General features: G+C 38.8%; 2 protein-coding genes across 6 annotated transcripts; one reads left to right on the forward strand and one right to left on the reverse strand.

Annotated features, from left to right (window-relative positions):
* The first annotated feature begins 5,619 nt into the window (after nt 1-5,619).
* Nucleotides 5,620-8,139, forward strand: znfl1b (zinc finger-like gene 1b). Its single transcript, XM_067409844.1, is given in 5 exon segments — nt 5,620-5,860; nt 5,863-6,078; nt 6,194-6,585; nt 7,596-7,717; nt 7,719-8,139. Coding segments are annotated over 5 exon segments (1,392 nt in total).
* A 3,955-nt stretch (nt 8,140-12,094) lies between these two features.
* Nucleotides 12,095-108,850, reverse strand: LOC137035761 (NLR family CARD domain-containing protein 3-like). 5 transcript variants are annotated; one of them, XM_067409380.1, is made up of 19 exons: nt 108,747-108,850; nt 107,670-107,814; nt 92,690-92,791; nt 90,898-91,002; nt 68,059-68,113; nt 67,540-67,735; nt 65,634-67,449; nt 65,135-65,305; nt 48,670-48,843; nt 48,296-48,463; nt 44,484-44,657; nt 44,067-44,240; nt 43,450-43,623; nt 43,185-43,358; nt 42,917-43,090; nt 15,405-15,578; nt 14,956-15,129; nt 13,379-13,537; nt 12,095-12,449 (listed from the first exon to the last, which is right to left on the reverse strand). In XM_067409380.1, exons 2-19 carry the CDS (start codon nt 107,690-107,692, stop codon nt 12,446-12,448), a joined length of 4,191 nt encoding a protein of 1,396 aa, XP_067265481.1. In that variant the 5' UTR covers nt 107,693-107,814; nt 108,747-108,850; the 3' UTR covers nt 12,095-12,445. The 5 variants fall into 5 exon arrangements, with proteins under 5 accessions (XP_067265481.1, XP_067265483.1, XP_067265482.1 ...); XM_067409382.1 differs by having other exon boundaries at nt 107,670-107,786; nt 108,747-108,839; XM_067409381.1 differs by lacking the exon at nt 108,747-108,850 and adding an exon at nt 108,460-108,488.
* Nucleotides 108,851-144,179: the final 35,329 nt, after the last annotated feature.

The following is a 144,179-nucleotide window of genomic DNA, read 5'->3' on the forward strand; positions in this document are numbered from 1 at the left end:
TCTATGGCGATGTGTGACCAGGGGCATTGAGGAATGGGAAGGGGTTGTAATAAACCAGCGGGTGCTTGGTGGGGTGATTTTGATGTTTGACAGGCTGTGCATTGTCGGATGAATTTTGTGTCGTCTTGAGGCATGGTTTCCCACCAGAATCGGTTCTGAAGTAGTGTAGCAGTGACTCCCGGATGGCCAGAGCTGGGTGAGTCATGGACATGGTGCAGAACCCTTTCTTTCAAAGGTGCTGGTACATAGCTGCGGTCCGGTGGACAGGTAGCGGGTGGAGCGGTTTGTTCGTTGGCTTGTGTGATTTTGGTGATTATGTCCCATTGTATGGGTGCAAGAACGAGAGCTTCTGGAATGATTCGTTCTTCGGGTTGAACTTGATCAATGTTTTCAGTTTGGCATGATAGTGCGTCTGCTTTAGTGTTTTTGGAACCAGGTCTATAGGTGACGTGGAACTGGAATCGGGTGAAGAACATGGCCCAGCGTGCTTGGCGGGGATTCAGGCATTTAGCGGTGCGGAGGTACTCTAGGTTCTTGTGGTCAGTGAACACGGTGAATGGATGCTTGGCTCCCTCCAGCCAATGACGCCACTCTTCCAGGGCCGCCTTCATGGCTAACAGTTCTCTGTCCCCTACGTCATAGTTACGCTCAGCCGCGGATAGTTTACGTGAGTAGAAAGCACAAGGGAACATTTTTTTCTGGGTTACCCTGCCGTTGAGATAAGATAGCCCCAATGCCTGTATTAGAAGAGTCCACCTCGACTATAAAAGGAAGTTCGGGGTTTGGGTGATGAAGTATAGGAGCGGTAGTGAAACGGTTCTTTAATTCTTGAAAGGCTTGGATTGCTTCTTCAGACCAAGACAGACGAGAGGATGAGCGTTTGGTCATGGCGGTCAAGGGAGCTGCTACACAGCTGAAGTTTCGAATAAAGCGTCTGTAGAAGTTTGCGAAACCCAGGAATCGTTGTAGTTCCTTCAGGGTGTGTGGTTTGGGCCAATCCAATACAGCTCTCACCTTGTTGTCATCCATGGCCACTCCATCTGAACTAATGACGTAACCTAGGAAGGTAGTGGAGGTTTGATGGAACTCACACTTTTCTGCTTTAGCGTACAGGTGATGATCGATCAATCTTTGTAGAACCGCCCTGACATGTTGGATGTGTTCTTCGATGGAACCGGAATAAATCAGAATGTCGTCAATGTATACTATGACCCAACGATTCAGCATATCTCTGAAGACGTCATTGATGTAGGACTGGAATACAGCGGGACTGTTGGACAGGCCGAACGGCATAACGAGGGTCTCAGTGTCCAGTGGTCGTTGAGAAGGCCGTTTTCCATTCGTCCCCCTCTCGAATGCGAATGAGATTGTAGGCACATCGGAGATCAAGTTTTGTGAAGAATCTTGCCTGTCTGAGTTGTTCAAGGGCTGCTGGTACGAGAGGTAGGGGGTAGCGAAATTTCACCGTCATTTCATTTAGAGCTCTGTAATCAATGCATGGTCTCAGCCCTCCGTCCTTCTTGACGAAAAAGAATCCCGCAGATGCGGGTGACGTGGATGGACGGATAAATCCCTTAGCTAGCTCCCCTTCTATGTAAGTTTGCATGGCCGCAGTTTCAGGCTGTGACAGGGGAAAAAATCCTTCCCTTGGGGAGCGTTATTCCAGGTAGCAGGTCGATGGCACAGTCGCTGGGGCGATGTGGAGGTAATTCGGTGGATTTCTGCTTACTAAAAGCTATCGCCAGATCAGAATACTCGGGAGGAATGTTCAGTCCTTCGGGAATTCTCTCTTCTATTTTCCATGAGTGTAGCGGTATGGGCTTTATAGACGCAAGCAGTTTTCCTGGCAGTGCGGGCTCCATTAAATAATTTCTCCCTCCATCCATGAAATGTGTGGGTTGTGTGAACGAAGCCAAGGCAGACCAAGGATAATGGGGTTTTGTGGCAAGTGTATGACATAGAAACTGATGAACTCATGATGCAGGAGACCGGTTTGGAGCTTCAATGTCGATGTAGTGTGAGTAATTCTCCCTCCTCCGATGGATTTACCGTCTAACGCCTCCACTGTCAATGAAGTACAGTCAATGAGTGGGATGTTGTGTTCTTTGATGAACGTGTCAGATATAAAGTTTCCAGCCGCCCCCGAATCCAAGAGCGCGTGTGAGGAAACGGTTTGTTCATTAATAGAGAGTTGTATGGGAATTTTTAAGCAATGGGATGCGTAGTTGTACTGTTGTAGAGAACTCACCCCTTTGGAATAGGATGCCGTTGGACGGATTGGGCAGGTAGCTTTAAGATGACCAGTTTGACCACAGTAGAAACAGGTGCATTTGACGTCTTCTCTCTCTCATCGGGTTTGAGGGGTGTGTAGCCAAGCTGCATGGCCTCAGAGACTGGGGTATCAGGGCTGGATAAACGAGTAGGTCGCCGTGTACGTAGTAGGTTGTCGATGTGTATGGTTAGATCAATGAAGGAATTTAGAGAGCTGCCCTCGTCTCGGCATGCAAGTTCAGCCTGTAAATCCATTGAGAGTCCTCGGCGGAACAGAAGCTTTAATGAATCCTCCACCCAGTTAGTCTGTGCAGCCAGTGTGCAAAATTATAAAGCATACTCTGCCGCCGTGGTGTTACCTTGAGTGAGTGAAAGTAGTTGATCCCGGAATCGTTGAAGGAAGTTAGCAAAGGTGGGGAATATGGAACCATCGTCCTGCCAGATGGCAGTGGCCCAATCCAACGCCCTCCCGGTAAGCAACGAACATACGAAGGAGATCCGACTGGCCTCCGTGGAATATAACATGGGTTGTTGATTTGGATGGCGAAGTCTTCTGTAACGATGGGTCGGAAGACAGAGGATCCATTTGCAGTTTTATTAATAGCGTTAGTCTTAAACAGGGGCAAGACAGTTCCGTAGTCGGGGACAGGCAAGAGTCGAGGCTGGCAGCAAACAGGCATAAACGGGTAACAGGCAGAGTTCAAGACAGGCGGCTAACAATCACAAGGTCGATAAACAGGCAAGAGTCGAGGCAGGTGGCAAGGTTCAGCAGATATTCAGTCCAGGTAATAACAGCAGTTCAGTCCACAATAAACGCTCAGAAATGATCACTACAGCAAATCAAGACTTTGCGACTGAGAGTGTGTGTGTGTGTCTTAAATAGTGTGAGTGTGATATGGTGCAGGTGCATGGGTAATCAGTCCCAGGAATGCGGGTCTATGGGAAATGGAGTCCAGATACGAACAGTCAATATTCAGGGGATGGCTCCCTCCGGTGGTCCGGAGGATGCGCCGGAGAAGCTGTGTTCGTGACACTTGGACCTCTTATAGTATTTTTTAAAAGAACAATTTTCAAAGAAGCAATTAACTTTCCTCTTTATTTAAGCTTTTTATTAGTTACAAATTACTGTATTGTATTTATTTCATATTTCATCAGTTGTTTCTGTACAGTATTTCTTACTTGAGCACTTGGCTAGAGCTAAAAAAAACCTGTCAATGTAATTCGTCCTATTGTTGATAATTTGTTCCTTTATTTTATATCTTCCTGTTTACTTAACTGCTTAAGAAGTTTGTTGTTGTAATGAAATTGTATTGCAAAAACAGTATAGTATATGCAGATTATTTTTCATAGAGTAGTTGATTAATTGTATTAAAACCAGTTATGGTCAGTTTTACCTAAAAAGTTAATAATAATCAATTATAATAATAGTATTAGGAACAAAAACTGGGGGAAAGTCCTCATTTTTTAATTCATAGAAAAGTGAGATTTCATTGATATAAGTATCCACACTGCAATAAAAGTTAGTACAGCAGTCAATTTACAGTCATTAACCAACATTATCACAATTATTTTGTACCATTTACATTTGCAGTGACTTTAAATTGCTTTTCTTGTGGCTGTAGTTAAATGAGTTGGTTAGTTAGGGCTTTAGGGACAGTTGGGAATTGAAGCCAAACTCCTGACTACGCCACCCTAGGGACTATACACAGGGAAATAAGTTTACCCATTGAAAGATTATGTGTATTTTCATTATCTTTAGTTAGATGCATGTACGTTGTGACTGTGCCTCAGATGCAATCAACTCTGTGTTTGTAAAGGTGTGAACCAAATGGCCCATACAAGCGTATGGCCCACAGAAACTGATGGGTGTGATAGACAAAGAAACAGCATTGCTCAGAGCAGATCACAGGGTAGATCGATCTCCTGTGGGAGGTCCTAACAGTGTTCTATTGTTTGTAACCCTTTTGTCTTCATGTATAAAGTTCTTTCCCACAGACAGAACTTTGGGTTAAGATGTTTTGAAGGCTGACACGCTAACATCGCTGCTGAAGAACTGTGCTACACTACTACCTTCAATAAATTCTTCTCCCCACAAGAACTCTGGTCAAGCTTACTTATTTTATGTAATAGAGAAATCTAATACATTGGTGAGCCACCAAAACGACTGCACGGCCAAATACTGCAAAATCTAACAATTTGGCGTGCCAGCCAGGAGAGACTGACAAGAAGAGAACTCACCAACTGCAACAAGAAGTGAACACAAAAGGAGATTGGAGTCTTGGAGATTCTACAGTTTTTATGTTGAAGATCAACAGACTGCATCTGTGGATACAATTTATTTTAATCAACTGTATTCTGTCTCAAATATCCTAATTTAGTGAGTGAAACTTATCAGCTCTCTTAAAAGAACTTAAAGAAAAAAAAGAATAATAATAATAAGTAACCAGTAAAATTTGTAGTGTAGTTACATACAGTGTAGCACTGTTGAGAATTTTAGGCTTGGGCCTTTCTTGTGAGTCTGTAGGAACCTTTTAAATGTTTAGTTAATTATCTTGAGACTGTAGGAGCTATAGAAATAAGGTTTATAGCTTGGCCCTGTTCTCTTGAGCCTGTAGGAATCATTTAAGGAAGAGGTTTAGTCCATTCTCATGAGACTGTAGGAGCCACAGATATATAGTACACGGTTTGTGTGTAGGAATTGTTTGAGAAACAATTTTGTCCGTCCATTAAGAGATTGTAGAAGCAAAGGCTTGGTCCTTTCTCTTTGTGTCTGTAGAAATTGTTAAAGAAACAGTTTAGTCCATTCATTCAGAGACTGCAGAAACCATAGAATGTTTGGGACTGATGTTGCTGCAAGAATTATAATTTCTTGACTGGGTGCTTATTCAGTAGCCTCTATTTTAGTTTTGAAATAAATGCCCTAATTGGGTGAGAAGATGATGGCATAAAGCCTTGGAACTATACGTTTATTTGCCTTCCAATGAAAGATGCGGAAAGATCTAAAGTAAATTGTCTAAGAGACCAATATGAACTAAATTCAGCCTTGTGAGCTAGGACTCAAAAAGAATAGAACAAGTCTTTTCAGTCAGAAGTTTTCAGAAATTAAACAAGGAAATTAGCCTGAAAATGAATGTTTTGTCTTAACAGTAATATTGAAAACTTGTTAGGAGTACAAGTAGAGTCCATAATGCACAATTTTGTATTTTGAAAACATGTTTGATTTGTCTGGGTATCTGAAATGTTCAGTCTAAAAGATTTCTGTGAATTTAAATCTGAATAAGCACCTTAACGGCTCTAACACCTTTTGTTCTGTTTCACACCTCTGAGGGCACATCTCCTGTACTTGCCATGGCTGAGTCTGCACGAAGCAAGGGTAATGGCCCTGCATTGAGACCAACAACAGAAAGACATGGAACAGAACCTCCAAATGTTACTACTGATCAGATGATGGAAAATCTGAATGAATATTTGGACAAAAGGCTGGGACTAAGGAAGTGCCAGGGTGACATCTGCCAGAAGTACACCATTAGTCACTCAGAGAATGGGCAATGGGCCTTGCTGGACATTAAGATGCAGCGCTCAAGAGCAAACACAGAGATGGCTTGTCTGTAATTTTGGTCAAACTAATTCAACAGCATCTACAGAAGTGTGAGACTGACAAATTACTACATGAGAACAAAGCAGAGAAAGCAAAGGTTCGAGCACTGGCTGAACAATTGCAGATTGAAAAGAAAGCCAAAGAAAGACTACTAAATGAGAAGACCAAGTTATTAAATTTGCTTTCCAAATGATTGGAATCAAAAGACTGTTCTGGAAAAAAAGAGTCATTCCATAAGATCTAGCAGCAAAGCAGAACAAGAGTTTCTCTATCCATTCAGTGATCTCCAGAATGAGGATCAACAAGACCTTTATTTGCTTGGAGAAAGTGACAGCATTTCCACAGTGAACTCTGACAGCGATGTAAACACACATGATTATATCATAAATGACAACTTGAAGGTTAGGCTTGCTCCTGTTATTGTCAAAAACAGAAGGACTGAAGCTGAAATTGACAATGAGGAGGAGTATGAGGAAAATGGTGAATGACGAACTCGAACTGTCACAAAAGTGGTAAAGAAATATGTTCCACACAGAACATACCAGCCAGCTACTCCAGAGCAAGTTGACAAATGGTCAAAAGATTTGCCAGATGTGTACAAACAACCACGGAAAGCTTGGCAATTTCTTTAGCGTTTGCAGATAATCTACAATTTGCACCCACTAGACGGAGTGATGATTGTTAATGTGAATTTAAGGGACAATGACCAAAAGAGATTAAAGAGATTAAAGAGATTAAAGGTGCCCAAGAACGTTCTTTCACAAGATGTAATATAAGTGTAAGGTGTCCCCTGAATGTGTCTGTGAAGTTTCAGCTCAAAATACCCCACAGATTTTTTGTAAATTAATTTTTTTACCTGCCTATTTTTGGGCATCATTAACAATGCACTGATTTACACTCGGCACCGCCCCCTTAAATCGCATGCTTCCTGCCACACGAGCTGTCGACTATATTACAGCCTGATTACAGCACATTTACAAAGTTCACACAGCTAATATAACCCTCAAATGGATCTTTACTAGATGTTCGTCATGCATGCTGCATGCATGCTTCGAATTATGTGAGTAAAGTATTTATTTTGGTGTTAAAGTTTTATTCTGAGTGAATTTGAGGCTGTCCTCCGTGGCTAAACTGCTATTGCTACACTGTTGGAGAGATTTATAAAGAATGAAGTTGTGTTTATGCATTATACAGACTGCAAGTGTTCAAAAAATGAAAATAGCGACGGCTCGTCTCCGTGAATACAGTAAGAAACGATGGTAACTTTAACCTCATTTAACAGTACATTAGCAACATGCTAACGAAACATTTAGAAAGACAATTTACAAATATCAGTAAAAATATCATGCTATCATGGATCATGTCAGTTATTATTGCTCCATCTGCCATTTTTCGCTGTTGTTCTTGCTTGCTTACCTAGTCTGATGATTCGGCTGTGTGCAGTTCCAGACGTTAACTGGCTGCCCTTGTCTAATGCCTTTTATAATGTTGGAAACATCATGGGCTGGCATTATGCAATTATTGGGGGCGCACACCCCGACTGTTACGTAACAGTCGGTGTTATGTTGAGATTCGCCTGTTCTTCGGAGGTCGTTTAAACAAATGAGATTTATATAAGAAGGAGGAAACAGTGGGGTTTGAGACTCACTGTATGTCTTTTCCATGTACTGAACTCTTGTTATTTAACTATGCCAAGGTAAATTCAATTTTTGAATCAAGAGCACCTTTAACAGAAAGTGTTGAAAGAAGGACTGGTGAGTCTCAAGCGAACATTGAGGCTGGATGGGAAGCTGTACAAACATTCTTGTTTGAACTTAAACCTGCAGAAGTTAATTGGGCTAAAATTATAAGATACTTGCATGCCTTTTAAAACCGCATTTGTAAATGGACTGAAACCTGAGATTTCTAAAGCTCTTAAAATCAGGTATGATGACTGGGACAGCATTGGAACAGCATTCATGCAGATTGTTGAATGGTCAGCAAAGATTGAAAGAGCACAGGAAGTCAATCTCAGAGCTTTGCAAACCAAAACCTTGTCATTCAACAACAGGACAACGGGGTATGAAGAACATGAATATGTGAGATACTCAAAAGCAAAAAGTCAAGGAAGATGCAGGTACTGCAACGAAGAAGGACACTGGGTTCGTGATTGCAAGTTGATTTTAACACATCAAAGTGATGATGAGGGCAACTTGTTGAAGAGGTTTCAGCAGCTGACAGACAAACAAAAGCAGACTCTGCTGAAAGCTTTTGAGCCGCAGGAAAACTGAAGAACCTCTCTCTTGTAGGGTCTGCACAGTCTCAAGGATGAGCAGGTCCCACCATAAACTGTGTTTAAGCCTCAATTCACGGAACTTTGGTTTGTAAATCTTACATCGATTCCGGCCCGGCAGACACTAATGGATCACGAGACCTTCTTTTTATGACTATTTCGATAAGTCCCAAACCTCTCCTCTGTGACTTCAAAGGAGATGCGAACGCCACGGATCGGGTTTCGAAAGACAGGCCCGAATTCCAAACGGTCATAAAAAGAGAAAATACACGCACGCACCCACAGACACACACTCACATACAAAGACTGTATACACAAATATTATACCTGCAAATATGAATGTACCTGCCATTGTAGTGCTCGCTGCATGTATGTGTTACTAGTATAGAATCGTAGAATTGACTGTAGTAGGTTAGTTTTCATGTTAAACGATAGTAATAGAGTGTAAAGTGTATCTTCTTTATATGACGAGCGACACCTGTCGAGTTTGATCTCTCCGTAAAGCTGTGAATCCGAGCTATTCACTCATGTACGTTACATTTCTGCCAAATGCATCGTTCAATGTTTAATAATACTATGAAGGAAATGCACTGATTCAACATACCATAAATTTATTCGGGAGACAGGACAAAGGAATGTGGAAACCCGCCAAATTGCAACGCTATCATTGGAGGACGTTATCAGTAAGGCGTTCTGGTTTGTTGTCTTTAAAACACCATGACACGCGTCTTTTGGTGGCACAAGTTTTCTGCACGAGTTCCTGCCGTCAAGACTGGACTCTCTTCTTTATTTTCCGGTCATATTACAACAGTTAAACCTTCGTTTGAAACTTCGCCGAAACAACCTCCGGAAGAAGAAGCAACTATCAAACCGAGCGCTCCGAAACTCCAAGCACCCTGACTAACCTATGCAAGTATAACGTTTTTACGATCTTAAATACTGAGTTTCCTTGCTGGCTCTTAAAGGTGAACTGTTGCAATTTGACCTGCTTTGATCATCTCTTTCGTTTCTGCCTTTCCCTCTACTTTGTATGTATTTGTATTTACTTGTGTCCATTTAGCCGTATAACCTGTGTATTACCCGTTTCGTATATTAAACTCATTTTATCCATGCTTTTTGTTCACTTGCTCATTTTAGCAACAACCGAGTCACTTTAACGTTCTGATTCTAATATCCTTGCTCTATATTTGAAGGCTATGATAGAAAGTTAGTCTCTCGGCCCGAGAATAACATTTCTGTCATGATAATCTGTGGATAATTGTCCGTTTCGGTGGACGAACTGATAGTTTTCCACATAATTATTCAACCAGAACTAATCATATATGTGATTGATTATAATTCGTTGTAGTTAATTCACCATATATGTTTAATTCCCCGTTGGGTCGATATATGAACGTCATAAAGCTTTCTGAATTATGATATTCATATTTCATCCATAAATTGATTAATAACTGTACCTCGCTACACTCTGCAGCACCAACTAGTGACATCTCATCCAACAACTGATGTACTGTACTCCATGTGTATGCAAATAAGGTGAAAGCATACACAGAAGTTTCAACAACTGAAGCCAAAGATGATGTCCTAGTAGACGGTGCTGCTAAACAAGCCGTAAAGGAGAGAGGTGCACATACAGCGGCATTAAGACAACTTGACCATGACAGACAACCAGACAGTAAACGGATGCAGAATGAAGTGCACAAAGAAAAAACATCATTGATGACAAATGGAGTTGAACTGCATGAAGATGACCAATGCAGTGAGGATGACCACAGGAAAACAGGACTAAGCGTCTTTGAACATGTCACAGGCCGGCCCATGCCCAATGAAAATCTAACATCTGACAGCCTTGTCCAAACTGATGAAAGACTCAGCCTGGCAGTACACAATGCCAAGGATAAAGTTTTGACACCTCCAAAGGGGGGCCATGGTAGATTAACAATTAAAAAAAACTCAGAGGTCACAGCAAGAATCCAGGTGGAAAAGCCCACATCAGGATCTCTTGGTAGCTGATGGAGCAGTTAAGGTGCAAAGAAAAGAAAAGTGGATCGACGTGAGCCAGTGGGATTTGAAACATCTATCTAGAGATGAGGGATAGATGGCAGTAGTGTTTTATCAGAGTCCAGAAATGGCAGGACTAGGGTTTTTAGGCTCTAGCTTGTCGCCTGAGGACGAAGACATAAACATACATCCACTGATAAACACAGTGTCCTGCCAATATTAAATGGGGACAGTTTTAGGAGCAGTTAAGTGTTATTTGATTAAAATATTTTCCTTGGCAAGATACGTTTCCCTTTTCTCTTTTGTGTGATTGCAGGTGTTTCAGCACTCCAGATAATGACCAAAGACGTCCAACACCTAGACCGCACTGCACTGGCCACCTAGCTGAACGTGCCTGAACGTCCACAGAAAACAACACTATCCGCCACTTCCTCAAGACCACAATGTCAAAATAAGAAAGGACTCAAGCATTCAGGAGGATGCAGTCTTCATCATAAACACTTATTCTGTCATTACATTGATTAATGAAACCTGTATGTAGCATGCTGTATACATGATTTATGGAAGTTTGTTTTATGATCAAAAATGATCAGAGGAGGGATTGAAAGATTATGTTTATTTTCATTATCTTTAGTTAGATGCATTTACATTGTGACTGTGCCGCAGATGCAATCAACTCTGTGTTTGTAAAGGTGTGAACCAAATGGCCAATACAGACGTATGGCCCACAGAAACTGATGGGTGTGAATGACAAAGAAACAGCATTGCTCATAGCAGATCACAGGGTAGATCGATCTCCTGTGGGAGGTCCTAACAGTGTTCTATTGTTTGTAACCCTTTTGTCTTCATGTATAAAGTTCTGTCCCACAGACAGAACTTTGGGTTAAGATGTTTTGAAGGCTGAGACGCTAACATCGCTGCTGAAGAACTGTGCTACACTACTACCTTCAATAAAATCTTCTTCCCATAAGAACTCTGGCCAAGCTTACTTATTTTATGTATTAGAGAAATCCAATACATTGGCGAGCCACCCAAACGACTGCACGGCCAAATACTGCAAAATCTAACACCATACTTCCTCTGCAGCGATGTCACATGAAAGACCTCACAGTCTAAACTTTCCCAGTTCACACATTAATACAGGATGTTTTGGAAGATGATATTTCAATGTCAAATGAGTGTGATTTCCAGTGCAGTACATTCATCTCACCTCCATTCGTCTCTGCACCCACTTGTAAACTCTAATATGCAACAACTCAATATTCTGATAATGTAGTATTTATTTAATAACAATCATTGTTAGTGAAGTAATTGAATGAAATAAAACTGAAACACTGGTCAATACAGTGTTAAGGTTTCACATCTGTTATATGCGCTTCTTGTTGGTCAATCTTCACTGATTTTACATTCCAACAGTAAGAGCGAGTGTGAAAGTTGATGGAGTAGCAAGAGGCTTTAACTCCTCTAATTTAATGATTTCTAGGTTTAATTTGACAATTTTACACATTCAAGTTTGAGAAGCTTACAGAGGCTATAGTTTATGTCCTCATCCTGCTCAATTGTATGCTTCCTTTTCTTTGCATTTTTGACTGAACAAAACAACTTTGAACCAAACAACCAGAAAAGGGGGCTTAAAAGGCTTTAGTGTGAGAACAAACAGAAGAACTAATGAGACTAATTAACAAGACACACCTGAGCAGAACTTAATCAGTAATCATAGAAATAAACAGAGAGAGAACGAAGAAGAACTAAACTGAATAAATTAACAGATTACAAGATTAACTGAGAAACTCAGACATGAACAGATCTCAAAACATGATCAGTACAAAGTTAATGATGTCAATGATTGTCATAACTGCCAGTGAGATGAGAATGAGTTATATAGTGTTTATCTTTATTAAACAGTCTAACATTGTTCTCAAACAATTCTTCTCAAAACTCAATTTGCCTTTCAAACTAAAGAAAACGATCAAGCTTTTATTCGTATATTTACAATATCAACACATATTACAATACAATAAAATAAAATGGCATCAACTACAAATTGAAATATACAAATATAAAATGATGGAACGGCATTAAGAAATGTAGCCCACAAAAATTTAACATTCACTTTCAGTTTATATCACTTGAATAATTTGAGTACTAAATTGGCAATCACAGTTATGATTAGCAATATTGTAATTGCTTTAATATGGTGAATTTAATCCCAATATCATTATGATTGTAGGCCTTATACTAAAGACTTCTATATATTCTTGTTAATCCACTTCATCTCTGCTCTTACATCTTCTCAATCTGTTTCACCTGTAAATAAAAAACAAAATGAGCATTTATTATTAACACCAAACCAACAATAATCATTCAATATCACTTATATGTACATGTATGTTTCTATTAATGCTGTTTGAATTAGTAGTAATTTTAAATAGTAATACAAAATGGCAATGCATTTCTGTATTTAAACCGACATTTTCCAAATTATGTGCAATGTTTGAAGCGAAATTATTGTTCAATTATTTTAATGCTTTATCAGTTGCAAAATTAAAATTAAAATGTAATACAGAAATGATTATATATCTGTTTAAATGTTCAAGCAAAAATTGTAGCAAAATGACCATTTAAATGTTTTTTTTTTTTTTTTTAATGCATTTACACTCACAGTTAAGACACTACATTCATTGCGGGACATTTAATGAAAATGCAATCTCTATTGTCTTAACTGTGAGTGTAAATGCAATAAAAAAATAACATTTAAATGGTAATTTTGCTACAACTTTATTTTAATTTTGCAACTTATAAAGCGTTAAAATATATGTTTAAATTATATTTTAAAATAGTGTAGGAAACAGCAAATGTAAATTATATTATTGAATTTGAATGATAATTTTGCTCCAAACATTGCACATATAATACAGAAAATGTCAATTTAAATACATAAATGCATTGCCATTTTACATATTATATTTCAAATTGAATATTGCTACACATGTGCTTCCATAAACCCCAAACCAACTCTAAACTCTAACCTGAAACTTACGATAACTTTTGTAGCACATCATGGTAAGAGAGATCCATGATTTTTAAGTCTGAACTTAAAAACGCTAAATCAATTTCAATTTTGCTCCCTTTGTTTCAGTAAACCTTAATTATATTTTCCTTTCACATATATGTAAAGATTGTCCAAGTGTCAGAGGTAAATGAAAGTATCTTTAACATCACAGATGTTTACTCACGTCAGTTTACAGTTTGAGTCTCGTATCAAGTCTTTGAGCTGCTTTGAGTCTCTGATCATGTTGTTTCTCAGATCAAGCTCTTTTAAAAACTGCAGTGCTTTTGTGTTTGTCAAACACTGAGTTAAAGAAGAAACATCTGTAATGCCACAGCCTTTCAGACTAGAAAGAGACAAACAGACAGAGATCATCTTAGTTTCATAAGACCACAATACATATGACTAAGGGGAATTCTAATATTCATTAAATTAAATTTCAATATTATTGTTTTTATTTTATATCTTTATAGTCCACCAAAGTGGAAATTTGTCTAAACAGACAATGTTATTAAAAAAAAAAAAAAAAAAAGTCATAGCGTGCATCTTTTGAAAATGTGCTTTGAATTTTCAGCGAAGCTCACTTGGGAGTCCAGAACTGAACCAAGATATCTAAAATGTTTCACAATTTCAACTTGTTTGCTCTCAAGTGAAATTGACTGGATTATCATGTGTCGTTTTGTGCACATAATTAATTTTTTTTGTCTTAGGGACACCGATTTCTAATGTGAGCCAGGTAGGCAACATCATGTAAAGAGTTTGTTTTATCCATTAGGCCAACTAAGGCCATATCATCATTATATTTAAATTATCTAAAATGATCCTCCTTAATCATAAACTCCTTAAAATAAAAACGCACAGGAGAAAGAATGCAGCCTTGTGGGCAGACTGTGCTTAAAGTGAACACATCAGACAAAATACCTCTAACAGACCCTCTGTGATGGCAAGAAATTTAATCAACTTTAATAATAATTAATATTAAAATCAACAAGCCTTTTTAGGAGAATGTGTGTCTTCACTGAATATAAAGCAGAGCTATAATCTACTAATAATGCTTTAGGACACATGAGATGTTTTGTAACTGTATTAAGCAGGGTCAGCACAGCGTCATCTGTGCCTCTATTACTCATCTATGCAAACTGAAGTGGATCTAGCGTAGAGGCCACAGTTGAGGTGAGATGATCAGCCAAAACTCCCTCCATAGTTTTACATAGAAGTTATTGCAATAGTCCGGAAACTACTGGATTACAGGTTTATCAAAGTGTATTTGAGAAAAGCCACAGTTTGGAAGACTGATCTTTCTGCACTCTCTGATTTATAACATTGGGTTATTTTTTTTAAATAAAAAAGAAGTTACATAGATTAGGCTTTAAACATGTTGATTCTTTTAGTTGTTCTCATCTCAGTTGATACGCAGCACAACCAGGTCTGGTTGCAGGGTGTTTGGGGTGTTGAGCACCAATTGATCAACCGGACAGAGCACTTCAAGCACTTCTAAACAGATGGGAGGAGTTTTGAAACTATAAATGCATTTATTTGGCTTTCAAAACTTCTAAATGTTAATATTGTGGTGTATGTGTCTTATTAGATTCCATAGATCTGCAAAAGGGCAAGAGTCAAAGAACTGCTGTGGGTCTCATAAGTGCTTGATTCATTGTCTATTGATATTAAACAAAATATGATCCACAAGCTTGCATTTAAAGACACTTGGTGATTTTTGCCTGAGAAATTTGAGAACCACTGTTGTATGTGAATGTTACTGACCTCAATCTCTCCAGTTTACAGTGTGAATCCTTCAGTCCATCACATAAGTGATTCACTCCTGTGTTACTTATTTGATTCTCACTGAGGTCCAGATCTCTCAGGTGTGATGGGTTTGATTTCAGAGCTGAAGTCAGGATGAGACACTGTTTCTCTGTAATACTGCATCCATACAGACTGAAGACAGAAAGAGAAAGAAAATAGACACAAATGACCTTAGTCAGGTAAGACAGACACCATATTGAATCTTGTGTGGATGAAAATTAATCAGAGAGAGAGAAAAAAAAAATACATAGTGCTACATTAAGATTTATTACTTGTTAAAAAACATTTAAAATGAAGTGTAGCAGAAGGTGGAGAGGTATAAACTCTATTACTTGTGTTGAGCTCTGTTGTTTTAAATGAACTAAACCGAAAAATTGTATCACTCTGTACATTATAAGGATACTAACTGTAGTTTTTCCAGTTTGCATTGTGGGTTCATCAGTAGATCACTGAGGTTTTCCACTCCAGAGTCTCCTAGTTTATTCTCACTGAGGTACAGATGTTTCAGGTGTGATGGGTTTGATTTCAGAGCTGAAGTCAGAGCAGAACAACCTTCATCCGTCAGATCACAGCCTCTTAACCTGCATTTGGAGAAATGAGAAAAAGAAAATCTTCATTCTGCAATTTATAGCATCTTCACAACAAATATAGGACAAATCCCAGTCTGCTTTTTTGCGCCCTTCAATGGCACTTCTGGAAGTCTGTCAGCAAAGAGTACATGTGATGGTCACTCAAGTAATTTTATTGTTTATGATCATGTGACAAGTTCTCACGATTCATTTTAAAGCTTGCACATCATATGAAGTTTAGAGCTGCTGTCTGTAACTTTTTTTTTGTTAAAAATTATCCAAAATCAATTATTGAGCAAGTACATAATCAATCAGTGTTCAAAATGATCTCCTTACCTTTGCTTAATTCATAACAGTAAGCTTGTAATAATGTTTTATAATCTGAGTGATACTGGTATGAATTTGCAGGAAATACGTGTTTGAATAAGTGACGTCAGGGCTTTTGAAAGGTTGTGTGACCTAAAAATGGACACAGAGCTATTTTTCTGCTGGACAGGTTAGACATTTCAATGGTTCATTGGGGAATAAGGTTACAGTAGCACACGTTTTAGCTTAATCCATACAGTTACGGATAACGATAATACACACTATATATACGAAGTCATGCAAAGTTGATGATTTTAACATGAACAAATCGAGAACAAAGTACTGTATAACAATAATTTGCACCATTGGTTGTGTGATTTATTGTAAAACCTTTCTCAGTTGGTATGAACAAAAGTGGATAATGTTACTTCTTCAGAAGACATTTTCTGGTGAAAATTTTTATTTTGAACATGCATACAAGACATTGGAGGCCCTAAGCAAATATCCAGGAGGGGGCCCTGTGATCGCGTTCCCAGGGGTTTATCAGCTGGAAATTTTCAATGCACATTTAAGAGTGCAGGTTGCAACTATTATTAACAATAATGGAAAGATGAGGCTTATCAGTATGTCATTTTTATCTATGTGTTTATGTCTTTTGCACCCTGGCATGTTTAGTCTTAAAGGTGCTACAGAGGATCTTTTCGTCGACTGAGAAACCAAAGACTGTTAGTGAGTTTTAGAAATGAGCGCATGCGTAAGAACAACCCCCCCTCCTTCACAGCTCATTTCGAGGGAGCACCTCCCAAAACTCATGCACGAGTATTGGAACACGAGTGTTTGTTTACCACTGGCATTCGCTGTGTCGTGTTAGTGGATTCATTACGTCGGACTCACCACAGGTAACATTGCATGCGGCCCCTGTGGAGTGTGGACCGCGCACATCTCTCACAAGAAACGTCATGGCAGTGATTGACAAGTCAGAGGGCCAATCTGTGCACATCTCTCACAAGGAACTTCATGGCAGTGATTGACAAGCCAGAGGGCTAAATCTCTCTTAGATGCGCTGAGTTAAACAACCTAACCAAGTAATACTGATTCTTTGCTGGCTTTTAAGGAACTGTCTGCAAGTTTTGATAATCTTTTTCCCCCTTTCCACCAGCATGAACCAGGTGCTAGTCCAGAGCTAGTGCTAGTGCCAGTTCGGAGTTGGTGCAACTGATGAGCCTTCTAAGAACAGGTTTGCCTTTCTACCGCCTAAAGAGCCAGCACAGAGCCAGGACTTACATCACTGTATACATCTCATATTTCACAGCAAAGCTAGCACTGCAGCGCCAAACACAAATACACCAGGCTTGTTCGAGATGCATCGGCTTCCCGCAGAGCGATCGACACATGACATCAAAGTACCGCGAGAACGACCCAAAAGCACAAGGAGTCGTATGCTCTACAAACCCACCGGATCGGTCAGAGCTGCTCTGATGCATCTCGAACAAGCCTTCCATTAACAATCACGGATATTTCACTACTGTTGATGCTCATGGCTTTGCGAACCTACACCAATTTGTATATAGACGGAGATTACGATCAAGCTGCTATTAGCTCGATTAGCTGCTATTTCAAAAATGGCGGTCTCAAGTTTCTTGTTGGTCACAGTAAACCCGCCCCCAGCCCCTGATGCAAACGGTTCTTACTTCGAGCCCAGCAATGTTTTGGTGCTACTTACGAACCACTTTTCCTGGTTTGGAGATGGTGCTTTGTGTGTCGAAAGACAAAGAACTGATTTGAAATTAGGCTCTGGCTCCGAACCAGCACTCAAACTGCCTTGGTGGAAAATGGGTATTTGTCTTCTCTCTTTTCCTGTCTTTTACTTTACTTTTGTATATATGTGTATTCTTTGTGTATATTAGGCGTATAGCCTATGTATTCGTAGTTTCATATATTAAATCCATTTTATTCATGCTTGATTGTTTCTGCTGCTCATTCAGAAAATCAAGTCAGTTCTACATTTCAATTCTGCAAACTGCTTTATGATTTAATGCTAGAATAGGAAATTATTCTTCGTGGCCAAAGGAATAATTCTGTTTTATAATAGTCGATATGGAAACAGATATTTTGCTGGACAAACTAGACCAGTCTTTCTAAACTACAACTAATCCTGAACCATATATGTAATTAATTATAATCCGTTGTAATTAATTCACGATATATGTGCATAATTCCCTTTTTTGTCGATTTATATTATAATTAATCATAACATGTTATGATTTAATTATTTATATATTTCACCCATAATTTGAGCTAAGTAATTAAATGCCTGTAATTTATTACAGAAGATTTTTGGTGGAGATACGCAAGCAACATTGTAAACTTGGTTTTGTGTTTGAGCAACCCAGATTCAATTTATATGTGATTAATGTTGTATTCACTTTCTGGAAGCACTCCCTCTTGTGGACACTCCCCAAATAAGTCAATTCCCTCCCCTTGTCTTTCTGTATTTTTTGTCTTTACATTTTTATTATATTCTACTTTATTTTTAATTTTTCTTTTTCTCTCTTGAATTATTTTAACTTTGGAATTCTTTTAGCGAGTTTATTCTGACTGTCATTATAGACCCCAATTCCTTTGCACTACACACTTAATTATTTAAATTTGGTTTAAGCAAGATTTAAATTGAGGTTTAAATTTACAATTAAGTTGTTTATTTGAACATTTGTGTACTTGCAGATAGTGCCCCCTCTAGTGCTAGGTGGTGAGTCGACAGTTGTTTCAGTGAGTTCCAGTGAGTGGAGTCACCTGGCCTGGCAGATCCGGCGCTGGCTGTGTGTGAATCGTGGACATTTCTGACCTCGTAACACAGGCAACATGCAGGACATCAGCAATTGGGTATTTTAGGTGCAGGGAGGCAATGAGTCCAGGCTGACAACAAGGGCAATTTTGTTAATTTCTCTGTTTAGGCTTCTGCACGATGGAACCGCCTGTTTGGAGTAACTGCCAGTTGAGGGGACAGACTCTGGGTTCAAGGAAAACTCAATTTTGACCCGTCAGTCTGGCCATTTGCAAAAACACCTCGCCTGAGTACATTTGCAAATCTACCAATTAGTAATTAGTAATACTAATTAGAACTGGGCGATATGGCTGAAAACTGTATCACGATATCAGTGTTTCATGTCGGTCGATATCGATAATTATTGATTTTTTTATGACCCATTTAAAATAAGGACCAGGATAAAAATATATTACATTTAAACATTTTTACTTTAAACTTAACCTTAATCTGATCATAATCCCCTCAGTTATTAAGACATGTCAACAACCATAATAATATAATAATAAACTTTATTTTATATCGCGCCTTTAAAAGGGTATTCTCAAAGCGCTTTACACATAGTACAAAGAAATAAACAGTCAATACACAATAAAGAAGATAGATAAGTAGTAAAAATAGTAAATAGATAGATAAATAGATACGAAATAGTAAAAATACAAATTACATATAAGCAAGTCTAAAAAAATACGTTTTAAGAGAAACTTTAAAAACACTAAGAGAGTTTGCATGTCTAATATCACAGGGGAGAGAGTTCCAAAGTTTTGGAGCATAGGAAGAGAAAGCCCTGTCACCCATCGTGCGCATACGAGTCTTGGGAATGGTCAGGAGGCCTAACTCCGAAGAACAGAGCTCATGCCTGGGAGTACAAACTGTTAAAAGCTCAGATAGATAATGTGGGGCAAAGTCGTGTAAGGCCTTATAAGTCAACATGAGGATTTTAAAATCTACACGAAACCTGACGGGAAGCCAATGTAGGGACTCCAAGATAGGGGTGATATGCTCTCGGGTTCTTGTCCTTGTTAGGATTCTGGCAGCTGAGTTTTGAACATATTGGAGTTTGTTGAGGGTATTTTTCGATACTCCCGCGAGCAGGGCGTTGCAATAATCAATGCACGAAAAAACAAAGGTATTGATCAGTTTTTCTGCAACATTAAAAGAAAGCATAGGAAGAAGCCTTGCGATGTTTCGGAGGTGAAAAAATGATGTTTTAACAGTATTCTGTACATGTGGATCAAATGTGAGATGATAATCAAATATCACCCCCAGGTTTTTTATTTTTGTTTGAAACTCGAGAACAGTGCCATCAACATTGAGTGAAGGAGAACCAGCTTTGCGTATTTGGTGAATAGAGCCAAGCAGCATGACCTCTGTCTTATCGCTGTTAAGGCAGAGAAAATTCTTTGATATCCAAATTTTAATCTCTGATATGCAATGTTCGAGAAACGCCACTGCAGTGTGATCTTCAGGTTTTGAGTGAATGTAAATTTGAGTGTCATCTGCATAAAAATGATACTTAAGACCCAGCGATTGCAAAAGATGACCAAGGGGAAAAATATACATACTAAAGAGTATAGGACTCAAAATAGATCCCTGGGGCACCCCAAATTTGATTGAGCCAATGTTAGACTTGTGCCCACCCATGGAGACAAATTGCCTACGGTCGGTGAGATAGGACTTAAACCAGTCAAGAGCAGTATCAGTGATGCCAAACACAGATTCCATACGAGAGAGTAAAACAGAATGATCAACAGTGTCACAGGCAGCACTGAGATCGAGAAGGATTAAAATTGACAGGCAGCCACCATGGAAAACTCAAATAATTAAAATGTAAACATAAGTCTAAAGTAGGGTGACCACCCGTTCCGCATTTTGTGGGACAGTCCCGAAATTAGGAGCTTTGTCCTGCAAGACTGCAAGAAATGTCCCGCATTTCATTTATGTCTGTAATTTGTTTTCATCCCTGAAATTACAATACCACAGTAAGAAATATAATAAAAACTGTGAGCATTTCAAAATCTATTTGTGCTGCCGTCATATTCTAGCTGTGAAAATAACCAACCAGCGCAATCAAAGAGAGGTTTTCCCACTGATGACAACTGAGTGGACAGCGCAAAGAGCAGGTCTCATCAAAGTCGGTAAACACAACTACACCAGCAAGGATTTCATCTACCATACTGGATAAGAACCTCAAGAGCTGCTCAAAGCTGCCCAAATCGATGATTTAAAGCATGTAATCATCCATCCTCATGTTAAATATTTCCAACGAACGGAGGATATCAAGCGCCACACACGGAAATGGTCGAGCACCTACAGAAAAACGAGATCTTCTCTATTTGTTTTAACCAATACAAAATTGCGAAATTCAGACACGACTTTCTTCTCACGTTAATATTTCATTTAATGCGGGTTCTATGGCGTTATTAAATTGAAAAATGTCAAGAGCGCATCAAATGTGCGAGCAATCACTCCACTCACAGGCGGATTCCCTTGCACAAAACTGGACGCACGTGATCTCGCTCAGATATCACATTTGCGCGCTCAAACTTTTGTCCTCCTGCATGTGCAGCTGTGAATCTAGAATTGTCTTCTCTCCAGGATTTAATGTTGCCATAAGCGCAACATTATAGTGTGGGCACCCACTGGCAGAAACATTAATCGGCGCGTAGGCCAAGTTTGCCAACAAATGTAAATCTATATTTACATAGCGTAATATTTGTAAATTTATCTGTCTCATGTGTCCCGCATTGTCCCACAAAATCACATCTACTGTCCTGCAACAGATCAATAGTCAGGTGGTCACACTTTTCCTCTTTTATTTACAATTTCCTCGCTCGCTGCGGCACTCGTTTTCTGCTCATCAGTCGCCGGTTACTGTAGAGGAATCCAGCAGACCAGCACTAGACAACGATATGGCGCAACCAAAATTGATACTGTTACATGATTGGCTAATAGTGTGTCACTCCCTACATTGCTTGGTTACCAGAGAGCAACCAAACTTGCTTTGCAACCTCTGTTTTCTTCCGAAAAAGAATAAAAAAATATCGAACGTTTTATCGAACACATTTTTTATTGATATCGATCACGTGTCTATCGCGATACATAGCGTTATCGTTTTATCGCCCAGCCCTAACCTTTTCTGAGCAATCACAATTCACCCCAGGCCTAGAGTAATGACATACAGTCCACTCACTTATTAAAATCCACAGAATAGTAGATATTCTCTGATCATTTAAGTGTTTGGCCGAACCCTTCTAATTTTAAACCCTACCATCTCCTTAGGTTTGATAACTCAACAGCGCCCTCATCACGCCTGTCATAAACCCTTACTGTGGTGGAACCCTTACGTTCAGAACTCAGCTGCTAGACTTTTAACGGGTACTAAGAAGAGAGAACACATTACTCCTGTAGCAAATTAGCTCAAAATAAATATGAATAATTAATCATAACTAGTTATAATTAATTATTAATATTTTAATCAGTCAATAAAATTAACTTAATGTAATAAAATTAATATTACAATCAATTAACCTGTTGTTCAATGAACACACAGTGTTAATTGTTTATTAACTAAGAAATGTTCATTTCCAGGTTATGGGAAATAACAATCTTATTCTACTAAAAGCCTGTAGTCAGGACCGACATGAATAGGGACTCCCGTACATGAGCGCAAAACACGGACAACCTTACGTGTGACATGAACAAGACTTTATTAACTAGACTAAACACTTAAACTACTCTAACATTCACACACATACATGCATACAGTTTACCAAGAGAGAGAGAGAAAGCAGAGTACAGGAAGCAAGAAGTTACAGCATTGTTGGACATTCAGCAGATCAACAGCCTTGAGCAAACCATCAGTTTAGTTTTAACAGGCCCTTCTTTAAAAGGGGTAAGGATACTCAATGTATCCGATAATGAGACTAAGTTTGATACTTGCATGTCTCTCCAAGTTGAATTAAAACTGTCCTGATGCAATTTGTGGAGGCTCCTGTTGAATCTTTGCTGATATTTTCTTGACGAAAGAGAACCGGCTGGATTCAGAGGATCTTTGGTGAATGGAAGGTCTAGGCCGAGGCCTGGCACAAGCTTGGGGTTCCTTAGAAGCTTCTAGCTTCTTAAAGCATCATCTTGACGTCAGCATTCATCAGTAAAAGAGAAGAAGAGGAGGAAGAGCAGGAAGAGAGGGGGTTCCTTGTGATCAGTGAATATAAGGGGTGAAGATGTCACACCCTCTTGAGGTGTCTGAGCCAATAAGGAGTTCCCCTTTCAGAGGGAAGTTTTACGAGTCTTTGTTCTGTAGCAAGATATTAGCATAAGACACTGGATTGGATGAATGAGAGAATAACCTTCTAGATTCTTATAATACTAATGTGTCACAGAGTTAGTAACATGTGACATAAATTACCAAATAGGAAATGAAAGTTGGAGTCCGTAGATACCAAGCATGCTGCCAATGTGATCTCAGTTAACTATACATTTGCAACTATGGAACATTAATACCAAAATAGTTCAAAAGAGAGAATTAATACATAGAATAAAGCCTATAAAAGGAAAGTCATGAGATGGGAAACTTGGATACATGTTTATACATTTCCCAAGTGGTTATATAGAGAATACATAGGATTAAGAGAGTTTATTTGTCCTTCTCAGGAAGAATGAGTCACTAGTCTCTCCAGAATTCTTCTGGATCATAAAAGTACCATATAACTGTAACAGGACACCTAGGTTGGCCTGTGTGCTAGCAACATTGGGATGCTGGTTACAGTTTTAGGGGGATGAGTTCAGAGAACTTTGATAGGGAGAGTGAGTTTATGGGTAATTCATTAAATACAATGAATAATTGTGTGGCTGATTGGTCCAGACGTTACACTCCGGTTTTAATTAAACTACATTGGCTACCCATACATTACAGAATTCAATACAAAGCACTGTTGTACGTTTTTAAGTCCCTGCATGGTCTAGCCCCTGAGTATGTTACTGATTTAATCAGCCGCTGTCAATCCAGCAGATCTCTGCGCTCAAACGATCAGTTGCTTCTTGTGGTTCCACGTACGCGTTTAAAATGTAAAGGTGATCGGGCGTTTTCTGTTGCAGCTCCTAGGCTTTGGAATGACCTTCCTCTGTCTCTAAAAACTTGTCCTTCATTGGGTGTTTTTCAGAGTGCGCTTAAAACTTATTTGTTTTCTTTAGCTTTTGACAATGCTTTGTAAGTGTGTATGTCATATGTCTTTTTTTGTTTTTTATGTTTCTCTTTTATGCTTTCTGTACAGCACTTTGGTTCCACTTGTGGTGTTGAAAGTGCTTTATAAATAAAGTTGAGTTGAGTAATAAGTTTAGGCTCCTTAACTCCCCTCTGTCTCTTTCTGCTCTTATCTTAATTTTGTTTTATTTATTCATTAATCATTTCTCTTTTGTCCTGGTCTATTTGCTTCTCTGTTGTGTTTTGTTTCTTTTAGTTCACCTAAAAGCAGTACCTGTGAGAGCCATCACAGAAAGCTGAATAATAGATAGACGACCGAACAGCCAGAGTCATTAGAGGACTCGTAGAGCTACCGCCTGTCAAAATCTTTATTTAAATCCGGCACTCACCCACACAAATTGGCCCAAATTGGCCCACATGGTCATATAAACAATAAGTGTCTGGCCCACATTCCACTAATTGTCTACACCAATTAGTTGGAATCACCCACTGGGACCATCTCGACACCTGGTTGGGCGCCCTGACCAGCACATTCCTGCCCAACGCCGCTGTGGACCCCCAGAACCTGAGCAACAAGCAGCTAAACAACAACCTGAATCTACTAATGGCCCACAACCTCATTGCTCAGGCGAAGCTTAGTGAAAGGAGCAGCGCCCTCATGGAGCAGGAAGCAGCAGCGCTCAACATCCAGGCCGAAGAGGCCCAGAGGAATCAGTCCCACACTCGCCTCGATCAGTGACTCCTCAAGACCCAGGACCAGCGTGGGACAGCGGATGAATCCGACCCCAAGCTACAGGAGGGCAGTTACTTCAAACCCTGCTGCCATGGACGTTAAACAGGGCCGACTATAAAAAACCCACAAGTGTACTACAACTGACTGTGAAGGGCCTACTTCGGAGCATGTAACGAGCCAGGAATGGAGAAAGATTTCAACTTTCCAAGATTTCCAAAATCTGCACCCTGCGGTGAGTCATCATCTGGGAGTCCTGGCCTGCCCACACAGTATGTCTACTCAGCAGCTGTGACACTTTGTCCACGAAGCTTATGCTAAGCAGAGGACTGCTTCTGAAAAGACTGTAGTAAATCCAACCAGTTATCCAGTCTCTGATCACTGCCCAGAACTGACCCTAGCCATTACTGTGGAAAATGATGTGAGAATTGAAGCCCTGGTAGACAGCAGATCTCACTCTGAAAGACTCAGAGCTGAAGCTAAGAGACAAAATAGAACTCTTAAATCACAAAGATGTGAGCTAAATGTGCAGTCATACAGTCAAAGGAGGTCCACATTGAACAAATAGCTCCCATCCACCTCACAATTGGTCCAATGAGCTTGGTACATCTTGTGTACATACCACAATTGGACACATTTCCCCTTTTCAGCTGCAAAGACCTGCTAGACCGCTTTGAGCCCTTATTAGACTCCGGACAGCTGAAAATCTGGGCTCAAGCACGAGAACCTCTGCCTTTCAGGTCACCCAGGCCACCTGAACCAGACTGTCAGGTCACAGGAAATCTCACAGCTAGCTGTGAGAACCCCGTCTCAGCCCCAGAGAAAAGTTCAAGTTAGCTACTCTGCACACTTTAACTCACCATAGACTCTGACTCCTTCTGCTCCAAGGTCATGACAGACTTACAGCTGAATGATAGAACAACAACAGACATCATTCTCGCACTGTGGGCAGACAACTCAGCCTTCAGCCACACGCTGTTCAGTGCTCTCATCGAAGGAACACCGAACCTCCCATTTGCCAACAAACACACACACTTCCCATTGGACTCTTGTCTGTCAACAATAACGACTGCCAAAGACATCTGCACTTTGAACTTGAAATTGAACGACCGGTGTCAAACCCATCACTTCCTGGTCATTCCTGACCTCCTAATGCACCCTGAAGCTCATGTGGACAAAGGCCCCATTGACTTTACAGCCCCCTGCTGTTCCTGTCAACACTGAAAACTTCCTGTCAGGCCAGACCATTCCAGAGGTCTGCATCCTGGTCAACGAACAGGAAGCTGTAGTACCAGCTTACACCAAAGGGGTAGCTGTTTTGCTCAATATGCAACATGGTCAAACCTTAAACCACATGCTGGGCTTCTTCCAAATTTCACATGAAGGCGTGGAACTTGGGACTCACTCTGGAAGCCACACCCCTCACTGAAGTGTCATCCCCTGTAGTCTACATCTTGTTCAACAACTGCACGGCCACAGACTTCAGAATTCCAAAGGCCTACTGTCTGGGATGGCTAGTGAGTCACGACTTCCATGGCTTTGAACTCACGTTACCAGTCATTGGCTCAATACCATCTGCAATGATCACAGAAGAGAGCTTTGACAACACCGTGTTCACAGCACCCTTCAAGATCATCTTAATCACTCCCATCATGCCTGTATCCACAGAACAGGTGTGCAGAATGGAGCTGATGGAGAGCCAACATCTCACAGTATAACCAGCCTATCTGCAAAACTCATGAAATTGCTGCACCTCTGACTGCCCACTTGACAAGTGACACCACAACGGAGGAGCCATTTCCAGGATTTGAGACTCAAGTCCAACAAATTCTGAAAGATGCAGATGCCCTAAGGAATGATGCAGACCATCAAAAACTCAGACAGGTCCTGTAAAAATTTAAAGTGTCATCTGCCAAAGACTCTTTAGACTGTGGCCTCACTAACCTTCACACGGTGCATTTCAACACACCCAAATGTTCCTCCCACCTTCGTCAGGTAGTACAAAATTCCCATCGCCTCACACAAACCAGTGCAGGAGATTATTTGTTCCATGGAAGAAAAAGGTGTCATCCACCCATGCAACAGCACCTATTCAGCCCCCATCTGGCCTGTTCTCAAACCAAACAGCAAGTGGCAACTCACCATCGACTACAGGAAGTTGAACCAGCAAGTGCCACTGTCACGATATGCTCAAAATCACAAGTCTGCACTGGGCGACGGCTTGGCTGCCTGCCAAAACTGCTCTGATGACACACCAGCTTCGAACAACCAAGCTGTCACAGGTACTTTGAAGAGAATGCGTGCCAAGGTATGACCACTGTGTACATCGATGGATGTTCCTACAACCATAAGGGCATCCTAAAGGCAGGTGCAGGGGTGCTATGGTTAAACGACCAACCCTGCCCACCACAACACTTCAGGTTGGGTCCCCAGTCATCGCAGTATGCTGAAGTAGCAGCTATTTTCATAACCCTTCAAATCACCTCTACCCATAACATCAGAGAACTCATTTGCACAGACTCAAACTATGCCAGACTCAGTTTCACATGCCACCTTCCGGGCTGGAAACAAAATGGTTTCAAGACTGAAAGCAACAAGCAACAATCAACAAGACTGAAAGCAACAAGGAACATCAACACATGTTCCAAGCATGTGATGACATCACCCAAACACAAGACATGATCAATAACTGGGAAAAGTGAAAGGACACTCAAAGCAACCAGGGCGTGACAAAGAATTGAATGACCAAACTAATGCCCTTTCCAAGACTACATGGCAATCTATGTTCACCCCCACCCCAGTCACCCACCCTTAGTGTGGCAGCAATAACCCGCAGCCAGTGAACTGTTCCTGCAACAGTTCCCACCTCACTGCCACTGTCACTGGCTTCACAAATTTCCAACAATGATATAACTGACCTCCAAGCCTCCGACACCTCCATACAAGCTATTTTAAACCACCTCTCAGACCCCTCCAGCCACCCGATCACGGCATCTGATCCCATTGCTGCCCCTAGCTTCAAATGACTGCATGAGATCAAACACAAGCTGCGTGAGGAGGAAAACATTTTCTGGTATGTCCCTGATGACCTCACAGCGCCAAAGCTTATAGTACCACAGGGCCAAAGGGGGGTCACGCTAATGTACGCCCACGACGCACCATGGTACCAGAGCCACTTATGAGACATTAAAACATGTGGCATACTGGCTCAGCAAGCAGCAAGATGTGGCAGAGTATGTCAGAGGATGTCTGGTTTGCTGTCAATTCCAACCGGCAAACCCAAATCACAGAGCTCCACTGCAACGCAGAGGAGTCACGTTTCCATGGTCAATCAACCAGAAAGACTGAATTGTAAAACTTCCTCTGGTGCTCATGGCCATCATAGACACCCCTCAGGAGTCAACTCGGGCGTCTCCCATTGAACTAATGACAGGGTGGCAGATGATACTGCCGTGGCACCTGCTGTACCAACCGGCAGACTCCAGCTTTGTCACAGCCTACACCACTCACCAGTACCTCGACGAGCTACACCCACAGCTAAGAAAACAACACAGAGTCAAACCCTGCAAACCATCGGCAAATCCTTGAAAGACATTGTGTCAATGTCAAGTTTTGGCAGGGTAATAACCATATCTAGATTAGTGATCGACCGATATTGATTTTTTATAAGCGATACCGATACCGATTATTTGCATGTTTATGTACCCGATAACCGATATGCAGAACCGATATTTATTTACTGTTATACTTCTGTTTTTGACAATTATTACAACACAAATGAGCTGAACAAACCATTTTATTTATGACAATCACTCCCTCCTTGCATACAAAAAAAAAAAAAAAAACTTTACTGAATAATATTAGCTGGAATATATAACATTGTCAGGAAAGTAACAAACAAAACAGCATACATCATTGCATTTTCCAAATAGTGTTATTAATTATTATGTTTTGTCGGTCTAGATCATGAAATGCTTTCTGACAAAGTGCTGTAACTTATCTATGCATTTACACAAAACTATAAATTGGGCTACTCATCCGCGATCGCGTGTGGAGATACTAAATAATTTCCACAGAGCTGCATTTATTTAGATTTGTATTAACTAAATAATGGTTATGTAGTAAATCAAATGATTATATAATTAATAAAGTTAAACAGCACTTGTCAGTTGGCATTTTATTATCTAAATTTAATCTAACGTTAAATCATGAAATGCCAACTGACAAAGTGCTGTTTGACTATAACTTAATCAACCGCGATCGCGCATGGAGATAATAATTAATTTCCACAAAGCGGTAGGCTACATTTATATGTGTATTAGCGAAATAATTGTTATGTAGTAAATGATAATATAATCTAGGGTGTTTAAACAAGATGATCTTGTCAAAAGTTTCATTCAGTGGCCATGCTTAAGCCTCCTGATCATCCGTCAGTTGCTAAGCAATATGAACAAACTTTTTCTTCTAGACTAATGGTGAGCAAATACAACAGATAGAGAATTAAATTCAGCGCTTTTATTTTCAACATGCACTCATTCACGTCTGTTTTATTTAATTCATGTAAAGTTACGTCTTTATTGGGGCAGGACATGACGAATTACACTACGTGACTCAATGAGTTCGTCTCAATTGTTTAGAAACAAGCTGCATAAATTAACTATATCAGGAATTTATGTCTCAGATCTCATTTGTGCATGTCTGTTATGTTAAATAAAGTTGATTAATTAAAGCAAACCAAGTAGAACATATACTTTACCTGTGCACTGAGTTGTTGTTGACTGATCTCCTCAGACGGAGGAAGTCTCAAAACGGCCACAAGATGGCGCCGTAAATAGGCGAATCCGATATTACAAAACCGATACCCGATTATGGAAAAATGCTTAAATATCGGGAAAAATATTGGTAAACCGATACATCGGTCGATCACTAATCTAGATACACACAGATGTGGTAGCCTACCACGACAGCAACCCACAGTGCCTCATCTTAATCTCCTAACGGAAAGAAAGGGAGGAAACATGACAGAATAACAAAACGGATAGCGCATTTTGCGCAAAATTAATAAATGACTTTTCAATACCGACCAGATACAATACTGATTTTGGCGGAAACTTAATTTTTTTTAAAATGCCGTTTATCGTGTTTTGGAACCAAACTCTTCATTTTTACCAAAGACATTCACTACCTCTGCCCTAACAAGCCTTTCCTCAGAGACAGCACTGAAGGAATCTGCGGGTTGCAGCCCACGATCAGCGACAAACGCTGCCCTGCTGAGGCCAAACCACGCACCCAAATCAGTGGAACACGAGCCGAGATTGTAGGTAATCGATGGCTCGTCAACACCCCCACTTCGCACTGCCACCCTGACCTATGATCAGCATGACACTGTCACCCATGTCAGCCTGACCAACCAAAGTATATGGATTCCGGTACCCCACAGGTGGCATCTTCCACCTCAACGATCTGACTTTGTATATCTCCCACGTGAAGAGTATCTGTCGGAACTGGAAATCCCATTCTCCCTCAAGAATCACAGTTTCCCCTTAGACCCAGAACTGGGACTGAGGATTGAGGATTGAGAAAGGGGGGTCCCAGCTAATCGACAGCCTTCCAAGCGCTGCCCACCCTAACCAGCACACCTATAGTCCAGGCTTGGACTGCTACCAAACACGGACCTTTGCCTCTCCTCTGCAATTGGGTACACACTGATACTAGGCCTGGCTGATAGGCCTGATACTAGGCCTAGAGGTTTCAAAAGGAGACAGAGGAGAGGAGGTGTCAAGCTGGAGAATATTCCAAGCCTCATCGAGATGGACCGAGGACAAGTAGGAACCACCTGCTGCTTGATCATCATGATCCATTTGCCATCCGACTTTTGTTACCGTCCAACGAAGTCCACACAGGATCAGATTAGCAAGTCAACAATAAACTTTGTTAAAGTTTTACCTTCTTGAACTTTTGTTTGTAAGTCTCACATTGGCACCGGCCTGGCTGACATTAACAGCTCACTTGACCATTTTATGGCCGTGTCGATGGACCCACCATTCTCTCCCATGTGACTTCAAGCGATCGTGGTCAAATCAGATCGAATTACTGCAAGCCATGCGGCTGCATTCCAGACGTTGTCAAACTCCAATACATATATGCGCACACACAAAGTAACATACCAGAACTTTCTTTAAGTCACATTCATTAAAAATATGATTAAAATGTAATCCTATAAGCCTGTAAGCCTTTCAGTTTTAACCCTCTACCACATAGTGTTGCCATATGGCAACATACACTGTGTTCATTTGCCACTGTATCTTTAACAGAAAATTCTCGTTTTTTTTGTTGGTAAGAGAAGACCTTACTGTAGTTTAGCCAATGATATGCTTTGGTTAAGTCACATGACATGCATTTTTTTCTGTGGCGCGATTTTCTGACAGACTGTCGTCTCTTGTAAGTAGTTGCTGAAAGCAAATTAAAACGTCAGTAACAAACAAGGACCCGCCCATGTCACATTCACAAAAAAAAAATTGTTAACATCATCTCAGGTAAGTTATGATGACATATTCACCACTCAAAAAAAATTATGAAATTAGTTTTAGGTAAATCGATAAAATGTCTGTGTTGCCATATGGCAACACTGCGCAATAATGGAATGACATTATTATAATAGGTTAGATAGCTAGCAAAGGCCAGCTGCAGTCTGTTAAGCTGTAACAATAAAATCATTAATGCTAGTGATATAATGTTGAGTAGTCATATGTTAAGGACTGCCATGACATTTGTATTATGGATTAAATCGACATCAGAGACCTGCCACCACAGCCAGTATACTGGGCCAGACCAACCACTGGCCTACCATTGTGTCTCAATAAGACAGGTGCAAGTGGCTGTAAGTGTATTGTTAGGGTGAAGAGCATCAAATGTGATGTGTACGTGTGCCTCACCTCTGAAAAAAAAGAAAAGCTTTTTGAAGTTTCGTACAGAAAAAAGGTGAAGTTTCAAGGATTTTGGGGGGTTCATGTTCATAACCTTCCTCTCATAAGATTGCGTAATGTTGAATTTTCATGAACTGCAATGTTTTTGGTTTTGTGTCAATGTTTTATGATACATGATGAACAGTATTAGATTCGTTTTTAACAGTCTACATTTGCAATTTAAATAATATTCACGAAAAACTTAATGAAATTCAAAGAATATATAGCATTATTCTGCAAAAGGAGAATAGAATAAATAAAAGCACAAGATATTGGAAAATAAGTATAAGGTGTTGTTTATATTTACTGCTAAAGCTTATAAGAGCACCAATTGATTCAATACAAAAAACATTTTTTAGGAAAAATATTAACTATATACACTTACACTTATTCTAAGTTATTTCCACTATTGTACGTTGTTGCCATATGGCAACATATCATAAAGTACCTTAAAATAATATATATATTTTTTTTACAGCACCTCAAGTTAAGCCATTCTAAGAAAAGAAAAAGAGTCAAATATATATATATATTTTAATAAATGCATCATAATGCGTGCGGTAAAGGGTTAATCACGTATTTAACTCTTTGAGTGGTATGATCCCACATGTGGGATTTTTATTTCTGTGCCCCTGGGCATACGGTCCCACATATGGGATTTCGAACGTTCAGCGATGTCACATAACTGCCAGATTCAAACTGTACTTTCGCGCTTTGGAACCTCACAGCTCCTGTCATATATCACAGCTATGCAGTGTTTTCAGCCACATAATGTTTCTTTTGAGGTTTCAGACATTTAAATACACATAAGCACCATTAAAACAATACATTTAGAGTTTATAAAATACACACTGATATCAGACATCAGTGGAAGCAGCAATAACAGTGAATTCAAATATAATTTGCCAACATTTATTCATATCAGACACACATAATGGGCCTAAGGAACTAAAGTTTACTCTATTATTCTTCCAGTTCACCAGCCACTTACTTGCATATATTTTGGAAGAAACTGATGAATTCACGTGTTGTAAATCCGACTGAGAGCAGACTGAGAACTAAGATGGCGGCGCCCATCTCGCATTATAGATCAAGATAAAGATCATTTATAAAGGTTTTGACAAAACACATTCACTTACACATATTTAAGAATTGGAGTATCATATAGTTGATGACATGGTAAGCAATTTTGTGAATATTTAAAATAAAAAGGAAAAAGAAAATAACAGCAATCCATCTTTCATACAGTGTGTTACTGTGGCTGCGTTCAGGGCTTGTGATACGCAAGACACGTCACCATGGAAACAATAAGGGCAAACATTCCAAAATAATGGTTGCCTTAAAAAAACTCACTCTGGGGGTACAGTTAGAATATTTTAAACTCATGCTCGAAAGAGTTAATTTTACGTTATGATATATAGCTGTTTGAATTGTACCCCAAACCATATGCAAGTGTTAGACTGTATCTATATCTTTATGTCTTTTGCACCCTGGCATGTTTAGTCTTAAATTAATTCTCTTTTAGGATGCTTTAATTAACTATGTCCTGTTACGATACCATGCATTAGTCTATTTCTAAGGTCTTTTGGAGTAAAAGTTACCAATTCTGAAACCATCATAAATTATGCAAATTCATAAATTATGCAAATTCCAAAATCCATGCTGGACATTGGCTGTTCACCCAAGGAGGTGTTCTGGCTTGTTTGTCCTTAACCCTTTGATGCATAACATGGGTCAAAAATGACCCGGCTGAGTTTTTATTTTCTATATCTTTGCAAGAAATTAATTTCATCATTCATTATTCCATGTATTCCTCAATTAACTTGTTTTTGATCATAACAAATCCTCATTTTAATTTTGTCTTTCTTACTTTTTTAATAAAAATCATTTGTGTATCACTACCCTTCTAATGGGCAACATGGGTCAAAAATGACCCGTATTCATTTCCTATGTAATTTCAATAACGGTTGAGTGTTTCTTTGCTGAATCTTTAAAAGAAATGTATTTTATCATTCATTTATTCCAGGTATTCCTTAAATATCTTGTTTTTGATTGACAAAAATCATTATGTTCATTTTTTCTTTCTTACTTTATAAACAAACGCAGTTCCCTTTCATGGGAACTATCGACGCTACGTCGAAACGACGTGATGGGAACCCTCTGCGCATTGCGTCGTGAAGCACCTCTGTATCCAACCAATGATGAGACGGGACGTCAGAGGCGGGTGACGTCACGGACCAGGAAGCTATAAAGCACACCAGAACAAAGAACGCTAGCTTCTGTTGTCTTCAGTAAGCGCTATCTGTATCTTGTGTGTCTTATTTGCTGTTGTTTGTCTACCACGTTGCTGATATCTTCGTCTGAGGACAAGATTCAGTTAAAAGCACATCACTATATACATATATATATATATTTCAGTGTAGAAAACAACAATGGCGGAGAAACAAAAAGACACAGCTCAGGACAAGCAGATTTTTAGGAAGTGTGTGCATCCCTGCACTAGATTCATCTCGGGTGGGGACACACACGAGATGTGCGTTATCTGCTTGGGAGCCGAACACGCACAGGCAGCTCTCGTGGGAGCTGTCTGTGTCCACTGTGAACGGCTCACACTGAGAGTCCTGAGATCACGGCGAGCACTCTTCGAGGAGAGTGCTGCGTCCCGTGTTCCCCACGGGTCTGGTCCCGCTGTTGCTGAGGCACAGCGAAGGCTGCGTTCGTGGGGTTCACAGATGGATCTGGTGGAGGGGGTTGAGACGGGCTCTGCCTCATCTCTTCCCTTACCTGCCAGACCCAGTGTCTCTTCTCCGGCGGTGGAAGCACGCTCTGCGGTTTCTTCCCCCGGAGAGAGGCACCGGCGCTTAATATATCTTCCTCTGAGGAGGTTGATGTAGTAAGCGTCGACCCTGGTGATGAGGGACCGCCATCCTCATCACCAGCATATGAGGAGCTGCTGGAGGTAGTGACGCGGGCCGTCGATAAGCTCAAGATCGACTGGCCCGCGGAGAGAAGCGCCACAAATCAAAAAGCAAACTCGATGAGCGCTTTCTCCAACCTAGGTCACTACCACAGCGTCGGGGTCTGCCGTTTTTTCACGATCTCCACACCGAGGTGTCGAGGTCGTGGAATCGCCCAGTCCAATATCGTGTTTTCAGCCCCCAAACATCCACATATAGTAATATTATGGGGCTGAAACACTACGGCTATGGGGCGATGCCTCCGGTAGAAGAGACGCTTGCGAGCTATCTCTCGCCTGAGTCGGCATCGTCCCTCAAGACCCCGACACTGCCCACTAAGCCCCTAAGAACAACATCGGGCTTGGTGGGCAAGGCTTATTCGGCGGCAGGTCAGGCGGCGGCTTGTTTACATACTATGTCAATATTACAAGCCTACCAAGCTGACCTGCTGGGGGAAATTGACGAGAGCGGGGAAGCTACATTTGAAACGGTTCAGGAAATCCAAGTAAAGCCACAGATCTTGCTCTCCGGGCCACCAAGGAGACGGCCAAGTCAATCGGCCGCTCTATGGCAGCCCTGGTGGCCACGGAGAGGCATCTGTGGCTGAATCTATCTGACATCAAGGACAAAGATAAAAATGTCCTCTTGGATGCGCCGCTGTCTCCTGCGGGCCTGTTCGGCGATGCTATGTCATCAGTCGTCGACAGGTTCCAGGAGACACGTAAACAGTCAGCGGCCTTCCAGAGATTCCTTCCCCGCCGCATTAATCCCCCGAGACTGCTGGGCGGGAGCAGCCTCGGCCGGTAGCCAGCTCCTCTGCTCGTAGAGAGCAACAAAAAGCCAGCGTGGCCACCCGTGCTCCCCCGCAAAAAGCTTGGGGACCGGGGCGGTCAACGCAGGCAAGGCCTTCCAGAGGTAGAACGGATCTGAGGACCGTTATTATCTCTCGGAAGGCCTCGAAGAAATCCTGACGCCAGTCGGCCAGGGTTTCAGAGGGCAGTCCCCTCCGGAGAGGTCCTGATATTAAAACACCAAGTGTCAGCGCCTCTTCGGTGCCCTCAAGGGGCCGTTCTGCCAACCCTGCCACCCAGTGTGCGACAGGGCGCAGCGGTTCCCACCGATCCTCCGAGGAGGGTCGGTCACTTGATTCGTTTGTCTACCGGTGCGCCGGTCCAGACCAACGAGCCAAGTGCTCAAAAAACACCAGAGGCCAGTCTCGAGAGACTGGTTCCCTTAGTAGAATTTATGGAAGAATGGAAACTTCTCCCGAATATTTCGAAATGGGTGCTGCTCATTATAGAACAGGGTTACAGAATACAGTTCGGTTCTCAACCGCCCAGGTTCAACGGGGTTCTTCCCACAGTGGTAACCCCAGAGCAGTCTCTGGTTATGGAACAAGAGGTTATGACACTTTTGCAAAAAGGGGCTATAGAAAGGGTTCCTCCTCCCAGCAAGCTGTCAGGGTTTTACAGCCGCTACTTTATCGTTCCAAAGAAGGATGGAGGGTTGCGTCCCATAATCGATTTACGAATACTAAATCGTTCTGTACAAAAACTAAAGTTCAAAATGCTTACACTCAGACAGATTGTCCCACAGATCAGGTCCGAGGACTGGTTTGTGGCGATAGATCTGAAGGACGCATACTTCCATGTATCCATCCATCCTTCTCACAGGAAGTTCCTCAGGTTTGCTTTCAGGGGCGAAGCTTACCAATACAGGGTTCTTCCATTTGGCCTATCCTTATCACCCCGCACTTTCACAAAGTGCGTGGCTGCAGCTCTGGCTCCACTGAGACTCCAGGGCATCCGCGTACTGAATTACATCGACGATTGGTTGATATTAGCTCAAACGGAGCAGCTGGCAGCTCAGCATCGAGATGTTGTTCTGTCACACATGAAAAAGCTTGGGCTGAGGCTCAACGCAAAGAAAAGTGCATTGGTTCCAAGTCAGATTACCAACTATCTAGGGGTAATTTGGGATTCCACCACGATGCAGGCTTATCTGTCTCCTGCTCGTGTGAATTCCATTCTCGGAGCCGTGAATGGGGTAAAAATAGGCCAGTCACTAACTGTGAAACAGTTTCAGAGACTGTTGGGTCTGATGGCAGCTGCGTCCAACGTGATACCTTTTGGCCTGCTGCACATGAGACCCTTACAGTGGTGGCTCAAGACCAAGGGGTTTTCTCCGAGGAGAAACTCTCTCCACACGTTCAAAGTCTCGCGGCGATGCCTTCGAGCTCTGGCCATGTGGAGGAAGCCTTGGTTCTTGTCCCAAGGTCCTGTGTTGGGGACTTCTCGTCGTCGCAGAATGCTTACGACAGATGCTTCCCTCACGGGCTGGGGAGCGATCATGGGTGGTCGCTCGGCTCGGGGTCTCTGGGAGGACCATCAACGTTCCTGGCACATAAATCGGCTGGAAATTATGGCGGTATTTCTTGCATTAAAATACTTCCTCCCAGACCTGAGAGACCATCATGTGTTGGTCCGCACAGACAACACGACGGTGGTCGCTTATATCAATCACCAGGGGGGTCTACGGTCTCGCCAACTATACTACTTGGCACGTCAGATCCTCCTGTGGTCCCAAGGGAAGTTCCTCTCGCTCAGAGCGGCATATATCCCAGGGAATCAGAATGTGGGGGCAGACGCCCTGTCGAGACAGGGGCCGAGGCCCGGGGAGTGGAGACTCCACACCGAGGTGGCGGAGCTCCTATGGCAGAAGTACGGTCGAGCGGAAGTCGATCTATTTGCCTCAAAAGAGTCGACTCAGTGTCCACTATGGTACTCTTTGGTACTCCACTATGGCTTTCCTGTAGCTCAGTGGTTAGAGCATGGCACTAACAATGCCAAGGTCATGGGTTCGATCCCAGGGATTGCACATACTCAGATACAAATGTATAGTATAATGCAATGTAAGTCGCTTTGGATAAAAGCGTCTGCCAAATGCATAAATGTAAATGTAAATGTACTCTCTAACGCACCCAGCACCCCTAGGGCTGGATGCCATGGTGCAGACGTGGCCGAGGCTACGTCTGTACGCTTTCCCCCCGGTTGCTCTGCTCCCAGGAGTACTGGAGAAAATCCGCCAGGACGGGGTCAGTCTAATACTGGTTGCCCCATACTGGCCGACAAGGTTTTGGTTTGCAAACCTAATATCTCTACTAGACGGCTCCCCGATGGAGCTTCCACTCAGACAGGATCTCCTGTCACAAGCGGGCGGTACGATACTCCATCCTCGCCCGGAATTATGGAAACTGTGGGCCTGGCCTCTGAGGGGGCCAGGTTCATAGACTCTGGTCTCTCAACCGAGGTTGTGGAGACCATTCTCAACTCCAGAGCTCCCTCCACGAGGAAGTTATATCTATACAAATGGAAGTTGTTCGTTGCTTGGTGTAATCAACACGGAACGGACCCTGTCCACGCACCTGTAAGTTCGGTGCTTCAGTTCCTCCAAGAAAAATTCTCGGAAGGATTAACTCACTCAACACTAAAGGTTTATGTTGCAGCTATTTCTGCATTTCATGTTTCTTTAGGGGGTTCCTCGGTGGGTCGAGACCCCCTAGTAATACGCTTCCTCCGTGGTACTCTAAGACTGAGACCTGTGGTACGTTCTAGGACTCCAGCCTGGGATTTGGCGGTAGTGTTAGAAGGGTTAGCTGAGGCACCTTTCGAACCATTAGAACAAGTTTCTGAGAAGTTCCTTACACTCAAGACCATATTTTTATTGGCAATCTTGTCTCTTAAAAGAATTGGAGACCTGCAGGCGTTATCAGTTTTGTCATCATGTTTGGAGTTTTCACCAGGAATGGTGAAGGCATTCCTACACACTAGACCGGGCTATGTGCCCAAGGTCCCCACTAATGTTCCGGGTCCTATTGTACTTCAGGCCTTTGTCCCCTCCATTTAGGAGTGCGGATCAGGAAAAACTTAATCTGCTTTGCCCTGTCCGGGCCCTAGATACTTATGTCCACAGAGCTGCCCTGTGGCGTAAGACAGACCAATTGTTTGTATGTTATGGGTCCCCTAAGAAAGGGGGCCCAGCGTCTAAGCAGAGGATGAGCAAGTGGGTGGTCGAGGCCATTTCTCTTGCGTACAAAGCAGCCGGACAACCATGTCCTTTGGTGGTCCGGGCTCATTCTACAAGGGGTATGGCGGCCTCTAAGGCCCTGGTGTCAGGAGTTCCCATGTCGGATATTTGTGATGCAGCCGGATGGTCATCCCAGCACACTTTTATTAGATTTTACAATCTAGATATTAACTCCACTCCAGGTTCAGCGGTACTGTCAACAAGATAACAGACATGCATTTGGCTGTACGGCCTAGTTGGGATAGCGTTCCCATCACGTCGTTTCGACGTAGCGTCAATAGTTCCCATGAAAGGGAACGTCTCGGGTTACTTGTGTAACCCTGGTTCCCTGAATAAGGGAACGAGACGCTACGTCACGTTGCCGTACCCCCGGCATACCCATGAGCGCTTACTTCAGACATATTCCAGAAGCTAGCGTTCTTTGTTCTGGGTGTGCTTTATAGCTTCCTGGTCCGTGACGTCACCCGCCTCTGACGTCCCGTCTCATCATTGGTTGGATACAGAGGTGCTTCACGACGCAATGCGCAGAGGGTTCCCATCACGTCGTTTCGACGTAGCGTCTCGTTCCCTTATTCAGGGAACCAGGGTTACACAAGTAACCCGAGACGTTTTTGTTTGTCTACATCAATTTTACACACATGGGTCAAAAATGACCCGTATTCATTTCCTATGGTATTTCAGTCAAGACTGAGTGTATATTTGCTGAATCTTTGAAAGAAATGTATTTTGTCATTTATTTATTTCAGGTATTCCTTAAATATCTTGTTTTTGATTTTCTACAAATAATTATGTTTATTTTTTCTTTCTTACTTTATAAACAAACACAGTTTTTACACACAAAAATGACCCATATAGAAATCTTTAATATTTGCACATTTTTGCAAGTAGGAACATATTTACTGCAGACAACTGTTCATCTTCCACACATTTCACATCTTAACAAGGCTACTTTTGTATATTTGATGGATGCAAGTCTTATTATATTTAATATATTAGGCAATATATTTTATAATTTTTAATTTTTTTGTCATAAATCAATGCAATTGGTCATCCTTTAAGTCTGTCAGTGTTCCTGAAAAGTAACAGTTTTGGACTTATACAACATGGGTCTAAAGTGACCTGAATGAGTTATTTTCTATATTGCATATATTACAATAAATTAATTTCATCATTCATTATTCCATCTATTACTCAATCACCAAATCCTTATTTTAATTTTTCCTTTCTTTTTGAATGATTTTTTGTTTTTGTGTGTGTGTCATTACCATTCGAAAGGCCAATGTATACTTCACTTTTGTATGATCAGTATACAGATTTTTGTAACTTTTTTATAATTTCCGCCAGATTTCTGTAACTGTGTATGTGCAACCTGCACATACACATTTAAATTGCGTTCTGTTGAGGACCAGCCACTAACACTCTAGATAAAGAAAATCAAAAGCACTGTTGATCGATTCACTTATTATATATTTTCACTGTTGGACAGAAACCTTGTTCAAAACTGTTACATTTCAGGAACACTGATAGATGTAAAAAGTGACCAGTAGCATTGGTTTATGACAAAAAATACAAATTCTGAAATATAATATATAGCCTATTATATGAAATATAATATGACTTTCATCCATCAAATATACAAAAGCAGCCATGTTGAGAGGTGAAATGTGTGGTGGATGAATAGTTGTCTGCAGTAAATATGTTCCTACTTGTGAAAATTTGCAAAGGTTTCTATATGGGTCATTTTTGACCCATGTGTGTAAAATTGATGTAGAAATACAAAATCTGTGTTTGTTTATAAAAAAAGAAAGAAAAAATAAAAACAATGATTTGTTAAAATCAAAAACAAGATATTTAAGGAATACCTGGAATAAATAAATGATAAAAAATACATTTCTTTCAAAGATTCAGCGAATAAACACTCAGTCATGACTGAAATACCATAGAAAATGAATACGGGTCATTTTTGACCTATGTCTTTACTTTTGCTTTTGTATATATGTAATAGTGTAATAATTATAATAGTTGATAAGGAAACTGATAGTTTGCTGGACAAACTAGACCAGTCTTTCTAAATTAACTATTAAACTACAACTAATCCTGAACCATACATGTAATTAATTATAATCCATTGTAATTAATTCACGATATATGTGCATAATTCCCTTTTTGGTTGATTTATATTATAATTAATCATAACGCGTTTTATATATATATATATATATATTTTTTTTTTTCACCCATAATTTGAGCTAATTAATTAAATACCTGTAATTCATTACAATAATTTATTTTTAATTTATTCAAACATGCATTATATATTAAAGAACATTAAAAAATATAATTAATATGTAATATGGTACATATATTAAGCTAAATGCTCCTCTCTACAGATAATTTTTGTAGCTGACTAACAAGTTTATGGTCATGATGAATATGTTTGTTCTGAGGTAAATGTGACGTTACATTTGTTTGTTTACCAATGTTTTTATTAATGTCTTTCTGCGTATGAAACAATGATTGAGGGCGGTTACACAAGACATGATATGGATTTTGATCAAGTTGAACTGTATCTTTTAACACACCTTTAGCTGTTCATTCATGTTTATTTTGCACTGTAACTGGTATTAAACCGGAGGAGAGGATCAGTTCATGTGCGCGTCAGGCTGACACTTCTCTAGAACTGAAGCGTTACGATCTCTCATGGCACATTATAGAGCGCCAAATCCGTATCCTCTCTCTTTTTAAAGCTGGTATTTGCAAATCCTTGACCTTTCCTAGTGGGTATATGGCATATACCTGCATATCACAGACTACACCACCGAGAAATCCCCCTCCGGAGAAATTGTGCTTTGATTTGGGGTTGACTATAGGGTTAGGATAGGCCTTTTTCACAAGAATCGGAAATCACGTGACGCAGGGTAAAGTTAGTTCCGCTATGCGTCTACAGGTATTACATTGATATACTCTTTTCTCAAATCGCTTCTTACCTTTTCTGTTTTGTCTGTTTTCCAAGTTGCTTTTTGTAATCTACAAAGAATAATACTTGTTTGTAGCTTATATGGCCACTCAAACCATTGCTCGAATTTAGCGGCAGGTGGATTTATAGCACCAGCTGTCATAAGTAAGGCTATGCAGCTACTCATTCAGCAATTTCCCCGATCGTATCACGTACGATGAACATTATTTATATTATTTATTCACCAAAAAAAAAATATAAGTCCCAATATATACTTTAATGGGGGATATAAAGTCGTGAGATACATAATATTGTCATGAGTTTAATACGTTTTAAAAATATATAGCATGTTAATCTCATATGGCATTACATCCCACATTCAAGCATATGTTATATCCTGATCGATTAAAATGATTAAACTAAGACATAATTAATATCCAACACTACACTGTACACAACTATCAGTCTTTTCATTAATGTTGCAACAGCACAATAATACTGTGCATAATACACACTTTAAGATGATGATGACAGAAAAATTATTGAGAGACTGAAGTGTTTATCTAGAAATATCAGGGTGCGAGTGGTCCTATTTCATGAATCAGAGGACCAGGCTTGCGTGATAAGGGAGATGCCAATCATTTCCCCAGCACGTCGACAAAAATACTCTATACATCCCAATGTGCATACTATCCACCCTAAATAGTAATGAATATTACTAATGTCACATAGACTACTATAGTATGCACAAAACTTTTACACAGCGTGGATCGTTCTGGAAGCCAAAAACCCGGAAGTGTGAAATTGGCCTATTAGGTTTGGTGTGGTTTAGGGTTAGTTGCATGTAATTATGCATAATTTATAGTTATTACTATAGTAACTACATGTAACATATGTAACAATGACACTGTAAAATAAAGTGTTACTTTTTTTTTATAAATATTAAAGCAGAGAGGGAACACCAAAACACACATAAAGCATATTTTAAAAGCTTCATTATGAAATGTATATTTATTTGCAAAAATGATATTGTTGCAAGTATTTTTTTAAGAAAAGCTAAAGGGCTGATGGATGCCATACTTTGTTGTCATAATAATATTCCAAGAGAAGATAATGAGAAAATTACATTGTCTTTGTCAAGTGTGTTTCAAACAGCTACATTATGACACACAAAAGTCCTGCTGCCTTCAAAGTCTCCACTTCAAGCACTATCAGAGTGAGTATGTTTGCGTTTGACTGTAATTCACCAAAACTCTGTCTTGATTTAAACTGTAGAGGCGATTTTAAGAATTATGATTGTTGTATGTGAATGTTACTGACCTCAATCTCTCCAGTTTACAGTGTGAATCCTTCAGTACGTGACATAAGTGATTCACTCCTGAGTTTCTTATTTTATTGTGACTGAGGTTCAGCTCTCTCAGGTGTGATGGGTTTGATTTCAGAGCTGAAGTCAGAGCAGAACAACCTTCATCTGTCATTTCACAGCGCATTAACCTACATTAGGTGAAATGAGACAAACAAAGTCTTCATTCTGTTTCAGTCAAATATCAAAACACTTTTGTCTTTCGTTTAGATGAAAGTTCCTCACCACAAATTCTCCAGTTTACAGTTTGTGTCCTTCAGTATGTCACATAAGTGATTCACTCCTGTGTTTCTTATTTTATTCACACTGAGGTACAGATCTCTCAGGTGTGATGGGTTTGATTTCAGAGCGGAAGTCAGAGCAGAACAACCTTCATCTGTCATTTCACAGTATATTAATCTACATTGGGTGAAATAAGAAACAAAGTCTTCATTCTGTTTCAATCAAATACAAAAACACTTTGTCTTTCTTATAGATGAAAGTTCCTCACCCCAATATCTCCAGTTTACAGTGTGAATCCTTCAGTACATCACATAAGTGATTCACTCCTGTGTTTCTTATTTGATTCACACTGAGGTTCAGATATCTCAGGTGTGATGGGTTTGATTTCAGAGCTGAAGTCAGAATAAGACACTGTTCCTCTGTAATACTGCATCCATACAGACTGAAGACAGAAAGAGAAAGAAAATTACTCTGATCCATGTGAACCACCTAAATGAAGTCCTACATTAGGCACCTAGTTTAAGTCCTCTAGTTCTGTAAGCTGGAAGATGTCGATTCTTTTCTATCATTTTTCACCAATGTCTTCTGTCTCTTTTCTTTATTCTTTATCATAGCAGCAGATTTCTGCAGGACGATATTTACACAATCTGTACATTGTATCAACTTCTTCAAATTTAACACAATAGATTTTAGTAAGGTTAGACGCCATATTGAATGTTATGTAGATGAAAATGAGGCTGTGAGAAAATTTTAAATATATAGTGCACTAAGATTTACTGGTTAAAAGACATTTACTACAAACACTATTACTTGAGCCCTGTTGTCTTAAAATAAAATAAACATTGAACTTTAAATCACACTGTTAATGGCTGGAATGATACTAACTCTAGTTTTCCCAGCTTGCATTGTGGGTTCATCAGTAGATCACTGAGGTTTTTCACTCCAGAGTCTCCTAGTTTATTCTTACTGAGGTCCAGATCTCTCAGGTGTGATGGGTTTGATTTCAGAGCTGAAGTCAGAGCAGAACAACCTTCATCTGTCAGATCACAGCCTCTTAACCTGCATAAGGGGAGCAGAAAAAACAGGAAAATAAACTCTCTATTCTGTAAAGTCACATCATCTTAATAAGCAAATAAAAGAGACAGAGGAAGAGAGATCATCATCTTTATAATACTATTAAGAAAAATGTACAAATATAATGTGAACTCAGACTCATAGTGAGATACTGAGTTGAAAGGGTTTTGGTTTAAACTATTGAAGTGATTTTAAGTATTTTGATTCTTGTATGTGAATGTTACTGACCTAAGTCTTTCCAGTTTAAACTGTGAATCCTTCAGTCTGTCACATAAGTGATTCACTCCTGTGTTTCTTATTTTATTCTCGCTGAGGTCCAGATCTCTCAGGTGTGATGGGTTTGATTTCAGAGCAGAAGTCAGGATGAGACACTGTTTCCCTGTAATACTGCATTCACACAAACTGAAAGAAAGAGAAAAGACAATGATTCAGATCCATGATGGTCCATTCATTTGTTTTTGTTTTGTTTATGTCTGACAGTAGTTTGTCACTTGAAAATCACCACACATATTAACAGCTCAGAATTCAGCATCATGAGGAAATATCAGAAGTATCTACTGTGATTCGACAATGAGTTTCCACCTCAACAGTCAAAACTGAAATCATTATTAAAATAAATTTATTGTGTTTATTGTGTGCACAGAGAAAATTACCTCTGACTCAGTCAAATGAGGAAATAGTATTACCAACTACTGTAACCTGGTTGTACTTAAAGTGCTCTATTTTCATGCACTAACTTTTTACTTAATATACTAAAAATTCTTCTTTAGTACTTCTTAAGATAATCTTAAGAACATCTAAGTCTACTCAACTGTGCTATTTTGAGACATCATGAAATATGAACTAAAATGTGCTTTTAATATACTATCTCTGTATTTAAAAAAATATATTTTCCTTACTACTCTGTTTTGTTAATAATTGCCATATGATATCTGGAGCAAGATTACACTGTTCCAAATTATTCTGCAAATTACATTAGTATGATTTTCAGTACAATAAACATTCAGATTTTAGTTTTTCGGACAGAAAGTGTTTGTTTTATTTCTTTATATCTTTTTAGAAATCTAAGACAGGATTGTTAAATAGTTTGCCAGGTCTTCTTAGGTAAATGGAAACCTACTTAAGGAGGTTGTTCCACATTATTCAGCAAATCACAGTTCTCACGAAATATGGGGAGGAAGAAAGATTCTTCTGAGGACGAAAAGCATTAAATGGTGCAATGTTGTGCAAAAGTTATGAAAACAACTAATATTGTATGTAAACTGAACAGAGATTATCGAACTATCATAAGATTTGTGAGTGATTTACAGCACAAGATAAAGGCTTATTATCTGAAAGTTAAGTTATATGAAAGTTTTTGTCAAACAAGTTAATTGTATTAAAAAGGGAAGCTATATAAAAAGCCACAATTGAGCAGCAAACAGGTATATGAAGCTGCTGGAGTCTCAAGAACCTCTCCATGCAGACTGGCAGTTCAGCCACCCCTAACCAAAGCTCACAAAGATAAACGTTTAGAGTGGGTGTAGAAATAAATTTTCAAACCGTTTTATTGCTGAGGTGTTTTTGCAGAATGACTATTTTCTGCTGTGGTATAAAAAGGATAGTGCCTTCTGAAATAAAAGGATTTTCATTCAGGACAATACACTAAAATGGTCAGTTATAAACTCCACATATCTTGCAGAAGTCATTTTAACACCCTCAGAGACCCTAAAGGGACATTTCATCTCACTTCCCAGTACTCCAGCCCAAATCATCACCCACCAGCTCCTTGCTGACGTCGCAGTCTTGTTGGAACATGGTGGCCATTCACCAACCATCCAGAAATCCATCCATTTAGACCATCCATTGTAGTAAGACATTAGTCAGTGAATAAAACTATTTAAAAATGAGTCTTCATGTCTTTCTTAACCCACTGTAAATGTTTCTCTTTGTGAGCTTTGGTTTGGAGTGGCTGAAATGCAACTGCCAGCCTGCATGGGGAGTTCCTTGAGCCTCCAGCAGCTTCAAATACCTGTTTGCTGCTCAACTGTGGCTTTTTTTTTATAGCTGCCCTTTTTATACAATCATTTTTTTGACAGAACCTTAATAAGCCTTTATCTGACTGAGTTCTCTTGTTCATCACTCACGAATCGTATATTTTGATAATCTCCATTCAGTTTTCACACAATATTAGTTGTTTTCATGCCTTTTGCACAACATTGCACCATTTCATGCTTTAATCTTCAGAGGATCTTTCTTCCTCCCCATTTTGCATGAGAACTGTGACTTGCTTAATGTGGAACAACCTCCTTAAGTAGGTTTCCATTTGCTTAAATACAGTAGACCTGGCAAACTGTTTAACAAACGAGATTGATACCAGTTATGTAAAAAGATACAGAGAAATAAAAACAAACAAACACTTTCTTTGGAAAATCTGAATGTTTATTGCACTGAAATCATACTGATGTGTCACTTACATTTGCTTCATTCAGGAAGCAAGCAAGTGATCATCTTTATTGAATGGGTCATTTAATAATTAATCTGATTCATTCAAAACGTGGATTCAGTGGACTCTGTTCTGCTGATCATAATTTTAATATTTTCGTTGGCGAAAAAAAGAAAAAAAACAAGAAATATTAACAATACTGTGTCTAAAATGTAACTCACATTGTTTATTTTACAATAAGTTAAATGAACATTGCATTTCTGCTGATTTGAGGAAAACGGCACTCTTGCTCGTGTGATACAATTACATGATATCATATGATAATGACAAAAATTCTTCTAGGCAAAAATGCCCATGTATCTTGAATTTTGAGGGCATATAACTGCATGCATAGCTACATCACGCTGAGTAAGATGAGTAAAGAAAATGCGGTACTTATTAAAAGAATCACCCTTTATTTAAATATATGAATCACTGTTAACAGGTTAATATAACATTTCCCATTCCATGACTAGTAAAATAATTGCAATTTACTCTCTGTAAAATGGCGCAATCCGCAGGGTGATGGACATGGAGGTGGGTAAAAAGGTTGGTGGTGTTGCCAACCTTTACACAGACTATAGTTAGGCAAATCCTGCAGATTGGGCTATCTAAGGAGCTGTTTTCTTGGAAGCCGTAAAACTCCCATACTGTCGAGCTTACTTTTTTAGAGTGTGGGGAGCCTCTCGCTCTCCCACTCGGAGGACATGGATCTTTTTCTTCTTTAGCTGCGCGCACTGCGTCTTTTTGTTTGACAGGTGTAAGCGTTAAGGTGTAATACTGCCACCTGAGAGGTCAACCAGGTACTGGTGTATTTACGCGTCATGATATCATAAGAGTCCTATTCATTTTAAATATCACGATTATCGTCAATACCGGTATATTGCGACACCCTTATTAACAAAACATACAAAACTACAAATTTTGAATGACTGCTAGAAAATATAAACATAAATTATTAATCATACTTACAGGTTGAGATTCAAAGGAGCAAGTAATAAATGGACAGGCAATATGCTAATGATTTGTCTTGACGTCATGACGAAACGGCTTGGGATTCGTTTTACAAAAGGCTCGTTTAATTGACTGAGTCGACTCTTACTTTTGAGAGAAGATAACTTTATATACGGTGCACTTTCAGATTTAAAACTCTGCAGGATGTTTTCATTCACTTTTTATTTCACTTCAGAGCTGTTACACACTACATGAAAGGTAATTTTCAAAAATCCATAATAGGGGCACTTTAATAGTTGAGTATACTTTTGAATAAATTTTCAATGGTTCTCATCACAATTGCACAATTTGTAAATCATCATTCCAATTAATATTTTTATATAATTTTTAAATGTTGTAATTTTACTCTTGGGGGTGTCTACTACTCCTGGTTTAAAAGTTTGATGAAAATTATTCTGCAAATGTTTCTTTGTCAATTTTCTAACAACCAGGATCATGTTATGATCGGTTATACCTTTCAGCAGATTATATATTTTTATTTGTAAATGCAAGATCAATAAGAGTTTTACTTGTTTTATTAAAGGTAATAAAAATAATATTTTTAACCATGTCACATACTCACAATGTGTTGAGCTCACAGTGTTTATCCTGCAGTAGAGCAGCGATCTGATTCACTCGTGTGTCTCCTAGCTCACGTTCACTCAGATTCAGCTCTCTCAGGAGTAATGGGTTTTTACCCACAACTGTTTTCACATACTGACAGGCTTCATCTGCAGCAGGACTCAAAAACCTGCAGAAGGCAAGATGAAGCAAGAATTAAATTAAATTCTGAACTAAACTTGGTGTAAATGACAAAATCCAGCAGTTGGTGCTCTTGAAATTACATAGTCAACTTTGATGTGACCACATATTATGTAGCTTCTTGTATTAATGAAATAATATTTCTATAAATAATTTGGCTATACATTTATTTTGTATTATTTCATCATGTCTCACCTCAGTGTCCTCAGTTGGCAGTTTGGATCCTGTAGTAAATCATCAAGCTCCTTCACTCCTGATTGTCCAGGATAATTTCCTGTGAGATCCAGCTCTATCAGGTTTGAAGGGTTTGATCTCAGAGCTGAAGCCAGAGCTTTATAACCTTCTTCTGTGATACTGCAGTTTGAGAGTCTAGTACAGAAATGAAAATGTAAGTAAGCTAATTAAATCAATTATTCTAAAAAGTACCTGAACAAAGTAAATTGAAGTGAATTATATTTTTTTCCTTGCACAACTAAATTTAAAGTTAGTTGCAAATCAAAAGCAGACAATTGAATATGGAGTCAAACAAAAGGCCCAGAACAAGATATCAACACCATTTTTCAAAGATTCAATTATATAACTTCCAATATTGGCTTAAAAGTTCACGCATAAACCTCATTGAAATGTTATGGCAAGAACTGAAATGTACAGTTCATGCTGGAAAGCCTGCATATTTCACTAAGCTGAAGAAGTTCTGTAAGGAGGAAATCAGACAAAATGGGTATAAAATATCTCCACAATGTCAAGTCAAGTCAAAGTCACCTTTATTTATATAGCGCTTTTTACAATGCAGATTGTGTCAAAATCAATGGTGTAAAACTCATAGCTCTGGTTTCACAGACAAGGCTTAGATTAAGCCTTAAAGGATTAGTCCACTTTTAAATAAACTTTTGCTGATAATTTAATCACCCCTAAGTCATCCAAGATGTCCATGTCTTTCTTTCTTTAGTCGAAAAGAAATTAAGGTTTTTGATGTAAACATTCTAGGATTTTTCTCCATATCATTCATTTCAATGGGCACCAAACGGTTGAAGGTCCAAATGGCAGTTTCAGTGCAGCTTCAAAGGGCTTTAAACGACACCAGACGATGAATAAGGGTCTTATCTAGCGAAACGATTGGTCATTTAAAAAAAATAATAAAAAAGTTTAAGTTTTATAAGCACAAATGCTGGCCTTGCTCTTTTCTCCGATGCGCGTTCGTGATGTTGAAAAGGTCACAGTTGACGTAGGCGTAAGTATCGAGTCAGTGTTTACATTACAAATGTGCAGAAGGAGGATCGTATACACATATTCAAATGTCTTTGTGTCAGTTTATTGTTTAATCCTTTGAGCGGTACGTTCCCACATATGGGATGTTTATTTCTGGGCCCCTGGGCGTACGGTTCCACATATGGGATTTAGAATGTTCAGCGACGTCACATAACTGCTAGATTCAAACTGTGCTTTCGCACTCTGGCTGCGAGACGGACGCGCGCTCTCTTGTCATCACAGCTATGCAGTGTTTTCAGCCACATAATGTTTCTTTTAAGGTTTCAGACATTTAAATACACATAAGCACCATTAAACAATACATTTGGAGTTTATAAAACACACACTGATGTCAGACGTCAGTGGAATCATCAATAAACAGTGAATTCAAAAATAATTTGCCGACATTTATTCATATCAGATACACATAATGGGTCTAAGTAACTATAAAGTTTACTCTCTTATTCTTCCAGTTCACCAGCCACTTACTTGCATATATTTCAGGAGAAACTGATGTATTCACCTGCTGTAAATCAGACTGACAGATCTCTGTGAACTGCAGTGCAAACTAAGATGGCGGCGCCTAACTCGCATTATAGATCAAGATAAAGATCATTTATAAAAGTTTTTAAAAAACAAAACACACTCACACATATTTGAGAATCAGAATATCATATAATTGAAGACATGTAAGCAAGTTTGCGAATATTTTAAATAAAAAAGGAAAAACAAAATAATAGTGATCCATCCTCATACAGTGCTATTGTGGCTACGATGACATGCACGCGTCGCCATGGAAACAATAAGGGCAAACGTTCTAAAATAAGGCTCGCCTTAAAACAACTCACTCTGGCGGTCAGTTAGAATATTTTAAACTCACGCTTGAAAGGTGTGCGTATCCTGGGTGTTTTAATATTAGAAAGCATAAAAGAAAATCTTTGTCAGGACAGAAATTTGTGACTTTTCAGAGATTTCCTATACACAATCCTGAGCTAATGAAACTGTGGTTGCTACGCCTACGTCAACCGTGACCTTTTCAACGTAATTGCGTATTACGTGACGTCACGAACGCGCATCGGAGAAAAGAGCAAAGCCAGCATTTGTGCTTATAAAACTTAAACTTTTAATTTTTTTTTTTTAAATAACCGATCTTTTCGCTAGATAAGACCCTTATTCATCGTCTGGTATCGTCTAGTGTCGTTCAAAGCTGCACTGAAGCTGCCATTTGGACCTTCAACCGTTTGGTGCCCATTGAAATGAATGATATGGAGAAAAATCCTAGAATGTTTACATCAAAAACCTTAATTTCTTTTCGACTGAAGAAAGAAAGACATGGACATCTTGGATGACATGGGGGTGAGTAAATTATCAGCAAAAGTTTATTTAAAAGTGAACTAATCCTTTAAATATGCTTTGATTAAATAAGGGCATCTGAGTAGCTTTTATAAATGTGCCTTAGAAAAAACATTACTGGTGTGCTTCTTGAGACAAAACAATGGCAGTGACGTATTTTGCTTTTAGTTAAAACTCAAACAAGCATTTTAGTCTGGGACTAGGCTTACGCCTTGTCTGTGAAACAACTTCAGGGATCATTAGGTTGGGACATTGTTGGCAAGTTGAAAGCAGAATCAATAAGTAGATATCTTTTTTTTTTTTTTTTTTTTTTTTTGAACAAGGTCTGTTTATTTAAAATTTTTATAATATGCAATAAAAAACAAAAGACCGAAACAATACATTATACAGTCACAACCCCAAAACGTCCCATCCCTCTACCAATCAGACAAAGTGTTGATTATATCATGCAATAAATAAATAAATAAATCATCAATTATACATATTTTGGGACTGTATTTCCTACTTGAGTATTTCAACAATAATAACAGAAAGGGTTGCCAGATTGCATATAATCTCTGGGTAGACCCTTGAAGTGAGTATCTTATTTTTTGTAGTTTAAGAAACTGCATGTCCTCAATCTATTGAAAAAAGTGGGTGGGGGGGAGAGGGTCTTTCCACTTAATATTAATCTTCTGGCAAGTAGTGTGGAAAAGGCCAACATTTTACAATTATAGCTACTTATAATGCTACTGCATTTTCAGGGCTGTAATGCCAAATACAGCAATAAAAGGAGATGGGTCAAAATTAGAGCCAAATCTATAAATCTTCCTAGAGTGCAGAAGAGGTAGTCCCACTCCACCTGATCGAAGGCTTTTTCAGTATCAAGCGATATCAAAATCTCTGGTATGTCAGGTAGGGAGGGACTGTAAATAATATTTAAATTTAAATAATTACAATTTTTTATGAAACCAGTCTGATCTGACAAAATAATGGGAGGAACAAACGTCTCAAGATGTCGGCTTGCAGTTTCACAAGAATATTGACATCTGAGTTTAGGAGGGAAATTGGACAATAGGAGCTGCACTGAGAGTGACTCTTAGCTTTCTTCAGAATAAGAGAAATAGGTGCTTCACGCACAGTTGGGGGGAAAGAATTTGAGGACAAAGATTCTTTGAATACAGTGAGAAGCAGAGGGGCAAGTGTGTCTGAAACTTTTTAAAGAACTCAGACGGGAAGCCATTTGGCCCTGGTTATTTGCCACATTGCATCCTTCTAATTGATCTCTTCTACCGAAATGTCTTTCTCTAGGTTAGATCTGGGTCCAACTTGGGAATATACAAACTATGAAAAAATTTGTCTAGGGCAGATTTATCATTGCATGGCTCTGAAGTGTAAAGGGCATCGTAATATCGATGAAAACATGAGTTTATCTCCATATGATTTGCATGTTTTTGTTCATCACTAATCTCCAAGATATATTTATGTCTTCTGACGCAACTGATGTGCAAAAAGGTTTTCTGCTTGATGTTTCGAGAGGAGATCAAACTCAGTCTTAAGCATCAGACGCTATTTGATATAATCGGATGGTGAGTGGCTGTATCTAATATCTAATTTCAAAATATCATCCATCAGCTGCCTAAGATGTTCGGCAATGGCTTTCCTTTGCATTGAAACATATGAAATGATCTGCCCCTCAGATATGCATTCACTGTTTCCCAAATTGTTAGAAAAGACATCTTATTGAAAATACAGAAATAAATAAATGTAGAAAAAATGTAGTATAACACAAATGGTACAAAAATAGCACAATTAAAAATGACACTTTTGACAAAATTAATTATGTATTCATTCATTTATGCATATCTGCATTTATTTATTTCAGCATTTATTTATTCATTTATGTATTTCTATATTTATGTCTTCATGTACTGTATTTCTACATTTATTTCATTCTACATTTATGTATTTATTAATTTATTTATTAATTTATACTTAAGTCATTTCTCGTACTCCATACAGAGCAGATTCCTGAAATCGTTGAAAGCAGCCAGTGCTCTGGCCACATTCGAAGTGTAGTCTGGAAAGATAGCTCGCCTTTATATTGAAGTGGACCTTGTACTCTGGCTCCGCAGAGAACTTTAGCGCAGTCTTGGTAATAGTTAAGTTGGTAACACTTTACAATAAGGTTAATTAGTTAAACATCAGTTAATGTATTAACTAACATGAACTAATCATGAACAATACATTTGTTACTGTATTTACTAATCTTCGTTAACGTTAGTTAATGAAAATACAGTTGTTCATTGTTCATATTAGTTCACAGGGCATTGACTAGTGTTTTAAGATTTTAATAATGTATTAGTAAATGTTGAACTTATCATTAACAAAGATTAACAAGCAGCATTTACTGGGGTTCAAGCACTTTAAGGCCTTTAAGCACATAAAAATGTATTATATTTTATTTAGCAAGCATATAAACACTTTTGCATAGATGGAAAATACTATTTTTCAATACAGTCAATACAGTAAGGAAAAACATAGTTTTTTTGGGTGTCCTCAGAGAGTGTCCATACATATGTGTGCCAACTGTAATGACTGAAACAAATCAGACACAATTATTTGTTATATTAAACAAATATTTGTTTAAAACTTTGGGGTCTGTCCCAATCCCCTGAGAAGACCAGCCTTAGTTTTATTGGCCTGAAGTATGTGTGTTGCACATGGAGAAGCAACACACACCATGTGCTTGACTAGGAGAGGGAGAACTCTTTCTCAATTTGCATAATTTATGATGGTTTCAGAATAGATAACTTTTACTCCAAAAGACCTTAGAAATAGACTAATGCATGGTATCGTAACAGAACATTCATAGTTAATTAAAGCATCCTTAAAGGATTCATTTAAGACTAAACATGAATGGGTGAAAAAGACAAAGACAGAGATACAGTCATACACTCGCATATAATAACCATAACTCCTTCCAGGAGAGCCAGGAACCTTGGTGTGGTGATGATTGTTTAAGCTTCACAGATCATATCGCTACAATGGCCCCATCCTGCAGACTTTCCTTGTACAACCTTAGGAAGATAAGATCCTTCCTATCGGAACATTCCACTCAAATTCTTTTCCAAGCTCTTCTTCTATCCAGACTGGACTATTGTAGTGCTCTCTTGGCTGGCCTTCCAGCATGCACTGTCAAGCCTCTACAACCGATCCAGAATGCTGCAGTAAAACTGGTCTTTAACGAACCGAAGAGAGTGCATGTCACACCTCTCTTCATCAGTTTGCATTTGCTGCCAATAGCTGCTTGCATCCAATTCAAGGCTCTGATGTTTGCCACTATACCTAAACTCACTACTTCAGACTTATGCGCCCTCCAGAAGCTTGCGCTCTGCAAGTGAACTATGCCTTGTGGTGCCATCCCAAAGGGGCACAAAATCACTCTCACGGGCCTTCTCCAGGTCTGTTCCTGGCTGGTGGAATGACCTACCAGTCATGTCTGGAGTCTGAGTCTTTCAGCCATCTTCAAAAAACTGCTAAAGACATATCTTTTTCGTCAACACTTGACCCAGTAATAGTAGCACTTACTTTTTATCTTACTTTTCTTTTTTCGATTTCTATTCTCTTTTTCTATCTATTTGTGTATTTAAAAAACAAAAACAAAACAAATAAACCTTGCTACGAGCACTTTACTGATGGAACTGTGACTTGACACAGTACTTACGTACTGTTGTACTCCTGTTGATTTGATTGCTTCTACTATTCTCATTTGTAAGTCACTTTGGAGATGTCACAGACACGCCAGGCTCTGCACCCAGCCAATACAATACAATACAATACAATGTTTATTTATATAGCACATTTAAAACAACCGAAGTCGACCAAAGTGCTGCACAGAGTATGCAAAAAAGAACAGTCAACAGGGTTACAAACAATAAGACAATTTGTAGAACAAACAATGTAAAATGGATGAGGTGTATTAAAATATACGATCATTGCACAGCAAATCAGGGGATGTTGAATGACAAGGAGAAATAATAAGTTTTAAGAGTAGACTTAAAAATAGACAGAGTGGTAGCAGCTCGAATTTGAATTGGGAGACTATTCCACAACTTGGGGCCGATAACAGAAAAAGCACGATCACCTCTGTTTTTGAGACGTGCCCTGGGAACTCGCAATAATCCAGAATCAGCTGATCTGAGTGCTCTTGGTTGAGTGTACGGGTGTAGCAAATCCGATAGGTACTGTGGAGCCTGATTGTGAAGAGATTTATAGACAAACAATAAAATTTTAAAATCAATTCTATATTTGACTGGCAGCCAATGCAATGAAATCAAGACTGGTGTAATAGACTCATGTTTACGCTTCCCACAAAGAAGCCGAGCCGCTGCATTCTAGACCAACTGTAGACGTGAAACACATGATTGAGGAGCACCAATATACAAAGAGTTGCAGTAATCTAATCGAGATGTTATAAAAGCATGCATAACCATTTCAAGCTTCTTTAGAGACAAAAATGGCTTCACCTTTGTCAGAAGACGAAGATGATAAAAACAGGACTTAACGACAGCACTTATCCGTTTATCAAATTTAAGATTATTATCAAACCAGACACCTAAATTTCTTACACATGTAGTGCTGTAAGGAGTAAGAAGTTCAGAATCAAAGTCATGTACACAATGGTCATTTGAGCCAAACAAAATAAATTCAGTCTTACTCTCATTGAGGCTTAAAAAATTACTTGAAAGCCAAAGCTTTAGTTCATTCAAACAGTCTAAGATAGGCTTTAAAGCCTGTTTATTATCACGCCTCAATGGGATATAAAGTTGTGTCTCATCAGCATACAGGTGAAAAGAAACCCCATACTTATTAAAAATAGATCCTAGAGGAAGCATATACAGGGAAAACAGTACTGGACCAAGAATCGAACCCTGGGGGACACCAGACTTTAAATGTATTTCAGATGAAGATTGGTTTCCAATGCTGACAACATATCTCCTATTAGTACGGTAAGAATGAAACCACTGCAACACCGTGCCCCGAAGACCAACACATGTTTCAAGACGTGATAAAAGTGTATTATGGTCAACTAAATCAAAGGCAGAACTGAGGTCTAACAGAACCAAAGCCGTAGACTGCCCAGAGTCAGTAATCACCATGATATCATTTAAAACTCGTAAAAGAGCTGACTCGGTACTGTGACAGGATTTAAAACCAGACTGGAATTTTTCAGAAATTGAATTTATAGTCAAGTAAGATTGAAGTTGATTTAGAACAACTTTCTCTAAAATTTTAGAAAAAAAAGACAAGTTTGAAATAGGACGAAAGTTGGCCGGTAATGCGGGATCCAAATTAGGTTTTTTAAGATGAGGCCGCACCGTGGCAAGTTTAAAGTCGCCAGGTACAGTGCCAGTAGAGAGACATTTATTTATAATAGACAATAAGTCAGGGCCAACGGTCTCAATAATTTGTCCAAGGAAACGTACAGGAATTACATCCTGGGGGCATGTAGTAGGTTTCAGAGAAGATGTCATCTCAAACAGAGTATTTAGATTTACAGGCTCAAAGACAGACCAAGTGGAAGGGGAGATAGGAATATCAGGCAATTTATACGATGACAGAGGCAACAAAGATGTAATTTGAGAAATCTTGTCATTAAAATGTCTTGCAAAATCTTCACAGAGAGAGACAGATGTCTCGGGAAACATTAATATTTGGATGAAGAACAGATTCAATAGTGGAAAAAAGGATATTTGGTTTATGACTATTTTTTAAAATTAACTCAGAGAGATAACTACACTTCGCAGCCTTAGCAGCTCGCTGATAGGCAGAAAGAGAGTCCCTTAAAATTTCGTATGACACTTGTAGTTTGTCATTTTTCCATTTACGTTCAGCCCTTCGACAGGTCTGTCTGAGAGAGCGGGTAAAGTCATTTTGCCAAGGAATTGAATTGTGCTTATGTTTTTTCATCTTTAATGGTGCAACAGAATTTAATATATTAGAACAGGTAGCATTGAACAGACTTAGATGTTCATCAGCATCCAAGTGACATGTAGAGGAATTAATATGATGATGTAAATACATTGAGGAAAATTCATCGCTTGAACGGTCAGTGATGATACGAATCCAGCGTGGAAGTGGAGAATGTCTTTGAGTATTCCCGTCCAAAGGCATAGAGAACAATATAGGCATATGATCAGACAAGCCTGCGTTATTGATACTAATGTCCAATACTGTAACACCACGGGATAAACTCAAGTCCAAAGTGTGTCCTTGAACATGAGTTGGTCCAGACACCCATTGCTCAAAGTCAAAATTGTCAAGTAGGTTAAGAAAGTCTTTAGAAAGTGGCTTGGAGTCACAGCAGACGTGAATGTTAAAATCCCCTAAAATCAAGATTCTATCATGATTAGTGACAATTTCCCCCAAAAATTCAGCGAATTCATCGAGAAAATTCTTGTGTACATGCGGTGGCCGATATATAATTGCAAAAAACACTGGGTTATCCAAGGAGAGCAGAAACAACTGAACTTCAAAAGTACTACGAGTCCAAGTTGACAAACAACGACAGAGGAGAGAGTCTTTAAACACTGTTGCCAATCCCCTACCACGACCGGATAACCGAGGGGAGTTATAAAATTTACAGCCCTGTGGCACCAGCTCAGTGAAAGGACTCAAGTCTCCAGGTTTAATCCAGGTTTCCGTAATGCATAGCATGTCCAAGGCATGTGAAGTAAAAAAGTCATTTAATAAAAAAGTTTTGTTTACCAGAGAGCGCGCGTTGATCAAAGCCATCTTATACAGCGGCGAATCTCCCTGAAGCTGCTTTGTTTGACACAACGGTCGAAGATTAAAGGTGTTCACACCACGGGGGCGAACACGGGGAGAAGGGCGGCGTGAAGATATGATGGAGAGAGCACTGGGTACAATAGGTCGAAGCCATCGATGCGAAGCATCAAGCCGATTCCAGCAAGCGCCGCGTTCAGAGGCAAAACCAGGCCTATCGGACAACGGAGACGACGTCCATGCAAAGGATCTCAGCCGAACAGCCACTCCGCTCCGCTTTCCACGTTTCCTCCGACGCTTCCTTTTCCAAGGTAGGTCAGCCAAGCGCCAGCAATGGTATACAGGGAGATATGAACGAGTAGGCAGAGAAGTTTGTGATAAACAAATGTCACACCTGGCATTTTCAACAGCCGCTCGAATGTCCATCAGTGTTTGGCGATCGTAAACCAACACCATTTCACAGCTCGTGGTTAAAAGAGACACATATAAAACTACGGAGGACAAGGAGAGCAGCAGACGGCGTGCCACACACGGCGCCATCTTGTCAAAACATTGACAAGCTAATTGAGCTTGACAATCATGTCAACCTCCCTCGCCAGAGTAATGATCACACACACCTGTCACTCATCACCAGTCCAATCAACAGCACCATAAAAGGCACTCACGGTCACTCAGTCACACGGTCTTGTTAATGCATACTAACCTGAATGCTTTGCTTACCTTAAAGGGATAGTTCACCCAAAAATGAAAATTTGATGTTTATCCGCTTACCCCCAGGGCATCCAAGATGTAGATGACTTTTTTTCTTCAGTCGAACGCAAATTATGATTTTTAACTGCAACTGCAACCGCTGCCGTCTGTCAGTCAAATAATAGGAGTGATTGGGAACTTGAACAATAAGAGTCGAAAAAACTTCCATAGACAAATCAAAATTAAAACCTGCGGCTCGTGACGACACATTGATGTCCTAAGACACGAAACGATCGGTATTTATATAATTTTTTACCTCTAATACACCACTATGTCCAACTTCGTTCAGCTTCCGGCTAGTGAGGTCGGATCGCGCTCTGACAACGGAAGTGATGTCTCGCGCTCATTGAAGTATATGGGCGAGACATCACTTCCGTCAACAGAATGCGTTTTTTGACCTCACTAACAGGAAGCTGAACGAAGTTGGACATAGTGGTGTATTAGAGGTAAAAATTATATAAATGATGTTCGGTTTCTTGCACAAACCGATCGTTTCGTCTCTTAGGACATTAATGTGTCGTCACGAGCCGCAGGTTTTAATTTTGATTTGTCTAAGCAAGTTTTATTTACTGTTACAGTTGAAGTTCCCATCCACTGCTATTATTTGACTGACAGAGGGCAGCGGTTGCAGTTAAAAATCATAATTTGCGTTCGACTGAAGAAAAAAAGTCACCTACATCTTGGATGCACTGGGGGTAAGCAGATAAACATCAAATTTTCATTTTTGGGTGAACTATCCCTTTAATGCCGAGTTCAGACTGCACGATTTTAGCCCCGATTTTGGCTCGCCGACAGGTTGAGAAATCGCCGAAAAATGCCCGAAATCACAGGCAAATCGGTGCTCGTTCACGTGTGTGACAATCACGCAGTGTGAATGAGCAAAGACGCGATCTGAGAGAATATCTGGACCTGTCGGCGATTCAAAATCCTGCTGTGTGAAAAGTGTTCTGACTGAAAACTACATCAGCAATGACCGACAGCCAATGAGAGAGCAAGATACAGAGCAGCGGGGAGTTTGGGGAGCAGTTATAGACCACAACATCAGCAAGCATGGCTTCATTTACATAAATATTACAATTCTATCAAACGGAAACAAAACACAAACATTTGCTTGACCATCCGCAACAGCAGCACATTGAAAAGTTATGTATTTACCTCCAACTCTTGTTGCAGAACACACAATCCACAGTCTCCCAACCATTTCCTCCTTCATATTCTTCTTTTCTTGTTTTCGCTGCAAATCAGCGCACAGGCAATTCGTATTGCAAGCTTCTTGCGGGCTACTGTTTTTAATAACAATAATAATAACTCCGGTCTTGCATGCGTGATATCGCGTTGTTTCCTTGTCACATCTCGCTTGTGTTTGGTTGTGAAACGTAGGTTGTGTGCCAAACAGAGTTGTCGGCGATTCTTCCTATTGTAAAGTCATGCAGTGTGAAACCTTCTGTCGCCGATCCATCGTGCAGTTTGAACACAGCAGCGACTGAATGCTGGCCAAGATAGTCATGCAGCGTGAAAGGAACAGTGACCTGACTACTTTGAAAATCGTGCAGTCTGAACTCGGCTTAAGGCAAGCCTACAACCTTTAGCCAAAAAAACGTAATGCTCATGCTCCGGCTGTAGCGTTACACAGGGAAGGAGACCAGAGGCCATTACACGATAGGCTAAGAAGTGCTGTGCGTGATTAAGTTAGCCATTACGCTTTCTCCAATGGTAAGAAATACAGACACTCTCATCTCCCTATAATATACAATCTCTGTGTGTTGAATCTAGCAGTTATGGTAAAGGGGTGTGACATGTTCCAAACACAATCGAAGCGCTTGACCAATCAAAACACACTGGTCCAGCTGACCAATCAGAGCCTCGGAAGGAGATAGACACAGAAAACTACAAAAAGTGTTACTGACAGACTGGGAAGATGCTGCAATAATGATAATTATGTGAAAAATAATACTTTTTTTTAATATTCAACCATGAAAACCTATTCTAGAAGATGGCAAGACTTAAATCAAGACTTTGTAAAAGTCACGTTTAGTCCAAAGATGATGAAGTGTCAAAAGGATCAAATAAAACAAGGTTTATTAAATAACTCAAATGCAGGTAATCCATAGAACGAGCAAACAACACGAAACAGTGTGACATGCACAAACAATACTGGATCATGAGGGAGAGGAAGTGAGGAACTCAAATACACAATGGTGATGAGCATAATGACCAACAGCTGTGATGATTAATGAGTGTTCATGGAAACTGATGAGTGGCGGGAAACTTGAACAAAGGAAACAGGAAACCTCCACACCTTACAGCCAGATTTTGGAAGATACATTTTTCAAACAGTGGTACAAGAGGATGTGGTGTTGGTCCTTCAAGAGTCACTCTCAATCTGTCTGTCTATAAAGCCAAAAAAAAAAAAAAAAATTCATGTATTTTACACAATTCAGTATGCGATTCTTAAGTGGGGGTCGTTTTTGTAGGATTCTTTACCTAACCTAAGTCTCTGAGATCCTGACACCTTGCACTTCTGGAGATTCCAGGTAGGTTGCGGTACTGGAAAATGGTGCTGCTGGAGACTAAAGGGTTCCTGATGGTGTCACACTTAATTATTCACCTTAATTCTTAATTATTTTGCAGTTAACATGTGTCTTTTCTTTTCCACCTGTTTTTGTCTGACCCTGCTGACCCAATGAGTGTTTTGCTGTCCATTGGTCATGCCTTAACTTTGCAATTTCTAGTATTGCATTAGTATTGCATCCTTCTCATGGGCATTTAATAATTTTTGACTTTTCAGTCTGAGTTAAATATTTTTTTGACTCATTTTATCTGTAAAAGAAATGTACCTAATAATTATGCACACCTGAATATAAGGAACTTTCATTTCCAGCCTTCATGAACAATTATATATCACTTTATAAATTATTAAATACAAAATTAATAGTAGTTAATAAGATTGATTGGTTTGGAAGTGGTAAAATATGTTTGAAAAAAAAAAAAATGATTTGAAAATCAACTTGCATAATTATGCACGCACTGTAGTTAGCAAGTTACTGAATTAGTTACCATTCGCTGCATGCATTTGAGCAGTTAATAACATTCGTTAACTGCTGCAAGTGGTAACACAAGACATAATCATTGAAAATACTACTCTCAAAACTCACTATTCCTGAACATCACACTTTCTGCAACTAATGGTGATTGTTTTGGGCCAGTGATAAACTCTTTGTTTTCGGCTAAAGAAAAACCCAAAAATAATTTTCAAGGACAACAACAAGATTTTCCAGGACATTTTTCATAGTGGGAACCCTGTTAAAGAGAGTCCTGGTATGTTCTTCTGTGTGCGCGTGTATGTGTATTGGAGTTTGACGATGTCTGGAATGTGGCCACATGGCTTGGCATAATTTGATTTGAGTTGATCGCGATTGTTTGAAGTCACAAGGGAGAAATTCGTGGATGCCAGTGGTCCATTGACACGGCCATAAAATGTGTCGTGTGGCCTGTTAATATCAGCCAGACCGGAGCCAATCTGAGATTTACAAACAAAACTTTATTGAAATTTATAGTTGACTTGCTAATCTGATCCTGTGCAGGCACTACACCACCTATTGGGCGATCTGGACGAGTCCGGGTATCTGAGTAGCAAGCAAGACTACTATCATCTGACAAAATTTCAAGTCTCTCTGCCTTACGGTTTGAGCTGCCCAATCAGTTTTAGGGAAGAAGAAATATAATAAAAATCTGAGAAATTACAATAGGGGTTCAAGGACGAAGTAAATAAATAAATGCTGAGTAAGTGCAGTTCATTATTAGTTCATGTTAAGTAATGCAGTTAACTAATGTTAACTAATGAACCTTCTTGGAAAGTGTTACAATTACCCAGGGACAAGCAACAAATACCCGGGGCTTTCCGTCAGGCCTCTGTGTGAATGGTCGATCAGGATGTCTCTCTCAAAATTTTAAAACTTCCTTCAGCAGCTTTGAGACTGCCATGGTAAAGCTCGAACCGGTCTCCTCAGGAACCCCTGCAATGCTTTTATTACATCTCGGCATCCCTCCTTAAAAATCATCGTTCTTTTCCTTGATAGTGGCCTTCATGTTTTCCATTTCAAAACGGATCGACGCTGTGTTGTTTGCAATTTCCAATTTGACTTCTTTTAGCTTGTTCTTAATGAAGCTAAAGCCTTCATTTTCTTAATGAAGCTAAAGAGAACATTTTAGAGTTTCGCTCTGATGAAGATCGAGATTACTGGCTGAGTTTTTCCATGTACAACATGCAGACCTTACTAAATGATAATGTCAATTGTTGTTGTCCATTTTCAAAAAAATCACAGGAAAAGTAGTACGAGCCTTGACTTATTGACGAACAAGAACAAATCCACAATAAACAGAAATAAATCCAAATGCTTTATGCTGAAAATAAGACCAAAATACTGTGACCCAGTTTAATTACATCATAAAGTCAATTGCTTTATGAGCCAAGCTTAAACAACAACCCTGAATAAAAGCTGCAAGCAGCGATGAAAGGGCCCTTGCACCCAGGCTCACCACCACATGTTGGCCTTTAGAAAACTGTAAAGAGTGGGTGACATGCATTTAAGCAAGTAAATATGGGAGAATTATGGCAAAGTCATTTCAAAGTGCCACACTTCCTGCTGCCAACAGGTGGTGCTTTGACTGTAACTGAATATTGCCATGAAGATGTCTTCATGCCAGGACTATTATCAAACATGAAGTTTGGAGCAGATAGGATATTCTATGCCTGAGTTACAACAACTTCCTGTTTCATGGTGTTAATTGCATACATTAGCACTTAGCCAAGTGTTGCATGATTTAACGCATTTCTAGCATGTTTGGTACTTTGTGGCATATTGAAATGTGTTTTTGGGAGTGAATAACAGCTTATCCCGTTGCCAGCAGGTGGCGCTAAGACAAACGTGAAATTTAGCGTGAAAGGCGCTTAATTGAAATTTTCTAGGTGCCGCTATCAAGCCATTTTGACACACCTAATTCTGAAACCATATCAGATGTAAATTTTCACCACTTCTGATGTGTGTACAAAGTTTCATGAGTTTTCAAACATGTTTAGGCCCTCAAATGTGATTCATTTCAGAGAAGAAGAATTGACTGAGCAATTACAATAGGGTCCTCAAACCATCGGTGCTCAGGCCTTAATAAAGTTTACATGGCAACACTGCATGTTTTGCAAAGCAGCCTTTCCAAGCATGGAAATGATGTTTACACTGTGATTAACTCCTTGTGGAGATTTAACCAGAACCACATCATATATAGTCAGTCTAATTTTAAGGCCATAGTGATGTTAAATTGCAAAGATCTTGAGTTTTCTTTGAAGAGCGTGTCTGTGGCAGCCTGACAAAGTCTGATGTTTCGCCATGAAAGAGGAAGCTGTTGTAACTCATGTCCGATCTGCCCCAAACTACACGTGCAATAAGAGTCCTGATCTATATGCCAATATTCAGTTAGTCATAGTGCCACCTGCTGGCAACAGGAAATTGTATGCTTTACACCAGTGGTCTCAAACCGATGCTCAAACGGCATCTTGGACAAATGTGTCTCAGCTGTGTGAGCGCAAGCACTGCCAGGTGTCTATCAAGAAACAGAAGAGTGTACAAATGTATTCAGTGATTGTATTTGTTCTGTACAGTGTTGTTCAGTGCAAGATTTTAATGTTATTTAAGCTAACATTAAGTAAGGGAAAATACTAAATGTTAAAAACTAATAATGTATGTAACGAGAGATTTTTATTTTTTGGCAAAATAAAGTTGATATATTTAGCTCCAGTTTTTTGTTTATTTCTGACCCCTCCACCCCACAAGTGTTGCTGGTTTTGTTCCTAAATTACTAATTGTTTTATTCCATGCACCTTGTTGGATGTGAGAAGTTGCACCAGACTATTGCAATTAATAGAATTATATTAGTAATAGTATTATATAAATATATTACACTCTGTAACAATGAGAGAGACACCGCTGTTTACATTTAGTATGGTAAATAAAATATTTATAGTATAGGTATAAAAATATTTTAGTAGGCCTAATGAAAGTAAATGAGAAATAATGCAAAGAAAAGTAAATTTTTCGGAAATGTTGTGCTTTCTTGTGCTTGAATGTTAATATGGCCCTCCTATGAGGTGTCAATCACAGAAACGGCCCCCCGCCAATTTGAGTTTGAGACCCCTGCTTTACACTGTAATTCACTTCCAGAAACACATTTCAATATGCCACGAAGTACCAAACATACTAGAAACATGTTAAATCATGCAACACTTGGCTAAGTGCTAATGTATGCAATTAACGCCACGAAACCGGAAGCTGTTGTAACTCAGGCATACAATGTCCAATCTGCCCCAAACTTCACATGTCTGATAATAGTCCTGGCCTCAAGACATCGACATGGCAATATTCAGTTACAGTCTGTGTATGTGGCCTTAGAGTGTAGTTACATCCAAATAACACATTCTTATATATATATATATTTCACACCTTTAATTTTGGTAGTTATTTTTTTTGTCTGTTATCAAACCACTTACCTCAGAATCTCCAATTTACACTTTACACTCTTCAGTCCAGTACAGAGCAGCTTCACTCCTGAATCCTGCAGATTATTATTGTTCATGTTCAGCTCTTTCAGAATGGTATCTGATCCAAGAACTGTAGCCAGAGCTGAACAGCTTCTGTCTGTTAAGTTACAATCATTTAAACTACACAGGAAATAAATCACATTGCAGAATTAGATGCAACACATACAATTAATTTTCTGTATACAAATATTAAACATATTTCTATTATTTTTACATGAACAGCAAATATATAGTGAGGAGTGTGAGCTACACTGACACTACTATTTAACTAGTATTTTCTTTTTATTAGTATTTTTGACAAATTTGCTAGATAAAGCAAAAATGAATATTGTGATTCGTCCTTTGCTAACTGAAGTTCACATATTGCTAAAATTATAAAGGTATAATGTATGATTGAGAATCACTATAGGGCAATGGAGATAAATGCAAAATGTATTAAATGACTTACAGAGCTCTTTTGGAGGTTTTGATGACTGCCGATAATCTAATGAGACACTCATCTGATTTCTTGAATTTCTGAAGCTCAAACTCCTCCAGCTCTTCCTCTGATGTCAACAACACAAAGGCTAAAGCAGACCACTGGGCAGGTGAAAGGTCAGCAGATGAGAGACTGCCTTTGCTAAGGTGAGTCTGAATCTCTTTTACCAGTGTTTGATCATTTAGTTCATACAGACAGTAGAACAGATTGATGGATCTCTCTGGAGACAGATTATCTTCAAGTTTCTGCTTGATGTATTGAACTATTTCCTTTTTGCTTTGGTCATTGCCGTCTTGCTGTGTCAACAAACCTCGTAAGAGTCGCCGATTGGACTGGAGCGACAGACCGAGGAGGAAGCGAAGGAAAAGGTCCAGCTGTCCATTGTCACATTCGAGCGCCTTGTCCACTGCAGACTTGAGCAAATCAATCATGGCTTCATTTTTGTTTTCCTGTTCTGTAGACTCATGAACAAACACACTTTTCTTGTTGATGTCTAGAAACAGATGTGCATAAAGGGCTGCAATAAATTCTTGAATGCTCAAGTGAACAAAGCAGTACATGGTACCAAGAATAAGCCCTCTTTCCTCCTTAAAGATCTGCGTACACATGCCTGAATACACTGATGCTTTATAGACATCTATACCACAGGCTTTCAGATCTGTGTCATAGAAGATAATGTTGTTTTTTTCCAGCTGATGAAATGCCAGTTTCCCCAGTGAAAGGATGGCATTTTTGTCCCAGGAAACATCTGGTGTGTATTCTCCATCATACTTTCGTCTGCTCTGCTGGATCTGAAAGCGGAGAAAGTGTGTGTACATTTCTGTCAAAGTCTTGGGAGTGTCTTCAGTATTTGATTCCTGTAGTGTCTCATCAGCTTTTTTAAGACAATTATTTCTTTTTCCCTCTAAAATGTTCTGGAGAACAGTGGCTGAAATCCAGCAGAAGACTGGGATATGGCACATAATAAAGAGACTCTTTGATTGTTTAACATGATCAGTGATTTCACTGGCCATTTTCTCATCTGTGAATCTTTTTCTGAAGTACTCCTCCTTTTGCACATCATTGAATCCTCGTATCTCTGTCAGCTGGTCAATACAGTCTGGAGGAACCTTACTGGCAGCTGCTGGTCTGGTGGTGATCCAGATGAGAGCAGAAGGAAGCAGATTTCCTTTGATGAGGTTTGTTAGGATAATATCCAGAGAGGTTGGTGATGATACATCACGCCATATCTCATTATCATCAAACTTCAGTGGAAGGCGACATTCGTCCAATCCATCGAGGATGAACAGGACTTTGAATTGATTTCTTCTTGTAAGGTTCAGTCCTTTTGTCTCTGGGAAACATCGAAATATAAGACTCATCAAACTTTGTTTTTCTTTCTCCTTTAAGTTCATCTCTCTGAATGGAAGAGGAAATATGAAGCTGATATCTTGATTTTCTTTTCCTTCAGCCCAATCCAGAACAAACTTTTGCACAGAGACGGATTTTCCAATGCCAGCAACTCCTTTTGTCAGTACAGTTCTGATCTTTTTGTCTTGTTCAGGTGCTTCAAACAAATTTTTGCATTCAACTGGTATCTCTTGTGATTCTTGACGCCTGGAAGCAACTTCAATCTGTCTGATCTCATGTTCAGTATTGACCGGTTCACTGCCACCCTGAGTGATATAGAGATCTGTGTAGATGTTATTCAGAAGTGTGGAGTCACCTTGCTTCGCAATTCCTTCAAACACACATTGATACTTCTTCTTCAGGTTAGATTTTAGCCGATGATTGAAGAACAGCTCATCTAAACACAGGAACAACAAACAGTTTTAGTCTTAATTTGCTCTTCTACATTTATAAGTGACAATATGACAGATGGTCATGAGTCTCTTACCTTCTAGAGTATCAGCAGCTTCATCTTGTTTCATCTCTCTTAGGTAGTGTAGTGTGAGATCAAGAGCTGCTGATTTGATACTGCATCTATTCTCATTAAAGTCCTTCACAAAGTATTGAGTTTTCTCTTTTTGCAAAATGTTCTTAAATTTTTTCATTTCATTCTTCAGAAATGTTATTATTTTACCCTCAAGAGCCTACAAACAAACCAACAAAAAACAACAGAACAACAAAATTTAACAAAATACACATCCATATTTGGTTACAATTATTTTTTCAATAATTAAAAACTATTTGTAAAGAAACCAGTTAGAAGACAAACATGTTAATTAGCTGTCATTTTTTAACATACAAAAAGTACACAAACACATTTTTCTTACATTTTGGTTATTTTATGGGTTCTTAAAATGAAATGTCAATGGTCAAAATAATTCTACCAAGTATTTTAGCAAGAAACGTTGTTTAGTAAATTTATTTGTTTGTTATTAATATAAACATTTATTTAAATGTGTTTTCTTACCTGGAAGATAAACAGGAGATTGTCTGTGAAATTCTTGTGGCTCTCATGTTGAAACCTGTTAGCAAATAAAATAAAAACATTTCTTCAACAAAGAGAAAAAGAAAACAATATCTGTTTAAGTTCACACAGTTAAAGTGTAGGATTTGTTTAGCCCCTTAAGCCCTGAAGGCATTTTAGAGTTTTTTTTTTTTTTTTCTAAATAAAAAAGATACACAAAAAGTACCCGAAAGTAAAGACTCATAACCTTAAAACTACAGGAGAGTCAAAAGGTAGGTAACGTTTGATAGAACACTTTTTAATACTAAAAATAATGACTTTAAAAATATGACTTAAATTTTGATTTTAATGTTTGTATCCCACAGGATAAATTCCCAGTTTAGTGGTATAAATTGACTGAAAACAGAATTATTGTTTGGCAATGCCTTTTACAACATTTAAACAATTTCAAAACATTTTATCCTCTAATAACTTATAATAAACATTATTTGTAACATTCTGATAAACAATATTTCCGAATACATTTATATTGAAAACTCATTAAGTTAATGCAACACAGATAAATTTCAAACTAGCCCTAAAAAGGGCAAAGAGAAATCAGAAAATTTATTTATTGTTATTTTCCATCTAATTAGGAATAAATAATAAATGTTCATGATTTCTTTAAAAAAAGACTTTTGTTTATTTTAATATTTGTATCTCCAGTATACATCACCCCTTTGGCAGTATAAATTGATAAAATAATGCTTGTTTGATAATGCAAATTGGCAATTTAGATTTTTAAAACATTTATTCTTTCATAACTTAAAGCAAGCAATCCTCGTAAAATTCTGTTGAACAATAAGTATAATGCCTATTTATTAATATATTTGTCTACTGTATCATACTTAAAATTCTATGGTAAAAAAAATTATCAATATGAACAAAACCCATTTGTACACAATCTCCTTCATGCCCTCTGTACTCAGATTGATAGTTTATACTTATAAAGTGTTATAAAGACAAATTGTGGCAGGGGGGGCGTGGTTCAGCGAAAGCTGCAGCGGGAGAGAGAGGCAGAAGACGATCGGTTAATGAGTGGGTTAAATGTAAATGATGAACACCCGTTTCTTGTTTCAGTAATTGGCGTAGAGAGAGTATATAATGCCAGGAGAAACAGGAGTGGGGTCCGTCCCGGCCTGGGTCAGCCCCGCCCCCTGGGAGGGACTCTCGGACTTGGATAGTGACCCTGGTTATTCCCGCCCCGCCCCCGGGGCGGGACTCGAGGCGGGCCAGGCGGACGGGACCTAGGTAGAGGGACAGGTCGAGAGAAAGAAAGGGAGGGGGAAGGAGGAGAGAGAGAAGCAGATGGTAAGTGTTCGCCGACCCTGGGCACGACACCATATGGTCCTCCGCAAGATGTATGGCCGAGTCCAGCGACGAGGGACGGTGGCACTGGACCCACTCGGCGGTCTTGCTGGGTAGCCGAGTGATGAATTGCTCCAGCACCACACGATCGATGATTTGCTCCACGTCGCTTCCCTCAGCCAGCAACCATTTGCGGCAGGAGTCCCGGAGCTGTTGGGCCATCACGAAGGGCCGGCCGGACTCGCCCAACTCCAAGGAACGGAAGCGCTGACGATGCTGTTCCGGGCTCCGGCCGACCCGCTGGATGATGTCCCTTTTGAGGTCGCTGAAGACCAGGAGGTTCTGTACGGGACTTGCAGGATGGCTTTGAAACGCCACTCCTGATCAGTCCTTAAGTCCAGCAGGGCCTGATGTTGTTCATGATGTAGGGCCGCGAGGGATGTGATGACCTCCGCAAATGGTGCAGTGGAGGACGATTGCATGGCGGCGGCTCTCTTCTTCCTTCCCGGGTTCCGGCACCAGTGTGATAAAGTTCGTATGAAGGAAGGAAGAAGACAAGGGTCGTCTGACTGCTGACGGTGGTATTTATTGTAAATTTCAAATACAAACACAAAAGCAGGTGCATCAGCACAATAACTCAAATCATAGCACAACAAAACTTTCACTCCATGGCAGGTCGTGAATGACAAAGTCCACCGGTCAGCAGTCCTTCTCTCTCTCGCTGACTCCTGTTTCTCCTGGCATTATATACTCTCTCCACGCCAATTACTGAAACAAGAAACAGGTGTTCATCATTTACATTTAACCCACTCATTAACCAATCGTCTTCTGCCTCTCTCTCCCGCTGCAGCTTTCGCTGAACCATGCCCCCCCGCCACACAAATAATTACTGTACTGAAGCAATTTGATTATTCAAATTCATACGCCATCTTTTAAAGTTAAAAACGACTCTTTACATTACTAATAAACTACTTTTCACATTAAATGTAAATGTCAAATATGACACAACAGGCTTTTGGGGCACATTTATTTGTCCATTTCTCACTTATTATTGATTTGCAAAAAACTGCATATAATAAGCTATATAAAAGCCTGATGTATAAATATGATGCTCAACAACAACAACAACAACAAAAACATGCATATATATTTATATACAAATTTATTATATACAAAAAATATTTTTTTTTCTTTGAGTATCATACACACAAACACCTGGTTCGCTATCTCTGTGGGCACTCTCAGCATAGACAATGATTTTTATACTGCACAAACTGTATATTCTATCTTCTCACACTGGGACAGATAGATATATGCAAATCAATGATAATTGAGATGTGGATAAATAAATGTTCCTCAAAAGCCTGTTGTGTCATATTTTATATTTACATTAACATGAAAATGTAAATATATATATATTTTTTTTTACATTAAAAATGAGGCATGAATAATCAAGTCAAGTCAAGTTGCTTCCTTCCAGAAATTTGATTATTTGAAATTTGACAGAAATTTGATTTTTCTCTAACAATTACTTTACTAAAATTATCAAAGATTCATGAGTAAAAAAAAGGTTACTTGAAAAAAAATTATGAACTACTAATCAGAGGACAGAAGGCATGAAGTAGATTGTGTACGACAGGTTTTTTCAGCAAAGTTTTGGCGAAATTATAGACCCTAGAAATTTGCATATGAAAAAAGTATGCTAATATATTTATAAATAGGCGTTATTCTTACTGTTCCACAGAATTTTACAAAGAATGTTTGCTTTAAGTTATGAGAGAATGTTTTAAAAATCTATAATGTTGTAATACGCATTGCCAAACAAGCATTTTGTTTTCAGCTAATTTATACCCCCTAAACTGGTGACGTACCCTGTGGGGTACAAACATTTACATACAGATTATAAAAAAAATATAAATTCATAAAATTATGCCCTAATGGGCATTTTTAATATTGTTCCTTCATGAGGAATATCTGCTTTACAGTTGTTTTAATTGCTTTGGTGCAATTTTCACAAGCAACTGGTAAAATGTTTAGTTCTAAACTCTTAATACTAATATTTCATCAAAAGTGCACTTTTTTCAAACATTTTAGCATATTTTCAATTGTGTTAGTACAATACACAAAATCAGAAAGTATCCTTTTCACTACATGAAATAAATGTTTCATTCACAGTAACTGCCATCCATAATGCTATTACTATCAAACTTTTCATTTTCATCTCTTTTCATTCAGTTGAATACATTTGTCTATTATTTAATCCAACTGAGCTTACAGTTTTTTTACAATCGCTAGGACACATTTCTCAATACTTAGGTCACTTTTTCAGAACTCTTCACACAGTTCTCCTAACCAACTTTCATCTTGGCACAGCAGTTAATTTCATATTCAAAATGCACTAAATCTACCAAAACCCTTCATACATGTCTCAAATCAACTCATTCTTCCAGAACACTAGCAAAGGTTTTCACCCAGCAAACACGCTTTGTCACTTATAAAACATCGACCTAAAAACACTAACATCAGTTAGCAATATACAATGTTTTCATTTTTAAAATTTCTTAGCAAAACAAGAATGACACTCTCTACTGCTTATAATTCACTGCAGTTTATGTTACATGGTCCATGTTTACATTGCAGGACAAAATTATTCCTAAGTTTCCCCTTTTGAGTTGATGGTAATGAAATTGAAAGACTAATGCTTGTGTAGGTGTTCAGTTTCATCTAATTGCTTTGATAGTATTTGATTTTTTTAGATTCAGCATATATTTCATTACAATATTACTGTAGAAATGTAGCAAATTGCTGTCTTATTCAGTTTTGTATTATGTTATTGTTTTGAACATAAGTTTAACAGTTTTGAAAACAGTATGTAAGCATGTGCAAATTGGACTGTACGTACAAAGAGTTTTGGCAGTTGTTGTGTCTGAGTGAGAAAAGAATTAATGAAATTTGAGAGATGTAGTCATTGAATGCATTTTGTGCCAAAGCAATGATAATTGATCCTCAGTTTAGCCCACATAGACTTCTGTTGTGCTCACTGTGTGAAGAGTTTTGCAAAAGTGACCTAAGTATTGAGAAATGTGTCCTGGCGTCTGTAAAAAACTGTAATGGATAGATTTCTATAGATATTGATTCTATAGGCATAATTTCTATAGAAATGATTTGCAATTTAATCATCAAATGTGATGAATTATAAGCAATTTATCTTAGATGATGACCACAATTTTCAAAGTGTGTGTGCGTGGTCCTGGTAAACCCTGCATTGTGAACCAAATGTCACAACAAGGATGGTACAGTTTTTTTTATTCGCTTTGGTACTATTTTCACAAGTAAAAGGTGTAAATTTTCAAAACTCTTGACAACACAAAAGATCATCAAAAGAGCATTTTTTTCAAACATTTCATATTTTCAATTTCTTTCATATTTTCAATTTTCTTAGTACAATACACAAAATAACAAAGTATCGTTTTCACTACACAAAATAAGTGTTTCATCTATACTGTATAGATGTTTCATTCACAGTAACTGCCTTTGCTAATGCTATTACTAATCAAACTTTAGATTTTCATCTCTTTTCATTCAGTTTAATACATATGTATATTATTTAATTATTTAACTGATCTTAATGGTTAATCAGTTTCTATAGAACGTGTGTGGGTGTTTGAGAGAGAGGCCTAAAAGTACATTTATTAAAAATTAAATTACAATCTTAGTTTTTTTTTTTCTCTGAAAAAGCAATGTAACACTTAAGATACACAATTAGATGTACAATTGCAAACAGTCATCACAAACAATATCACAAATACACTGATTTACAGCCCATTTACTTTTAAACATCTCTATATCATTAACCAGTTTATGATATGTAAACAATTTTAATACGGGATTTTAATAGCCCTTTTAAAATAAACACAACATCAGTTAACCTAACACCATTCAAATGATGTTTTCTTGATAGCCATATAGCCAATTTAGCTTGTCCAAAAATAAATTAATTAGTACATGCACTTTTCCCTACTTCTAGTATATTTGGGACCATAAATAAAAAATTCTGGTGTGAAAACTTCCCCTAATTTCTTAGACCACTCTTCTAAAATACACAACACTGGTCGAAGCCTCTTACATTTTAAAAACAAATGAAATACTGTTTTTTTGTTCCCTACAGAAAGTACAGCCCTCTCATACCTGTGGATAAAGGTGTGCTCTGTGCCTATTTGTGGCTATAATCCCATGTACTATTCTCCACTGCAGGTCTCCAGACCTCTTCTCAATAGGTGCTTTGTACAAGGACCTCCAACTGCCTTTAGGGGAGGCACCTGGCCCAAAAAACTCCTGCCATTTGCACTCACAGACAGTCTCCAGTGCTTTAAGATGCCATGACTTCACATACATAATGTAGATGGCTTTCTTCTCGGCATTGCCAAAAAAGCTCGGCTGAGGAGTCTTAAAAGATAGCAAACAGCCTTCTTTCACTTATATCAAAACAGAACAGGTGTGGAAAATTACTGTTAGTCTCTTTATCAAAATTTTCTGTTGCCAAACTGTAATCCTGAGACAGTTTCTCAATTATCTTCATCAACACATTTTTTGCCAATGTGATAGATTTAATTGTCAATTTTGAAGCTAAATTCTAAGGGGTAATCCATTCTTTGTTGACTCGTAAATGTCCAATCTTTATGATATTTGCAGCCCACATGGCTTTTCTGAGAGTATCTGATTTAAGAGCATCCACATCCAGAGCTGAATTAAAGAAAAGTGGCTCTTCATTCAGCCATAAGTACTGAGTGTCACTTTCATCTCGTAAGAACTTAAAGTGTCCATGATTTATAAAGGGATCTGTAAAAATCAATCCAGACAAATCCAGTTTAATAAGATTCATCAAGAACAAGTGATGGTCTAATCCCATGTTTCCTGCTCTTCTCAGGAGGGCACATGCAACTTCAGCCCAGCTCACATCCATTTCATAAAGAAGTCTCTTTGCTGTCTGGATCCTAAAAGCCTTTAGTCTCGAATTTGATATCAATCAGCCCCTGTCCTCCTTCTTGTCTAGGTAAACATAGCACAGCAGCTTTCAACCAATGCTGTATAGGCCAGAAGAAATCTGCTAGCCACTGCTGTATTTCTCTCACCAGATCTTCAGGAGGTTCTAGTATCGTCATTTTGTGCCATAGGGAAGAAGCAACCAGGTTATTACATACCAGAACCCTCCCCATAGGACAGCTGGGGTAGCAACCAGTTCCAGCAAGACAACCGAGCACACACTTTCTCCACAAGGCCCTCGCAGTTTTTATGCCTATACTCTTCTGTCCCTATAAAAAACCCTAAATATTTAAAACCTATTGTAACGAGGTTAGTAGATATGGGAAGAAGGAGGCGGGAACCGGCGAACATTCAACCAAACTTTAATATAAAATAAACAAACAAAACGAAAGTAATGCCGGCAGACCCTCGCGGACGTCTGCCGGCCACCCAAACATAACAAAACATAAAATAAAGTCCAGGCCTGGTCCTCTCTCGTCCTTCATTGTAGTCGCTCCTCCTTTTATGCCTCCGGAGCTCCTCCGTGAGAGACTCGAGGCCGGCACGCCTCGCAGGTGACGCTCATTATCACTCGCGTCACCGGCCTCGCGCCGTTCCCTCACGGCTCTTGCCCGCCCTGCTCGTCACATACCCCCAACGCCCCTCGCAGGCCGGGGGGTACCTCCGAGACTGCGCTCTACTCCCCCCCGGGGCCTGTCTCGGCGGCCGCAGCACCTGGGGGTAAGGACAGACGAGACGAGAGAAAGGAGACGGAAGCAAGGGGAGCGACAGGACGAGAGAGGGGAGAGAGGAAAAAGAAAAAAAAATTCTTGGTCCGGTTCCCCGACACACTGCCGCTCGGTCCTCAGCCTGCCAAGAGGCTCTTCCTCGCGGTGCCACATGCGATGGCACTGGACGCTTGGTGGACGGCCCGATCCTCGACCGCCTCCTGGCGGCCGGCGATGGCTCCTCCGGCTGAGGGCAGCCGGCAGCGAGTCCCCCGTCCCCTGCTCCTCCCCTTCATGGCGGACGGCAGCAGGCTCCGGCCCACGGCGGACGGCGGCGACTCCTCCGCTCCCTCCTGGACGGCAGCCACCCCACCTCGTCCCAGGAGCACGGCATCCGGGTCTCCGTCCCACCTTTCACTTGGCTCCAGCACCACCGCCTCGGGCAGCCTTTCGCGGTCTTCACTTCCGCGCTGCCCGAACTCCGCAGCACCGCGATCCCCCTCAGCAGCGAGGGCTCTCCGACAGCATGTCCCTCCTTCCTCCCGGGTTTCGGCACCAATGTAACGAGGTTAGTAGATATGGGAAGAAGGAGGCGGGAACCGGCGAACATTCAACCAAACTTTAATATAAAATAAACAAACAAAACGAAAGTAATGCCGGCAGACCCTCGCGGACGTCTGCCGGCCACCCAAACATAACAAAACATAAAATAAAGTCCAGGCCTGGTCCTCTCTCGTCCTTCATTGTAGTCGCTCCTCCTTTTATGCCTCCGGAGCTCCTCCGTGAGAGACTCGAGGCCGGCACGCCTCGCAGGTGACGCTCATTATCACTCGCGTCACCGGCCTCGCGCCGTTCCCTCACGGCTCTCGCCCGCCCTGCTCGTCACACCTATCTTCCCCAACTGTGACCCTCCAGGAAGCATTGGACCTTTAGAAACTCTTCCACACCATAAAGCATCACTTTTACTCCAATTAACTACAGCTGATGAGGCTTTACCATAACACTCTAAAGCCTCTGTGAGTACCTGAATATCACTTTGCTCTCTAATTATGATTGTGAAATTATCTGCATATGCTGATGATATAACATGTAACTAACCTGTAAACCTGTAAATTCCTTTCTCAATTTACACAGCATCGGTTCAATTGCAATACTATATAATTGTCCTGAAATTGGAGAACCTTGTCTGATACCTCTCCTTACATTTATAGGGATACTTAACCCACCACCCAATTTAATCATACATGTTGCTTTAGTATATAGAAGCTTGATCATAGAAATATTTTTTTTTCCCAAAACCAAAAGCATTAAAGGTGTCAAACAGAAAAACATGATCAACCCTATCGAAAGCTTTTTCTTGATCTAAAGATAAAAGGCCCATATTAAGATCTTTACAATAGGCAAAATCATAAACATCCCTAATTAAATTAAGATCATCTATAATTAACCAATTTTTAATAAAGACTGATCTTTATCTATAATTTCATGCAAAACACTTTAATCTATTTGCTAAAACCTTTTTGTAATCTGTGCACAAAATAGCGACAGGTGTTAAATCATCCTTTTTTGGGAGCAATGACAGAACAAATGTACAAGAGACAGGGAGGAGCGATTCCAAAGAAAAGAAAATAACAAAACCAAACCAGTCTAACTTATAAATATCCCCTAAGACTAACTACCAAAGAAAAACGTGGAAAAGAAAAGTCTTCAGCGTCCGAGATGTCCTAACTAACCTACGCTGCCTAGCCAAAATCCAAAAGTACATGGGGTGGCACTCGCCCCTAACCTAATGTACTATACAAAGACAGCTCTGTGTTGTGATGTATGTCACGTGATGTTCTTACCTGTCTGCTTCTTCCTGGCCTGGTAACAAATATCTCTGACAGATGTTACATAAAAGGAAAAGAAACGATTATGTCGAACGAAGGCGAAAGTACACACAAAACAGGCAACATGAACAAAAGGGGATACAAAGATTCAAGCAAATGGCCGCAAAATAACTCTAACGAAACAATGAACAACATGGGGGTTTGTTGGTGGCCTGGCGTGCGCTTTTATTTGCGATAGTCTTTTGCAATTAGTGAAAGGATGGGCGGACGATATCAGCGGATGATGAGTGACAGGTGGCTGAACCAATGAGCGGTGTTTAAGAAAGTGAAAGTAACAGGGAAAAGCAGAGAGAGGGAAAAACAAATACACACAGAGCAAAAGGACGTAACAAGCACGTTGACAGACTACGGCCTGAAGATAGACCCATCACAGCTAAAGAGACTTCCTCAAAGGAAATATCAGTCTCAAATTTTTTTGTTCTTCAGATAAAACAGGTACATTTTTTAACAGTTTACTTCTACAAAATCCATCTGGACTTTCAGCAGTGTACAATTTAGAATAAAAATCAACAGCAATTGACATGTCCATTATTGTCCATCAATGAAAGCATTTGTTTCTGCTGACCCACTTTACGCTCTAGGTTAACACTCTCGGGTCGGCGGTCATGTCAGCGTGATCACCGCGCTTTTTTTTTCTAACCAGTGTGAAAGAGACTCAAAATACTCCGTCAATGTTGCACATACAATTAAGAGTTATACACCATTTTAATCTGTGGAATATCTTCTTTTATTTGTGTACACTCAGAGTAACAAAATGTTGTGCTTTTTGTAAAATAAAGAAAACTAACATGATGCGTGTGTCATGATCACTAGTGAGAGTGCCCTAGTCAACAACTAGAGGGCACTCCATCCTGGACTCTTGTTTTCACCCCTTGGACTACATTACCCATAACTCACTTCCCTGGACTCATTATCTCATTGTCATTGCACCCAGCTGTTTTGTGTTTGTTCAATTAGTGTTTGTCTATTTATACCTGGTTGTCTCTGCTTTTGTCATGGTTTCTTCATTGATGTTCCCGAGTCTCTGTTTTGGTTTTCTTTGTGTTTTGTTCCTGTCATTGTTTTGTTTGGACTGTCTCCCTGGATTTTTGACTATTGACTGGCTCATGGATTACGTTTCTGGATTTCCCCAATAAATACCTGCATTTGGACCTACCCTGTTTGTCTTTGTGTGTGCCGTGACAGAAGAAACCATCATTTTAGGATCCAGCAGGATGGGGATTTGGATCACTCCTCCAGCCACGGTGAGGGAGCGGATGGCTCTTGTTCAGGCGGTGCTGGCTCTGCGACAGGAGGGGAGAGAGATAGGGTGTTTTGCCCAGTTTTTCTGGACAATGGCAAGAGGGCTGCGCTATAACGATGAGGCACAGAAATAAATATTCAATGGATGCCTTGATGACCCTCTTCCTCAGTGGGAGTTACAGGGGCTCCAGATCCTGGATTTCTGGGGCTTTGTCAGCTATCTCTCCCACAGAAGTCAATGGGCAAGCCATGCTCAGCCAGAGTCCACTCCAGCTCGTGAATCCGTTCCTGAGGTCACTGAGGAGGTGGGCGCTGAATCTTCGCTTCCCACACGGAGGAGGAGGAAGAGGAGGAGGAAGGCTCCAGCCAGCGAGCCCACTCCAGGATCCGCTCCAGTCAGTGAGTCCATTCCAGAGCCCGCTCCAGTCAGTGAGTTCGCTCCAGCCAGTGAGTCCACTCCAGAGCCCGCTCCAGCCAGTGAGTCCACTCCAGAGCCCGCTCCAGTCAGTGAGTCCGCTCCAGTCAGTGAGTCCGCTCCAGTCAGTGAGTCCGCTCCAGAGCCCGCTTCAGTTAGTGAGTCCACTCCAGTCAGTGAGTCCGCTCCAGAGCCTGCTTCAGTTAGTGAGTCCACTCCAGTCAGTGAGTCCACTCCAGAGCCCGCTCCAGTCAGTGAGTCCGCTCCAGCCAGTGAATCCGCTCCAGCCTGTTGGTCCACTTCGGTGCCTACAGATGAGGTAGGCACAGAGCCACCGCCTCACCCTCATAAGAGGAGGAAAGGGAGAAGGGCTTCCTCCGTCCTTCAAGGCCCGGAGACCCCTCTAGAGGTTGTTCTTCGTTTTCCCAAGCGCCTTGCCCTGCCGGCGCCAACGAAGCGCCTTGCCCTGCCGGCGCCAACGAAGCGCCTTGCCCTGCCACCGTCGCCAGAGCAGTCCGAGCCCGCTGCTGTCCCAGAGCAGCCCGCTCTCCCTGATACGGCCACGGAGACCGTCATCGAGCTGTCTGCTCTCCCTGACACGATCACGGAGGCCGTCATCGAGCTGTCTGCTCTCCCTGACACGACCACGGAGGTCGCCCCCGAGCTGCCCGCTCTCCCTGACACGGCCACGGAGGTCGCCCCCGAGCTGCCCGCTCTCCCTGATATGGCCACGGAGCAACCTTGGTCTGCCCTGCCGCCGTCATCCAAGCCTTCTGCCCGGTCACCGTCGTCCAGGCTTCCTGCCCTGCTGCCACTGCCCCGGCCGTTGGAACCGCTGGAACCCGCCTGGTCAGTTCCTCCAGCGCCGCCCTGGCAAACAGTCAGGACTCCAGACCCCAGGGAACCTGCCTGGTCAGTTCCTCCAGTACCGCCCTGGCATTCAGCCAGGACCCGGACCCTCTTAGAGCCCCCATGGTCTGTTCCACCGGCTCCCCCCTGGCCTTCGGTTGGGGGCTCTGGTCCTGGCCCACCATCCCTCCCCCTGATCCTCCTCCTGTCCACCTCCATCCTGAGTTTTTGTGTTTTTCGTTTTTGTTGTCTGGTGGAGCGTCTGGTAGCCGCTCCTTTGAGGAGGGGTAATGTCATGATCTCTAGTGAGAGTGCCCTAGTCAGCCACTAGAGGGCACTCCATCCTGGACTCTTGTTTTCACCCCTTGGACTACATTACCCATAACTCACTTCCCTGGACTCATATCATTGTCATTGCACCCAGCTGTTTTGTGTTTGTTCAATTAGTGTCTGTCTATTTATACCTGGTTGTCTCTGCTTTTGTCATGGTTTCTTCATTGATGTTCCCGAGTCTCTGTTTTGGTTTTCTTTGTGTTTTCTTCCTGTCATTGTTTTGTTTGGACTGTCTCCCTGGATTTTTGACTATTGACTGGCTCATGGATTACGTTTCTGGATTTCCCCAATAAATACCTGCATTTGGACCTACCCTGTTTGTCTTCGTGTGTGCCGTGACAGCGTGATCTCTCGTCTCCCTCTGAACGAAGTCCAATCTGATAGTTCTCAGAAAATGAACTGTAACTTAGTGAATAATAATGACAAATTTAGACTTATGTCTAAAAAAAAAACATTGAAATGTCAGGTTTTAAATCGTGTAAGTAAACAAATATTCTGGTGTTTATGTAATCTGTATGAAAAGAGAGCCATGTCAGAAGTCTGTGATTCAGCTCATTATCCGCTAAATTCAGTCAATACATGCATTCATCGTCTCAATCGTGTATTTATTGTCTTGAAAAGTGTTTTGAATAGCCATAGTTGGCGATCTCTGGCCTCTGTTAGTTCGGTTAGTTCCTTGATTGCATATTCTTTAGTGCTCAGGCATTTGTGGACTAAAAGTGTACAGAGCACCCTCCGGCTGCAAGTATGAATTCAAAACACAGTATCCAGCACTCATAGTAATGACAATAAATCCTAAATAAATATTACTCCTCTGTATAGAAAATTGACAAACATATGAGAATCCATCAGTATTTCTCCAAATGTGCATGCTTTTAAGCTAAAAGCCTATATGAAATGCCACAGAGGTAACATAATTGTTCAAACACTTTGCATCACAGACATACATTATATTTTATATACATTAATACCATTAATTTAAATTGTAATAATATTTCACAGTATTGCTATTTTTTCTGTATGTTTGATTTACATTGAGATTTGAGACATGATCAACAGAGGGTTTTTTCACAGCCTATCTGACTGAAAGAGCTCATTATTTATGCAGCTCAGAGCTCTTTATGCAATTCTTTTGTCTTCTCAGGTGAGAATCACCCATTATTCATGATTATTCATGCCTCCACGCATACTGTGTTTCTTGACCAAAGATGTTTTAGAAAATTTTAATCTCTCTATTGTTTGATATGAACAAGCAGGCAGCATAATTTTTACCTAATTTTGAAGCAAAAACTCTAGTCTACAACCTCAAATACCCAGAAGTATTGTGAACAAAGATTTAATATATATTTTTTGGCCTTATTTCAGTGACTTAAGTTTTTTGTTTTTTCAATAACCACGCATCAACGTTATTCCTTTAAAAACACAAACATGTACATACATGTTCCTCACATATTATTGTAGCCTAGTTTATGCTACTGCTTGTGTGTAATGACATTTTTTCCATTAATATGTTTATGAACAACTGAAAAAAGCACAAATGTCAGGACATGTCAAAACTTCTCCAAGGCCCCAAAAATCCTCAGACCCCTGAGGGTTAAAAAAGTAAGTAGGAGTGTCCATATCCTTCAATTTTAAATAGTGACTTCTTATAAGAGCCCCTTTAACTTTTTCATCCAGTATTGAGCCTAAGTGGCTTTTCTTTACAGTCCAAAAGTCTTTTAAATTACAGTTTTTTACGATTGCTTACACACTAAAATTAAACTTTTCCCACAATTAGCAAAACCTTAAACTCAAGGAGCAAAACACAATGCTAGATTTGCACAACTATAAGCACATTCTCAGCCTCACACTTTTTGCAAAACACTACACTTCTTGTTTTGCACAACACTAAACACACTTCTCTACATTACACACAGAAATCTAACATATTGTCACTTCTTTGCCATCCAAAATACCACCCCTATAAACCAATTGATCAAACACAGCCGTCAGGTGTGAAGACACTTGGGTGCTTCACTGTAAACTCAACAATCAGGTGCTATAGTACTATAGAAAGGCAAAAGGTGAGTTTATGAGTTTTCAACAAAATGGAAGGCAATGCTGCAGTAAGAGGGAGAGAGAGAAACATCATTTGGAAAATCCCGGGCCAACGCAGTGTTAACATCACAATATATGTTGCAATCTCGCAGAATGTGGTCCTCCAACAGCATGCCAACTTAGGCTCTTACAACATGGCCCACATATTCACATTTTAGACAGACTGCACAAAATCGTCACAGCAGAAGACCAAATGGATGCAGAGCAGATTAGATACACTGTCATATGGGACAATGTAAATTTCCACCTATCTGCCCTGGTCCAAAACTGGTTTCATTAGCATCCACAATTTTCACTCCAATACATTCCACCATACGGTCCCTTCCTTAAACCCATTGAGGAGTTTTTGTTTGGTTTTTTTTGGCATGACATTGGAAGGTTTACGATCTCCAGCCCTATATCAGGATATCCCTCATTCAAGCCATGGAGAAGACCTGACCTAATTGATGCAGGGTCTGTGCAAATATGGATTCACCTTTCAAGAAGATCCTTCCCTTGTCTTACGAGGCAGGACATCGCCTGTCATGTGGATGAAGTGCTATGGCCAGATCCAGCTAGGCCAAGAGATGATGCTAAGGTGTTTTTTCTATTTTTTTTTTTTTTCATTTAAAATCATGCTTTGTTTTGTCTCCACAATTTATTTATTTTTTGTTTGTGTAATATTTTGTATTTAGAATATGTTCAGATTTTCAGTGGAATATTTTATATATATATATTCATGTACTTTACTCTAACAATATCTCTGAAAAAATCAAACCCAGACTATATAATTAGAAAAGTATAAAAGTTACAAGTGTTTAAGATTGAGCACAGCAGTGTGTAAATGAATCAAACAGAATCAGAATGTATGAACCATGTGTGTTCCACACGGTGTCAAAAGGGTTTTGTTAAATTAATGTCAAGTTTTGAATGAAGTGTTTCATTTTGCAAATGATCTGAAGTGTTGTGCTACTTTGGTGTAGGGTTGTGTTAATTGTGTGTAGTGTTTTGACAAACTTGGCCCTGTTTTCAAAATTGTGCTTAAGCAATCGTAAAAAAATGTAATATCATCATCAATAGTCATATTCATTTCAATATCATGTTTCCAGCCATTTTAAAGTATTTTTCAACCGTACAGAGGAATAAGCAGTATATTTTTGAGAGAAATCTTTTATGTGCGCTTTTCCAACTTCCCACCACTGGACAATGTTTTCAAAATGACTCTTATGTTTGGCATGCTTCCCAAAAACCCTCAAAATCTTCACAAAAGACCTTATCCTCTAAAAGTTTAGTATTAAAATACCAGTAGTTTTAGACAAGGTAAACCCAACTGTAACAAGCTTGTGATCAGAAAGAATATTAGGGATTATTTCTGTATTGACAACTATTTTTCAAGTTATAAGATATATAAAAATGGTCCAACCATGCAGCAAAAATACTCTCATTATTGACTTTGACCTATGTATATTGTTTTGTAGAAGGGTTATGTTCTCTCCATACATCAGAAAGACTGAGCTTTTTTAAAACACCAGCTAAACATGAGGCTGACTGTGCATGAGGTTCTTCCCCATTTCGGTCTAGAATAAAATCAAGAGTGCAGTTCCAATCCCCTCCTACAACAATGAAAAAAATCTTCACTTTCTTTTTTAATCATGTTTTCTAATTTAGCAAAGAATAATTTTCTTTCCGCTCCAACATTAGGAGCATAAATATTTACAAACACTTTACAATTAAAAACCTTCCACGTACTACTACACATTTTGATAAAATTTAGACATTAAATGTAGGAGAAAAAAGAACAGCAACCCCAGCACTTAAATTAGTACCATGACTGAGAACATGTTCTCCTTTCCACCATAAACCCCAGTTAACTTCATTTCTGCAAGTGCTATGAGTTTCTTGCAAAAAAGTAACACTCAAACCTTTCAAACCAATAATTTCTGAAAGTAACTCATGCTTTTTCCCGTCCCTCATCCCATTTATATTTAGCGATCCCACCCTCAAGACCTCCATAAGAAAAAGAGACAAAAAAGAGAAAACAGAACAGATACCATAGTGATTATTTCGATTTTCCCCTCGCTTTTCCTAGCATTTTACCTGATTTAACAGTGGTTAAATGCTTTTTGAGACTGTATATTTTTTTGTTGAGAAAGTTCCTCATAGCTGCTGATCTTCCAAGCCCACAGTACTTCATAAACCATGCAAATGTGGTCATAAATGGAGACAAAGAAAAGTTTGCCGGCCAAAATTGCACCCTCATCATTGTCTGGCATACCCAAGGAGGCTTTCTGGTTTGTTGCCCTTAAAACACAAATGACACGCTTCTCTTGGTCGTAGTAAGTTTCTCTTTTGTCAAGCCTTTGTCATCCTCCATCACCTAGGAGATGGACTCTCTCTTCTTTCTTTTCCGGTTATTTTACACTTAAGTTAAAACCTTGTTTGAAAATTCAGCTGGAGAACACACTCCTGGAAAAGGACCAAATGCCAAACCAAGCACGCTGAAACTCCTACAGACAGAGTTACTACAGCACCTGAATTTATGCAAGTAACAACTTCTTTTCATGCGCTTTAAGCTTTGTGTAAACTGAGTTTCCTTGCTGGCTCTCAAAAGTTTTAACTGTTTGTAATTTGCCACTCCTTTGATCACCTCTGTTTTTCTTTACTTTACATTTGTTTTCTATATATGTGTAGTATTTGTGTATATTTAGCCATATAACCTTTGTATTCATAGTTTCATATATTAAATCCATTATATTCATGCTCGATTATTCAGAAAACCAAGTCACTTCTACATTTTTTATTCTGCAATACTGCTTTACGCTTTACAGTTTTTTTACAGACGCTAGGACACATTTCCCAATACTTAGGTCACTTTTGCAAAACTCTTCACACAGTGAGCACAACAGAAGACTATGTGGGCTAAACTGAGGATCAATTATCATTGTTTTGACACAAAATGCATTCAATGACTACATCTCTCAAATTTCATGAATTCTTTTCTCACTCAGACACAACAACTGCCAAAACTCTTTGTACGTACAGGCCAATTTGCACATGCTTACATACTGTTTTCAAAACTGTTAAACTTATGTTCAAAACAATAACATAATACAAAACTGAATACAACAGAAATATGCTGCATTTCTATAGTAATATAGTTATGAAATATATTCTGAATCTAAAAAATCAAATACTATCAAAACAATTAGATGAAACGGAACACCTACACAAACATTTCGTTCGTTTCATTACCATCCATTCAAAAGGGGAAACTTAGGAATAATTTTGTTCTGTAATGTAAACATGAACCATGTAACATGTACTGCTGTGAATTATAAGCAGTAGAGAGTGTCATTCTTGTTTTATAAAGAAATTAAAAAAAAAGAAAACATGTATAATGCAAACTGATGTTAGTGTTTTTACAGTTTTTTTCGATTGCTAAACGACAGTGAGCACAACTGGAGCTACATGTGCAAAACTCTAACTACAGTCTGCACTACCAACAGTCACCGGAGCTAAACAGTTAACACATGGCTCAAAACAGGCTCAGTGCAGCCAAACACTATGCACAACCATCACTGAAATAACACACACTGTCACTCAGAACACACTGAGAGTAAAAACACTAGCATCAAACACCAACACAGAAAATACAAACTTTTCATCTTTACATTTTGAACAATTTCAGTGACTTCATACAAAGTAATATTTTCTTCAAAGAAAAGAGTGACATTCTTTCACATGATTTATTTAAATTTTTAGAACATAATTCTTTAAGGTAAATGAAAATTAGCAGTTTGCTTCAATAGTCTGAAGTAATTTACGGAATTACAGTAATGAGTAGGGGTGGTGAAAAAAATCGATTATTGATTAATCGCGAGTATGTTATGGACGAGTATGAATCGATTATTCAATTTTCAAAAATCGATTATTTATTTATTTATTTATTTTTTTTTTTGCATTATTTTATTTTGTAAAAAATGTTATACCGGGAGTTGAACGTCACGAACGCGCCCAGTTCCAGTTAGCAAGCGCGTGTAACGGCAGCCAGAGCAGGTGTGTAAAATGGAAGAACCAGGAACGAGCAACCAACCGATCCACCCAGCCAGGGGCGGACTGGCCATCTGTGTGATCTGGAGAATCACAGAACGGCCGGTACTCCAGGACGGCCGGCGGGCCGGCCCACCACCCACCGCCACGCACGCAGTCATCATCTGTTTTTTTCCCCCACTAATCTGTTTCACACTCCAGTACTGTAGGGGGCAGCAATGCACCTTTTAGTTGGATGCCAGCTGCACTGGCCGTGGCCGCCAAGTAAGCAGCAAAGACGTTAGATCAGTGGTCTCAAACTGCCGGCCCGCAACTGATCTCAAAAATAAAACATAATCCGGCCCGCTAAATTATTCTTATTCTTATTCTCTAGTTGCTACCTGTCTGATATGCAAAGAAAAAGTCGCCGTTCTAAGGGGCATTCACATATCGCGTCCGCGCCGCATTCTCCTTTCCAATGCGCTTTCGCTCCAGTGGCGTCTGTCGTTGCTATGCAACCATGAGCCGCGCTCTCAATCGCTTCTATTATGAGCGCACCTGCCTAAATTACAGTAAAAGCACTCGACTTTAAGTCACAAGCGCCGATTTAAACCACCGAAACTTTTTCTTTACCTTGACATGTTTCGACTGCAACCTGCAGTCTTCCTCCACCTGAACACATTGTCTTTCTAGAAGAAAATTGTCCAATTTCTACAGTATGTTGGTTCTGATCTACTTCCTAAAGGAAATAAGCCTTTCATTTATTTGTTATTGTTTAGTTCAACTTGATGAGTCACAACACAATGTGATGTATTCATTTCTGTGTTCTACAGAACATAAGCTACATACAAATAATTCTGAAGTTATAACTACAAGACACAGAAAGTGCTTTGAGTTGTTGTTACTCAATGAAAGAGTTAAGTAATTCAGTAGCTGACTTTTTTTTTAATACTGCAATCACTTTGTAGTGTATTTTCGTTTACTGTTGTGAAATGGAAAAACAATAATCGCTAATCGAGAATCGTTAATAATCGAAAATCGACTGTAATCGAATCGGGACTTCAATAATCGTAATCGAATCGAATCGGGAAATCAGACAGATTAACCACCCCTAGTAATGAGTTACATATATATATATATACATATGTGTGTGTGTGTTCACTAACAAGTCTAAAACAAGACACCTGCTTCCTGCAGCCTTTCAGCTGAAATTGCAATGTTTGAAAGGCACAAGGCTGAAATCTGTTCTGTTTTGAATGCATGGTTCACAGTTTTGACAGCAGTGTGTTAGCATTTGAACAAAGTGCTGTAAATCCACAGTGTTTTGCAGGTTGTGGTTAAAGTCATAGGATAAGTGTGTAGAGTTTTGAAAACTGTGTTCAAGCAATGAAAAACGAACTAGAGTTTGATCCACATGAACTGCTGCTGTCAAGACTGTAGTTAGAGTTTTGCACATGTGACTCCAGTTGTGCCCACTGTCGTTTAGCAATCGAAAAAAACTAAGGTAAATGAAAATTAGCAGTTTGCTTCAATAGTCTGTAGTAATTTACGGAATTACAGTGATGAGAAAAAAAGGTAGAAACTAAAAGTACATACTGTAATTCGAACAAATAATCGAGGGGCTAATCCTGCAAAATTGCAATCAGCAGTGTTTGAAAGGCACAAGTCTGAAATCTATTCTGTTTTGAATGTGTGGTTCACAGTTTTGACAGCAGTGTGTTAGCATTTGAACAAAGTGCTGTAAATCCACAGTGTTGTGCAGGTTGTGGTTAAAGTCATGGGATAAGTGTGTAGAGTTTTGAAAACTGTGTTCAAGCAATGAAAAACGAACTAGAGTTTGATCCACATGAACTGCTGCTGTGAAGACTGTAGTTAGAGTTTTGCACATGTGACTCCAGTTGTGCCCACTGTCGTTTAGCAATTGAAAAAAACTGTAAGGTCGATGTTTTATGACTGACAAAGTGTGTTTGCTGGGTGAAAACCTTTGCTAGTGTTCTGGAAGAATGAGTTGATTTGAGACATGGATGAAGTGTTTTGGTAGATTTAGTGCATTTTGAATGTGAAATGAACTGCTGTGCCAAGATGAAAGTTGGTTAGGAGAACTGTGTGAAGAGTTTTGAAAAAGTGAACTAAGTATTGAGAAATGTGTCCTAGCGATTGTAAAAAACTGTAATGCTATAATAGGAAGTTACTGTCGTGGCCAGAGAATAACATTTCTTTTATAATAGTCTATGAGAAAACCCATAGTTTGGTGGACAAACTAGGATAGTTTTTCTAAACAACTATTAAACTAGAACTAATCATATATTAAACCGTTGTAATTAATTCACAATATATGTGCAAAATTCCCTCTTGGGTTGACATATCATAATTAATTATAACATGTTATGATTTAGGCCTATTATATATATTTCACCCATGATTTGAGCTAATTGATTAAATACCTGTAATTTGCTACAAAACATTTTACGTCAATTATGTAATTTAGGTAATGTACGTTTATTTTCTAATGTGGCATCTGTAGTTCATCAAGGGTGATTTGAAACATGTATCTTGCATTGTTTGCTACTGAATTAACTGATTGTTAAAAGTAATAAACTGAAAGAAGATCATACTGTTGTGTTTCTGTGATTAAACCAAAAGTTGTCATTACATATCACAATTGTCATGTGTTTTGAAACAGTGATTATGTAAAAGAAAATATGTACAGCTAGAATGAAAGCATGAGATCAAGTTTTTAAAAAGAATGACTAGCTGTGTAACAAGTGTGATCAGTTTGGAGTTTTGTACTAAAAGTTTTGAAAAAGTACACCTTACTTGTGAAAATAGTACCAAATCAAAAAAAACAAAAAAACAACAACAACAACAAAAGAATGTAAATAATGATATGCCATTTTCTACAATCAAAGAATGTTTAAAGTTACAAATGTGACATAAATGCCACTTCCTATTATTTACATATGGGCTTTGTGTACAAAAAAACGTGCTCAAGTTTTAGTCAAAGCCCAAAACAATTATTCCTGTTGTACTCCATGAGATATGACACATGACTATTGTAAAAAAGGCCCCAAAGTTATGTTAGTGTTGCTATTATTTAGTACAGTTGACCATAACGTGCTTTATGTTTCACTTTTACTCCCGTTTATTCAGTGCTTGTAATAGGGTAGCAAAGGCGCGCGCTGGTTTGTATATTATATCTGACGTCGCACAGTAGTATGCAGTACGATAGAGATGGTCAGTCGGTTGTCACGCAGTTAGTATTCAGTATGATAGAGATCATCGGTCGGTAAAATTATAATTGTGAGTGACACTTTCCTCAGCGTGTGCGTGAATGAGAAAAGTAAGTAAATCTGCTGCATTACTCGTGATATTGTATTTCTTTGACAGCTGTTATTTTTGATATTCGATATGGATGAGAGTTAGGAGTTTAAGGGTCGTTACACGACCGTTGTGTTAATTATATCCACGTTCGTACGTTACTTTCTAGCTTCGGTCCACCTGACTCAGCACGTCGGGTTAAATGGGTCACATCGTGTTCAGACATGTTTATAATTTATTCAATAATTGTTATGAATGTTAAGTACTCTGTGGCTGAGTAAAATATGAAGTGGTGTTAAATATCATTATCTGGACCGCTATTGATGCTTTAAAGTATATAGATGACAGTAAGTTCTATCTACGTTATTGATAACTTAATGCATGGTAGAAAATCTGAGAAGTGTTTGAATCCTTTCTCTCTGCTTACATTTTAGGGTTTAAGAGATATAGTCATATTCTGATTACTGTTTATTTTATGTTTGTAATGTGTATTAGTGCTTAAGGAGGAATGAGTGTATGCATAGGTTTCCTTTATTCATTTGTATTTGTTCTCTCTTTATAGAAACCACACTCGAAATTACACTCACCTTTAAACTCACTCCTACAAGAAAGAGGAGGAATAAAAAGAATAATAAGAATTATCTCTCCGCTCTTCATTTCATACTCTGGAATATTTGGCCTTAAGTGGTGTTCTGGCCGACACACCTGAGTGAACCCAGAATTAGCACCTAGACTGAGCGTCTACCCATTATCTTCACTTCAACTATCTAAGCTTTTTTTTTACTGAGCTGTTTGATCCTTTTGACATATTGCAGTACGTACATAGTACAAAAGTATTTAATTTATGAAAACATTTTTTCCCTCTATATATTAGCAAATAACTCAGTACTGCTTAGGAGTCAATCAAGTTGGCTACATTCATTGTGATGACACCTACACTACATTGCCAACAGTTTTGGGATGCCTGCCCTTACGTGCACATGAACTTTAATGACATCCCATTCTTAATCCGTAGGGTTTAATAAGGAGTTGGCCCACCCTTTGCAACTATAACAGCCTAAACTCTTCTGGGAAGGCTTTCCACAAGGTTTAGGAGTGTCTGAACTTATTATTGCACACGTGGCAACCTATCACAGTACCAAGTGATAGGTAAGAGTTGATCAAAATGGAACTTTAAAATGGTACCCATTTTGTGTTATTACGTTCAGTGGTTGCTTAGTGATTTGATTATTAATTTTTTTCACCTGGGGGACTTGGGGTGTACCTATAAATTTGAGTAAAAATGTACTCTTATTGTAATATTTTCTGTTTATAAGCAAAAAACACATGGGGTGGTGAATAATAGTAAATTATGCAATGACAACAGGTTTTTTAATATGTTGTGCAGCAGTTATATCATCAAAATTAAATTACAAAAAAATTGCAGCAAATGATTTCAAATAACTTTTTTTGCTTATGATCTTAGCCTGCTTCATTATGTTTTTATAGCACTGCTATGTATTCTTTGTATGTTTTTTAACAATAAAGTTCCATGATAAATATTCACTGAAATATTTTCTAACAGTCGTGTGTGATCAATAAGAAACTCAAATACCTTTGGTTAGCTGAAGGTGTTTCCTCACTGAAATCTGGTCCTCCTCCTCTTGAATGGTCACTCTTCAAAGACGCAGAGCTGGACACATGTGAGCCTAACCTTTCACTAATGACACAAAGAACAGAGAGAGAAAAATGTATTACAGAACAATATTTTTTGAAAAGGTTTAATGCTGCAAATGATAATTAAATGCAGTAAAGCTGTGAATTTGTCCATCCATGACTATGGATGGATGGAAGAACACGTTCTTGCTAGGGAAAGTCGTAGTTTAATGCAGTGGTTTTCAACCTTTTTGGACACACGCCCCCCTACGTTTATCTAATTTCACTCCTACGTTTATCTAAAAAATGTGAACATCGTTGCTATACTGTTACTTAATATGCCTGAATACAGTGTGCAAACCCGTTTCTACACAACGGATGTAACCGTTGTCACACCTTGAGGTCGTCTACACTGGACGCAACAAAGTGACCATTGCAAATCAATTTGTTCTTTGTGACAAAAGAAACGCAGGCGCTTTGGAGTATGCCAGAAATACCGGTAGAATGAGGCATCAATTTACTGTCAGGGATTTTGTGTTGCATCACATCAATCCAGGTCGATTTTGGGGATTTTTTGCCTGGATTTGGCCTACCTAAATTGAAAAGCTGCCCATACCCACAAATAGCGATCTAAATTCAAAATTTTGGTGTCATTTTACAGGAAACCCTTTGAAGTTACATGAAATACCGCTGAAAGTGATACAAATGATAGTATATGTTATCTGTGCTGTAATAAAGCCCCTAAAAAAAGAGGCGCTTTTTGATTTTTGTTGTTCTAAATTCTTATTTGAAGGTGTATAATTCAGTCCCTGAGTGCAGTAGCACCATGCAGACAGTTCTGGTTGTTTTCACTAGATGTCAGCAAACTCTGGAAAAAAATAATTTTGTCTCTATCATGTAGCCTGCAAGAGTTATTCAAATGCACCTAAAGGGAAGAATATATATATATATATATATATATATATATATATATATATATATATATATATATATATATATATATATATATATATATATATTTCTGCTTCATGTAATTTCCATCTACACAAATGTAAAGTCTTTCTATACCCATATACAGTGGTATAAAATGCAATATCCCAGTGTCATTTTACAAAAAACCCTTTGAAATTACATAAAATACTGCTGAAAGTGATAAATATTATAGTATATGTTTTCTATTTGTAGCTGTTTGTGGCTGATTGAAACAGTTATCAGAGTTGGAATGTGAGGCTTGCATTTTTGTGGTCATATTTCACTGTGCGATTCGTTGAACTATGATTGTCACACTATGAAATAAACTACATGGGCAAATTCTCAATGCTGGCAGGAAATGATTGAGGTGCCCTTGAGCCAGGCACCTAACCCCCAATCACTCCCCGGATGGCACAGCAAAATGGCTGCCCACTGCTCCAGGTGTGTGCGAACTAACTTGGATGGGTTAAATGCAGAGGACAAATTCTGAGTATAGGTTAACATACTTGGCCTTTACGTAACTTTCACTTTCATATTTGGTTGCAAGATCTATACGCTTGTTAAGTTGTGACGTAAGGAATGTTTTTTCTGGGTCCAGGCCTCAACTCGTTTCACTTGCAAATGCCATTGACGGCCGTTTATGAGTGCTATTTATTCATATTAAACATTATTTATTAATTTATTTAATATATTCATATTAAAATCAAACATTTTAAAAAGTTAAACATTTTAAACATTTTCAGTCTACACAACAGTAACACATAAAACACATAAAATACCTTGGAGTAGCTGATGGCGTTTCCTCACTGAAATATGGTCCATCTTCTTTTGAACGATCACTCTTCACAGATACAGAGCTGTCATGTGAAACTGATCTTACACTAATGACACAAAGAACAGAGAGAAAAACACTACTACAGGAGATACTTCAGTCTCATTTGAAGATGTTTCAGTTTAATTTAGCCCAGTTTAAACACACAGAAAAACAAATATTGGTCCGTCCGAGACATGAACAACTGGTCAGGCCTGCTAGAATGGAGTCATGGGTAGATTCCTCACCCTTCACAATATCCACTTCCGCTGCCATAGCATGACATCTGAGCCAGTCGATTTGGTCAATCACACTCGTTTCTATTATAAACCTCAAATTCAGAGTCCATATAACTTCATATTGAAACGATTTTACCACAACTACATAAATCAGCAGCCAGGTAAATAGCATGTGAATTACTTGCTGCTCTAAACTTAGCAATAAACAGTTTTAAAATAATGCACTACTAAGACAGCAATGTAATGACATCATATAATTAGAAAAGACACCTGATGATAAACTTAATGAATTTCTGGACCTTTATAATGAAACAGCCAAACGAACAAAATGACATTACGACATAAATGTTATAATAGATAAATGAAATGTGCTATTTTTTTTTTTTATATATATATATACACAACATGATTCCCAATTATTTAGGTTCACAAGCATTTCTACAATCATACATTTTTATTTGATTGTTGTAATTCGCAATTCATTTAATTTTATCTTTGAAACAGATTTGATACGTGACAGCATTAATTAAAGTTTTAATTACAAATTAATTAAAGTCAAGATCAAGTTATCTGCATCTCCTGCATTGCATCCAGCCACTCCTGTCACTGTTCAAATTAATGCACGGCATAGAATAACTGTACAAGCATGTGTGTAAAACTCTAATACAATTGTAAAGCAATTATTCCATCACAGATAAATCTTTCAATGAGTAAAACTGTCTGTGCCTATAGTTTTATAGACTACACAAATTTTTTTAAAAATTAATTTGTATATTAGGCCTATTATCCTTTTAAATTATTGTCCCTGGATAAGTAGAGTACTCTTGAAATAAAAACAGTAGCTTGGACAGATTTTAAGTATCAATTCCACTTAAAAAGATCAGGGCCCGTATGTATAAAGCTGCTCAGAGTAAAATTTTAGCCTTAAGTGTGTCAAAATTCTAAGAATGACATAATTTTATGTAACTTTAAATTGTCACGAGAGGGAACAACAATGTAATTTAACGATTCGACATTTATTGAACAGACTGCATAGGCTTAGCAATTCAGACTCATAAAACACACTGCCCCTTTTCATTGGGCTCCCCTATATATTAATATATATATATATTTGATTGGCCAACATAAGGTTCCACACATCTCCCTCCCTTTTGAAAAAGAACATTATATTTTCTTTTAACACAATAACCAAGTGCAACACAATGAAACTACATTACTTTGGTTGTTTTGTTTTCTTTTTTTTTTCTCTCTTACCAATAGAACGAATTAACAATATATAATATTTCTTGTCATTTTCTTCTTAATCTCTCTCTTCCTCTCCCCTCTTTTTGTTTTCCAAAACAAGAACAATAGAACAAAGCAACACTGAGTCTCTGTAAGCTGATTTTAGTCTAAGTAACGTTTTGTTGTTTTCACAACTCTTCCACTAAAAGTTATGACTGGTGGTTCCTTCACAGGTGCAGCAGGAGCAACCACAGGAGTTTTTAAATGTTCAGTTTCTGCATCACATAGGTGTGATTGGCAAAGGACAAAAAAGCAGGAAACTATACGGTGCACTTACCATGGGGGGGGCTTTGTTATGGGGGAGGGGCTTATGAAGGGGCGTGGCTTGCTTTTGTACTGTTTTTTATGATAATGTTATGTAAAATAACTGCTCAGTGCTGCAAAACAGACAACTCTGCTAATGCTAACTTAATTCTATATAAACTATTAGAGGTGTGACGAGACAGGTATCTCACGAGACGAGACTCGAGATTGAGTTCATGAGACCAGGCAAGATGGCGAAATACACGACTAGAAAAAATATTCTGCAGGTGTATTTGAAATGTTTTAACTAATCATCTTGTAATGAATGTCATTTCAGTTCTACTTTCTGAGTATGAATTATCATATGCAGTAAAAGACAACAATACTCAAGCACTGTAAAAGGTTTTGCCACTAAATCAACTGACTGACTTCTCTTCTGTATGATTTCAGTCTCTTCAGACCTTACTTTACATGATTTATGAGCTTTAACAACTTTTGTCCTCCTAACTGAACTCCTTTCCACAAACTGATCATAGAAATAAAAACAGTATAAATAAAAATGGTAACACTTTACAATGAGGTCTCATTTATTAACATTAATGTATTAACCAACATCAACAATGAGTAATATCTTTGCTGCAGTATTTATTAATCTAACATGTTAATGTTAGTTAATAAAAATAGTCATTCATTGTTAGTTCATGATAGTTCACAATGCATTAACTAATGTTAACAAATGAAACCTTACTGTTTGTGCTGTTAGAGAAAACTGTTAGTAATTTTTATAGTAACACTTTACAATAATCGCACTCGTAACGTAATGGGGCACGATCAATGTCATAGGATTTAATGAGTGGGACCAAAGGTTTGTGGTCTGTTTGTAGGCAAAATTCATCCAAGCCTTGAAGGTAGCGGACAAACCACTCACATGCCCACACACCTGCCAGGCACTCCTTTTCGATTTGGGAGTATCTGCGCTCCGCTTTAGTCAAGGTTCTGGAACAGAATGCGACGGCACGTGCTGCATCACCGTGGAGCAAGGCAGCTCCTAACCCAAAACTACTCGCATCTGCACTGACTATAGTGGGTTTCGCAGGGTCGTAATATGCGTAACTTGCACTTTACTTTGTTCAGAGCCTGCTCGTGGACTTCTGTCCAAAGCCAGGGGCCAGTTGCATAAACCACTTAGACTAGTCTTAAAATTTAAGACACTAATGTTTTTCTTGAAAAGTGGTCCTAATTTTTTTAAGTTTGTTACATAAAAAGGTAGATTGGTGTAATTTGAATTGGGAAAATAACATTGATTACCCCTTGGTTAACTGCAAGTTGGTCAAACTAGTTCTTAAGACACAGTCTTAATATAGCGACTAAGTTTATGCAACTGGCCCCAGATTGCATCCTTCAGCAGAGCTGTGACTGGCTGGAGCTCCGTGGAAAGCTCTGGCACAAATTTGCCTAAATAATTAATCATTCCTAGAATTTGCCTAAGCTCTATCACATTAGTGGGACTACGCATATCAGTGATAGCCTTCACCTTGGTTGCATCAGGCTTGATTCCTTTATGACCGATTGTGTGGCCAAAATACTGCAGCTTAGATTTGTTAAAGAGACATTTATCATGGTTCAATTTCAGACCTGACTCTTTGATGGTTCTCAAAACAGTCTCAAGATTCTCGTCATGCTCGTCTTGGTCCTTGCCATAAACAAGTATGTCATCCATGACAACTACAGTGCCTTTGTGTCCAGTTAGCAGTCTGCTCATTTCTCTTGCATCACAAGTTTCTGTGTCACACACTACCAGCTCTTTGACATTTTTCGTTTTACATGCAATGGTAAAATGTCCCAGTTTATTTAATCTCCTGCATCGCTTATTACGTGCGATCTGGACCGCTTTGTCCAAAGTCAGTTCAGGTTCCATTTGTAACCTTTGGGAAACGTCACGATCTGCAATCCCTATGACGACTCTGTCCCTTATTTGTTCCTCTTTGCTCGCGCCGAACTCGCAGTATTCAGCCAATTCATAGAGACATCTCACAAAAGCCTCAACAGTATCTCCCGATCGCTGTGTGCGCTGATGAAAACAGGCCCTCTCATGTATGACGTTCCTCCGGGGAATGAAATGTTCATTAAATTTGCATACAACAGTCTCATAATTATTTGCATGTGATGCCTCGACAAATGTGAACAATCAGAATATCGCTTCGGCAACTTCAGCGATTGCATAAAGCAGGGAACTGACTTGTACTTCACCGCTTTCCTTGTTCAGCTTTGAATTCGGTGTATATTGAACACAGACTGCATAGGCTTAACAATTCAGTGAACTGCATAAAACACACTGCCCCTTTTCATCGGGCAGTATATTTATATATATATATATTTATATATATATATATATATATATATATATATATATATATATATATATATATATAGGGGCGGAGTCCCTGTCAATACAGGTACAATTTGATTGGCCAACATATGGTTCCACAGAAAATAAAGGTAATAAATATTACTTAAACAATAATTAATATGTTTAATGCATTTTAATACATTTAAAGGTGCTGTAGCGATTTCTCAAATTCGTTGTTGAACATTGTTGATATTTGAAATCAACCCAAACAAACACACCCCTCTCTTCATTGCTCCGCCTCCAAAACTCACACTCCAATTCTAACCACCCTGCTTCGAGTCAGTCTCGAACCCCGGCCCGCACACTGTAGGCACGTGAGGAGTGTGCACTACCAATGATGCTAAACACCTCATGCTCTAGCAATCGTCAGTTTGCAGTAGTTTACCTGCACAACTCTCACTATTTGCCAGCTCTTGCACACGCAATACGATAGTGGATGTCAGTTTATCACAGCTGACACACAACAAAATGTTTCACGAAAAATAAAGCGCATATAATGAACAAACGACGAGGAAGCAAAAAAATTAACGTACAGTAGCCTAAACAAGAGTAATGACAAACAAGAGTTTGCTGTTAATTCTCAACAGAACAGCAGCTCCAGACAATCAAAACCCAGTGTACTTACATGAGAAGGAATCAAAGCAGCCTCCTCATCTGTTTTCAGGCCTTACTGCTTTGCTCTCTCCAGCGCTGGAAAACGCTTCTAATATTAACGCGGTCCTAAAGCGCTTGCCCAGTCATAAACCTTCATTCCAGTGATATTGATATTGAGCTATTGTGTAAACTTACTTTTATATATTTAATTGGCCCTCTCTTGTTGCATGTGTTCATAATTACTTTGCATGACAGCCAGGCCAAAAATAATTTGAAATTTCATTTCATTATCACACATGAAACAATTGACTCTAAGCACAGCTACACGATATGCTTACATCTTTTAACACATTTTTAGCCGCAGGGTTTAATTTGGATTTGTCTATGCAAGGTTTTTCGACTCTTATTGATCAATTTCCCATTCACTCCCATTATTTGACTGACCGATGGCAACGGTTGGAGTTAAAAATCATCATTTGTGTTCTACTGAAGAAAAAAAGTCACCTACATCTTGGATGTGCTGGGGGTAAGCAGATAAACATCAAATTTTCATTTTTGGGTGATCTATCCCTTTAAGAACATTCAAACCTGAAAGATTCTGGGCTTTTGGAAAAACATTCGGGGCTCCAGCCCCCTTAGCGCACCCCTAGCACCGCCCCTGCTATTAATAATCTTTCAGTGTGCAAACGCTTCAAAACAGCAGCAAAAAAAAACAAAAACGCTAATGCGCATCCCGGGTAGGGCTGGGGGATATATCGCATCCAATGTCACGCGCATTTTGTCAGTAAAGCCGGTTCCCTGATTACCGCTAAATCGCCATCACCTGCTTTCAAATGGAGCGGCATTTAATAGACAGAGCCGTAGTTCACTGACAAGCCACACAATATCGCGTTCATTATCGAATTCGATATCTGCGATAATGAACGCGATATTGCGTGGCTTATCAGTGATCTACGGCTCTGTCTATTAAATGCCGCTCCATTTGAAAGCAGGTGATGGCGATTTAGCGGTAATCAGGGTACCGGCTTTACTGACGAAATGCGCGTGACAACTGCATGCGATATATCCCCCAGCCCTAATCCCGGGAAGAGAATGATGCGCTTGAAGCAGTATCGAGCCAGAGCGCGCAGTTGCGCTGCGCATTGAAAAGTTCACGGCAAAAAGAGAATCCCTGTGTATATCTGACTGTATCTAACAGTTTATTAATCATATATTTGTTCTCACTTTTTAAAATTCCAGTTATTGTGCATGTGTCGCCAATTCATAGTCCTTGTATTGTGCGATCTAACAGAAATCCTGTAGCCAATATGACGACATCGTTCAGAAACAACAATAAACTCCAGCAATATAAAGTCATTTTACGCAAATCCACAGCCCTTTATCTACATATCAAGTATTATCATGGTAATATATCATATTGGAGAGTTTTACCGTGCTGACTGCCATTACCGAACACGACGCGCTGTTTGAGTGCTGAATGATTGACAGCTGTAGCAGAGGGAGAAGAGTTTCTGACCGTGAACCTAACGATGTAAGTTACATATCCTTCTGTCCCTCACATGAAGCTATGGAATGGCTTCAGATGACTTTGAATATAGTGCATGAACACTTAATTACTTCTAGTCTACTTATTTTGCTCTATGATTCCCACTTTTGCCATATAAAAGAGCACAATCAGACGGTAATTTAAATATTGCGACCTAATTTCCGTTTCATTTTGAGACTGTGGCGGGACAAATTAGAATGTGGCGGGCGGCCACATGATAGTCAATGTATGGGAAACACTGTATATATATACTTTATTGTCAGTATCAGGCTGGCAGATCACATGGGTAGGGCACTTTTTACTGTTTGTGTGGATGACCATGTCTGTCACCACCGAAGACCATTCTTGACCCTGGAAAAACCCTTCATTGATTCATTTGTATTGAAATATTTAATACTTTCACAGCAAAAATTATGTATGTGATTAATTTAGATTAATTAATCTCAGAGTATGTAATTAATTAGATTAAAATTTTTAATCGATTGACAGCCCTAATATATATATATATATATATATATATATATATATATATATATATATATATATATATATATATATATATATAAAAATGTGATCTGCGAAAACCCATCACATGAAATTTTACATATCACCTTTCAATGCCATATGAAAGCTGGATTCAAGCCCTTTCCATCTGTTTTTATTTCTTTCATAGCTGGTTTGTAACAAATGTTATGGTTATCTGAAGTTGGCTAATCGCTCTGATTTTCAGGAACGAATTTTGAGAAAAACAGGTTTAAATAACTGTCAACCCCTTTTTTCACATAGAAAATGGAATTGTACTATCCAAACATAAATGGTTGTAATTCAAGAATGCTTTGGAATATAGACCTTAGGTTGGTCTTGTTTTAAAGAAGACACTAGTCAGATTATTGTAGAAGATAAATAAATTCTGAAATTGAAATAAAAAAAAAGTTATAAAGATCAAGTTTATGAAAATGTAAAAATATAATTATTTATATTTTATAATAATATATTACAAAGCATGAGTTACTCTTAAGCTGCAAGAAAATACAAGCCAAAAATGTCAACATTCCAAATTTTAGGTTGAAATATTTTAAAAATTAGTTTTTAGTAAGATTTTGTTTGGATGCAGTACCAGACTTTTTTACTAGATGACACCCAAGCTCCATATCTGAACATTTAAGGGCGCCTCCATTTATTTGAGTAATCTGTTATTTTTCATATTTTCATAAATTTTATGAAGCAGAAATTCATAAAATGAATGTCTGCCATGCGCTCACATACCAGACAGCCCTAAAATCGAATATACATGCACGCACCCACAGAGACACACACACAAACACACGCATGAAGATTACATGCACAAATATGATTGCCCCTGCAAATATGAATGTATCGTTGTATTTCAAATTGCATACAAGTATCCCTAGTATAGAAGCTTAGCTGTAGTTGTGTTAGTGTCATTGTAACGATAAAATTATTATATATAGTATAAACTATAACTTCCTTTTTATGCCTTTCCCACCTGACAAGTTTGGTTTCTTTGTAAAGCTCTCTTTATGCCTCATTCAACAATGTATGTCACATTACTGTAAAATGCATTGTTTTATTTCAATGGTACTGTGAAGGAAATACACTCCGTTCTGATACTTCATAAATTATGCAAATCGAGCCGCAAAACAAGACAAAGAAAGGTTTTGCCCGCCAAACATTACACCTGTATTATTGGCGGACGATCCCAAGGAGGCGTTCTGGTTGTTGTCCTTAAAACACAATGACGCGCATCTCCTCGTTGCAAACTGAGTGCTCTGAAACACTGAACGACAGCACCCGAACCTATATGCAAGTATTAACTTCTTTAAGATTTGTGTACTGAGTTTCCTTACTGGCTCTCAAAGGTTTAACTATTTGTACTTTGCCATTGTTTTGATCACCTCTGTTTTCTTGACTTTACTTTCGTTTTCTTATATATATATATATATATATATATGTGTGTGTGTGTGTGTGTGTAGTACTTGTGTCTATTTAGCCGTTTAACCTGTGTATTATCAATTTTATATATTAAATACATTATATTCATGCTTGATTGTTCTGCTGCTTGTTCAGAAAGACCAAGTCACTTTTACGTTCGGTCCGGCACCATTGCTTAATGCTATAATAGAAGTTTATTCTCGTGGACAGAGAATAACATTCCTTTTATAATAGTCTGTGAGAACAGTTTGCTGGACAAACTTGGATAGTTTCTCTAAACAACTATGAAACTAGAACTGATAATATATGTAATTGATTATAATTCATTGTAATTGATTCACAATATATGTGCGTAATTCCCTCTTTGGTCGATATATGTATCATAATTAATCATAAGACTTTATGATTTATTAGATTCATATATTCCACCCATAAATTGAGTAATGCTTGTAATATCGCTAAAGATTCATTACAGTTCTTAAGCAGTAAAGGCTAATTTATACTTCTGTGTTGAGTGTATGATGTAGCTACGGCGTAGGATGTTTGTACCACGCATTAGCCTACGACGTAGCCTGACGTGCACCTCTTCAAAAATGTAACAATGCGGCAATTCTACGCGGACCACAAGCACTGTGATTAATCTGCTAGAACCCCTCCCACGGGTCAAAAAACTGCCACGGAGCAATAGAAGAGTAAGCGTTTTCAAATTCCATAGGAATGAAAAATGCTCCGTTTCAGGGGACACATGCAGTCAAACTGCACCAAGTTACCCATAAGCTGCTTCTCTGCCGTTTCTATTTGTAAGCTTCTCTGACAATAGAGTGCCTCAGTGATGATGCGTTTTTGTAGACAAAACCCGAAAGCGAGTTAGCATTTTAGGACTTCCGGTTCCATTGCCCAAAAGTCTATGGCTTTTTTTGAATGGGTTTTTGCTAAATCGCCTGAAATAAGGTCTGTGGTTAACAAAGCCTCTTAAATACTTTCACATTTTGATCTATGACATAAACACACCAGTTATAACCCACTTGTGATTTTTTAAACCTTTATTGCGTCTTAAAAACGGTGGTTGCTTACAAATTGCTAAAAGGGACTACTTCCTTTTAGGGATGCTCATTTCGGTTAAATTTCTCGACCGACAACCGACGCTCGTTATCCGATTATTAACCGTTAACTGATAAGATTATAATATTGTATAGCCTATATGATGATAACATGACATATGACATTAAATAAAAAATACAATTGACGAGTGTCTGTGTCTTCCACGGGTTTATTTTAATATGCAAACAGCAGCATAGAACAGGTAAACAACAGAACCTGGATTCACATTATCAAATTGTCACGCACCTGCAGCGTTTCTGACAACAGAAAAAAATAATTTAAATAAAAGGTATAAAATAAATAGGCCTACACTAAATATTTTTCACTTAAATGTTTAACAAATTAAGATGAAAAAACAAAAACACGGTGAATCCACTGAAGCTTTGAACAACCGGTATTTTAGACATTTTTTCCGTCAAATAAAAATATCAGGCCTACCTCAAGGATTGTTATTGTTATGACCACGGACGGTGCACGTGTGCATACCGAACGCGTCTTTCCGCGCTCATGGGCAAAGGAGTTACTTTGAAAGGCTCACGCACGAGACTGAGCGGAATGCGGGAAATTAAGTATACCATGGCCCTAAATTGTAATGGACTGGAGCTCACGGTTCACATCGGAAGAAATTGGAACGCGGGGGCACCGCGATCCGACTGCAAAAGGCACTTTCCCTTTCGTGATCAAAGTGCATGCCACTGATAAGCTTTGTAAATGCAGTAGTACAGTAGCTATACACATACCAATTAAACGCGCAGGTCTCCTCTCGTGCGTCCTCCCCACTGTGTCATCGGTCGAGGCAATAATTTTCGTTTCGCTTTTAGATATCTCTTTTATAGATGCCATCAATGCTTTTAACTTTCTAGATGTAATTACCGAACTCAAAACAGTCCATAAACTACAAATCCTCACGAAAACTTCAGTCAAGCCAGCTCGCGCGTCAATCTGAGAGATCAGCCTCTTACCTTAAAGTGTCAAATTTCTCGGTTTCTGAATGGACGGTTTTGCTTGATTGACAAACGCTAACGTTCGGCCACGATTTATATACCATCGACCTGTCCTAAAACGTTAGCACGCTGTGATCGATTGCTTGGAGATCGCGTGTTTCTCTGTTCGAGAGCGCATTTCCTCTTCTTCACATCTGCGACAAAACCGTTGATTATTGAAAAGAAAATATCCTAAGCTAAAAGGTGATATATTGTGACTGATTGAAGCAGCCCTTATCAAAAGTGCGGGGGTCCTCCTGATCCCCCTGTCCCCCGTGCCAACGGCGCGCCTGACCCTTTCTATCGAAATGGTCAGTAGCCTACTTCTTTTCGTTCGCTTCATTTTGCTTGTTGCTTAGCGAAATATGTCTGGCACGTGTGAAACGCCCCGCGAGTTAACAAATAGGCATATATGTATATATAGCATATTTTTCTTTAACCATGCAGCAAACTGCAAACAGCAAAAAAAAAAAAAAAAAAAAAAAGTTTAACTTATAGTATTAATCGGTTAAAATTCGTACTTTCGGTTAATGGTTAAACGGTCAATGTGAGCATCCCTACTTCCTTTGGCGGGGACTTTAGACGTCATCGTGACAAACAGGACATTTGGACAGCATTTCTCATGGAAAAAGTGGATAAGTATTCATACACAGCGCAGATCATAATCAGCGAGCATGTTTTTAAATAAAGTTGTTTTTTAAATAAAGTTTGAGGAAGTTTGGTGGTGACGACGTTGATCTGCGATCATGATGTGCTGTAGTCCGTTTATAGCCTATGTTAGCTTTTTTTATCTGACAAATTTATTTAGGCATCAAAATGTATAAATGTTGTGTTAACTTGTAAAGATTATGTTGATAGACAAAATGTGTACGTGTCATAACCCTTTGTTAAACACAGAGCTTATTTTTTGTGATTTTCCAAAAGTCTATGGGAAAAATGCATAGGCTTTTGATCAAGGGAACCAGTGCGCCGCTAACTTCCGGGTTGGCCTACAAAAAAACCTCATCCCTGAGGTACTCTGTGTACATGACAAGCTGCTTCTTCTTCGGCTTTTGCCTTGATCCTCAACATCCGCGGAAACTGCCTACTAGTGGTCTGCATGCACTGCATGCAGAAGTATAAATGATAACAGACGCATAGCGCAAGTCCGACGCAGAAGTAGAAATCAGCTTTAACGTTAGAGAAAGACAGATTTGCCACTATAAATCACTATTTTTCTGCACCTCAACAGGCGAATTTTGCCAAGATATTTTAAGAGATGATAGACAAGATGTTATAGGATGTTGATTTTATGAAAACCAAATTTTGACCAAACAAAATAAAAAAATAAAACTACATTCAACCTATTTTTTGACTGAACTGAAATGTTCCATCGCGACATCCAACGGGTTTTCCCAGATCGCATCACATATATACACACAAAAAGTTAGGGATATTTGACTTTCGGGTGAAATTTCAGAATGCACCTAAAATGCACTATAAATTTCAGGTGAACTTCTCTAAACTTTTGAATGCACATGTCCAACTGTTCAATGTCTCAGTACTCATATCAGTACAATATGTGTAACATGCTGTTCTCTAACAAGGTGATTAACAGCAAAAATCACAAGTGTCTGATCCATGAAATGACCACAAAATGTTCTGGTTCAATGAAAATTTGTATTTAAACAGTCCACTTACTCATGCCATTCACATTTTGAAATCATAAGATCAAAATCACACCAAACAATCAATCAACAGTACCTGGACAATGCGAGGCTTCAAATGGGATGTTCTCAGAGGGAAGTTGCCACTGAGCTTAGAGTGTCATCAGCAGGTTGCAACAAAGACACAGAGAGACTGGAAGAGTCACAGAAAGGTGTAGACATGGGCGTCCTTTGGCCACATCCCATGTTGATGACCGCTTCATTGTGAACAGTGCACTGCGTAAACAGATGATGAATGCCACTCAACTCTAGGTACGTTTAAGGGATGCGAGAGGCACCCGAGTGTCACGTCAGACCATTTCAAAACCGCATGGTCTGCATGCTAGAAGACCTGCAAGTGTACCCAACCACACCACCAGGAACGGGCATCTTTGTACAAAGAACGAGGAACCAGTGGGCCTCAGTGCTGTTTTCTGACTAAAGTCGATTCACAATGAGCAGAAATGATGGCCACCAATGGTGTTGGAGATGTCACAGAGAACGCTATGCATCAGCCACTGTTGTCACCAGATGAGCCTTTGGAGGTGGTGGTGTTACAGTCTGGGCAGGTGTGTCTAGTCAATACAGAACTGCCCTACACCTTGTGAATGATACTGTGACAAGCCAATACTACCTGAATAACATCATTAATCCTGTCATTGTGCCTCTGCATGACCAACACAGGCCTGATTTCATCTTCATGGACGACAATGCCCCTCATCGAGGTCACATCATCAGGGATCGGCTGATGGAGGCTGGGGTACCTCAAATGGAATGGCCTGCACTTTCTCCAGACCTGAATCCCATTGAAAACCTAAGGGATCAGCTGAGTCATTGTGTAGAGCAGGGGTACTCAAGTTCAGAGGCCAAGAGGGCCGCATTTTAACCAAATGAAACGCGAAGGGCCACAAATTATAACTTGGATCGTAAGACTTTTATTTAGGCCTACTTAAGACAATATTTGTAGTTTTACTGTTTATTTACTAAAAGTGCAGTTTTTAAGGTCTGGCTGTTGTTCACTGGCTGATGAGAGTTTGTCCATAAGACGAAAACATTGCACTTTTTTATAGTCTTTTTATACTCCATTGCACCTTTTTAACACTTTTTATAGCACCTATTTATACTCAGAGAATAAATGTTTTATTATTTGTATTATTATTACCTACCTTTTAATTTGGTCAGAATCCAAAAATATTTTTTCTTTTTTTTAATGTTCAATCACAATTTTATGAATTATCTAACTATAACCAACGTTGTAAACATGATAAATCAGATATTCTCCGTGAGCTCAATGATGTGATGACAGATCTGTAATGGGAGCGCTGCTTGCTTTCTGTTTATAACACATTGACATTAAGAATAAAAGGTGTGTTTTTCATGCTGCTCGGCAACTTACACACTGCAAAGTTTGAGGAATGTCAACTGCATTTCATCATGGAAAAATAAGGTTACTTTGTTTTTTACTTACGCGCACAGTCTCGAGCCTTTGGTGGCGTTCACGAACACAAGTGCTCGACACATGCGCACTAGAGAGATTACGTGCACTGTACGCCTACCCTTGTGTACGTGTAAAAAACGAAGTAATATTCACGCTAATTTTGAACGCAAATTATAATAAAAATACATTTATATGTAGCATGATGCGGGCCACAAATGTAATGCTGACGGGCCGCCTGTTGAGTACCCCTGGTGTAGAGGGTCGTAACCCTGCACCCTAGAACCTCAATGACCTGAGGGCAACTCTTCATGAAGAGTGGAAAGCCATGCCTCAGCAGACAATAAGTCGACTTGTGAACAGCATGAGACGTCGTTGTCAAGCTGTAATTGATGCCCAAGGGCACATGACAAGTTGTTGAGACATTTTTTGTTGTGGTATACCCACCACTGCTGTTAGCTTTTGTTTCAATAAACTGTTTGAGATGAAGAAATTACCATTGCATGCTTCTACTTAAATAGGGCATTTAAGTAGAAGCATGCAATGGTAATTTCTTCATTTTCATGACATAATATTACTGTGGCATGAACTTTTTACATTTTTCCATAAAATTCACCTGAAAGTTGAATATCCCTAACTTTTTGTGAGTTGTGTATATAGAAATTATTATTATTTATTTTTTAAAAATATGCAAGCTCCGCCCATGTCTACTTTACCGTAAAACACATACGGTTCTAAATCTAACAGAGCATCTAAATTAAACCTGTTGATTAAACAAACTGTTGACCGAAGTAAATACTCAAACTAAAATCCCATCTAGTATCTGTAATACTGAATGTAACTGAATGACATGCAGTAAATGAGAAGCTGAGAAATAGATAACCTTTTAAATTACTTTTAAAAATATCCACTGATTTAGATGGTTAAGAGTGATGTTTTCAGGCTTTATTATTCATCTTTTCTAGCCGTTTCTTTTTCAGTGTTCATTTTTAGCAATTCCTTTTGGCCATCAAGTTATTCATTATAATCCCAAAATATCAGCAGTCATGATAAGCTCTATAAATTAGTCAGTTACTAACTGTGATACTGTCTATAAAGCCGTGTTTGTCATGTATATTTTGATTTGTTCAAAATAACTAAAACTTCCTCATTAATTATGTTTACTGTCTAATAAATGTGCACCTTTATACCATAATGCAACACACTTTAATATGGGGCTGTACAGGACTTCAAACATATGGTACATTAACATTTAGCACAGCTAAATATATTAAATGTAAATTAAATAAGAATCCAGTCTTAAGTAGTTGTTTTTTATCTGTGATTTTCTAAAAACATTTATAGGAAGTTCTAAATGGTTTTGCTCAGCTTTGGTGAGAAAAAACACTTCCTGTTGAAAAGGCTTTGCTCTTTACAGGACAAACATGAAACTTCAGTAGTTTGAGATGATTCTGTGAAAACAGAGACAGTCTTACCTCTGTTTCTCTGAGAGACTCATCTTACAGAGAGAGAGTCCTTTCCTCGCTCCTCTGACATACAGTACCGCAGCTAAACTGCCATTGAAAACAGATCAGCATTGGATCTATGTGTCGCTGAAGACAATCAGATGCTCATCATGACCTGGACATGACAATGTGTCACTGAGATGTTAATGATAGTTCAGAGGGAGAAATTTTTTAATGTGTTACAAATTTCCATGTACAGTTACCAAATGGTGTCTGAATCAATTAATAAGCAGATATTAAACACTGTGCTACATTGAGGAGAAAAAAAAATAACAGATCTCATATGTAGTTTCATATAGTAGCATACACTAATTTATTTAATACTAGCTATTGCTTAATTTGTAATTTGATCATTTCACAAGTTATTTTATTAATTGAAAATGATCCTACAGGAATTCTTTCAGTCAATGCGATAGTCATATGACGTGAAAGAAACTGTTTTTATTCACATAGTGGCTGATTTGATACATTTTCTTTGACAAACAAAAATAAAGCAACATCTGGAGCATTAAGCCCCGGTTTCACAGACAAGACTTAAGCTAGTCCCAGAATAAAATGCATGTTTGAGCTGCTTTAACTGAAAGTAACATGCACATATCTTAAAAAATGTCAGAGCCGTAGTTTTGTCCAAAGACGCACACCAATAATGTTTTTTTTCGAGGGTATGTTTATAAAAGCTACTTAAATACCTTAACTGAAATAAACCTAACCCTATCTGTTAAACTGGCCTAAGAAGTTTAAAAGAAAATTCATAACGCACTCGAGTTTATCGACTATAACCGGAAGAACTGGTTTAAACACAGATACTTTCGATTTCGCATCATTACAAAATTACGTTTTAAAAAAAAAAAAAAAAGGGGGGGGGGGGGGGCATTATTTTAGCATTTTTAAGTATTATTTACAAACTTCTTTTAAAAATGCGTCGTGTTCAAGGGGTTTGTTTTAGTAATTTCTAGTTGCAGGTAGGCCTTAACATCTAAATCACGCTTAAATAATTAATTCTCCATTATGCCAAGTAACTTTAATCGTGTAAGTATTACAACTTACTTGCAGTAGTTCAGACGGTCACCAGAATCCAGAAGTCTTTGAAACACTTTCGATTTGTGACACCTGTTAAAACACAGCTGTGCGATCCTTCACGATAGAGGGTATGCACGTGACGTCACTGTCGACCGTTACGACTGTGGTCACGGCAACTGAGTGGCACTGAAGGGGCTCACACAGACATCATATAGGTAGACGCCATTGGCCGCCTGGGCGCTGAGATTTGCGGCCGCCATCTTAGACCGGTCGTACTCCTAAGCTGCGTCCCAATTCGCCTACTACGTCCTAAAAGCATTTGCTGTTTTTGTAAAGAAAAAGTACATACTTTTGAGTGTGTAGCAGAAGAGTAGACAAGCTTTGGGACATACCTCGTCATAACTGCGTCTTTAACGGACATTCTGTCGCTTATTTACAATAGTAAATAATACACACTTTATGATGATGACGACAGGAAAATACGAGTGAGAGACTGAAGTGTTTATATCCAGAAATATCAGGGTGCGAGCGGTCCTGTTTCATGAATCAGAGGATCAGGCATGTGTGTTAAGGGAGCTGCCAGCTGATCATTTCCCCAGCACGTCGCTAAAAACAATCTATATAGCGCACATCCCAATGTGCATATCTAACCTAAACAGTACTGAATATTACTAATGTCACATAGACTACTATTTAGGATGGATAGTATGCACGTTGAGAAGCAGGCACTGTCTTTACAGCACATGGAGCGCGATAATGCACAGCCGCGCCAAACATACAAGAATATAACCCGTTTACCGCCATCACTTTGAATTATTTATTAAATGTAGATCTTAATGAGAGCTCTGTAGTCTCACCAATAATTCACCAAGAACGTTCAAACATTTTCATGGCATTTAATTCGTAAAACGACTTTGATTCCCGAGCTGGTTCTGAACAAGGCTATCTATCACTGCAACCGGAAAAACCTTTACACGGCGGCGAGGGCCATTCCGGAAGCCAAAAACCCGGAAGTGTGAAAAAGGTCTATTGTTCGACCGGACATAATAACTGTTATTTGTGCACGTGATATCAGGAAGCAATGTCCCAGATAGCAATCTGACAAAGAATCAACGTAGAAACGACGTTTCTCGTGACAACGACGTTGATCTCCGACGTTGATCCGGCATCAGTTTGCTCATCGGGGTAATGTTGAATCAACGTCAGACACTCCATTCAAATCTAATGCTGCGTTCACACCGAACGCGTCTGAGGCGTCTGACTTACATGTTAAGTTATGGCAAGCCAAAGTACTCACAAACGCCTGGTCGGACGTCTGATTGCACACTGACGCGTCAAAAGCGCGCGTTTTGACAGCAAAACGCGCGTCCTCGACGTGTGATTTGCGTTAAGAACGCGCGTTCTTAACGCGCGCTTTGGTATCATAGAAAACGCGCGTCAAGAACGCGCGTTTTTTGTGTACCAAAACGCGCGTTCTTGACGTGTGATTTGCTATTAAAACGCGCGTTCTTGACGTGCGCTTTAGAGTGACCAAAAACGCGCGCTTTTGACGTGCGTTTATCATAACAAAAATGGGCGTCGAATACATGCGTTTTGAGTCAAACAAAACGCTCGTTATGAACGTTTAAACAGGTAAACCAAACAGGCAGTGCAAACGTGTGTTTGAAGTGTCCATCAGGCGAAGAGAACGCGCTCTTTCCTTAGTGTTCTCAAAAGTGCATGTCTAAAGCGTGTGCTCACTCTTTAGGGCTTTGAGTCTGTTATGTTTTTGTCTGCTATAGGTTTAGGACAGCATTATCATTAAACTCCACCAAAACAACATGGAATTATCGAGGATAAATTTGGCAGATGATTATAGGCTAAAGGTTGAGTTATAATCCAGTATAATTAATATGAAATATGCATATGAAAACGTAAAACTATTATTTAAAATAGCCGTGGGGGAATGACAGTGGATATACCTTCGATCAAGGCCAAAACTTTGTAAGTTTGTAAGGAGCCAATAAAATACTACACCACATGTATGATCATCTTGGCTATATATTACGGTGGCGTATTGCCTCGTGGATAATATTTTTCCCCCCTCAATTATGTCGTAAAACGACATATTTTCTCATTAAAACGAGATGTTACGTCGTTAAAACGACATATTTTGTACGTGACGTGTACGAAAAATGCCTTTATACCTTTATCTGATCTATAGAGCTCATATAGCCTATATCAGTTCAGTTTACATTTATTTGTTTAGTGTAATCCAGGTTAGATGAGAAGTTGAGGGGAATTAATTTATTTATTTACAGTTAATAATATCATATTTCTCTTAATAAAAGATAAAAAGTGCTAAAGTTATTAAGAACATTTAAAAATTAGTGAATATATCCTATTTAGTAGATTAGTGATTGACCAATGAGAGCTCTTTGTCATCACGCACCCTCCGTTTCATCGAGCATGCGCAATGACAGAAGAGACGAGTTGATCTGAGAGAAGAGACGTGATCTGATCTTCGTGATAAAACTTGATTAAATATAGATATAAAAACCTTCTGAATATCGTACAAACATTAAGATTTATTTATTTTGAGGCATCCAGCATCTCAAGACATCAATTGAACATTGTTGAGACACATTTTACTCGGTGAGTCAGCATAATAAAATCGATGGTAAAGAGAAAAAATGTTTAAATGTTTTGATTCACTGCAACTGAGTAGTTTAGTTGTAGTAAACTGCTTAACGTATTTTTTTATTTTTGTATTTTGACCTTAGTAGTTATAAACGTCATAGTGAATCGCGTGATTGTTCATTGCAGTTCACAGACGCCATTGCTGGTTGCACGCGCATGTGATAGAGACACGCGCCTGTGTGAGAGCAAAAACGAACTCTGAGGTAAAAGACTAATACTATTTCTTGAAAAATAAATGTATATGTTTTAGTTTCATTTTATTATTTCAATCTGAGTGGTTACAAATGTGGTCATGGTGAACCGTGTGGTTATTGTTCATTTCAGTTCACCGATGCCATTGTAGGCCACACACGAGTGCGTGAGAGAGACGCGCCTGTGAATAAGTAAAATTAATTCATAGAGGTAAATAACTAATGAATCATTTCTGGGAAAAAAAATGAGATTTGTGTGTTTATTTTTATTTTATTTTTGTTTATTTCAATCTTAAGCGGTCATAGTGAACCGCATGGTTATTACTTGTTCAGTGCAGTTCACTGCCGCCATTGTTGGTCACGTGTGAAGACGCGCCAGTGTAATAAAAAAAAAAAAACTTGATTGAGGTGTAAATGAGTAGTATATCATTTCTTATAGAAGTGGTAATTGTATATTTTGTTATTTTGTTTTGATCTTGATGTGAAATTCATTCTCAGATTCACTAAATGACTGTTCTGGTCTGTGATCAGGCCAGGTTTTTTTTCCTTGTTTTTTTTCTATTTTTTCTTTCTTCTATTTTTTTTCTTTCTTCATCCTACGGATTCGTGATACTCCGGTGATCTTCTGTGATATCCTGTGAAACTTCACATTTGATGGCGAGCCAACCAAAATCTGCTACAGAGGAAAAAGGACGACACATCATAAAGAAGAGGACAATATCCTTTCTTTGAATTTATCATTCTTGCTTGGAAAAAAGCAAGACACCTTGAACCTAAAGAACTATCAAAATCCCTTCCTTGAGGGAATTTACAAAACAGAACGGGAAAAGAGAAAACAAAACTGATCAGTACTACATAGAACATTGAACACTTGATAGGATACCAGTAACCCATTTGATTAACATTGAAGTGCTTATTGGATTATCTGTGACATTTGAGAAAAAAAATAGTTTCTCTATCTGTTTTATTTATTTTCTTTCTTTTCTTTTTCTTCTCCTCTTTCAAATATTGAAAGGACCGGTCCGTGTATATTTTTGGGGTGAAAAAAAAAAAAAAAGAGTGCACTCGAGGGAAATTTTCAAGCCGATCTTTATTGTATATTGTTCATATAAATTGTAATGTAATTGCCTTTTGTTCTTTTGTAATTATCAAATTATATTTCAAATCAAATTTAACTGTTGTCTGTCTGTTGTTTCTCACCACAACCCGCCACCTCCTTGACGATCTCTAAATCTTCTGATTAATTAATTTCAATCTTCTAAAACTAAATTCAACTGAATCATTTAAATTGTTAGCAATCCTTTAAAGGGTGCTACATTAGCGCTTTTCACGATACTTAGCCCTATAATTTTAAAGCTGCTTTATAGGAAATGCTTTAACATTACAATTTGGAGTAATCTGTTATCAAGGGTGACTGTACAAGTTATGGCCTAATTTCATAGGCTCCTACATAGGCTATATGTAGCAAGTCTGTGAGCCCCCCCCCCCCGCAAAGAATGAGATGGGGGCCCTCCCACAAGCAGTGATGTCATGTGTTAAAATTTGTTGTGCACCTGAGTCCATCTGCCCCACAGTTTACAAAAGCTGATTTAACAGTGAATCATGTGGTGAATTATCATTGCATTGATTTATTTGATATTATTTTTGAATAATATTATAGCCTAGCCTATATGATAGGCCTAGCTATATAATGTTTAGTGATTTTGATATCGCAGACTAAAATACCGGCAGGAATAAATATTTAGGCTAATTTACTCATTAAAACCAAAGGAGCGCCAAGAGAACGGATAACAGCCTCAACGAGCACTGGCCATGATTTCAGAAACAACACATTCCAGCGGATAGATCGCCTCTTATTTAACACAGACCTACAAATTTCTTTCTTGTAGGTACAGTTATTCGCCGAGTTTAAATTAATTTTTGAGTTGTTTCAGAAAGATTCTCGCAGAGAGACAGCTGAAAGCGCACCCTGTTTTTATTTATTCTATTTTACAAAAGTCGCCTACAAGGTGGTGTTGTTATTATGAGCATAAATATAAAATAAAATTTAAAAAAGTAGACCATTTGTAGTCTTTCACTAATCTGTAGGCTATCGCCAACAATGACGAAATGTCTATTTTAAGTTGTTTCAGCTGTCATGAGGAAAAAATCCATCAGAACGCGCCGGCGCATTCGTCGGCCAGAGGGATAAAAATGTAGCCAGTTTAGTTTCATATTTATATTTAAATTTTGGGCTATAGCGTAATACTATTTTTTTTTTAAATGTCACATGTTGATTATGAAAAGTGAATAGCATGACGGATGCGCAATGTCGGGAGACATGCAGCGGGTTAGACATAAGTTTGACCACTTCATTAAGTTTTGTTTTATAGTAAGTCTTTCTTTAAAGTGAATTTCGTTTTGTAGAAATTGTATCTTAATTTCAATCAATGTTTCATCAACCAATTGCCTATATTTAATAAATAGGAAGAAAACCAAGAACGTCGGGTGTAGAATGGATTGCGTAACAAACGAATCCATGTTTCCGCGGCCTTTGAATAAGGCTGAAGCAATATTCTGTTTTTATTAAATTTCTTAAATACATGTCTTTATTACTTAATTAATTGATAAGATATTTTTGGGTCTAACAATATATTTTAGCTGGTCTAAATTCTAAGTTAGACACAAATTTGCGCTATATAAGGTTCCCTTCTAGACAAGCGTGTAAATTGCTGTTTCGGTCGCAAATTTTCAGTAATTTCGATCGGTGCATCAAATGATGTAGGCGTAAACTAAATTCATGTAGTTTCAGTAAAAGAATAAAGAAATAACTAAACTTATTTGCTATAGGCTACATTTGGAAAAGAACTTCAGACATTCCGATAGCTGACCATTAGCAGAGCTGGCGATGAGGTGTTTGGGCAATATATAATAATATAAATAACAATAATAATGTCTCAGCAAAGACCGAACATATTTATTTGTCTCGGCACACGACCGCAACAGTAACACAGCGTATCAAGGCTTGCTGTTGTCTTGGCTACCTTACAAACGGCGATGGAAACAACAGTGATGAATTTTTCCTCCTTTTGTGGTAATTTAGCACTCAAAAAAATGATTCAGGCCCTTCATAGATATGACACATTTAAATTTAATTCACTTTACTTAAACAGATCTAATTAGGAGTAATACGTATTTATATTTAATGAGTCTAACATAAAATATTTAAATAGTTTAATCTATGAAATTTATTTAAATTTGACCAACTAAATTTAATTACATTTGGGAAATGGAAGTGCACTCAAAAAAAATGATACATTGTATTTACTTAATTTTTTTATGTCAACAGGTTCCACGTAACTTGGTTATGTTGCATGTAATTAAGATTATTGGTTTCAGTTAACTTACATTTATTACATAAGGTTAACTCAATGCCATTTAGTTGAATCAGGCAGAGGTGGGAAGTCCAGGGGTCAGAGAGTAAAATTCCTTCCATATTTTTATTCCACCACTGAAGCATTAATGAGATAAATAAGTGTTTAATTGAGTGATGATTGAGCATTATTGAAGACACCTGATGAAAACAAGCAGAATCACCAAAGGAGAAAATCACAATTTTTAAGACACCATCGTGGAGATGAGTGTTTGTTTTAGTTGAGCTCTTGATCCTTGTCTTTTTAGTATTAGATATTGATTGGGCAGTTTTAACTGCATTAAAACCAACCAGACAAGCAAAGTCAAAAGATGATCAGGTGGTGTTGGTTATGTTTTCACATAATCATTATTTGATCTGAACTCATTTAGAGCTCAATCTCTGAGTTAGATTTACATTATTGATTACCGCAGCACTATGTGCAACATAACCAAGTTACGTGGAACCTGTTGACATAAAAAAATTAAGTAAATACAATGTATCATTTTTTTGAGTGCACTTCCATTTCCCAAATGTAATTAAATTTAGTTGGTCAAATTTAAATAAATTTCATAGATTAAACTATTTAAATATTTTATGTTAGACTCATTAAATATAAATACGTATTACTCCTAATTAGATATGTTTAAGTAAAGTGAATTAAATTTAAATGTGTCATATCTATGAAGGGCCTGAATCATTTTTTTGAGTGTATGGGCATTGCCATCGATACAGGTATTTTACACTATATTTACACTATAAGTGTGATAAAGGCATGATAAATTCTCTATTATAGATCAGATAAAGGTAGCCTATACATTCACGTCATATATGCCAACAAAATGTCGTTTTAACGACATAACATCTCGTTATTACGAGAAAAGATGTCTTAACGACATAATTGAGGGGGAAAAAAATATTATCCACGAGGCAATATTTTATTGGCTCCTTACAAACTTACAAAGTTTTGGCCTTGATCGAAGGTATATCCACTGTCATTCCCCCACGGCTATTTTAAATAATAGTTTTACGTTTTCATATGCATATTTCATATTAATTATACTGGATTATAACTCAACCATTATAATCATCTGCCAAATTTATCCTCGATAATTCCATGTTGTTTTGGTGGAGTTTAATGATAATGCTGTCCTAAACCTATAGCGGACAAAAACATAACAGACTCAAAGCCCTAAAGAGTGAGCACACGCTTTCGACATGCACTTTTGAGAACACTAAGGAAAGAGCGCGTTCTCTTCGCCTGATGGACACTTCAAACACACGTTTGCACTGCCTGTTTGGTTTACCTGTTTAAACGTTCATAACGAGCGTTTTGTTTGACTCAAAACGCACGTATTTGACGCCCATTTTTGTTATTATAAACGCACGTCAAAAGCGCGCGTTTTTGGTCACTCCAAAGCGCACGTCAAGAACGCGCGTTTTAATAGCAAATCACACGTCAAGAACGCGCGTTTTGGTACACAAAAACGCGCGTTCTTGACGCACGTTTTCTATGATACCAAAGCGCACGTTAAGAACGCGCGTTCTTAACGCAAATCACACGTCGAGGACGCGCGTTTTGCTGTCAAAACGCGCGCTTTTGACGCGTCAGTGTGCAATCAGACCTCCGACCAGGCGTTTGTGAGTACTTTGGCTTGCCATATTAAGTCAATGCAAACGCGCGTCTAGAGGTCCTGCGGCGCGAATCAAGCGTCTAGAGCGGCGCGAATCGGCCGTTGACGCGCGAATGGCGCGGCGCGAATTGAGCGTTCACGCGGCTGACGCGCGAATTGAGCGTCTGACGCCCAAACGCCCGAGTTGAAAAATCTGAACTTTGGCGTAAATTCGCGGCGCGTTAACCAATCAGGGACTCTGCTTTGGTAGTAACGTGTTTATGATGTGATCAGTGATGCCGGAGACCAGAACAAAGATGTCGCTGTGTGTAACGTTAGCCACCCTGAGTTCTGTGATGTGTCATTATATTTTTATCGAGACAGGAATAAAAAGGACCTTGCCTGGAAGAGAATAAGCGAAGAAATCGGACAATCTGGTTAGTTGTAAAACTTTTTGCATGATTTTAGCCGTTGATACTAGCCCACCTTCTAGCTAGCAAAAGTCGGCCGGCATAACCGAGTTAAATTGCCGCTACAGGTTTCCAACTGACGAGATTATGTGTTAATTCAGAGGATCTGTGCAGAAAGAGATGAAAGCCCCTCCCATGACGCGAATTCGCGTCTGAACACACTTTGTTTATACGCGCGAATTGAGCGAATTTTACGCGCGTCTGAAGCGTCTGACTTCAAAATGTTCAAGCGTCCAACTAGACGCGTCTGGCGCGAATTTGACGCCCCAGACGCGTTCGGTGTGAACGCAGCATTACGGAAAATCGACGCAATTGGTTTGCTTACCGAACGTTGAAACGATGTTGATTTTCGGATGGTTGAAACGACGTTATAGAATCGACACATATTCAACATAAAATCGATCTAATTGGTTTGATTACCTAACGTCGAAACGATGTTGATTTCAGTTAAGTGAAACGACGTTGTAGATCAACACATATTCAACATGAAATCGATCTAACTGGTTTGCTTACCCAACGTTGATGTTGATGTCATTTGGGTGAAAGAACACATTTTCTACTTATTTTAAAAATCTCAAACACTTTTAATACTAAAAGATGAGCCTGTTTACAAAATAATCTGAGACTGACAGCCTGAGTCAGAATACACCATCACTGCTTTTCTAACTGAGACTATACGACTCTCCCCTTTTGTGTTCAACAAAAATAAAGACATATGGGTCAGTGGATGATTTATAAAAAAATCTTACCCTTGAAAATGGAGGACAGAAGAATATAGCAGATTAATTGGTTTTCCTTTGCAATTAAAATGTAAGTTCCTTGCTCTTGTAACAACAGGGATGTAAACTCATCAGGGGTGAAAAGGGTGACAAAGATGTAACCCACAATTTCAATACCATGGACAATGAAATATATTTTATAATTACTTTTTTAATTTCAAAGTTTATGAATATTTTAATTTATTTTATAATTATAATTGACATATCAAAATTAAAATATTGTAAACCAGTGTCAATTCATGAAGTGCCCCAATAATTTAACGGATTCACTCCAATAATTGGATAAATGCGAATGTCACTCCTGAAAATTTGCAGTGCAGGTGGTTCTCTAGCTGCGTAAAAATAAAACAGTGAATACAGAAAGCAATATGCATATTTATTATAATATTGCTCATTTAATATAAGTCTATAGCCCCCAGCTGTTAGAATAGCGACTCAATTATGCACATGCTGTATTGTATCTGGCATTATTGTAATGAAAAGGTGTAGACAATATTTCAGTGAAGTCATCAAAATGTTTTAGGAGTTGAAAACTTAGTTCCTTTCTCTCTCAAAAACACAACACAACAGTTACACCTTTTAAATTTCAAAGTGTCTATTTACACAAAGTGCAAATAGTGTCCCTTGTTGGTAAACGCTATTAACACTAGCTTTTGGGCCACTCAAGTTTTAAAAAAGAAGCACAGAAGGCAACGTCTTCAGTGACACAGCAGTAGTGAGTAGGGAGTTCTGGCTTTTGATGCAGGTTCAAATCTGCCTTTTGCTAAGCTCGCATTTATTTTCAATAAAAATGAAAATAATGTTCTAAAAGAGGAAATAAGCTGCAAATGAGTGTTTAATAATATTAAAAGTGTTTAATGGGTAGTTAGGAGAAGGTTTAGGGAGGGTTCACTCAAAAAAATGACACTTTAAACTAACTCAAGTCAATTATGGACAGTGGTTCCACACAACCAACTTAGTTTCTATTGACATTAAAGGTTTATTTTTACTCTATGCAAAATCCTTGAGTTGTGACAAAATAACTGACTAAGGAAGAATCTATGTAAAATAGTTATGTCCAACTTACTCAATTCAATCATGGACAGTGGTTCCACATGATTGAGACAAGTAAAATCCAATAGAATCAACCATGTTAAATTAACTAGAATCAATTGTGTTAATTTAAAATAAAATAAATAAAAAGCAATAAATAAAAAATAAATTGTTTTCATATACATTGATTTTTACAATAAATTCTTCTATTAATTTGTAATTTTGTGATGTTCTGTGTTAGAAATCTAGATGTGATACTGGATTCATCCTAAATTGCCTTAACCAAAAACATTGTAAAGCCTAAATTGATCATAAGTCCATTGGTGGCAATGGTTTTACAATCAACATAGGCTTACAATGCTTTTGAGAAATGCCCAGAGCATTACCACAGTGATTACCTTCTTATTACAGAATTTGAAATTTTGTTAGCAGGTCCTCAACCCAAGCACAAGTGCAACAATTCACCACAATGGTAACCCTAAAACTATTAATTAACAGAAACTTATAAATACCAACATAATAGAACAGTAAACAATAAAAAGTCTTTCCATTTTCTCATCTTCCTAAAAACTGCTTAAAATAACACTTTATTTCAACATTTACACTCCTAGTTCAGCCCCTTTGCAAAGCATGATAGGAAGTTAAAATCCTGTTTGATTGAGTCCTGGTTGGGTTTACTTGATTGAAACTGTGCTATTGTCACAGTGCAAATCACAAATTAAGAAACTCATAGGCTTAGTTTTTTTGTAGATCAGAAAAAATTGGCCAATCATGCATATTTCTTTGTGTATGATTTTGTGAATCACCTACACTGTTTGGCTATTCTCATGTGGTAACATTAAAGAAATATTAAGTGCTAGCTACAAAAAAACAAAAAAAGTTTGTAATAAAAAAAAAACATCATCCATAAAAGAGACTTGTATCCCTTTAATATAGCCTTAAATATTGAATGTCAAATAGTAGCATTTATAATAAATATTTAGCTACTGTTCATTTCTTGCAAAAACCATACTTCTACAGTGCATGAAATTTCAGGGTGGCACAGTGTTGATTACTGATTGATTAATAAGGACAAGATCACATTGTCAGATTGTATATCTTAACATTTTGAATATATTACTGTTTGTTAAAATTTGAATTCATGTTAATAAAAAAGATGCTGGAAAGTGTGACATATCAGGACTGTTACAGTTTCCAAAGAACACATCTTAAATGTGAGCATATGAATTTCTTTATTTGTGAAATAGGATTTGTGCACCTCCAATGAAGAATTTGAAAAGGTGTAACAGCTGTTTTTGAAACTGAAGAAAAAAGTTTGCAACTTTTAAAAATTCTTTCAATTTTTTTTATAAAAAAAATAAAATAATTTACTGATGTTTGACTATTCTTTAAAATTAGAAATCCCACTATCACAGGTGCTCAGTTTTGCTACAGTAATACCCTCACAGAGCATGGTAGTAATCAGCCATCCATTTAAAAACAGAGGTCTTTGTGGTGTACTGTTGGTACATCTGTCCAGGCCAACATCTGATGTCCCGATGCCTTCAACTGGGGATCCCTGAGATCCTGCAATAGAAATAGTACAGATCAAAATCATACATCATACATACCCATTACAAAGTATCTCATCTGGTAACACAAATTATCATTCCAGGTTTAGTTTGTTTAGCTCAATATACAATATTTGTGGCATGATAATGCCCAAAAGAAATGATTTCAACTCGCTCCTCTGAATATTCCTTTAACCTGGCATTTTGTGAGAAGACCAATGACCTTGTCATGTCTTCTTTTACAATGTAATTTTCATATAAGATAAATAATTAATGCAAAATATGAAACATCCATGTATTTACAAACCTCATTTGGATGAATACGATGGTGGAAAACTTGAATCAGTGTTACAAAGGAAAGCCTGTCAGTGATGTGCTGTAAAGTAAAAGGAAATAAATAAAATAAATAAAGATGAAAGACACCGATAACACTGTAAAACTATATTTTCATAGTGGGTCCTTTTATAATAAAGTCATTATATTATGTTTTAAAAAGATCTTGTTAATTTTGTTTAATAATATGAACAATATTATTAGTAGTAATAGTAGTAGTAAATATAAATGCTAGAAAAATTTCACCATGACCTGTTTACATGAACATAATGAGAACAGAAAGTAAAAAACAGCTCCATCTGAAACTTTTCAATCAAATCAAAGGAGTACAAGCTCCTGTTCTAAAATTATAGTACATATGGCACACAAATAATAACAACCATCCTGACAAATACATGTTCTAGGAAGACTATAGTTGGAATAATACACCCCTCCTAGTCCTCACATATCATATAAAAGTGAATATGAAAAAGAGTTATTTTTGTTTCCCCTCCTCAAGTCCATATTGTCCTTTCATCTTCAGGAAGCCATCTTTCAGCCTCCATGCAGTGGTTAGGTAGAGCTACATTAGGTTAGGACAGCCTTAAGATATTTCATGTGACTCATAGAAGTTATGTCAGTTGTCATATGGGTAGGGATAAGTATCTTAAAGTTCTAACAGTATTGCTACTGTTACTTATTGATCGGGTACTTCAACGGTATTCTTATCGGTTCTTTTTATATACAAATTAAGAACATAATTAACATCGCTTAATAGATGAGATCAACTGAAGATAAAAGACATTAAATCTCTCAAGATCTCAGCAGAGGAGGATTTAACAACTCTAAACAACAACTAACACTTTTTTTTTGTGTCGCGCCTCAACAGCTAAAAGCTGTCCGACTGTTGCAAAGCACTTGGTCTACGTCAAAAATAGAACGGGGAACCCGCTTACTGTCAGGAATTTGTTGTGTTGCATCACTCCTCATCCAGTGTAGACAATATCACAGATTATAACGGGTTCTATTATTAAACATGCTGAGATGTTACTGTTTATGTGATCACAGATATATCGTACATCACAGCACACATGAGCTTTGAAGCAGTCTGTCTCAATCGAGATGTTATAGGCTGCCCACAATAGGCGTGGCAATATCCATCGGCAACTGTAACAGATTTTAGATTTTTGATTTTTCATCTTGGGATTTCAAACAGAAACAAGATTTTTCTTACCCCATTGGCAGATAATTTTGCTTGTTTTAAGCAAAAACTTTTCTTTTTCTCCCCCCAGAAAACAAGAAATATTTTATGTAATTTTAATTATCTAGAAAAGGCATCTTGATTGAACAATTTCTAGATATTTGGAATATAAACAATACAAAAATACTAAGTAAGAATTTTTTTGTAGTGCAGGACATTTTTAAATATATCTCCGATTGTGTTCATCAGAAAGAAGAAAAGTCGTATACACCTAGGCTTGATGGCTTGAGGGTGAGTAAATCATGGGATAATTTTCATTTTTGGGTGAACTAACCCTTTAATGTCTTTTTTTATCTTTGGTTGATTTCATCTAAGGCTGTGGCTGGAAGTTTTTCTTTTTCTGTTGTTGTTGTTGTTTCTTTCCTTCAGTAATTCTGCTCATTAACAGCAGGACTGGTTTACATCATGTGACAAGCATTGATAACGACACAAGAGTGGGTAACTTATTTCCACCTTGTCTATAGGCAAGGACTAAAATAGAGAAATTTCGAATGAGTTAATATCGATTCTGGAATAAAAATGTTTTTTTTTTTTTAAATCGTAAACAAATTGTGATAGTTAGGTGAATCGATTTTTTTTCCCCAGCCCTAACATCTATATAGCAATAATGAATGTGTAATTTCTCCAGTACCGACGGCAGAACCGATAATTTTCAAGCTTATCGATACTCTGGTCTTTCATAATTTAGCCCCGGGGCCTGTTTAATACCAGATTTCGGTACCCATCCCTATATATGGGTAAGTTCATAAGGATGAAAGCTTGAGTCAGTCTCTTGATTTGTGACTGTGCAGCTATTGTGAAACTCACCATCTTCATGTATCAAGTGCGAATGGCATCTTGTCCTGAAGAATCACAGCTCCAAACGCTAGAGATTACATCTCATCTGGTAACAAGAGTACAGCCATAACTGTAAGAACTCTAATGATATCTTTACCCCCTGATATTGCATTGATGATATAAATTCAAACATATTAGAGGCATAGAGTATGAGCAATGAGTAAGCTTCCCAGATTTCTGAGAAAAATAACTTACATGCCTAAAGTTGTCAACCCCTGGCCTGAACCACAATCAGCATTTATAAGTAAAAAGTATTTAAGAATTTTTCAGTAAAAAATAAATGCACGTATACAAATAAATAAATACCTTTGAGTGGAACAGTATGGCGTCTCTTCACTTGAAAACATAACTCAAAACAGACCTATAGAGAAATACAATAAAATAAATTAACGACCATGATATCCTGTTATCATAATAGTTAAATAAATGATTATAACTACAAACATTATAACATTATACTTGTCACCTATGTTACCTCATTTAGCTGATTATTTAGCCTACAGGCCTTTCAAGGACAATCTCACTGAAACAACCCGGTTAATCCGGTTAATGATTTTAAAATGTGAGACTTCTTTCAAAAACAGGTAAAAACCTTACAAACCCACAACTTTTCAACAGTAGTGTGCTGAATGATTGAGGTTTTGCTTACTATAGTCATCTGGTTCATGGCCTTTGACAGGAGGTCGCTCAGCTCTGCTGGGGTGCAGGAAGCCGTCCGCATGGAAGGATCTAGGAACACAACATGGAATTTGTCTCAGAGCCAACAATATTTATTAGAGGTGTATTAAAAGGAACCAAGCTAGATCAGAGGTGGGAAGAATAACATCTCTTGATCATATTTTACTTCAATCAAAAATGATCAAACTTGATTAAAATCGATGCACATTATTATCCTGCAGATTTTGGTATTCATTCCTGTTAGATGGCAACAACTTCACATACTCCCTTTCTTCCCTTGCTTCCACAATGCTTTGGACAAATCTTCCCAATACAACTCGAATGCACTTCATCAAACACCCAATTATCATCATTGCAACAAGCAAGGTTGCGAATATCATTGCCAAAAATTTTAGTATGGGTCCGAAGATATTGCCAAAAGCATTGCAGAAGGCATCAGAGATCCAATCTAAACTCCATCCTATCCCCTTATTCTTGGCCTGTTCATCTTGCCACAAATCATCCCGAACCTTTGTCATGTCAGTCAGCACCTTTGAAATGCTACCATCATCGGCATCATAAGCTGGAACAAAAGTACAACATTCCTTACCAATTTTCACACAAACTCCCCCCTCCTCTGCTAGGATCGCATCCAGAGCCATCCTATTTTCTAGAGTCATTTGTCTCAGAGCTCCTACTTCAGTTTTCAAAAATGTCAAAGCCAATTGAGTGTCATTTGCAAATAGGAATAGTTCATAATGAATTCTCAAATTTTTCTTACTCACATATCCAATTCTAATTCGTGCTCTGAGCTTAACTAAAGCACAGACACCTCTCCATGACACAGGCAGACTTGGGTAAGCAGTATGGCCACATAACCAGTAATAATCATACAGAAGGAAAGCCAAAAGCTATATGATCACTCATCCCAGTGGGACTGTCGCAACTTACATTATGGATTACCTTACACCCCTCAAGAATCCCCATAAAATTAACCCCCTTTCGAGATTGGTAGCATTCTTTAAATTTTTGTCCAGGGTTAGGCCAAATCTTTTTCTTTCCTCCACTGCTAAGGATTGGCAAAGCAGAGGTTACATTCGCACACTAAAGGGGCTCTCCCCTTCGGAAAATCTTTTGAGAGCACTCCGATCCCGGTCCAGCTATACAAATCATAATACACCTTAAGTCATGATCTTCTACCGGCTCTGGAGACAATGGATATGGGTATGCGGCAGAGAAAGAGGCCTGTGCACAAACATAGAAATTTTTGTTAGGTGCATGCTGTTTGGCTGTGTAATTAGCATATTTCCAAAAGATATTCAACCCAAATGGTGCTGGTTCACATTGGATGAGTGGTCATGATGAACAGGAACTGACATCACCTCCCTTTTCCCTCTACTTGCAACACTCCCTGTAGAAAATTCAAATAGAAGCAAAAGCACAACCAAAATCACCACACTTATGAATGCAACAATACATATGCTACACTTAAACAATTTGTCGGCCCAGAGCCGCTCCCAGGTGCGCTGATCATCCCGTTGGCCCCACAGACGTCTGAAGCGTTCCATCTTCACCCTGATGACTCTTTGCGAGCCGTAGCAAGGTCTTTCCTTCGTTGGCAGAGGAGGGATCGTCACTAGTACGCCCTGATTTCCTCTACTTTTGGCTTGAATCTGCGTGTTGGTGGGGCTTACAATGTGACACGTGAACCCAGGTGTCACGTTCAGCGACCTTGATTGCGCTGTTTCTTGTTAGAATGATCTCGTATGGCCCTAGCCACCTTGGGTTGTTCCACGCCTTTCGCCTGAGATCTTTGATCCAGACCCACTGTCCTGGCTCGTAAGAGTGCTGGGGTCCAACACCTGGAACTGGCAGAGCAGCTTTAACCTGCGAATGGATTGTTTTAATAGTTTTGGTTAAGGATAACATATATTTTCTCATTTGCTCATCCACCCCCGCCAAACCCTCCTGGGGAGGAGGTTCAATTCCTACTTGCATGGGACGACCTGTAAGAATTTCATGTGGGCTGAGGGCTGTTCTTGTCCCTTTTCGGGCTCTCGTGGCCATCAAAACAATGGGTAAGGCTTGGACTTTGAAAACATATCAATAATTACAAGACAATACTTATACCCTTAACATGGTGTCAATTCAATGAAATCCATCATGACGTGCTCGAAGGGAAATTCTGGTACAGGGTGAGCAGAGGGAACAATCCGTTTACTCTGCTTTCCCACATTATTGGCTGTGCAGATGTGGCATTTCTGGCAAAACTTCTCTGCCACTGCTGTAAATCCTGGAGCCACCCAGGAAGTACTGATCAAATCATTCATAGCCAATTTTGATGCATGATCTACCCCATGAGCCCAATTTGCAAAGTTTGGATATAGCTGTTTAGGCAGAAATGGCTTACCTGTTTCGGTATCTCTCCAGACACCTTCATCATCTTTTACACCCCTCTCTGACCAAATTTTCAACTCACGGTCAGTACCCAGTTTCTAAACCTCGCTTAATGATGGTGGTAGCTGGGTGCTATCGGTAGCGAGGGATGTAAAACCTATAAATTCAGTTGGCAGTGCGGTGGTTTTTGCTATGGAATCTGCAAAATTATTACCTTTCGACATTTCGTCAGAACTTTTCATATGAGCCGCGCATTTACAAATAGTGATTTCTTTTGGCAACAATAAATTCTCCAATAACTTATCAATCAATTTTGAATGTGCCACGGGTTTTCCATTAGCAGTAAGGAAACCTCGGTTCTTCCATACTGCTCCATGGTCATGGCAGACGCCGAAAGCATAACGTGAGTCAGTATATATTGTGACAGAACGGCCTTTAGCTAATTCACATGCACGCGAGAGTGCAACAAGTTCTGGAATGCTGAATGATGTTGAGGTAAACATTGGCTTTCAACTATCTCGAATTTAGTACAAATGGCATATGCAGTTGAAAGCAGTCCCGTATATGGATTCCGGAGACACGACCCATCCACATAATAAATCAGTTCAGGATTGGATAAAGGTGTATCTTGTAAATCAAGTCGTGGTTTCATCATTATCTCTACTACCTGTGTACAGTCGTGGGGTTCCCCATCTTCCTCTGTGGGAAGTAGTGTCGACGGGTTTAACATGGAGCATCTTTTCAATGTGACATTTGACATTGTGAGCAGGACGTTTTGCCAGTGCAGTGAACGTGCAGCTGTCAGATGAGCTGTCCTTGACTGCAATAACAAAGCGTGTCCTGCATGAGGAACATAAACAGTTAATTGATGGAAAGCCACCAAATCCGAACATGCTAATACAGCTTAGACCGTGGCGGCTACAGAACGTAGGCACTGCGGCATTCCTCTTGTGACAGTGTCTAATCGTTTGGAATAATATGCGATCGGACGTCGACGGTCACCATGGGACTGAGTTAAAACAGCAGACATGAACCCTTTTTTCTCAGAGACAAATAATTCAAAAACCTTTGTATAATCAGCCAGCCCTAAGCTGGGTGCAGTGGTCAATGATAATTTTAATTTCTCAAATGCAATTTGGCGTTTGTCTGTCCAAGTGATCAGATCTGTCATTTTTTTTACCTCATGAGCTGCCATGAGAAGGGGATTTGAGATCTCAGCATAATCTTGGATCCATGGTCTACAGTATCCCGTCATCCCTAGAAATGTCATCATCTGCAATTTTGTAACTGGTTTCGGAATTTTTCGGATCGCTTCAATTCGATCTAGGCCTAAAGCTCGGCCATTTGCTTAGATTAGATGGACAAGATACCTTACTTCCTGTTTTACTAACTGCAACCTATTTTTGGACACCTTATGTCCATTTTCTGCTAAGAAATTCAACAATGCATGTGTGTCGGCTTCACAGGAGGCTTTGTCTAGGGAGCAAATCAACAAATCATCCACATACTGAATTAATGTACTTCCTTTAAGTGGGATGAAACTTTCTAAATTTCGGGAAAGTTCTTCGGTAAACACAGTGGGATATTCTGTATATCCCTGCGGCATTACAGTCCAAGTCCAGCGCTTATTCTGGAATTGGAATGAGAACCAGAATCTACTCTCTGGGTGGACTGGGATCGAGAAAAATGCATTTGCCAAATCAACTACTGAGAAGTAAGTGGCATTATTTGGAATCTCGGATAGAATTATAGAAGGATTAGGTACGATTGGAGAACAAGGCTGAACAGCTGCATTCACCAATCGCAAATCCTGCACAAAACGCCATTCACCTGATGCCTTTCTTACAGGGAGTATCGGTGAATTGATGGGTGAATCTGGACAAGGCACAATAGCCCCCTTTTCGACGAGCGCTGCATGAACTTTAGAAATTCCTTCTACAGCTTCTTTGCTGAGAGGATATTGAGGCCTATATGGCCTGTGCTGAGTTTTAGGCGTGATTACAAGAGGCATTGCATTCTTTATCTGACCAATATCAAATTTATCTTTTGCCCATAGAGTCTCTGGAACCCCTGATAAATCAAAATCATTTTCAATTGGAGTACTAGAAATATTATTTCTCTCTTCACTGCACAACCTGTGAACCGTCACTGTCTGCATTGTTGGATATGCTCTTACCCCTGCTTCATTTGTATAATACCCATCATCATGCCAAGTCCAGCCCCCCTTCTCCACTTGCTCCGTGAGCCACACTCCTACTTCCGCCCAGGAGCTTCCTCTTTTCTCCACTGAGACGTGAGGTTGGAATTGCATCTGTTGGAAAAGAGTAGATTGAGATAGTGTTAGTTTTACAGTGAATGCTGAGAAATGCTGCGATATTAATAGATACTCAAGATTTAATGTCTCACCCAGAGATCCATCGAACCAACTTTCTTCATACTCGCTATTTCTTTCATGACCCACAAACCATGAAGTGCAATGGAAATGAGATGGTTTTTCATAATCAGCAGGTATAAAACTATATTCTGAATACGGATCAAATGAATGAGTTATAGCCCAATTATAATACCAGTTTGGTAACATCTGAGCAAAATTAGCACTCATAGTTGTCACTTCAACTCCCCTCAAGGAAACATCGATTGTTAATCCTAATTTAGAAATTAGATCCCTGCCCATCAAATTTAAAGGACATGTTTGAGAAATCAGAAATGAATGTGTACACTTTTTCTTCCCATTAACTACTGCTAATGGCATTGACACTTTATCAATATGTGCTATCCCTGATATACCATAAGTAGTACAAGTTTGGTCAGAAAGTGGCAATTTATGAAATTTAGATGCAGTCTGAAGGATTGGAAGTCCTTGTACAAGTATCGTCATCATTGGATTTGAGCTTGGGTCTTTAGTCAGTTGAATAAGCTGAGTTATTCAGGTTTGAGTGTCTCCCTCCTCATCCTATGCTGTGGAGCTTGCCTTTGGCGGAGGGGGAGGAAAAGAAGAAGTGTGTTGTTGCTCTCTGTAGTTCTGCCTCTGCTGCGGATAGCTCTGCTGTGGCTGCTGTCGGAAGTTATTTTGGTACTGCTGCTGTTGGGGGAAGTTGTTCGGATTTTCTGGACACTCCCTGCCACGGCCTCTGCCTCTTCCTCTTCTTGCCTCTTGATAGTTGTCATCTCTTGGCATTAGGTTGTTGGACTGGGACTGGGACTGGTAAAACATGTACTGAGCATTCTCCAACTTCTGCTGTTTCTCTGTGTTCATCTTTTCATCATTCTGCTCAGCATGTTTGGCATGTTGCATCACCACTTCCAGATTCTGAGCTTCCCATCCAATGCAGGTCAATTTGACAGCTTTCTGTATGTTTGGAAGCAGGCCATTTACAAAATGGTGTTTCAGAACTCCTGTGTTGTCGGTTCCTTCTGGAAGACCTGCACATTCATCAACAACAGTCTTTAGTCTCGCAAGATAAGCAGTGACAGTCTCACCTTTCAACTGCTTTGTGTTGGCAATCGCTGCCCAGTCTGGCCGTAGTGGGTAAGCCAGTCTCAGTCTCTCAAGCATTGCTGTCCATTGAACTCTCCACTCCTGAGTTTCAGTTCCTCCTTCATCCAGACGCTGCAGGGTGGGGTTGAAAGCGTCTTCGCCTGCTCCACTCACTTCTGTCCACTTCAATCCCAGTCTTGCACTGAATATTGCTGACCAGTCTCGACCTGTGGGTTTATAAGTTACATCAACATTTGTAACTGCACTTATGAACCGTTCTACCCCTTTTTCTGGATCTGGGAGTGCGGCTGTCACATTTCAAAGCTCTTCCAAATCCCAAGGTCTCTCCACCCACACTGTCCCTTCAGCACCTGGAAACTGAAGCATAGGCAAATTACAAGTTTTCTCAGTCTTTTTCCCAATCACAGAGACCGACCAAGTTTTCATTGGGTGTGTGAGAGGTGGTTTTTCCAGCTTTTCTTTTCACCCCCTTGAATACGCGGCTTAGGGGCTCACGCAACTCAGGTGTCATTGCCTTGTTCAGGAGTCTTCGAACTTCCTGATAAACCCCTGCATCCCTCTCATCATCATCTGAGCTCTCACCCTCTGTCTTCACTTCCCCTTTCCTGGAGCATGGCTCTGCAGAGCTCCCAGGATATCCCATGATTTGGGCTTGTAGATATAGCTCAGATATTTATCACTTGTCCAACTTCCTCTTCTCCCGCAGCATTGTATGGCGGGGGCCGCCTTCACCCACTCACTGCCTGAATATCATCGAACTCTTGCTTCTGCTTCTTGGTCTGTAAGGCAATAAGAGCAACCTTTTCCTCCTCCCCTTTTCTTTGCCTCTCGTATCAAGCCTCCGCTTCCCGCTCCCATCTGTTGAACAGGGTCCAGTCAATCCGTCTCCGCTTCTTTGGGGATAGATTCTCCAAGATACGCCTTGATTCTCCTAAAACTGACAAACTCAAAGTACCACAGTTTTCCTCAAAATGTCCTTTTGTGAACTTTGACAACAACTGAATTTGAGCAATTTGTTCTTCTCGCAAATTCCACTTTCTAACCAATTCTCGGAAAGGACCCCGGATCTCAGTTTTTTCAGTTTTTATTTTACCGCAGCAATTCCCCATTGTTAATTAAGCAAGCAAGTACTTCTTTGCAGAAACAATAGCAAAAGCAAGATATTCTTCCTATATATTTTCTTCTCTTATTTCAACGAGAGTAATAGCAACAGCAAAAAGAGGGCAGACAGAATAAGCAAATTCTTCGTTGTTAGAAGGAGAGAAAGAGGAAAAAACAATCTTATAAATTCAGTTTACTGGATAAATATCTGAGCTATATCTACAAGCCCAAATCATGGGATATCCTGGAATAGGAGGAACAGGATTCAATCCCAATTCTCCTGTGCTTCTATCTATGTATGGTCTTAAATTAGGTCTAATCAGCAAATACAAGGATGTTTGACCTACCATTAATTATGGGCCTAGATTGTAATCATAATACCATGCTTTAGTAAAACCAATCCCCAAAACTGCAAAATCTTGCTCAAATATTTGTTCAACTTGGCCACTCAATCTCAATCCTACACAACGTCTTACATAAGTATATCTTGTTAAATTGAAAGGATACCGCTGTGGCGAATTCAGTCGAATTTCATCATCCCTATAGGCTAACGGGATACACCTCTTAAAACTGGGACTAGCCAGTGTCTCTCTTACTTATTCACAGCTCAACACAACACAACATGCAAACAAAGAACACAAACAAACAAACAACATCCAACATCAGACAGAATTTTACAGAATTTGCTCCAATCCAATTCAATTAATCTTTCTTCAAAACTTTAGAAATTGCAAAACTGCATCTTGTTTGTCCCAATAATAAGCAAATCAAAGGAAAAGAACTGGAGTCTGTGTACCCTACCTCAAACCTTAAGTCCTTTCAGCCCGTCTCGGATGGATCCCTCCGTCGATTTTGGGTCTTGGGGTCTTTTCTTGCAAATCTCAAGTTGGCAGAAGGCAGAATGCAGAAACAGAAATAGGAAAAATAATAATTAAGTTCCTCTTACTCAAATTTAAAACTATCCGGCCCCCACCGACGGACGGAGGGAGGATCCCTTGGGCTCCTGGCTGGCTCGCCAAAACTGTAGTAGGTTTTTCCTACGCACCTGACTTAGTTAAACCCCGGGTGTCCCAAACACCCATAAACCTATAAATTTATACTCTACTGAGCATACTTTTAATACCTGTTCGAGTCGGCCGATGTCTCTGCCTATTTTGGGGCACTATCACCTGATACTAAGCTCTTTAGTGCTCCTCACCTCCACTAAACACTATCACTATAGTATAGAAAAAGATCTCTAGTGCTTAGGTTTGCTGCAGCCTAAAACCCCGACAGACTCCAGTCTATGCCTCAGAATATGCTTTATCACGGCCGGGAGAGTTCTCATCATTCCAGAGAATCATTCCCCAACAAAGGAATACAGCAGGTTTTATAGGATTTCAGGTACACTTCGCAGTCAGTATGGCATGATCTATTACTCATTATCATCAGTCTTAATACAATTGGTTCAGATTTAAGGAAAACATCTCAGTTCCTCCATCCCGCATAAACTTAGATTAGAACAACTGAATCACAAGATCATCAAAAAATGTCTCAGGGTTAATAGTTCAGATTACTCAATAGGTTAGAACAATTCCTCAAAGACTATTTTTCATCCCCAGAAGGATGCTGTCTAGCCAGCACAGCAGAATGTTTCTGAATCAGAACACTTAGTCCTAGTGACTGTTTCTCTATTTCTAAGTTAGATTATTATTATTAGGCCTGTAGAAGAAAAGAAATGTTAGTTCATTATTAATTAGTTCAAAAATTCCATCACAAGTGTCACTTACATTTGGATGTCAAAGACTTCTTAATAAATAAAAAATATAATATAATAATAATTTTGCAAAAGAAAACTGCAGATGCATGGTGATATAGGTTAGATATATTGTGAAATAAATGCATATTAAATTATTTAATGAGCTTTCTCAGTTCACCTGTGTTTCCTCCTCCTCTGTCAGCTTCCCCTTTGTTGTAGAGGGGGTTTTCTGTCTCCCCTGAAATTACATTAGAGATCAAAACGTGTTTGAAATAGTTTCAGCTAATTTTCGCGCTCATGTAAGTGATGTCACCGATTAACGGTACAGCAAGTGCATACTTTTAGTTTAAATAAATGAATATGTTTACTATCATTCATTGATAACTTGCCAGCAAGACCTTTACAAAACTATCAAAACATCTCATCTACACATAAAGACGCGATTAAAAGCCAAAACTTTCATTAAACAAGAGCTCAATCTATAGTTAATGTTAGCCAACTGCTTCTGAAAGCGGTTGAGATGCTAACGGACTTTTTCAAAGACACTAAATAATTTCTTTTAAGTAAATATTCAACAGAAGTGTGTCAATTACACTTAAGAAAAGTGTCAGGAACAGTTTTATATACTATGTGTGTGATTTTATGGACTAAACTTACCTAAAATCAGTGAAAACGGAGTCTTGCTGCCTGACATTTCCCCTCCGCTCCAGCGTTGAAAGCGATTCGAACGTTCAGCGCGCACGCGCATTAAAAAACGCCACAGTCACGCAGCATTTACGAACATGTAGAATTATAACATTATGTAAATAAATACATCTATAATTAAAACAATACATCATTTAAAATAATGAAATAATTATTAAATCATGAATTTAAAATGCATTTTGTAGTTCGACGACCCATTTGTGCAAAATGAGAAAGTGAAACTTTAAAAGAACTTCTTAATAATAAAAAAATATATATATATAATAATAATAATACAATATATTAGATTTTTTTCATGTCCACTACAATGAGCACAGGACGGAAGCAACAACAACAAAAAAATTGTAACCATACAGTATTATGAGATAGAGTTCAAACACAGTATGTTTACCAGCGTTGAAGATTTTGATTATAACACATACTGAAACAATGAGCAATGACAATCAGAATGAAAAAATGTAAGATAGGATGGAGTCTCAAAAAACATTTTGATTCTTTTTGTTGGTCGAGTGGGTGAATTATGTGTGTACTTGCTGGTTTTGATAAATATGTGACTGTGTGCATATAGCATCCAGGCATCAGTGTGTGTGTGTGTGTGTGTGTGTGTGTGTGTGTGTGTGTGTGTGTGTGTGTGTGTGTGTTGCTTTGTGTACACTCATAGTCATTTCACATTTGTTGTTTCACAATATTGTCTCTTGTTAAAAACTATACATAACATAATTCATGAATAGGTTATATTTTTTAAATATATTTTTTACATATGTACACAGGCCTATTTATACATGTAACATGAAGATCAATTTTTAAGCTTTATATTATATGCATTTTTAAAATATAAACAGTAGGCCTATATATAGCCTATATATATATATATATATATATATATATAAATTTATAAATACACACACACACACATATATGAAGAATTCAGATGCAATTTTTACATTTTTACGAAGCTTATATGTTTATGTTCAGTTATTTCACTTTAATGGCAATGGAAAGGACCTATAAATTAGCATTCAAGTGAAATTGAACCTACGAGCTTGATAAAAATGCTCATTTTAGAAGAAAATTTCAGACGGCACTTAGAGGCTTTTGCATCTTAAGTCTTCATAATATTAACAATGTTTCTCATACAGTATGTTACATTTATGGTTTTCATTAACGCTCCTTCTCGTGTGTTTTATGACCTGCCTGCGATACCGTTTGGGTAATCTTCGGTAGGCTATGCTTTCATTTAATATTAAAATGGATGGCATCGGACAAAAAAAAAATCACGGAAACTTTGAGGACTGCTCATTTTATCAGTGTCAGAAGAGCCTGCTAGATTTCGCTGCTCAGTTATGTGGATTTATTATAAATAGCCACTTCTATAAACTTGTTTAATTTACTGAAATAGGGTTTTTATAATGAATTAAAATTATATCAGTAAATAAAACAAAAGGCACGTCCTATTCCATCCGAAAAGGGATTTATAGTGCACGCAATGTCCGATTCCTCTAACCAAGTTTCAACATTTATCAGACGTTATGATTTCGATCATATGCGTCGGCGTAGCTATCATTTGATGAAACAACCTCATTTCGACATTGAATCGATGTTATATTTTCGACATAACGTTCTGATGTTCCGATCAAATAGTGAACATTGAATCAACATTGATTTTGATTTGATTGGTTTTAATAACTAGTGGCACCGATATCTGCCAGATAAAATAATAAACACAATATAGATTGTTGTCAGCCAGCATATCATCATATCGCCCTGATTTCTTCATGTTAAAGCATTAAGGGATAACATAACATCATGACCATCTGTAATGCAGCTCTGAAATGAATTGTGGAGTCGCTACACCAAGTAAGTTTTACTGGACCTAAATGGAATAAATACATGATTTCTTACAGAGAGAAGCAGCTTAACAATGAATGAAACATTTATTGCTGCTTTATGAACACGGTCGCAATGAGCTATTTCACAAATAACATTTCTAAACGTGTTTTCGTACATTATGGCGTGAGCACGTACATATTCAAACAGATCAGTAGTTATGAATCTGTAATAAACACAAATAACAAAGCCACATTTTGGTCAAGTTTATTTTCATTGACTTTCACTTTGACCATTGTGTCGTTTCTAAGCTGGAAGGCAGAAAATGAGGGACATTACAGCATGCTTAACGTGGCTTAATTTACTAAGACAAACAAAACTTAGTATGCTTTATTAGTTTGGTGTTTACTACAGAAAAGCAGATGAGCCCAGAATATGAACGCAACACATTTAACACAAGCATTTTCCTCTCATAAAGAAAACACTTAATGGACAGTGACTTAACGTGTAATAAGACGGGTTTCTGTTCATATTCTGGGCTCATCTGCTTTGCTGTACATAGTTTCTATGGGAGGAGAACGTTTAACGTGAAATTAAACACGTTGCGTTCAAATTGTGGGCGATTATGATGTTTACATTACGCCAGCATTACACCACGTTAAGCTTTTTATAATGTCCCGAAAATGGGACAAAATGGCACTCCATTTTACATCCGTTTTCCACGCTGGTCAGCAGAGATGGGACCAAGTCACACATGTGCAAGTCTCAAGTAAGTCTCAAGTCTTAACCTTCAAGTCTCAAGTAAGTCCCAAGTATTTTTTTCTTGGGCAAGTCAAGTCCTGTAGTAGGTCAAGTCAAATCTGTCAGGATTTTGCAGGAGTGAGGACCCAGGCGCAGAATGAGCAATAAAGGGATTTATTAACACTAAAGACAGCGCACAACAGGGAGATATAGGCGTGAACCAGTCAAACAGCAGGGCAGGGCAGACGACACAACGACAGGCAGGGTTGATGACCAAGTTGGTGAAGACAGAACCAGAGGCTTGACAAGAGAGTTGACTGCTGTTAAGGTCCTTGCTGCCAGGTAAGAGGAGTCAGTGGCCAGGAAACTCAGGATACTGGGCAGAGGAGGGCAGGAACAGACAAGACTCAAACAATAGACAAGACAAACAGGCAAGGCACAAGAGAGGGTTAATAAAATAAAACATGAGGCAATGAATTCTGAAGCAAAAAACTAAGACTAGAGAAACAAAATAAAAGTAAATGATTGAAACTAGCAAACACAAAATAAAGCAAGAGAACACCCTTGCATGAAACTAAAATAAACAAAGGATTAGTTCAAAAACAAAAGAAACCAAAAAATTAAGCTTTGGAGAACTAGAGCAAAATATAGAATTTATCAAGAAAGAAAGTCCAATAAGGGAAGCTAAATCTAATCACTGAATGACAGGATCTATGAGCACAATACATACGGTGAACACACACAACAAACCAGCAAAGACATGAGGGAAGGAGGCACAATATAAAGGGACCAAAGCACACAAGGTTCAGGTGAGCACAATTAGTGAAACGAGGACTAGACAGGACTAAACAAGGGGGCGGTGTGAAAGCAAACTAGGAGGCAGGACAAGAGGAGCACATGGCAAACACAAACAAAGACAAAGCCATGTGCTGACAAATAACACAAACATAGAGACATGAAACAAAGACAACACAGACAAGGCTGCCAGGGCAGAACCCTGACAAAGTCACCTTATTATTGTAATTTTACCTGCAGAATCTGATCTTAATAAAGTGAAAAGACAAGATATAAGTAACTGTCAGTAAATTAAAATAATTTGGATTTGCATTGTAAATACTCATGTTCAGTAAAATACATCATGGAATCAAACAAAATTGTAACTTCATAAAATTATTAATTTTTCACTTCTGCCAACAGTGTTTGAAATGTTTAAAATTTTCAACATTGAGTCCATAAAACAAATAACAGATTAACATCCAACAGACTCCTCTCTGAACACCTCCCTCTCTCTCTCAAACACAGTTTACATACAACATTAAACTTTGTTACATTTCTCCTCTCTCTCTCTCTCTCTCTCTCTCTCACAACAGCTTTACTGACATGAAAGGAGCTATTATTGTAGTATTGTTGTTCAGAAAATGTACATTATTTGGCACTGTATTTGGCATATCACGGTTTCGATTTTAGTTGTCGTTAAAATACAACTTAGAGACCATTTAAGCTTTGTAGGCCTATGTTTTAAATTTTCGTTTTATAATGAAACGGTGGTGGCAGCACAGGGTCATTGGGAAACACTGAATGAATGTTTAGCTGACAAATGTGCTAAAGTTGTAATATCAGCTGCAGAGGCGCACCAACAGTAAGTGGGGGCCCCAGGCAAAATTCATAAATGAGGCCCTTCTAAAAGATTTTATAGTTAAAATATCTTTGTTACCTAGTGACGTAATTATACAACATATAACACAGTCAAAACACATAACAGAACAAATTGTTTTTAATTTACAAAATTCATCAACAAATCTTACTAATTAAATAATGTCAACTAAATAAATGTATTGATATTTATTTATATTAATGTGAGCTGGATAAACTAGGCAGGGCTCAATTTTTTACTGGCCCCACAACAAAAAAAAATAATAAAAGTAAAAGACAAGAAAATGGGCATCTAAAATAAGCATATTTATTGTTTCCGTTGTCTTTGTTACATTTAACCTAAATAAATTATGGCACCAAAAGCTACTAGATTAATTTATATTATAAATATTGTTAGACAAATAAACAGCAAGTAATAAAAGAGTAACAAATAATCAAATTACGAGTAATAGCACAAATAAATACAACAGAACAAACATATAAATTAAATAAATGGTGCTTTTCAAGTTTTTCATGTAGGTTTAAAAAGGAGATTTTCAGGTACAGAAATTGAAATCTAATTTATAACTATAGAATTGTGTCAAGATACATTAGTTAAGCAATAATGATTAAAAGTTGGACAGTTGAACTTAAGAAGGGGGATGTCATGTATTTTGTATGATTGCACTACCCGTACTTGTGACGTCATCAGCAGTCGTTTTTCAGTAAAGAGACCCCGTTGCTGTAGTCATAAACCCTGCGTTCCATTCGGAAGGGCTCATCCCTATGCCCTAATCCCTTCAGAGGGTTTACCCTCCGGAGTGAGAGCTTCGAAGGGATGAAGGGTGTAGGGGTAAAAAAAAAACTGTTCTTTTGGAACGCACTTCAGCGTCATCTTAACGAGACAATCAAGGAGGATAAATTGTGCAAGCTGCGCCTTTTGTTTAACGTTATTATTTATTTATTTATTTTAGGTTTACCGCATGTAGGCTATATTGTATCTATGTATTTGAAACATTTGAATGGACTGATAAATGAGCTGTAAAGTATTTTTTTTAAGTACAATGTCATTTTGACCATAATAATGTACCAAATCTAACTCGTACAAATATTACAGAAGTACAGAAAAATATTATACATACCTGTATAGTTAAAATCCGAACCTCCTGTACCCATTCTGTGACATCAAACAACTTCCCTGTGCACAGGATCATGGGGGCCCGAAGCGTCCATCAGTTGTTCCCTTCGAAATCCTTCATTCCGAAGGGCCCTTTGAAGTGGCCAGTTTTGAGCACTTTGGTTTGGAACGACCCTTCAATATGGCGGCCATGATTATTTTCACTCCGAAGTGCCCTTCGGAGGGCGATATATCCCGTTTGGAACGCACCGCTCGTGTCCGTGTCGTCTTATTCTAATATATATAAAAAAAACAGTATTTAAAAACTGCAGAAAGCAGGGAATAGCAAATGGATCACTGCAATTCACAGAAACAGCTCGACTCCAGGCAGAGAAACATGTTTTTTAGTTATCATGTTGTGTCAAATTGTTGGATTTTGAGGTAAAATAATATTGTATTGTTATATATTAGTTTGACAACTCATAATTAATTATTTTCCATCTTATATTCTGCATAATTGGGTATTTACTGACAAAACTATAAAACTATATATGTTTTAGGGCTGGACAATATGACGATATAACATTGATATAAGTGATTACACGGATTTAAACCTACCGATATTGTAGCTATATAAAATATTCACAGGCAGATTTGCTGTATTTCCCCGCCGTCGAAATCAGGCACATATAAATGTCAGCAAACACGACTCCTGGCTGCATGTCAATATCCATGGATTAGGTTTATTTGACAAGTTGTAAGGAACACATTTAATTCCAACCTTTAGTGTAATTCGTTAGTTTTACTCGCGTTTTCGCAGTTTCCCCTGTTAAATCCAGTCACGCAGCAGGTTCTTTTGCCACTCAGTCCAGCTGAGGGAACGCGCTTTCGGCGGGAAAGTGACGTCGATGCATACCCTCTATTACAGAATCCCCTTTTTTTATGTTTTACCCTCTATTAGAGGGTATGCACGTGACGTCACTGTCGAACGTTATGACTGCGGTCACGCCCACTGAGTGTCAAAAGACTGAGCGGCAGCATTGGTTTTCAGCGTGTATGTCACAAAAAAACACACAAAACACATCCAAAACAGGAAAGAGCTTTGCGATTGACTGTACAGAGATATTTAACACAAAATCTGAGGTACATTTTTACAGACTGCCAAAAGCTACAGTAAAAAAGAAGCATATAGATCACTGCAATTCACAGAAAACACTGGACTCCAGGCAAAGAAACGGGAATTTGCAGTTATCATATTGTGTCAAAATGTTGAATTTTAAACCCTATATTTTATTGTTTGTGTTGATAACTCATCAATTAAATATTTACCATCTTATATTTTGCATAATTAGGTGTTTTTAACACTGACAAAAACTAGGCCGGAGTGATCACTCAGATTTATATATTTCCTCAGTCGAAATCAGAAGAGTGTTCTGGCGGGAAAATGATGTCAATGCTCAATACAACAAACAATAAAAAAATATCAACACAGTCACGGAGGTAAGAAGTGGATTATCCTTCACCTGAAATGTTTGTCTTTTTATCATGAAGTGCAAGTCAAATGTTGTATAACAATAGAAGTTTCCACAAATCCCTTCACTCGATTGGGATGGCAAGGGCAGTGAGTGTAACATCGAGCGTATTTTGTAGTATTAAACACGTATTTATACCGATTCATCAGGCTCCGAAAATTATTCAAAAAGAACACAAAGAATGGCCTTCTCAGCTGCCATAGTTGCAACTATTGCGTCATCAGAACAGGGTGTTCAACGCGCCACCGTTTCCATTTAAAAAACGTTTTGCAACGTTTTGTCGGGGCTGTACGCAACCTGCCCAGATAGTTCGAGTGAAGTGCTTCGGCGGCAATTAAAAAAGATAGGGTTTGAGAGACAGAACCGTGATTTTTGGTAGTTTGTAGTTAATAAATGCATTGGTTTACAATATTTATGTAATACACCGACATGTGAATGTAGATGTGTATGTATAGTTATAGCAATGTTGTTTTTAAAAGATAAAAACCTGCTAATATTTGAGGATTAGTGTTTTCAACCAGCGTTGCCTGCCTTGTTAACATATTTCTGGTTAACGTTACCTTTATGGCGTTATTTTACTGTCAAATGTCGAGAGCACATTATTGTGACGCGAGAGCATATCAATGTAATGCGCGAGCGCAAATCTGTCCACTCGCGCGCGGATTTCGTTTGCTCTCGCGCAAATCTGTCCACTCGCGCGCGGATTTCCTTTGCTCTTGCGCAAAACTGGACGCGCTCTCAAATATACAGTGCTCTCTTATGAACTGCCTCTCATCTCGCTCATATATTGCGTGTGCACGCTCAAACTGTTTAACTGTTTAAACTATTTAATTTCTTTACAATTTAATAATATTAATCAAATGTAACCTAGACTAACTGCATCACATTACAGGCCAAACCCCGATTTATCTAAACAAACAAACAAAAAATGTTTCTTAAAGTTATTGTGGTCATACGTTTTGTGTTGAAATTTAAATAAAAATAGGTTACATTTTACAATAAGGTTTTTATTTGTTAACATTAGTTAATGTATTATCCCACATTAACTAACAATGTGCAATAAATTACTGTAATTACTAATCTTTGTTAACATTAAAAATACAGCTGTTTGTTGGTTGGTTGTTTTCTTCACAATTCATTTACTAATGTTAACAAATACAACTTTTGATTTTAATAATGTATTAGTAAATGTTGAAATTAACATTAACAAATAAATGCTGAAGAAGTGCAGTTCATTATTAGTTAATGTTAACTAATGCAGTTAAATAATGTTAATGAAACCTTATTGTAAAGTATTACCAAAAAATATCTTCTGATTTAAGACTGAACAAGATCAGGGTCAAATCATCATTCCCTTAATAATTAATGTGGAGATCACATATACCACCAGTCAATTTCTTTTGAGGTCTGGTATAAAACATGACATACAAAAATACTTAAGCTCTTATGTATGCACGATTAATCAAAAGAACTAATTGTATTCCTAAATGACAAGGATTTGGTTATGTCTATTAAACCTTTTGAAATTACAATCATAGAAGAATATTTAAACTTGCTTTTGCATTGCCGCTGAAAGCAGTGGTCATGTAAGATATATGTTTTAAACAGCTTCACAAAGTGTTTTCAACAACACACTATTGCTGTTACATGTACTGTGTCCTGTGACCTAGTTTTTCCCCAGTCTGTCTGATTAGTTCATTTGATCCACCTGTGTCTCGTTCATTATCCCATCACCTTGTTTAGTTCCTTTGTTAGTCTCTTGTATTTATACCCTGTGTTTGCCCTCACTCATCGTCCGTTCTCGTTTGTATCAACACGTGTGTATGCTGTCTCACTCTGTTTGGAATTAAAGTATTGTTATATTTGTCATCTTCATCGTCGTTGTGCTTGTCCCTACAACCCCACGTAACAGAAGAACGGACCAAAACAGTTTTTTTTGCGGCGTTTTGCTCCAGTTTTTATTTTTGTTTATCCTTCATGGCTCTACCCGCAGTCCAGCTCCTCTGCCTGGAGCAGGGAGACCGCTCGCTGGAACAGCACACCAGTGACTTTCTCCAGCTTGCGTGCCTGACTCACTTCCCGGACCGCTCGCTCTGTATTTACTATCGTACCGGCCTGAGCGAGCGGTCCAAGGCACGCATTCCAGCGGGCGGTCCAACGGAAGACTTCGCCGCATACATGGAGTGGGTGCTGGTGAACAACAACTCCCAGTTCACCATCGGCCCCGCTGAGGACGACACCAGCACCATTCCACATCCTGAGACCAACCATCCGCCATCGACTACGTGCACGATGGAGAAACGAGAGCCCACCGCAGACCGCGGAGATCAACCTGCCGGGACGATTGAGACAGAACCTGAAGAGAGGACGAAAGGAGTCGTCACCCCGGGATGTGAACCGCTAGGTGTGTCTGACCAGGTGCGTGAGTCCGCTACATCGTGTGCTGTCGAGGGAGTGTTAGTGGAGTTCGAGAGCTGGGAAGAGAGCCCCGACCACAACATCAACACTGCGGATGGCATCGTCATGTCTACAGAAACTTTTCTGGATTTATTGGATGTGTTTGAGGAGGTAAATTTCCCTTGTCTTGTTTCCCCGCTGGTCCCGTCCAGCTCAGAACTGTCTGTGTCCCCGCTGGTCCCGTCCAGCTCAGAACTGTCCTTGCCCCTGCTGGTTCTGTCCAGCCCTGTGTTCCCTCCCAACCTCCCTCTCCCGCCTCCTCAAACCATCTCATCTCTGCCTCCCCTGGTACCCTTCAGCCTCTCATCAACTCCATCACGTAAACGCATGGATCCGACTCGACGCTTCAGGCCACCAGTGTCACCGTGGACTGAGGTTCTCCTGGCTCCGCCTCCAGCCTTCGAGTCCAACACTCCACCGCGGCCTGTCGACGCTTCGCCTTCGCCGTGGCTCCTCCCTCCCTCGGCTCCACCGGATACCCTCAGCCTCAAGACTCCACCGGGCTCCCTCGTCCCACAGGCTCCGACTTGGTCAGACATCGTCCAGCCTACACCTACGGTTTCGCCTGGCTCCTCCTTCCCCCCGTCTCCTCCTTCGTCCTCGGTCGCACCGCCTCCATCTCAGTCTTCAGGTTCCCGGATTCCACCTCGGATGCTCGTCGTCCCGGCTCCAGCTCGGTCTCCAGATCCAGCAGTGTCGTTTGGGCTCTCCGGCATTCCAACTCCACCTGGATCACCATCATTGGTGGCTTCTCCATCGGCCATCCCCAGGGTGGTGCCTCTCATCTCCCCACGATGGTTTTTCCTGTCCTCGACGCCACCCTGGGGCCTCTTCATGGTTGGTCTCTGGACCAACATCTGGCTCCTCTTGCTCCAGGCTTCCCCATGGCTCCTCCCACCCTCCACTCCCCCTTGGACTATTTTGGTTTTCTATGGACTTTTGTTTATTTTTTCCTTTGCCCTTCGCCCTCCTCCAGAGCCCCCGCCCCCCCCTCGTTTGTTGGACTCCATACGGCGCGAGGCCGCGCCTACCCGGAGGGGGGCGAAATGTTACATGTACTGTGTCCTGTGACCTAGTTTTTCCCCAGTCTGTCTGATTAGTTCATTTGATCCACCTGTGTCTCGTTCATTATCCCATCACCTTGTTTAGTTCCTTTGTTAGTCTCTTGTATTTATACCCTGTGTTTGCCCTCACTCATCGTCCGTTCTCGTTTGTATCAACACGTGTGTATGCTGTCTCACTCTGTTTGGAATTAAAGTATTGTTATATTTGTCATCTTCATCGTCGTTGTGCTTGTCCCTACAACCACACGTAACAATTGCTACTTGTTGCAAATATTAAATAATAACGCAAGTATTACAATAACAATTTATAGTCAGAATATACACTGATTTCAGCAATAAAAATGAGTAACTGACCTTTGAAATTAATGTTATTACACTGTTCTGCCAGTAGGTGGTGACCAGTGACTGTTAAAATGTATTTGATGTATCAGAATCATTAATTCAAGAAATTTGTTTAAAAACACTAGACCAAACATGACTTCATTAATTTCAAATGATATTGTAATGAATTCATTTAAATTAATACATATTTTTTAATAGGCTTTATAACATTTTACACACTTCTAAATAGACTGATTTGTAACATTAAATTAGTTGTTTAATCTTTTGTTTTTAATTAATGTTTAATTTAATGTTTTGGTCCATGATATTGACTAATATGATGGTTTTTGATAAATCGTTCAGTGGGGTTTGTCCTGTAATGTGATGGAGTTAGACAAACAAGCTTATTAGTATAGAAAACATCCAAGCGCCCCATTCCAAGCCATTTCTAAGATATGACCTGCATTTTGATTAATATTATTAAATTGTAAATAAATGAAATATCCATTTTTGTAGAAAGAATTCCAGGCACAGTTCACTGTCAGCCAATAAGATTC

This window comes from Chanodichthys erythropterus, chromosome 14 (genome assembly GCF_024489055.1).
Source record: "Chanodichthys erythropterus isolate Z2021 chromosome 14, ASM2448905v1, whole genome shotgun sequence".
Taxonomy (NCBI): Eukaryota; Metazoa; Chordata; class Actinopteri; order Cypriniformes; family Xenocyprididae; genus Chanodichthys; species Chanodichthys erythropterus.

What these genes read in the sequence shown, in the direction of transcription:
- LOC137035761 (XM_067409380.1), bottom strand. Translation starts at nt 107,692, where the DNA reads ATGAGTCTCTCAGAGAAACAGAG. An exon ending in TGTAAACTGGAGATATTGGG is followed by an intron (nt 43,359 to 43,449) that starts GTGAGGAACTTT and finishes CACCCAATGTAG; the next exon opens with ATTAATATACTGTGAAATGA. An exon ending in TGTAAACTGGAGAGATTGAG is followed by an intron (nt 13,538 to 14,955) that starts GTCAGTAACATT and finishes GTCTCTTTCTAG; the next exon opens with TCTGAAAGGCTGTGGCATTA.